This window comes from Coregonus lavaretus (assembly GCF_964263955.1).
Source record: "Coregonus lavaretus genome assembly, chromosome: 3".
In the NCBI taxonomy this organism is placed as follows: domain Eukaryota; kingdom Metazoa; phylum Chordata; class Actinopteri; order Salmoniformes; family Salmonidae; genus Coregonus; species Coregonus lavaretus.
In genome coordinates, this window is record NC_139990.1 from 10,827,682 (window position 1) to 10,964,592 (window position 136,911).

Below are 136,911 nucleotides of genomic sequence, written 5' to 3' on the forward strand. Positions count from 1 at the left end.
AGAGCACCTTACCGATCACTGCACCTGTACACAGCCCATCTGAAATTAGCCCACCCAACTACCTCATCCCCATATTGTTATTTATTTTGCTCATTTGCACCCCAGTATCTCTATTTACACATAATCTCTTGCACATCTATCATTCCAGTGTTAATACTAATTGTAATTATTTTGCACTATGGCCTATTTATTGCCTTACCTCCATAACTTGCTACATTTGCACACACTGTATATATATTTTCTGTTGTATTTTTGACTTTATGTTTTGTTTTACCCCATATGTAACTCTGTGTTGTTGTTTTTATCGCACTGCTTTGCTTTATCTTGGCCAGGTCGCAGTTGTGAATGAGAACTTGTTCTCAACTGGCTTACCTGGTTATATAAAGGTGAAATAAAATAAATAAATTGCCTAGAAAAGATTATGTCCATTATGTCCAATCTATAGGTAATCTGTCTTTCCCTCAACACCTCATGGCATGGTATGTTATATTATCTCGCTTTATCCAGATCTAAATGTTGTTAGCCAATCACAGACTGTGTTTTTACCTGTTCCCAGTAGCCTACATCAGACAACCAGTAAGAGTTGTGTCCATGGCTTTCAGTCGAATAGAGGAGTTCATAGGCTTTCCCAGAGGGTCCGTGCTATTCGGGATCCTTGGGATGTCAATACCTCAATCAAGTATAAATGTAAAATGGTTAAGTTTCGTGTTAGTTAAAGGTTATAGTTTAGGTTTCAGGGTAGGTACGTCCCAAGGAATCCGGATAGCAGTGACCGTTCATAGAGTGAGAGAGGCACGGTATTTGAGAGCTCCGCGGCGACACAGACATTCATTTTCGAGAGTGTCTGCCCCAGACAGTTTCCTTAGAGACAAAGAAAATAATTACCAAGATGTCCTTGATCCGATTGAGTAGTAAGTAGGCTATATTTAAGTAGTGATATCGTTAGGAAATATTTAGGCCTACTGTGTTGATAAGGCAAATTTGGTTTATTTGAAAATAATTAATTTTTGTTGATAACGAGTTGATAACGTATTGACGAAAGCACGTAGACAATATTATTTACTGTGTCGATAGGGGAGTAGGCTACTGTACAATAATAACATAATTTGATGTGCTAGTGTTATTTATTTAATGGATGAATTAAATTGTAAATGAAAATATACACACATGGTGCTATAGCATACAGGTGAAGTCGGAAGTTTACATACACTTAGGTTGGAGTCATTAAAACTCGTTTTTTAACCACTCCACACATTTCTTGTTAACAAACTGTAGTTTTGGCAAGTCGGTTAGGACATCAACTTTGTGCATGACACAAGTACTTTTTCCAACAATTGTTTACAGACAGATTATTTCACTTATAATTCACTGTATCACAATTCCAGTGGGTCAGATGTTTACATACACTAAGTTGACTGTGCCTTTAAACAGCTTGGAAAATTCCAGAAAATGATGTCATGGCTTTAGAAGCTTCTGATAGGCTAATTGACATCATTTGATTCAATTGGAGGTGTACCTGTGGATGTATTTCAAGGCCTACCTTCAAACTCAGTGCCTCTTTGCTTGACATAATTGGAAAATCAAAAGAAAGACCTCAGAAAAAAATTGTAGACCTCCACAAGTCTGGTTCATCCTTGGGAGCAATTTCCAAATGCCTGAAGGTACCACGTTCATCTGTATAAACACCATGGGACCACGCAGCCGTCATACCGCTCAGGAAGGAGACGCGTTCTGTCTCCTAGAGATGAACGTACTTTGGTGCGAAAAGTGCAAATCAATCCCAGAACAACAGCAAAGGACCTTGTGAAGATGCTGGAGGAAACAGGTACAAAAGTATCTATATCCACAGTAAAACAAGTCCTATATCGACATAACCTGAAAGGCTGCTCAGCAAGGAAGAAGCCACTGCTCCAAAACTGCCATAAAAAAAGCCAGACTACAGTTTGCATCTGCACATGGGGACAAAGATCATACTTTTTGGAGAAATGTCCTCTGGTCTGATAAAAAAAAAATAGAACTGTTTGGCCATAATGACCGTCGTTATGTTTGGAGGAAAAAGGGGGTGCTTTGCAAGCCGAATTGAATGGGGGATGCTGCATAACTACTTTTCACTAAAGAAGGGAACGAGGTACGACCTACAACTTCGATCGAAGACCTTAAAATCATGCCTGACAAAACCAATGAAATCACAACGGTATCCTAATATAGTAAGGATACAGGAGTAGCCTATTCTACAATAATGTAACTGTATGTGCTAGTATTATTTATCTAATTGATCAATGAAATTGTAAATGTGGATGGCTACGCTACTTCGTTCAATGATTACGGTATTGTACAAGGTAGATACAGGAGTAGGCAATAGTCTACAATAATAATGTAATTGAATGTGCTATAGTATAATTTATTTAATTGATGAATTAAATTGTAAATAGGGATGGGTAGGCTACTTCATTCAGTGAATACTGAATGTCTTGTTATCTCTGGGAGTATGTTAATGAAGGCTTTTCAGCTGTTGAACTATGGCAAGGTTGAACTAATTTCGAAATCTATCTTTCTTTTAGTCAAGAAGTGATGAGCCAGATCATCCAATCAGTGTCACTGTAGCTGTTCTACCCACTACCCACACTGATCTCCCTCCACAAGCAACTACATCCTCTTCTCCTGTTCGGCCAGGTTTCTGACCTCCTCCCTATAGGCTGTCTCATCGTTGTCGGTGATCACGCCTACCACTGTTGTGTCGTCGCCAAACTTAATGAAGGTGTTGGAGTGCTGGCCATGCAGTCATGGGTGAACAGGGAGTACAGGAGGGGACTGAGCACGCACCCCTGAGGGGCCCCTGTGTTGAGGATCAACGTGGCAGATGTGTTGTTACCTACCCTTTCCACCTGGGGGCGGCCTGTCAGGAAGTCCAGGATCCAGTTGCAGAGGGAGGTGTTTAGTCCCAGGATCCTTAGCTTAGTGATGAGCTTTGAGGGCACTATGGTGTTGAACGCTGAGCTGTAGTCAATGAATAGCATTCTCACGTAGGTGTTCCTCTTGTCCAGGTGGGAAAGGGCAGTGTGGAGTGCAATAGAGATTGCATCATCTGTGGATCTGATGGGGTGGTATGCAAATTGGAGTGGGTCTAGGGTTTCTGGGATAATGGTGTGATGTGAGCCTTGACCAGCCTTTCAAAGCACTTCAAGGCTACAGACGTCAGTGCTACGGGTCGGTAGTCATTTAGGCAGGTTATCTTAGTGTCCTTGGGCACGGGGACTATGGTGGTCTGCTTGAAACATGTTGGTATTACAGACTCGGTCAGGGACATGTTGAAAATGTCAGTGAAGACACTTGGCAGTTGGTCAGCACATTCTCGGACTACACGTCCTGGTAATCCGTCTGGCCCTGCGCCCTTGTGAATGTTGACCTGCTTAAAAGTCTTACTCACATCGGCTACGGAGAGCGTGATCACATAGTCATCTGGAACAGCTGGTGCTCTCATGCATGCTTCAGTTTTGCTTGCCTCGAAGCGAGCATAGAAGTGGTTTAGCTCGTCTGGTAGGCTGGTGTCACTGGGCAGCTCGAGGCTGTGCTTCCCTTTGTAGTCTGTAATAGTTTTCAAGCCCTGCCACATCCGACGAGCGTCACAGCCGGTGTAGTACGATTCAATCTTAGTCCTGTATTGACTCTTTGCCTGTTTGATGGTTCGTCGGAGGGCATAGCGGGATTTCTTATAAGCGTCCGGGTTAGAGTCCCGCTCCTTGAAAGCGGCTGCTCTACCCTTTAGCTCAGTGCGGATGTTGCCTGTAATCCATGGCTTCTGGTTGGGGTATGTACGTATGGTCACTGTGGGGACAACGTCATCGATGCACTTATTGATGAAGCCAGTGACTGATGTGGTGTACTCCTCAATGCTATCTGAAAAATCCCAGAACATGTTCCAGTCTGTGCTAGCAGAACAGTCCTGTAGCTTAGCATCTGCGTCATCTGACCACTTTTTTATTAACCGAGTCACTGGTGCTTCCTGCTTTAGTTTTTGGAATCAGGAGGATAGAGTTATGGTCAGATTTGCCAAATGGAGGGCGAGGGAGAGCTTTGTATGCGTCTCTGTGTGTGGAGAAAAGGTGGTCTAGAGTTTTTTTTTCCTCTGGTTGCACATTTAACATGCTGGTAGAAATTAGGTAGAACTGATTTAAGTTTCCCTGCATTAAAGTCCCCGGCCACTAAGAGCGCTGCCTCTGGATGAGCGTTTTCCTGTTTACTTATGGCCTTAATGCCAGCATTGGTTTAATCTTAATGCCAGCATTGGTTTGTGGTGGTAAATAGACAGCTATGAAAAATATAGATGAAAACTCTCTTGGTAAATAGTGTGGTCTACAGCTTATCATAAGATACTCTACCTCAGGCGAGCAAAACCTTGAGACTTCCTTACTATTTGATTTTGTGCACCAGCTGTTGTTTACAAATATACACAGACCGCCACCCCTTGTCTTACCGGAGTCAGCCGTTCTATCCTGCCGATGTAGCATATATCCCGTCAGCTGTATGTTGTCCATGTCGTCGTTCAGCCACGACTCGGTGAAACATCAGATATTACAGTTTTTAATGTCCCGTTGGTAGGATAACCGTAATCGTATGTCATCTAATTTATTTTCAAATCATTGAACATTGCCTAATAGGTTTGATGGAAGAGGCAGTTTACTCGCTCGCGGTCGGATCCTTACAAGGCACCCCGACCTACAGTGAGAGAAATAAGTATTTGATCCCCTGCTAATTTTGTACGTTTGCCCACTGACAAATAAATGATCAGTCTATAATTTTTATGGTAGGTTTATTTGAACAGTGAGAGACAGAATAACAACAAAAAAATCAAGAAAAACGCATGTCAAAAATGTTATAAATTGATTTGCATTTGACCCCATCTCAATCAGAAAGATTTCTGGCTCCCAGGTGTATTTTATACAGGTGATGAGCTGAGATTAGGAGTGCTCCTAATCTCAGCTTGTTACCTGTATAAAAGACACCAGTCCACAGAAGCAATCAATCAATCAGATTCCAAACTCTCCACCATGGCCAAGACCAAAGAGCTCTCCAAGGATATCAGGGACAAGATTGTAGACCTACACAAGGCTGGAATGGGCTACAAGACCATCGCCAAGCAGCTTGGTGAGAAGGTGACAACAGTTGGTGCGATTATTCGCAAATGGAAGAAACACAAAAGAACTGTCAATCTCCCTCGGCCTGGGGCTCCATGCAAGATCTCACCTCGTGGAGTTGCAATGATCATGAGAACGGTGAGGAATCAGCCCAGAACTACACGGGAGGATCTTGTCAATGATCTCAAGGCAGCTGGGACTATAGTCACCAAGAAAACAAATGGTAACACACTACGCCGTGAAGGACTGAAATCCTGCAGCGCCCTCAAGAAAGCACATATACTGTCAGCTTCCTGCCTCCTGTTTGTCTCCGGGCCTCTAGAGGTCATCTGTGTTCCCCTCTGCCTTAGTTCTTCCTCGTGTGTCCTTATTAGCTTGATCCAGGTCACCTGTGCCTTGTTTCCCCTAGAGTATTTTAGCTGTGTTTTTTCCCCTTGTTCCTCACTTGGTTTTTGAGTCCTGGCTATGTGTCTCCTGCTTTGTCCCACAGAGTCTTTCCAAGTAAGCTTTTCTAAGTTATCTTTAGTTTGTTTTTCTCCCCTCGTGGAGTTATTTTGTTTTGCCTCCTGTTTTGTTTACTGTACCTCTGTTAGTATACCTCTTTCTGAGAAGAACTTTTGTTGGATTATTTTTGAAGTGCAAAGAACCTTTTTTTACATTAAATCTACTTTGCCTGGAGTATTGCCTTGGGTGTTTCATTTGGGTCCAACTATACCTCCTCTGTGGCTAAGGGGTAGAACACCCAACTCTCCACATCTGAGACCTGAGTTCAAGCCCAGCTTGTGACAGAAAAACCAAGTCAATCATGGACCCAGAAACACTCAGTTCCAAGGACCTGTTGGCGGTGATCACTCGACATGAGGCATCTTTCCAGCGCCATGAAGCCGTTCTCAGCCGACAAGAAGAGCTGATGGCTAGTCATTCTCAACTCCTGGCCGAAATGATGAGTCCCCTCCGCCAGCTCTTTGAACGTCTCCCTGGTCCTTTCCCTTCCTCCAGGTCACTCCCCAGTGACGACAGGCCTTCTCCAGTGGCGGAGCCCCGACTACCACCTCCCAAGCCCTTTTCTGGGGATCCAAGCTCTTGCCAGGGTTTCCTCACCCAATGCTCCCTCACCTTCGAGCTCCAACCCTCAAGTTTTCCCACAGACCGTTCCAAGATTGCCTACATCATTACCCTTCTTTCAGACAAGGCGCTCTCCTGGGCCTCTGCGGTGTGGCAGTCCCAGGAGGCCTGTTGTGACTCCTACGCTGCATTTGTAGAAGAGTTCAAGCGGGTGTTCGATCATCCTGTCAGTGGGCGGGAAGCTTCCAAGCGCCTACTGTCTCTCCGTCAGGGTCCCCGAAGCACGGCAGATTTTGCCATTGAATTCCGGACCATAGCAGCAAGGAGCGGATGGAATGATGAAGCGCTGAGGGTCTGTTTTCAGGGAGGGTTATCTGAGCCCCTTCAAGATGAGTTAGCCACCCGAGAACCAGCTGGAGATCTCGAGTCCCTCATAGCCTTGGCCATCCGCCTGGACAATCGTCTAAGAGAGCGGAGAACGGCTCGCCGCCAGGTGTCTCAGTCCCAAGTTCCTCTGAGCAGCTCTGTTTCTCCTGTTTGGGCTCCGTCATTCAGAGCTTCCCCGGCTCCTGAACTGCTCCAGGATTCCCCGGAGAACATGCAGTTAGGCCGTTCCAGGCTTTCTCCCAACGAAAGGGAACATCGCATGAGGGAGCGTCGGTGCCTCTACTGCGGGGTTGCCGGCCACTTCCGCTCCACTTGCCCCGAGCTTTCGGGAAACGCCTGTCCCCGCCTAGCTACAGGAGGGCTGTGATGGGGAAAATTAGAGCTCCTCCTACTAACGCTGTCCTAGCTATTCCAGCCACTCTGTCCTGGGAGGGCCACCAGCATCGGGTCCAGGCTATGATCGATTCCGGTGCCGCAGGTGATTTCCTGGATTTAACCTTGGCTAAGGAGCTTAAGATCCCTACCCAACTACTTCCTCAACCCCAGGCAGTTACAGCCTTAGATGGCAGACCTCTGGAACCAGGAAAGGTTACAGAGGCGACTCAGTCCCTGCGACTTACCATCTCTCAACACCAGCAGGAGGAGACCTTCTATCTCATTGACTCTCCCGAGTATCCTATTATCCTGGGTCACCCTTGGCTATGCAGACATAATCCCCAGATCGACTGGCCTACTGGCACCATTCTAAGCTGGGGTCCCACTTGCCAACTCACCTGCATGCTTCAGAGTCCCTCAGCCCCTAGTACCCAGTTTCAAGAGTCTGTTGACGTCTCCCGAGTCCCCAGTGTTTACCATCGGTTCAAGGCAGTGTTCAGCAAGGCCCGGGCTACTTCCTTACCGCCTCACCGCACGTATGACTGTGCCATTGATCTACTCCCTGGTTGCTGCCCTCCTAGAGGTCGGATCTTTTCCTTATCCTCCCCCGAGCACGCAGCTATGGACACCTACATTAAGGAGTCCTTGGCAGCCGGCCTCATCTGTGCCTCTACTTCCCCGGCTGGGGCGGGCTTCTTTTTTGTTGAAAAGAAAGACGGGGGTCTTAGGCCTTGTATTGATTACCGGGGACTCAACAAGATCACGGTTCGGAATCGATACCCCCTTCCTCTCATGACCACTGCTTTTGAGCTGCTTCAAGGGGCTTCCATTTTTACTAAACTGGATCTCCGCAATGCTTACCATCTCGTGCGGATCCGGCAAGGAGACGAATGGAAGACGGCGTTCAACACGCCCACGGGGCACTATGAATATCGGGTGATGCCGTTCGGGCTCACCAATGCCCCCGCAGTATTCCAAGCCCTGATTAATGATGTTCTCCGGGATATGCTTAATCTGTTCGTCTTCGTGTACCTGGACGATATCCTCATCTTCTCGAGGTCACTGAAGGAGCATGAGGGGCATGTTAGCAGGGTTCTCCAGAGGCTCCTTGACAATCACCTCTACGTTAAACCTGAGAAGTGTGAATTTCATGTTTCCCAGACTCAGTTTCTCGGGTTTATTGTCACTCCCGGCCACCTAGAGATGGATCCCAAGAAGGTCAAAGCGGTCCACAGCTGGCCCACACCTGCCACGGTCAAGGAGGTTCAACGGTTCATTGGCTTTTCTAACTTCTATCGGAAGTTCATTAAGAATTTCAGCTCTGTGGTAGCCCCCTTGACGACGCTTACCAAGGGAGGAGGGACCAAGATTCACTGGGGTCCGGAAGCAGCAGGGGCCTTCGAGGATCTCAAGCGCCGCTTCACTTCTGCTCCGATTCTGGTGATCCCTGACCCAGAAAGACCTTTCGTGGTGGAGGTGGACGCCTCAGAGGTGGGGGTGGGAGCCGTCCTGTCACAGAGGGGTGAGGATGGGAGATTACACCCTTGTGCCTTCATGTCTCGCCGCCTGTCTGAGGCCGAGCGCAACTACCACGTGGGGGATCGAGAGTTGCTTGCGGTAAAACTGGCCTTGGAAGAGTGGCGCCATTGGCTTGAGGGGGCTCAGCATCCTTTCCAGGTTCTCACAGACCACAAGAACCTGGAATATCTCCAACAGGCTAAGCGGATGAACCCTCGGCAAGCACGATGGTCCCTTTTCTTTAATCGATTCCAGTTCCTCCTGTCTTACAGACCTGGCACCAGGAACGTCAAGCCTGATGCCCTGTCTCGAGCCTATTCTCCCGAGATACAAGAGAAGCCCTTGGCATCGATTATTCCGAGGTCTAGGATCGTCGCACCTCTTCAGTGGGAACTAGAAAGAGGGGTACGAGAGGCCCTTGTCCATGAGCCCGATCCAGGCGGTGGTCCTGCCGGTCGCCTGTACGTTCCTCTCTCTGTTCGGGCCCGCGTCTTGCAGTGGGGTCATGAGTCTCCCTTGACATGCCATCCAGGTAGTGCTCGCACACTGGAATTCCTCCGACGGCGGTTTTGGTGGCCGTCCATCAAGAAGGACGTGCAGGTCTATGTTGAGGCCTGCCCTGTGTGCAACCAGGGAAAGTCGACACGTCAGCGACCCCAGGGACTGCTCCATCCCTTACCTGTTCCTCGAAGGCCATGGTCACACCTTTCTCTGGACTTTGTTACGGGACTTCCTCCATCCCAGGGCAACACAGTCATCCTAGTGGTGGTAGACCGGTTCTCTAAGGCTGCCCGGTTTATTCCCCTGCCCAAGCTGCCCTCGGCCAAGGAGACTGCTGAGCTCCTCATGAACCATGTCTTCCGGATATTTGGAATTCCCCTGGACGTTGTCTCCGACCGAGGTCCCCAATTCTCGTCCCGGTTTTGGGGGGCCTTCTGCAGGCTTATTGGGGCCACAGCCAGCCTATCGTCGGGGTTCCATCCAGAGTCTAATGGCCAAACGGAACGGATTAATCAGGATCTGGAGACCACCCTGCGGTGTATGGCGGCCAGTAATCCCACGTCTTGGGCCACCTATATCATTTGGGCTGAATATGCCCACAACACCCTCCAGTCCTCAGCCACCGTATTGTCCCCCTTCGAATGCCAGTTCGGTTACACCCCTCCATTATTTCCAGAGGAAGAGGCGCAAGTTGGTGTTCCCTCGGCCCAGCGCTTTGTCCAACGCTGTAGGCGGACCTGGAAGAAGGCCAGGCGTACCCTCCTTCGGACCTCCCAGAGATACCAAAGTCAGGCTAATCGCCGCCGCCGGACGGCCCCTAGTTTCCGAGCTGGTCAGAGAGTTTGGTTGGCCACTAAGAACCTGCCCCTCCGGGTCGAATCCAAGAAGCTTTCCCAGAAATACATCGGCCCTTTCCGCATAGCAAGAAAAGTTAACCCTGTTTCTTATCGTTTGGTTCTCCCTCGCTCCCTTAGAATTAACCCCACTTTCCATGTTTCACTACTAAAACCTGTCTTGTCTTCTCCCTTTGCCCCCCCACGCAGACCCCCGCCACCTCCCAGGATCATTGACGGCCAGCCAGCCTACACAGTCCGCCGGATACTGGACTCCCGGAGGGTCCAGAACTCTCTGCAGTATCTGGTGGACTGGGAGGGCTACGGGCCAGAGGAGCGCTCCTGGGTTCCAGCCAAGGACATCCTGGACCCAGGTTTGATCCGAGAGTTTCGCACCCTGAGGCCAGGGTGTTCTGGAAGGAACGTCAGGAGTCGTTCCTAGAGGAGGGGGTCCTGTCAGCTTCCTGCCTCCTGTTTGTCTCCGGGCCTCTAGAGGTCATCTGTGTTCCCCTCTGCCTTAGTTCTTCCTCGTGTGTCCTTATTAGCTTGATCCAGGTCACCTGTGCCTTGTTTCCCCTAGAGTATTTTAGCTGTGTTTTTTCCCCTTGTTCCTCACTTGGTTTTTGAGTCCTGGCTATGTGTCTCCTGCTTTGTCCCACAGAGTCTTTCCAAGTAAGCTTTTCTAAGTTATCTTTAGTTTGTTTTTCTCCCCTCGTGGAGTTATTTTGTTTTGCCTCCTGTTTTGTTTACTGTACCTCTGTTAGTATACCTCTTTCTGAGAAGAACTTTTGTTGGATTATTTTTGAAGTGCAAAGAACCTTTTTTTTACATTAAATCTACTTTGCCTGGAGTATTGCCTTGGGTGTTTCATTTGGGTCCAACTATACCTCCTCTGTGGCTAAGGGGTAGAACACCCAACTCTCCACATCTGAGACCTGAGTTCAAGCCCAGCTTGTGACATATACAGGGCCATCTGAAGTTTGCCGATGAAGATCTGAATAATTCAGAGGAAACTGGGTGAAAGTGTTGTGGTCAGATGAGACCAAAATCGAGCTCTTTGGCATCAACTCAACTCGCCGTGTTTGGAGGAGGCAGAATGCTGCCTATGACCCCAAGAACACCCTCCCCACCGTCAAAGATGGAGGTGGAAACATTATGCTTTGGGGGTGTTTTTCTGCTAAGGGGACAGGACAACATCACCGCATCAAAGGGACGATGGACGGGGCCATGTACCGTCAAATCTTGGGTGAGAACCTCCTTCCCTCAGCCAGGGCATTGAAAATGGGTCGTGGATGGGTATTCCAGCATGACAATGACCCAAAACACACGGCCAAGGCAACAAAGGAGTGGCTCAAGAAGAAGCACATTAAGGTCCTGGAGTGGCCTAGCCAGTCTCCAGACCTTAATCCCATAGAAAATCTGTGGAGGGAGCTGAAGGTTCGAGTTGCCAAACGTCAGCCTCAACACCTTAATGACTTGGAGAAGATCTGCAAAGCGGAGTGGAACAAAATCCCTCCTGAGATGTGTGCAAACCTGGTGGCCAACTACAAGAAACGTCTGACCTCTGTGATTGCCAACAAGGGTTTTGCCACCAAGTACTAAGTCATATTTTGCAGAGGGGTCAAATACTTATTTCCCTCATTAAAATGCAAATCAATTTATAACATTTTTGACATGCGTTTTTCTGGATTTTTTGTTGTTATTCTGTCTCACACTGTTCAAATAAACCTACCATTAAAATTATAGACTGATCATGTCTTTGTCAGTGGGCAAACGTACAAAATCAGCAGGGGATCAAATACTTTTTCCCCTCACTGTACGTCCAGGATATCTCCGTCTCTTTCTCCTGCGAATGACAGGGATTTGGGCCTTGTCGGGTGTCTGTAGGATATAATTAGCGTCCGACTCGTTGAAGAAAAAATCTTTGTCCAATACGAGGTGAGTAATCGCTGTCCTGATATCCAGAAGCTCTTTTTGGTTATAAGAGACGATGGCAGAAACATTATGTACAGAATAAATTACAAATAACGCGTAAAAACACACATAATAGTACAATTGGTTAGAGGGCTGTAAAACAGCAGCCATCTTCTCCGCCGCCATCTCAGCTTCTTCTGTATCTTAGTCCATGCCTCTCTGTCATTGCTTGTCCATATATGTATATATTCATAAATTCCATTCCTTACTTAGATTTGTGTGTATTGGGTATATGTTGTGAAATTGTTAGATATTACTTGTTAGATATTACTGCACTGACGGAGCTAGAAGCACAAGCATTTCGCTACACCTGCAATAACATCTGCTAAACACATGTATGTGACAAATAAAATGTGATTTGATTTGTGTCTATTGATGTGAGAAATAGGCATATCTACACAGTAATGGTGCCTGGCTGCGATATCAACTAGTCTAATTGTCACGCCCTGACTCAGGGGACTCTTATATGTTGAGTCAGGGTGTGTATATTCTTTGTTGTGTGTTTTCTATGTTTCGATCTATTATGTGTAGATCTATGTTGGCCGGTGTGGTTCCCAATCAGAGGCAGCTGTAGCTCGTTGTCTCTGATTGGGGATCATACTTAGGCAGCCTATTGGCACTAGTGGGTTGTGGGATCTTGTTCCGTGTAAGGTATGTTGTGTGTGCTACCTTGGACGTCACGTTTCGTTTAGTTTGTTGTTTTGTCGTTGTGTTTATTAAGTTAAATAAACATGTACGTATATCACGCTGCGCCTTGGTCTGACCCGTCAATGAACGAACGTGACACTAATAATTTTTGTATTGAGGTGATATGCCTATTTTAGCTAAATCGACAAGTGAAATTGATTAGATTACTCTGGCAATTAAAAATATTTTTTACAGACTCATGTACATGTAGACGTTTGAGATCTTTAATAATAAACTAAACAGACACTTAAACAGACAAACTTAACACATTTAGACGTTTTTATGGCGTTCATGGTAAGATCTTTAAACTTACAAGCAAACTGACACGTGACGTGTTAGTGCCATGTTACACGACGTGAACACTACGTCTACATGACATGTCACGTGATGTGAACAGTTTGACGCCTTTGAAAAAAACTTTGAAAAAAAACTCTCCATTGATAGTCCATGTTAATTAATGGCGGTATTCTATGATGCTAGGAAGATGTTAGCTGATTTGGTGAGAGGTATCAGTAGCTTCACGAGGCTTAATTCTGCCACTTATCACCCCCCATAGCACTGTATTGTCATAGTCATACTGACATGTTGTGTTATCATGTAGAAGTCATGAACAACCTCATACTAAATATGTAATATATTTAGAGTACAAGTTCAGGGTGAACAAGTTATGTAATCAGGTGTATAAGCAGCTGTAAGAGAGTGAAGATAAGAAAGAAGAGAGAGAGGTCCTGCCCTCCAAACACTCACTGGAATGGCACAGTGTGGTCAAGGGGTCTGAAGGATCGCCTTCTGTGTGTGTGTGTGTCCGGCTATGTATTACCTCATTGGCAGTGGTGTAAAGTACAGTACCAGTCAAAAGTTTGGACACACCTGCTCATTCAAGGGTTTTTCTTTATTTTTACTATTTTCTACATTTTAGAATAATAGTGAAGACATCAAAACTATGAAATAACACATATGGAATCATGTAGTAACCCAAAAAGTGTTAATCAAATCAAAATATATTTTAGTAGCCACCCTTTGCCTTGATGACAGCTTTGCACACTTTTGGCATTCTCTCAACCAGCTTCATGAGCAATGCTAGTAAAAATAAAGAAAAACCCTTGAATGAGTAGCTGTGTCCAAACTTTTGACTGGTACTGTAACTAAGTAAAAATACTTGAAAGTACTAGTTAAGTAGTTTTTTGGGGTACCTGTACTTTACTTTACTATTTATATTTTTTACAACTTTTACTTTTACTTCACTACATTCCTTAAGAAAAGTATGTACTTTTTACTGCATACATTTTCCATGACACCCAAAAGTCCTCGTTACATTTTGAATACTTAGCAGGACAGGAAAATTCTCTAATACACACACTTATCAAGAGAACATCCATTTAACATTTTACATTTTTAGTCATTTAGCAGACGCTCTTATCCAGAGGGACTTACAGTTAGTGAGTGAATACATTATTTATTTTATTTTATTTTTTCATACTGGCCCCTGTGGGAATCGAACCCACAAACCTGTATCGTATCTGAAGATTATGCCTTTGTTAAATGTTTTTCATGACGAAATGGAATGTTGGTTGTTCAGGCCAAAGGGGGGAGGTTTTATGATGTTATTTGAAATGTGCCGCTTGGAGGGTGACGGCCGAGGGGAGACTGGTGATTGGCCAGAAGAAGGGAGTAGCCCCTCCCTTTGCATTGTTTATAAATAGGGGGTAAACGATGAGATGACAGAACGGCCATATCAATCTGGGAGCCGTTCTCCGGACATCGCGAGTCTGTATCGATGCTGTAGATTCGTGATTTTAATAAAAGCCTCTAACACGATGCAGTATGGCGAACTCTTTGTTGACAGCGATAATTGCCACCATTCATCATATACGACATAATGGCGCCCAACGTGGGGCTGGTTTTGCGTCTCTTCCTTGTTTCAGTCAACCGCCGGCCTAACTCGCTCTGAAGCATGGCCGAAAAAGGGTGAGTGTGTTCTTACCGCTTCGGAGTTTGTTAGATTGGATATGACTTGTGTACATTGAAGAGATGTTCCATTATAACCTGGCCTCAGGTGGCGTTGTTGCTGGTCGACTGGAGTCTGATAAAATGTTATTTCATTGGTAACTATAGACAATGATAATTTATTTCATTGGTAACGGATGGCAATGAGGATTTAGAGCATAAATTTATATTTCATTGGTAACTATGGGCAATGACAAATTTAGGAAAACGGTAGGAGACATTTATATTTCATTGGTAACTATGGGCAATGACAAATTTAGAGCAAAAGGAACGGTATGATTGGTAAATTATTTCATTGGTAACTATGGTCAATGGTTGGTAAATTCAGATATGCGCATTCTTTAGAGCATTGCAGGTTTAGATAAGCCCTCGTGACACACGGGGCGACCACCAGGGTGGGCCAAAATCCTGGACATGCGTTAGGAGTGTTCAGGTTCAGTCTGGGACTGGGGGTTGGTGGGACATTTCTTGGGGATGGCTTACTCAACTTCTGTTCGACGGGATAGTTGCATTGGGGGGGATCGCTCACTGAAATAGCCATATCCACGGCAGAATAAATTTAGGGCAAACGAAACAGTACTCAATTAAAGGAACGCAATGCTGGGTTTTGTTACATGTTGTAGGCCGCAGTTAGCGAAAGGCTAATGCTAAAGGCTAATTGTGTTGCGTGCTACAGGATAATCTGAACCTTAGAGGTCCACTGCGATGGATTAAAGCCTCTTAAACTTGTTTGTATGTGATGGAACTGAAAGTTCTACGCAAATGTGAGCTCTGTTATGTGTAATTGTGTGAGTATAACGTATAAAATAGTGACGCTGTAGCGTAATGCTATCGGTCTATTGTGTGGTCAGCATGGGCTTAAGGGGTTGTGCGCATGTGCGTGTGATTTTACGGGGCTAAAAACTACGACATGAGGTGGCGCTGAGCCTCCAAAACAAAATGGTGGCTTAAGGTCAGAGGTCTTTGGGGTTTCTTTGCAGGGGTGTAATAGCTATCGAGGAGGAAAGTTGGACATGAATCTTTTAAAATCGTTAAAGTAACTGTTATTTGAACGGGATACTGTTTGGCGAGATGTAGTACATTTATAGATCAAATATATGTTGACGGAGTATAATTAATTAAAATAAGACGATTAAAATTAAATGAAATGGTTTGGAGCGATCTATTTAGTAAATGTATGGGGATGCGTTTAATTTTAAAATGATATTTGCGCATGCGTGGGATTCTGCAAAACAACACATTGGTTAAACGGCAGGGGGAGACAGAGGAACACAGACGACGGAACAAATAGGCACAGGGAGAGTTTAACACGAATATTGGTTAAAGATGAAACTTGTTTTGTAGCCTATTGAATTTATAAATTAAATATAGGATAACGGATTATAATAGATTGAATTAAATAATTAAATGACGGATTGAAAGCAAAAGGTTTTTGGGCGATCTATAATTAGTCCTGAGTTAAAGTCTTACAGTGAATCATGTGGAACAAACGAATATTGAATGGTTGGAGATACTCAGTGACTGCATTAACGACTAAAATGTTATGTTGTGTCTTTGTTCTTCTGTCATATGAGAGGAACGCTAAGTGAGAGGAGCGAGGAGATACAGGAAGTGATCACGTCACGTGGCAGAGGATCAAGTCAAAAAAGGTTTTGGTACTGATTATGGTTACAAGATCTTTCCCTAACAGGATATGTGATGTTATGACGATTTTACAAGGGGCTTGGCAAATTCTATTTCATTAAAAATTGCATTTTGGAGGCTATGTGCATCACTGGGGTTTAATTACAGATGTGTTGGGAATCCAGGATGGATTGAGGATTCTTCTGTAAATTTATGATAATTAGGGGTTAGAGCAAGGGGTTAAAAGGCTTTGTTTAGGGGTATTTTAGTCTGAAGATGACTAACTTGCATTTACTGACAGTTGATGGGTTGTGGTGAGATATACTCAACACTAATTGATATTGGTGACATAGGATATAGGAATAAAAATTGGGTTTATTATTCAGGATTTATTTGGAGTTGTTAGGGTTATATTAATAATTACAGGGGGGAAGTCTATATAACTTAAATAGTCTAAAATAGGATAGTTCACAATAAAGGAATATAAAGGGCTTGATATAGGGGAAAATTGATTAAAATAGTCATTTTTTAATCAAAGTAGGGTTAGAGTAGTGTTAGGAGAGACTAATGGCAGATGTTAGTACACCTTTCTCACATGGATTCAGCAGAAAGACATCATCCAGCAGGGTGATTATGGCATCAGAGATGAAGACGAATACGAGCAGAAACAACGATGAAGATGAATCCAGAAGACGGAAGAAAACCGAGATGTCTGGGAACTTAAGGAGATGACGATGATGACGATGAGAGTGATTGATGAGAGGCCATGGGTGGAGGTGACTCTGTGATCAGAAGGAAGTGGCAAGAGAGGAAAGAAGGATACTGGAGACTTGATCTCGGATGAAAGTTGAACGAAGAAGAAGACAAGATATTCGAGTTCTGATGAAGAAAAGTAAGAAGATGATGGAAGATGATATTTCAAGAACAGAACTTAGAAGATAACCTTTTGAAGAATACTGATAGGTCCACAACGAGAAGAACCGGACGAAGAAAACTCTATCAAATACAACTTATAACTGGTGGTGGAGAAGAAGAAAAGAAGTGTTGGTTATGAAGAATCAGAGTGAATCAAATCAACAATCACTGTTACAGCTTTAACTGAACAATATCAAAGGCAATTGTACCCGCCAAGGGGGGACCAGATGTTCCATATCGACTGTCAGTTTCTGGACAGACACAGAATTGGAGAAGAAGAAACAGAGGAAGATCAATGAGCAAGTGAAGATCACCTGTGCTTCAGGTGAACACTAAATATTCTAGAGTGCCGAGAATATCCGGAAGGGGTGCATTGCTGAGAGCCTTGATTAGAGAAGAAGAGAAAATAGCTAACAGTTGAAACAACTGACCATTAGAAGTGATAGTGAATAGGGGAAAACTTATCTGGGTTCAGTCTAAAGAGGTTAAACATATCACTCTGTAAAATAAACTAATTAGGTTAGGATAGGGATTGGAAGTAGTAAAACAGTTTAATTACTCTTAAGGAATCAATTGAGCTCTGCTATAGAAGTCAAAGAGGAAGTAAAAGAGACATACTAATATTAGGACAATATACCTATGGCATTGTTGGGAAAGAGATGCATGGTGTAAATTAAAGTGTACAATAAAGATGTACACTAGACGACTGACTGTCTGGTAGAATATTTTACGAAGTAGGGTTTTTTGGGAATCATTTGCTTAAAAGATAATATCCTAGGAAGGATGATAATGTATTAGATTACCTGTTAGACAATCTGTCTGGGAAAATAAACTTAATAGGGTGACTGTTATTCTGGGTTACATCCTGACACAAAGAGATTTGAGGTTAGGCTAAAAGGTGTTTAGTCGGTTTTGCCAAGTCTGTGTGTAATGAGTCAGAAGCAGGTGGGGAACTTTCCCAATCACATATTCCAAAAATTTGGTGGTAAGAGATTTTGTCAATAGATCAGGGGAAAAGGTTTTAAATGTTATGAGAAAAAAAGATTAGATTAAAATAAGTTAGGGGTAGGCTAGGTTGAAGGGACTCTGAGACAGTAAGCTAAGTTTCAAAGTTAGTAGTAAGACAGAGAGAGAACAGTGAGGAAGGACATTTTAAAGTTTAGTGGGAAGATATGGTAGGAGTTTAAATCGGTTAGGAGCAGATGCATTGAGAAAGTATGTGTTGCTGAATGATTTGAGGGTGATTGAGTATCTATATTTACAGTTTACAGTAGGGAGATCAATGTCATTATAGGTGTATTTTGTGTAATCAAAAGTTTAAAGTTTAGAGGTAGAACTGAAAAGGGAAAACTGGGGGAAAACTAGGAGTAAATAAGGACATTAACACTTCAGTCTATTAAAATAACAGGTAGAAGTAATTTAACTCTTTCAACATTGATAGGTATTAAAGTCATAAATATATCGCATTTGATTATAAGGGAACCAATACAGCACCAATTTTAGGGGAAAACACTTATTAGGGTTTAGGCTGGGGATGTTTCTCTCATGTGGAGAGATAATTAGGGAGGATAAGTATGGTTAGCAGGATCAGAAGTAGGAGCTGTTGCACCTACTCAAATAAGGGATTATTTTGCGTAAGGTTACAGATAAAGATCAGGGAGAATATGTGTACTTATCTAGTGAAAGCATAGACATTTGTTCCGGTTAAGAATTATTGGTTAAAGGGCTATGTAATTTGTAAGGTGATGCTTATAATGGAAGATTTGAAGTCTGTAAAACTTTCCACAGTCACAGAGGGAGTTAAGGATAAGTTTATTACAGTAGTCACTCCAACAGGGAATAATCGAATAGGATGTTGGTAGTTTCCCACTAGAGGGAATTAAGGGTTTTAATTCATCAACTAAATCAACTACTTTAAGGGTAACTTTGGAAGGGATTAATGATACGATGGTAATAGCAAATGTAGGAAGGATGACAACAACTTTTCTGAAATTAAAGGAGGCAGCAAGAGAGACTCAGGGGTTTAGGTTATTACGAATAGGGTTAAAATAGAGCAGATAGAAACAATATAGATTAATCTGAAATGGAGAATAGAGATTCATCATGGAAGCTGCAGTATGGGGTCTTTTGATTTTGATGACAGAGGGGGGGGGCATCTGATCAGTGCTGCTCGTTCCTCTGTTGTGAAGATTAGAGATAGATTAACTCATTCTGTAAGGTCAGTGAGGAATCTTGAGGGTTGATGTCTGTTGGGGATGCCAGCCCAAGACGTGTTAGACGGTCGCGCGGCCTCTGGCAGGTGTGGGTAAATGTTATGCTTTGTCATGACTGTGGTATCGGCAACAGTCATTGACCGATAAAATAATGTAGTTGTCAGACCAGTAGGGTTTAAGTGTTCTTGGGTGAAGGGATTACCCTATGGGAATTGTTAGATGGAAAGGAAAATCAGATAACAACGGAACCCTGAAGTATTCAGGTGAAGTATTGAGGGATAAAAGTTGTTTTTGCTCTAATAAAACATATGAGGTAAGGGGTATGTTTATGGGAAGATCAGGGTGATGTTGTATGATAAATTTGGATAAGCATGACCTTAAGGGTAGTAATGACAAATAATAGGTTACTTTTTATATATCAGGTAGTAAGAAGAGCAGGACTTTGATGGTTAAAAGATTAGCTTTTGACTGACAATGTGACTATGGGAATTTTAGAGGATAAGGGGAAATTATGATAGAGTATATTCTTACCCTATGGGGGATAGGATGTTGTTACAGGTCAACGTTGAAGCTTCCATATGAGGTTTTACCATTATAAGAGGGATAGCATTGGACACAGCTAACTCTAGGGTTAAAAGGGTGACATTACATTTACATTTTAGTCATTTAGCAGACACATGGCGACATGTCATAGTCTTCAAGCCTATCATTGAAGGGTAAGTTTAAGGGAGAAGGGGGGACTTCATTCATGGTATGGTGTAACATTTGGGAAGATAATATTGATAAATATTAGTTATCCTGTGAGTCCAGATAGTTCAGATAATATCACTGGGGTTATAGATGCATTATAAGGGATGCATTTGAAAGGATTTGGTTGCAAGATCAATTAGGCCAGTAGGGGCAGTGATGGGTCAGATTCTAGTTTAAGCTTTGATAACACTGTGATGTTTGTACTGACTTTTGAGAAAGTTATGAGATTGAGATAGGTTGGAGAAGTGGTGCCTGGAGACAACACTCAGATGCCGGTGTTGACTGTTCCGGATCTGAACGAAGACGGACGAGGGGGTCTAGATGGACTACTGAATGGATAAATATCCTTTTTGATTATTTGATCATTTTATTTTTATTGTTTCAAGGAAAACATTTTTTTAGTATGATTTTAGTATGATTTATGAATCAAGGGGGGGATAGGTTAATGTGATTCATACATCATTTATGCATCATTTATGTATCATTTTTTAAATTCTTAGGTGAAATGGAGGGTTAATTTGAAAGTGGTTGTTTTGCAAAGGATACTGTTTGGTCGGTTATTTTCTTGTCATTCCAGAAGCATGTGGGAGAACATGTGGAGATTGGAATACTCAAACAAAGACAATATGACTGGAGGAGATGAAACACGGAGGGTGTGGCTGATTCCATCATCAACAAGTCCATTGGAAGAGGACATTACAGGGAGATGAAGTGTAGTGGACTACATTCCAGTGTCTGCAATGAAATATAGACATATTTGATGTGTAATACATAATTGTGTCATATTCTTAGGTATTGATTTTAGTAGAATGATGTTTGATGTTATTGAATGCAGATGAGGATCTTAGATGCTTTTGTTTATTTCGATGGGGTTAGGGACAGAAGGTCTAGGAAGGGAGAGATTCATTGTACGATTCGATGGGTGGACCAGCCGTACAATGGATATTTATGGATAGGATTTTGTTTACATGTGTATTTAATGGCATCATAGTTTCAAATGCATTTACATGAGTTATGAGGTTATCTGGAGTACCGACGGTGGTTGCCTGGGGCAGAGGGACCGTGAGATAATTTTACTGTCTTGATTGATATGGATGGATGGCTGCTGGACAGTTTTTCGCTCTCACACTCCATAGAGATTTATTCATAGGTCATAGTAATGTATTCACACTTCATAAACAGGTATTTCATAGAAAGGTATTTACACTCTAGAGGAGAATGTTTTTGGGTTTAAGGTTAAGAATATTCAATGAGATAAATGGTTAATAGTCATAATCTTATTCTGTTTGTTTTCGAGACGTTTATTTCGTCTCGAAAGGGGGGAATATCGTATCTGAAGATTATGCCTTTGTTAAATGTTTTTCATGACGAAATGGAATGTTGGTTGTTCAGGCCAAAGGGGGGAGGTTTTATGATGTTATTTGAAATGTGCCGCTTGGAGGGTGACGGCCGAGGGGAGACTGGTGATTGGCCAGAAGAAGGGAGTAGCCCCTCCCTTTGCATTGTTTATAAATAGGGGGTAAACGATGAGATGACAGAACGGCCATATCAATCTGGGAGCCGTTCTCCGGACATCGCGAGTCTGTATCGATGCTGTAGATTCGTGATTTTAATAAAAGCCTCTAACACGATGCAGTATGGCGAACTCTTTGTTGACAGCGATAATTGCCACCATTCATCATATACGACACCTGGCGTTGCAAACGCCATGCTCTACCAACTGAGCTACACGGGTCACACTGGTCATCCCTACTGCGTCTGATCTGGCGGACTCACTAAACACATGCTTCGTTTGTCAATGATGTCTGAGTGTTGGAGCATGCACATGGTTATCCTTAAAGTAAAAATGGTGCCATCTGGTTTACTTTAATATAACGAATTTTAAAATTATTTATTTTACTTTTGATTCTTAAGTATATTTTAGCAATTACACTTACTTTCGATACTGAAGTATATTTAAAACCAAATACTTTTAGACTTTTACTCAAGTAGGATTTTACTAGGTGACATTTACTTTTTTACTAGGTGACAGTCATTTTCTATTAAGGTATCTTTAAGTATGACAATTGGGTACTTTTTCCACCACTGCTCATTGGAGTGTTGTCACATTGATTGATGTGGGGTCATACTTGGCTCATGCCAATCCCCCCCACATACACACGCACACACAAACATGACGGATCACGATGTTCTTTCTACCGTGTGTACAGCATATAGAGTATAGTTTTCAGGGTGCCATATATATGTGATCATCGTCTGAACGTGGTCCAGTGGTTCATTTCACCACATGGACAATATAGATAGGGTGCTGCTGTCACCTAGCGGACCTCTGGACCTCTGTCAGGTAGCCTACACACGGTACAGTATTTATTTATGGTAGCCTAGACAGTACACACCCACATTATCTGCACTTTATGTAAGGTGTGTGAACTGAAAAGCCTGCCTCATTCATTCAGGATGAATGAATAAATAAACTTCAGTATAAAACATTGGTAAAGGAAGTTAGCCTAGTATCATTGCAATAAGTAGGCTAGGCCTAGGCTACAGCTTTTAGCCTAGGCCTACTTGTGATTACACTTACTATTATAAAAATATTATAGACAGTGCCTATATAATAAGATTAGGCCTATAGGCCTACTGCTCTATGTAGAATAACAATTTAAATAGGGAATACATCTGAAACGACACCCTTTTCCCATTTATAGCCTTGAACGTTAGTCTCTGGCTGCTTGTTGAGAACAAAACAATAATTTCGTATGTAGGCACGGAATTTATCGATGACAGCCCGGTGCCGCGTCTCAACCAGTCGTCATCGCGTTGAATCGTTAAGGGGCGTAACGTTCCAGAACGCGTGCGTAACGTATGTATGCGACCCAGAACGTCCTGCTCCCCGCTGATCTCATCGGTTAATGGACTAAAGAAAGGATGAGGGTTTGAGAAAACACATTTTCGTTACCGAATACCGTGAAGCCAGTGTAATGCGATAGTGAAAAGATATTGTCTCTCTCGCCACGCGCATGGCGCGTTAGGGGAAACTGCAGGCTACAGCTGTCTGTCCGGTCAGCTGTTTTTATTTACCGAGAGACAGCAGCATCACTAGGAGGGCACGAGACCACAGACTAGTCTATACCGGCGCCCCGGACCCCACAGACCAGACCGTCAGGACTAACGTAGAGGACAGAGAGAGGAGGCCAGAGAGAGAGAGAGAGAGGAGGATGGAGTTTAAACAGCTGGTGGAGGTGGCGGAGAAATGGTGTTCGTCGGTTCCGTTCGATCTGATCTTTGCGGAGGAGGATGATGAGAGAAGACTGGACTTCTACGTGGAACCGGGAATCTCCTTCTATGTCCTTTGTCCCGATAACATGACCGGAGGGACCGATAATTTCGTAAGTGTGTGTGTGCGTATGTATGTGTATGTGTTTGTGTATGCGTGTGTGTGGTTGCAGTGTTTTGGGGTTTGCTTTTCGGGTCCCCCCGGCGCAGTGTGTGTGTGTGTGTGTGTGTGCGTGCGCAACGGGAATGATGTCATTGCAGTTTGATTTGGTGCACCGGACTGGCGCGCATGTTGTTTTGGCCGCATTATATGCCGTGACTCGTTTTATCTGCAGACAGCTGTGATAAACCGCATTGAGCTGCTATGGGCATGCCGCCTGTCCTACGCATATAGACACAGGCCTGCAATAGCAGTGCTGTTGTTGTTTTGTTAGAGAAGCGTCCGCTGCTCTCTAGTCCCCACAGTTCGCCTGGCGCGGCGCCCGGCAGTAAATATATTATGTCAGCAGCCGCAGCGGTAGTGGGGCCTAGAAGGACTCATAGCCGTGCATCCCTCCATAGGGAACTGGCAGTAATACCTCATGTTGTATACATTTTCTATGTAAACATGTAATGCACATACAGAGTCACTCAGCTCCTGTATGATGCAGATGTGTTTTTTCATGTAGGCCTAATGCCATCCTCCTTTGGTCTCTCTATTCTGGGAATGTTTACTGCACTAGGTCCCATCCTCCACATCCCCACCATCTCCGCCACTTTCTCTCCCTCCTTCTCTCTCCCTCTCTGATTCTCTCTCTCACTATCACTCCCTCACACACACACAAAATGTTTTGTTCTTCTATCCTCGTGGGGACCTAAAAAAGTAATCCATTCCGAATCCTATTTTCCCTAAAACCTAACCCTAAACCTTACCACAACCCTAACCTTAACCCTAAACCTAACCACTAACCCTAATTCTAACATTAACCCACACAGTGAATGCACCGGTCCCTCTCGGTCACAGGGGGACACCATTTAGGGTTGGCCAATCCCTGGAGAGCTCATGGGCGTGCCAAGGCTTTAGTTCAGGAGGCTAACATAGTCTTGTGTCACACGGATTCAAACCCCGGTCAGTTATACCTGTGTGATTCCCTCACGTCCATGTCCAGTATCTTGATGTTCAGTGTATGTGTATGTGTGTTTGCGTGCGCATGTATGTGTACGTGTGGAACTACAGCAGTAGTTTTTCCAGTAATACTCCTACTTGATCTCCTGTCCTTGGAGGTGTGTGTTATCTCGCTCTCTAATCTCTGGGTTCTTCTTCTACTGGCTGTACTCTGACCTCATATAAAACTTAGTGTATCTACCCAACATCTACCATTTATATACACTACCAGTCAAAAGTTTTTTACACACCTACTCATTCAAGGATTTTTGTAGAATAATAGTGAAGACATCAAAACTACGAAATAACACATATGGAATCATGTAGTAACCAAAAAAGTGTTAAACAAATCAAAAATATAAATAGCCACCCTTTGCCTTGATGACGGCTTTGCACATTCTTGGCATTCTCTCAACCAGCTTCATGAGGTATTCACCTGGAATGCATTTCAATTAACAGGTGTGCCTTCTTAAAAGTTAATTTGTGGAATTTCTTTCCTTCTTAATGCGTTTGAGCCAATCAGTTGTGTTGTGACAAGGTAGGGGGGTATACAGAAGATAGCTCTATTTGGTAAAAGACCAAGTCCATATTATGGCAAGAACAGCTCAAATAAGCAAAGAGAAAAGACAGTCGATCATTACTTTAAGACATGAAGGTCAGTCAATACGGAACATTTCAAGAACTTTGAACGTTTCTTCAAGTGCAGTCGCAAAAACCATCAAGCACTATGATGAAACTGGCTCTCAAGAGGACCGCGACAGGAATGGAAGACCCAGAGTTACCTCTGCTGCAGGGGATAAGTTCATTAGAGTTACCAGCCTCAGAAATTGCAGCCCAAATAAATGCTTCACAGAGTTCAAGTCACAGACACATCTCAACATCAATTGTTCAGAAGGGACTGCGTGAATCAGGCCTTCATGTTCAAATTGCTGCAAAGAAACCACTACTAAAGGACACCAATAAGAAGAAGAGACCTGATTGGGCCCAGAAACATGAGCAATGGACATTAGACCGGTGAAAATGTGTCCTTTGGTCTGGAGTCCAAATTTTAGATTTTTGGTTCCAACCGCCGTGTCTTTGTGAGATGCGGTGTGGGTGAACGGATGATCTCCGCATGTGTAGTTCCCACCGTAAAGCATGGAGGAGGAGGTGTTATGGTGTGGGGGTGCTTTGCTGGTGACACTGTCTGTGATTTATTTAGAATTCAAGGCACACTTAACCAGCATGGGTACCACAGCATTCTGCAGCAATACGCCATCCCATCTGGTTTGGGCTTAGTGGGACTATCATTTGTTTTTCAACAGGACAATGACCCAACACACCTCCAGGCTGTGTAAGGGCTATTTTACCAAGAAGGAGAGTGATGGAGTGCTGCATCAGATGACCTGGTCTCCACAATCCACCGACCTCAACCCAATTGAGATGGTTTGGGATGAGTCGGACCGCAGAGTGAAGGAAAAGCAGCCAACAAGTGTTCAGCATATGTGGGAACTCCTTCAAGACTGCTGGAAAAGCATTCCAGGTCAAGCTGGTTGAGAGAATGCCAAAAGTGTGCAAAGCTGTCAAGGCAAAGAGTGGCTATTTGAAGAATCTCAAATCTCAAATATATTTTGATTTGTTTAACACTTTTTTGGTTACTACATGATTCCATATGTGTTATGTCATAGTTTTGATGTCTTCACTATTATTCTACAATGTAGGAAATAGTAAAAATAAAGAAAAATCCTTGAATGAGTAGGTTTTTCCAAACTTTTGACTGGTACTGTATACCTTTGACATTAGCACAGTAATACGGTAATAATGTGACAATGTGGCTATATGGGTTATGTTAATAACCTGTGTGTGTGTGTGTGTGTGTGTGTGTGTGTGTGTGTGTGTGTGTGTGTGTGTGTGTGTGTGTGTGTGTGTGTGTGTGTGTGTGTGTGTGTGTGTGTGTGTGTGTGTGTGTGTGTGTGTGTGTCCGTCTACAGCATGTATGGAGTGAGAGTGAGGACTGCCTGCCGTTCCTACAGCTAGCCCAGGACTACATCTCCTCCTGCGGGAAGAAAACTCTGCTAGAGGTCCTGGACAAAGTCTTCACTTCCTTTAGACCTGTAAGTAGCCTAACGCTATAAAATAAAACAACTAGGTGTTCGGTCGTAGCCGGCCGCGACCGGGAGACCCATGGGGCGGCGCACAATTTGCCCAGCGTCGGGGAGGGAATGGCCGGCAGGGATGTAGCTCAGTTGGTAGAGTAATAATAATTGGTCATTTAGCAGACGCTCTTATCCAGAGCGACTTACAGGAGCAATTAGGGTTAAGTGCCTTGCTCAAGGGCACATCGACAGATTTTTCACCTAGTCGGCTCGGGGATTAGAACCAGCGACCTTTCGGTTACTAGCACAACGCTCTTAACCACTAAGCTACCTGCCGCCCCGGTAGAGCATGGCGTTTGCAACGCCAGGGTTGTGGGTTCGATTCCCACGGGAGAAGAAAAAAAAATGAGAAAAAAAATGTATGCACTCACTCTGGATAAGAGCGCCTGCTAAATGACAAACATTTAAAAAATGTAAATGTAACTACACTACTCCTAAAGAATATTACATAACATATAATATATAACATCTCTCTCTCTCTCTAGTTGCTGGGTCTACCAGACATAGATGATGAGACATTTGAGCAGTACCATGCAGGCGTGGAGGACGAACCAGAGCCGGACCACCAGCAGATGGGAGTCAGCCAGCAGTGATGCCTACAGAAGAGGTGTCCGGCTGGGCCACAATAACTACCCACGCCTCTGGTCTCATCCCCTGCATCAATACACAGGCCCAACGACCCTGTAGCGACTATACAAAGTCATAATGTATACTCAGATTCATAATGTACACAGACACACACACACACAGGACAGCCTGCTGAAATGTACCATTGCGTTCTTTAACTTATCAAAAGCTTTGCTCTCCAGATATTGCACTCCTTCTAATGTCACAGACACACACACACACACACGCACACACAGCCATGCCATACAACATGATTATTATTAGCAATCACAACAGACAGTCATGCATACAGTAGGCTACAACATTACTATAGTTACTATTACTAACCACTACCATGCTGGTTCTAGGCTGATAAACACAACACTCTCCAACCCTGCTCAGCATCTCCACCTAAAGACAAACAATCAACTAGTCTAGCACCAACAACTTACTCCCCTCCCTCCCTCCCCAGCCAGGCCACCAAGACGTAGCAGAGCACTGTCACTGTCAACCATGTTACACCTGACTGTAACCATCCACTGTACCACACAATGCTAGCCAAACCAGCACATTGTTGTGACCTTGTAACAATGTTAGCCGTGAAAGTAGAGGGAGGAATAGAGCAGAAATGTAATCCTATGGTAGAAACTGTCCCTTATGTACTGCTGTGAAGTTGGCCAAAAGCTGCTGTATCTGTGTGTTTATTTCATATTGCGTGCGTGTGTGTGTGTGTGTGTGTGTGTATTTGTGTGTGTTTTGTATGTGTGTCTGTCACCACCATCAGTGCACTGCTACGCTTTTACTATCCCCGCGGACCTCAAGGAGTAGGATGAAGTTGTGTCTAGACACTGATCCAAGGTAATTTTTCCCCCTTATTGGGATTGGGGAAAGTAAACTGTTCCTAGATTTGTTTCTACAGGCAACGTCTACCTGCAGCGGTCTTCCACCTTACTAAACTAGGCCTACACTTCTTACTCTCTCTGAACATGGCAACTACAATACATGGAACTCTCTCTCCGAATGGTTTTAAGTCTTTACTTTGGCTTATGAACATTATTTTTTATTGACATTATTTAACTGAATATCTGTCATGCTAATGTGTGTTTTATGTTCTGTCCTCCAGTGTGTGTGAAGGTATTCTATTAAAAAAAAACGTGTGGAGGGAGCAGTGAGTCTGACTGGGTTTTTGATATGCAAATATAATGTACATATATATATTAAATATGACAATTCTATAACTGCCTGGCTTTTTCTAAACATCTGCTATGTCTATAGCGTAATCTGTGTCCATGCAACTGTTGCTGTTGTTCATGGGCTTGATGTCGCTTGACCTGACTCACACACACACACACACATACACACACACACGCACACACACACACACACTCACACACACACACACACGCATACACACACGCACACACGCACACGCACGCATGCACGCACGCACACACACACACACACACACACACACACACACACACACACACACACACACACACAGGAGGAGGAAGGCATTAGGGCAATCCTTTTGCATGGCCTGGTGCCCCAGGTGGGTGGAGTTTCTGCATTTTAGACCATTCCATTGGTCTTTAAGCTAAATCTCGACTCAACCGGGGGATCGGGCCATTCAAAACCAACTCGACCATTGATTGCTTCGCTCCTATTAACAATCACAGTCAGCAGACTAGACTACAGCAGAGCAGATATAGATCATAGTGATGCCGCTTTCGTTTCGACAGTCAGTCGTCGAGAAACATCGAGAAAGTGCATACATATTCACTAAAGTAGTAGGACCTACTGTCGCGGTGTAAGAGTTATTGTGCGGCAAACCTACCATTATCATAGCGGATGGAATATTGGAATAATGCCGCGACGCACCAATAAACTTCGATATGGAGAATGAAGCGAGTTGGCAGTAAATTCTGTCCGTCGAGAATCAGTCCGTAATTATATTGGAGCTTACTTTTGACTTTTCAAACCACTTTTATTTCTTTGGCTGTTCTCTTTGTTTTGGCTGTTAACCCAACTGCTGGACTGGACACTGTCCTTCGCTCTCTGTCTCTCTTGTAACATCGAGTTTCAGCGTTTTTTCTAGGCTATTTATGGTTTATTTGAATAGTGACATGATATATACAATAAACAATTATCTGAAGCTTTGCACATTGTGTATGGCCATTTTCAACACCTGTCCCTGATGGGCTTTTGAAAGGCTTCATGAGATTGAAGAGCACTTTCTAGGACTGTTCAGTTTTATAGACCTTATAGGACTTTGGGAAGTTAGAATAGGACAGGAGCCACCATGGGTGTCAGGCAGAGTAGCGCTGTGGCTCAGAGTCGAACCCGGGCGTATTCTAGCCCTGTTGAACCCTCTGAAAGCAGCACTACCCCAGAGTTCAGATACACAGCCGGGCCTGATGGCCCCCGAATTCACTACCTCGGAGGGACCCGACCCAGCTCCTACCACCAGGTGTGTGTAATGGAAGTGGTTTGGAACCATACTTGCATGATGAGTAACTGCCTGACACCTGAAGATTTGTGTTAGCTCCCCAAGCCAATGCCAAAGCTTTAGTTCAGGAGGCCAACACAGTGTTGTGGCAAACGGGTTAAAACCCTGGTCAGTTATGCCTGTGTGATTCACTCACGTCCATGTCCAGTATCTTGACATTCAGTGTGTGTGTGTGTGTCCACCAGACGGGGATGAGTATACCCCATGGTGGCCAGAGCAGATCTGAGGTGTTAAGTAGCAGTCTGGACCTGGCGGAGACAGATGGAGACGGGGAGAGAGGAGGAGAACACCGGCTGATGATTGGCTCTCTACCACTTCACCTGTCCCCTCACCTACTGGGAGGTAGGCTAAAGTGTGTGTGTGTGTGTTTTCCTGGTCCTGACTGTCTACATTAGGGTTTCCTGATGTGTGTTCCCGCCTGGATGCATGTTTTGGTTTTTGCGCTAGCATTACACAGCTGATTCAAATAATCCAAGCTTGATGATGAGTTGGTTATTTGAATCAGCTGTGTAGTGCTAGGGGAAAACCAAAACGTGCACCCAGAGGGGGCCCCAGGACCGAGTTTGGGAAACCCTGGTCTACATGATATCTTATTCCACAACAAGGAAACTGTGTGTTGTTCTAAACCCTGTCACAGGGAGAAAGCACATAGATGACAAATGTGCTTTCTCCCTGTGAAATACATTGTGGGGCGAGAGGAGCACATTTAGGCCACAGATAAGCACGTACTTCCTTCATGGCACGTGTCTCATACACACACACACAAACACACAAACAAATATAGGTTTTGTACTGGAGAGTGAGTGTCTATCAGTCTGTAACTTATTAAACTTTTCTTAAGGAACCATGAATGTCATCATGATCATGAATTGACCTTTGGTCATTATGCAGAGACATGACCACAACATGGTTGACCTATTTATACACACACACACACTCTAAGTTTGTGGCGAGACCGAGAAAAAGGGCTGGTTGGATGGAGTGTGTGTGTGCTGATATGTCCTGCTCTATTTTCCCAAGGCTTTCTCTGTCCTGTGTGCAGTACGTTTGTGGCATCAGATGTGATGGAGATCCATCTGATCATGTGTCTCACCAAATCACGACTCCGCTACAACGGTGAGTGTGTGATTGTGTGTGTGTTAGTTTGCCTGTCTGGCCTGCTGGTTCAGGATGCCTTCTGATTGGCTAGCATGGTATGTCAGGATGATGATGATTGATTTGTTTGTGTTGTGTCCCAGAGGACGTTCTGGCGAAAGATAGTGGGGAGTGTGCCATCTGTCTAGATGAGATGGAGCAGGGAGACACCATCTCTAGACTCCCCTGTCTCTGTATATATCACAAAGGGTAACTACGCACACACACACACCTACCTGACTACAGTAAGATGCTGTTACTTTACTCGTAGTCCCCCTCGCTCTCTCTCTCTCTCTCTCTTTCTCTCAGGTGTATAGATGAGTGGTTTGAGGTGAATCGTTCGTGTCCAGAGCACCCCTTGGACTAAGGGCTCAGATACCCACAGCATGTCTACCATCTATCTACTTCATCCACGTCGTCATGACATGCTGACCTATGAATCTACTTAATCTAGATCTACGTCTGACCTGCTGGTCTGTGAATCTACTTGACCTATATCTACGTCTGACCAGTGACACAAGCCTGTGAAGTTTAGCCTACTGTTTTGTAGGTCTGGGAATTGCCAGGAACCTCACGATACGAAATTATCACAATACTTACATGTCTTTTTTTGGGGGGTTGAGTCATTTAGCACAGTGGTTCCCGGGGGGGCGTGGGGGTCTCAGTCCGGCTTTAAACTTACTCTTGAAAGTTGTAATAATAGAATGCACAAGGTGCAATTAAGAAATTGGGTAGTGCATCATCAGTTCCTCTTGTCATGTTAGTCATTGCATACAGTACCAGTCAAAGGTTTGGACACACCTACTCATTCAAGGGTTTTTCTTTATTTTTTACTATTTTCTACATTGTAGAATAATAGTAAAGACATCAAAAATATGAAATAACGCATATGGAACCAAAAAAAAGTTAAACAAATCAGAATATATTTCATATTTGAGATTCTTCAAATAGCCACCCTTTGCCTTGATGACAGCTTTGCACACTCTTGGCATTCTCTCAACCAGCTTCACCTGGAATGCTTTTCCAACAGTCTTGAAGGAGTTCCCACATATGCTGAGCACTTGTTGGCTGCTTTTCCTTCACTATGCTGTCCGACTCATCCCAAACCATCTCAATTGGGTTGAGGTCGGGGGATTGTGGAGGCCAGGTCATCTGATGCAGCACTCCATCACTCTCCTTCTTGGTAAATATCCCTTACACAGCCTGGAGGTGTGTTGGGTCATTGTCCTGTTGAAAATCAAACGATAGTCCCACTAAGCCCAAACCAGATGGGATGGCATATCGCTGCAGAATGCTGTGGTAGCCATGCCGGTTAAGTATGCCTTGAATTCTAAATAAATCACAGACCGTGTCACCAGCAAAGCACCCCCACACCATAACACCTCCTCCTCCATGCTTTACGGTGGGAACTACACATGCGGAGATCATCCATTCACCCAAACCGCGTCTCACAAAGACACGGCGGCTGGAACCAAAAATCTCCAATTTGGACTCCAGACCAAAAGACACATTTCTACCAGCAATTCGAACATGAAGGCCTGATTCACACAGTCCCCTCTGAATAGTTGACGTTGAGAGGTGTCTGTGACTTGAACTCGGTGAAGCATTTATTTGGGCTGCCATTTCTGAGGCTGGTAACTAATGAACTTATCCTCTGCAGCAGAGGTAACTCTGGTTCTTCCATTCCTGTGGCAGTCCTCATGAGAGCCAGTTTCATCATAGCGCTTGATGGTTTTTGCGACTGCACTTGAAGAAACTTTCAAAGTTCTTGAAATGTTCCGTATTGACTGACCTTCATGTCTTAAAGCAATGATGGACTGTCATTTCTCTTTGCTTATTTGAGCTGTTCTTGCCATAATATGGCATAGACTTCAAGTGTGGAGAACGGGCCAGGACCCAGTTTTGGGTCTTCTGAGAGTGTTGGTGTGGGCGGACTGCTAAAACAGTTCTGGTGCCCGACAGCACAGTCGATGACGTGGCACGCAACCATTGGTTGAAGCATGCAACGTCTGAGCAGGGTAGTGATTGGTTGAAGCATGCAATGTCTGAGCAGGGTAGCGTGACCATCACCTCCAGCGACCTAATCCTCTCAGATCTACACCAGCTTAGTGGGTAGGGGTACATTTGGGATGGGGATGGGGGGGAGCATATGTTCATTGCTTTTGTATTACAGTATGTCAATGTAATAATGAGTTTGTTGATCATCAGCTGTACTGCTGCAGAGTGAGGGAATGGAGAAGATGTTAAGTGCTGTGACTGAAACATGCTGCTAATTTTGAGTCTCAATTACACACATTTATGTCAATTATGAAATCACATCTTCTGTTGACCTTCTGTTGATTCATTGCTTTTTTCTGTGGTTGTGTAAAATCAATTTAAAAAGGTAGCATACAGCAAAAAAAATGTACGTTTGATTTAAAACACCTTTTATTTACTCAAGCATCTTTGTGATATGTATATTTTGCACAAGTTTATTTGTTGAATTAAGTCAAAACTAAAGCACAAATCAACTCCAGAATCTGTACTGTGACACTATGGTGATAATTCTGTATATACATAGTTGTATGTTCAACGTCATTAATGACTACAAAATCACTTTGTTGAAAAGACAATTGTACCAGATACAGTTTAGGGAGCAGAGATCCTTCAGAGGTTTAAGAAACAATGACAACAATTTACATCAAATCAATTGATTTCAGAAGTAACTGATTTCATGCAGTATACGTCTATTAAATACATTACAATGTCTCCCATTTCTCCAAAGGCCCCATTGCATTTCAATTGAACCATTCGTCATCAAATCTCTCCAAAGCCACATCACATGCATATCAGTCTTTATGATGTCTGTCTGTGTGTTTGTCCGAAAAGGCACCCTATATAGTGCACTTCTTTTGACCAGAGCCCAATAGTGTGTCATTTCAGACGCACTCTGGCTTCGTTTACACAGGCAGCCCAATTCTGATATTTTTTCCACTAGTTGGTCTTTTGACCAATCACATCAGATCTTTTCACATCAAATATCTTTTCAGAGCTGATCTGATTGGTCAAAATACCAAATCAAAAGACCAATTAGTGGAAAAAAATATCAGAATTACTTAATGACCTGTGAGATCTGGTCCAGGATAGAAGGGCCGCTGTAGTTGTTGGTCTGAACCTCCTCTAGTCTCCTCACGTACTGCACTGGTAGACCGTTCTGCTGGGCTCCTAAACACACCACCTACACACACACATACACGTTATTTCCTTTCACTTGCTTGTACTGCTTGGAGGGGGGCAGGTTTGTGTGTGTACCGGTTTGTATTGTGGTGAGGGAAAACAGGCGTGTGTGTCCAATGTGTGTGTACCTGTTTGTATTGTGGCGAGGGGGGACAGGCGTGGAAGCGGTTCATCTGGTATGTTCTACAGAGTAGTGCCCCATCATCCGTCTCCACTGTCACCTCTAGGGGGAAGTACATACCCCTGTCCACCCCCTCCTGCCTACACGTACGCACACACACACACAAAATTGAGAGACGAGATGAAGTACAGGCTGGACCATAGAATGTACGTTGCCATCAGATGACTCACTGATGTGTGTGTGTGACTCACTGGTCCAGGCTGGCTAGGTGGTCGTTGCTCATCCGCCAGACCACCCCCCACACCTCTCCCCCCTCTTTCTGCTCGATGGTTGCTACTCCGCCATGCCAACGGTTGTCAATGTGCTCCCCCCACAGACCAAAGTTCAATGTGTAGTCCTGCTGGGGAGGTTTGGGGGAGGAGAGATGGGAAAGAGAAAGCTAGACCCTGTTAGAATACTATGACAATGCATTTTTGGATGTGTCACATAGCCTACTGTGTGACCCCAGTGACAGACACCTTTTTGCTGTGTAAGTGAGGACAATAGTATTCATTTTCTATTCGAGGTCATTCTATTCTTTATATAGACTGGAGGAAATTAATGTGCTCCATGTAATTCAACTCCTAGCGCCGAGAACCCTAGGGCGTAGAATTATAGCGTTATCATGCGGCCGGTTGGGCTATTGAATGCCATGAAAGAACGCTATGTTACTTGTTGGTTATCTCCTACTAGCTACATCAGAAGAGTCCGTAAAATCCAAACTAAACGTAGTTTGCCTACTGGGGGCGCTGCGGACCTGATTACCTTCAGTCGACCGGTGCAATGAAATATAGCCGAGGGGTTCGCCAGCTGGAGTCTCTCCTTCAACAAGTTGCTTCCAAAAGCAAAATACATGAAGTGATCTGCTGTTGCTGACATGTTAACTAAGCCAAACCTTGTGATAGGAGCCAAGTTACCAACCAGGTTCATACGAGAATGTCAGCCTTTAAATTATATAAAAAGATCACCGGTTAAAATAAAAGTGAAATAAATAGCGATATAATTAATCATGTACATGTTAGCTACAGCTCATCATTGCTCATACAGTCGGCTTTCTTCCGGGTACAGTGTGTCCGGCTCATCTCATTGGCTAGCAGGGGCTCAACCCGTTAAAGACACAGTGCATGATGAGTGTTCATGTGTACTGTAAAGACGTTCTTAAATATTGCGTACTTAATATCCGAGTCTAAATCGGTTGGTTTTGAGCAGTACTCAAAAAGACCGTCAAACTGAACAAAACAGTTTTAATGCATATATTTTTTTATTATCACTTAGCTAGTCATATGACATCCCTTTCTAACATGCCGACTAGACCCGCCGCCATCGCGCGCATGTTCATTTTGTCCATCCACAACAGACGCGATCAGGACACGCAGGTTGAAATATCAAAACAAACTCTGAACCAACTATATTAATTTGGGGACTAGTCGAAAAGCATTAAACATGAATGGCAATTTAGCTAGCTAGCTAATTTGTCCTGGGATATAAACATTGGGTTGTTATTTTACCTGAAATGCACAAGGTCCTCTACTCCGACAATTAATCCACACATAAAAGGGTTAATCTAGTTAGTTTCTAGTAATCTCTCCGCCTTCAGTCTTCTTCGAACTTTATATGGTGGTTGGCAACCAATTTTAAGGTGCATTACCACCACCAACTGGACTGGAGTGTGGACCTCAGTTCATATTTCAATCACCCACGTGGGTATATGCTCCTAAAAACCAATCAGAATATGGGAGAGGCGGGACTTGCAACACGTCAAGGGTCACAAATAGAACCAAGTTCTATTTTAGCGCCCGTACGCAGACGCTTGTTGACGCACACGAGCAGTTTGATGCAATTATTGTAAACGTGTGTGTAAATGTACGGTCCGCGAGCGGTGTGGTCAGCATGTGAGCCTCAAGCCACCGTTCATATTACACCTGTGATTTTTTTCAGAACAGTGCAACGTTTCCACATACAGTCGATCATAATATGACAGAGAATCATGTTATCACTGTAGTGTGTCGTTCCAAAAAACTCAGCCTGTGTTTAATTCAATCCCAAGGTGATCCTTTGACATTTTACAGTTTTTTTGTATACAATAATCGTTAAAGTTTTTCACATTTTACAATCATAATAGGCTAGATCATATAAATACAATTCAGCTTTCAGGTCAATACATGGGTTATTATTACATAACATGGTTTACAGATTTATGTGTCCATAGACGTTTTTGTAGGCCTTTTTTTTAAGTTGCATTTGTTTAAAAATAGTGTTTCAGGGGACAAAAAGTTGTTTTATAGTCCTAATACATATTGTCTTCCAAATCATATTGTTCATCGTAATTCTTTAGTTGGTTTGACATCTTACCACACTGGGGCATTATTCACCTGTGGTCCTACTGCTGGGTTACCAGTGGTGGATATATGGTAAACGTGTTGATGCACAAACAACCAAATGTACATTTAATGTCGCTAAAACATTTATTTATAGGGTGAAAAATCCAGTCAGCCCACCAATAAATGCATAATACCTGATAGATGTTCAGTTAGCTACAGTTCTAACTAGTGATGAGCATTCCGAGTTCAGTGAGCTGGATCATGTGGCTCCATTCAGCAAAAAGAGCTGTTAATTTGGCTCCGAACCGGCTCTTCGTTCAGTAGTGCCTAAAGCCATGATTGTTTTGTGTGCAAATATCTAACGTAAAGCCTAAAAAGTTGCCTGCCATTAGGTCAGATCGTGATAGGCGTTCAAACTTTTATTTTATTTAATTGCACTGTAAAAATGCATGTGGACCAGAATGAGGCTCCCTCCTCACCATCTATTGTTCCTGCAGTGAGGAATTACTATCTTCAGAGAATGTTTTAAGAACTTATCTACAGATAATCGTTGTCTGGAGCTCAAAAAGCAGTAGTAACAGTATGCAAATCAGTGAGTCAAATGACAGCTCTTTCACATGTTCAACAAAAACATCTGTTCTAAAGAGAGGCGTTAGTTTGCAAACAACCAATCACTGCTAACAACTGGACCAACTACACATGCACAATTGCACATCAACCAAGGCAAGTATGACAATAAAGCACTCAAGACACTTCTCTGCCATGTGGAACATCTTTAACATACAAAATAAGAAACAAAAACCAGGCTCGGGATTCACAAAAGTTTCCTCCGAAAAATTACAACAAAACAAAGACGTTGCTGTACAAACAGTAGGACATGACTGACAGCCGTGTAGTCATGGCGATCATCTCCTGGGCCCTCCCCTGCCTCGGCCCCTCCCCCTGCCACGCCCTCTGCCTCTGCCCCTTCCACGCCCAGCCACTGGAGAGAGAAATGGAGGGAGGAGAGGGAAAGAGAAATGGAGGGAGGAGAGGGAGGGAGGAGAGGGAGATAACAGAATAATATTTTTTAGAGATGAGTTATGCACCACAAATACTTTGACTCTCCCATTCTTGTCCTCAGGTCTTGTTTGTCAAGCTCATTGTTGGGAGTCGTTTCTTACGGAACAGCGTTTGCCTAATATCAGGTTAGGCTGATTTGCTAGTTTTAATTTAGGTCTGATTAAGCAAATCTTCAAAGGTGATACCTCAGTCATCAGAAGCTAGGCATTATAAATGCTATGCAACTCACCCAACTAACTCAGACAGAACTACTGTGGCTTTATGAAACCTCTAACCAGTGTGGCTACGAAACAGTTCACAACCTCCAACTTTCAATATGGCTGCTGTGGCGTGCCACCCCACATTCTAGTACACGATTACTCAACCTAGTCACAACTTTACAAAACGAGTAGTTCAATAGACTGCTGGTATTTGCTCATGGTCCTGAACAGCTATAGTGTGTTTTAGTTCCAGCCAAGCGATAGAACATCTCACTGAATTCATCAAAAAGTATTTGGCTAGCCAACTCTGCTATGTTGGTTCTGGGCTGGCACAAAAGCCTACACACCCTACAGCTCTCCAGGATCAGGAGTGAACAGCACTGATCTAGGCAGCCTTAGGTTGAATCTCAAAAGTATTTCCTCGATTCATAGCGTCCTCTCGCATTGCCTCCTCAAAATGCCAGAGGGAAGAGGAGAGCATTGGAAAATAACCTCTGATATTCGACTGATATGCTAACCAGCCCCACACCCTCATCCCCCTATCCTATCTTCATAGTGTACTCACCAGCCGCTCTCTTCTTGGACTTGACTTTGGGTTATGTCCATCTCCCTCCCCACCATCTCTCCATGTCCATCCCTTGCTCTCAGTCCCCATCCCGCTCTCCCCTGTGTACTCACCAGCTTCTCTCTTCTTGGACTTGACTTTGGGTTCTATGTCGACCAGCAGGGTGTCCAGCGGCAGGCTGTCCGGCAGGATGAAGTATCTGATGTTGTTCCCACGGATACTGAGGCTCTCCAGCTGGGTGGGCTCACGGTTCTTCAGAGTCATCTTCACCGCCTTCAGGTGAGTGTTCATACTCACATCCACACCTGGGACACACAGTTAATGACCATTGTTAATATTCAATGCAACATTTACATTATCCCACCCCTGGTTAGCCACTATTGGCTTAAAAAGCCAAACCTAACAATATCTGCCAATTAATTTCCAGCAATATTGTCCATCTGTCTGTGTGGTGTGATACCAGTCTTGTGGGTTGACAGAAATACTTTCTCCAAAACCTTCTCAATTAAATGTTAACTCCAAAGTAGGCTTACCTGGCAGAAGTATATCATGAGGAAGTATATCATTTGTATCTATTATTTGCAAACTTTGCCATGAAATCAGCAGCAACAGTACAGAACCATCACTAGACGGCACATTCCTCACTCCTAGATGTGCAATTAAGAAATGGCCAGATGTGCAGTTAAAGGGAAATTACAAAAAAAAAATCTAAATGTGTTAGTTTTCTTCCAGACCAAAATTAAATACATAAATAAATAAAAAGGTATTTGATGTGATTTAAGCATTGGCATGACTCAGAACATCCAATTGCATTGTTACTCTACGAACAATTGTTATTTTGAGAGTGAAAAACAAAAAGAATAAAACCAGGAAAAATAAAAACTGAGAAAGATAATTGGGGGGGGTTCACAGATTTTATAGGGCCCACTTAGAGTTGTTTATTAACCATTATTTTACCAGGTATATTGGCAGAAAACAGTGCACTACTTTCTCTTTCACACTAAGGACCTGGGGAAGAGTTGCAGGGGAGAGGAGAAGAATGTGCCTACTTAATGGCTAGGGAAAAGATTTAGCAGCATGTGACATGCCAGAAAAGGCTGGAGATCCCTGGTTTAGACTGTGCCTGCTACAACACCCTATACTTGACTTTGTCTTTCTTTATACACTGCTCAAACAAATAAAGGGAACACTTAAACAACACATCCTAGATCTGAATGAATGAAATCATCTTATTAAATACTTTTTTCTTTACATAGTTGAATGTGCTGACAACAAAATCACACAAATTATCAATGGAAATCAAATGTATCAACCCATGGAGGTCTGGATTTGGAGTCACCCTCAAAATTAAAGTGGAAAACCACACTACAGGCTGATCCAACTTTGATGTAATGTCCTTCAAACAAGTCAAAATGAGGCACAGTAGTGTGTGTGGCCTCCACGTGCCTGTATGACCTCCCTACAACGCCTGGGCATGCTCCTGATGAGGTGGCGGATGGTCTCCTGAGGGATCTCCTCCCAGACCTGGACTAAAGCATCCGCCAACTCCTGGACAGTCTGTGGTGCAACGTGGCGTTGGTGGATGGAGCGAGACATGATGTCCCAGGTGTGCTCAATTGGATTCAGGTCTGGGGAACGGGCGGGCCAGTCCATAGCATCAATGCCTTCCTCTTGCAGGAACTGCTGACACACTCCAGCCACATGAGGTCTAGCATTGTCTTGCATTAGGAGGAACCCAGGGCCAACCGCACCAGCATATGGTCTCACAAGGGGTCTGAGGATCTCATCTCGGTACCTAATGGCAGTCAGGCTACCTCTGGCGAGCACATGGAGGGCTGTGCGGACCCCCAAAGAAATGCCACCCCCCACCATGACTGACCCACCGCCAAACTGGTCATGCTGGAGGATGTTGCAGGCAGCAGAACGTTCTCCACGGCGTCTCCAAACTCTGTCACGTCTGTCACATGTGCTCAGTGTGAACCTGCTTTCATCTGTGAAGAGCACAGGGCGCCAGTGGCGAATTTGCCAATCTTGGTGTTCTCTGGCAAATGCCAAAACGTCCTGCACGGTGTTGGGCTGTAAGCACAACCCCCACCTGTGGACGTCGGGCCCTCATACCACCCTCATGGAGTCCGTTTCTGACCGTTTGAGCAGACACATGCACATTTGTGGCCTGCTGGAGGTCATTTTGCAGTGCTCCTCCTTGCACAAAGGCGGAGGTAGCGGTCCTGCTGCTGGGTTGTTGCCCTCCTACGGCCTCCTCCACGTCTCCTGATGTACTGGCCTGTCTCCTGGTAGCGCCTCCATGCTCTGGACACTATGCTGACAGACACAGCCAACCTTCTTGCCACAGCTCGCATTGATGTGCCATCCTGGATGAGCTGCACTCCCTGAGCCACTTGTGTGGGTTGTAGACTCCGTCTCATGCTACCACTAGAGTGAAAGCACCGCCAGCATTCAAAAGTGACCAAAACATCAGCCAGGAAGCATAGGAACTGAGAAGTGGTCTGTGGTCACCACCTGCAGAACCACTTCTTTATTGGGGGTGTCTTGCTAATTGCCTATAATTTCCACCTGTTGTCTATTCCATTTGCACAACAGCATGTGAAATGTATTGTCAATCAGTGTTGCTTCCTAAGTGGACAGTTTGATTTCACAGAAGTGTGATTGACTTGGAGTTACATTGTGTTGTTTAAGTGTTCCATTTATTTTTTTTGAGCAGTGTATTTGGAGGCATCTTAATAATCCTCCTCCTAAGTGAAGGTGTAGCCATTATTCAGCCAGACAGAGGAGGCAGGGTCTATACCTGTGATAGTTCCATGGACCTGGGTTCCATTCTTCAGCTCTATTGTCACAGTCTCGTGGCTGAGTTTCATCAAAAAGCTACAGGAGGAGAAAGGTCATGGGTATTAGAGGCAATGTTATAAGAAATTGTGTTTATTAAGTCTGTGAATACATACTAGCTTTCTAGTCAGCCGCGTCTTCAAGGCCCTGTAAACAATCTCGACACAGACGACTTCATTAGACAATGGGGCGGTAACTAGTAAGAACTACCTAGTTTGAGGTGTGCAATGTCCAAAACAAACTAAAATGACAAACACAAACCTGAAGACTTGTCATGGAGGCTGAATTTAGACAAGAGCACAAAATTGTTTTGAACCATTGGTTGTTGTGGGTAATCTGCCAGGGCCCTGCCTGCACACTGAAGTGGTTTATTAACTAAAAGCAAGTTAGCATATCGGTGGCTAGTAAATAAGTGGTGCATACAAAGTAACTAGTTAACGTTAGTTCTCAGCGGCAGATATGTAATTAATCGATGTTTATGGTGTATTTCCACGGCTAGAGGTCCGTTCATTAACGTTATAGAAAGCAAAGAATAACTTAGTTAACTAGTCACTTCTGCACGTCGCTCATTCATTCATTCATTTCAGCTAGCTGCTTCCCGCCTCAGAATTTAGCGAACAGCTCGCACTCCAAATCTAAATCCATCCTGCGACTCAAAATCCATATTTTTCACCTTTAATCGAAGCATAAGACTAAAGATGATTTTTTAAAAATATTCTTACCGTACGAGTTTCATGTTGGTGATGGATTGCAGAGACAAAACCTCCACCAAAGACAAAAAAATTACAGCCTACGAGTGCACAGGCCGCTGTGTATAAAATACGTTTTCGTCGCAGGAACACCGGCGTCATAAAAACACGCTACAGAACCAGGAAACGCAAAAAGAAAACATCACGAACGCTCTTCTTCTTCTGTGGATTTTATATGGCAGTTGGCAACCAACTTTAAGGTGCATTACCACCACCAACTGGACTGGAGTGTGGACCAGAGACAGTGAAGGTCTAAATCCTACCCAATAATCTCGTCTCCCTAAGGAAATGAAATACAAAGTTAAATACTACATCCCCTGAAGATTTCCCCAGCAGTCCACTGAAATACAACATGTTTCACTGTCTCCATCTCCTCCTGACAATGATCACACCTCCCAGTCGGATGTACTATTTACATTTACATAATTTAACAGACGCTCTTATCCAGAGGGACTTACAAATTGGTGCATTCAATTTATGATAGCCAGTGGGACAACCACTTTTTTGTATTTATTTTTTATGGGGGGGTGGGGGAGGGAGGGGTAGAAGGATTACTTTTATACTATTCCAGGTATTCCTTAAAGAGGTAGGGTTTCAAGTGTCTCCGGAAGGTGGTCAGTGACTCCACTGTCCTGGCGTCGTGGGGGAGCTTGTTCCACCATTGGGGTGCCAGAGCAGCGAATAGCTTTGACTGGGCTGAGCGGGAACTGTGCTTCCGTAGAGGTAGGGGGGCTAGCAGGCCAGAGGTGGATGAACGTAGTGCCCTCGTTTGGGTGTAGGGTCTGATCAGAGCCTGAAGATAAGGAGGTGCCGTTCCCCTCACAGCTCCGTAGGCAAGCACCATGGTCTTGTAATAGATGCGAGCCTCAACTGGAAGCCAGTGGAGTGTGCGGAGGAGCGGGGTGACATGAGAGAACTTGGGAAGGTTGAACACCAGACGGGCTGCAGCGTTCTGGATAAGTTGTAGGGGTTTAATGGCACAGGCAGGGAGCCCAGCCAACAGCGAGTTGCAGTAATCCAGACGGGAGATGACAAGTGCCTGGATTAGGACCTGTGCCGCTTTCTGTGTAAGGTAGGGTCGTACTCTGCGAATGTTGTAGAGCATGAACCTACAGGATCGGGTCACCGCTTTGATGTTAGCGGAGAACGACAAGGTGTTGTCCAGGGTCACGCCAAGGTTCTTTGCACTCTGGGAGGAGGACACAATGGAGTTGTCAACCGTGATGGCGAGATCATGGAGCGGGCAGTCCTTCTCCGGGAGGAAGAGCAGCTCCGTCTTGCCAAGGTTCAGCTTGTGTGTCCCAGTCTCAGCCTTGTGACTACACTTTCCTCCCTTCTCTCGGCCTGAGGACCTCCCTGCCCCCACCTTTTCCTGGATCTTATACAGGTGTCTTTCCTTGCTCTCCCTATTCCAAAACTCTTGCCACATATTTTTAACCACTGTTCTTATTAATCCCTTGGCTTCTGCTTTACTGATTGACAATTCTATCTCAACAATAGGATGTTTAAGAGCCTGCTTGGCAATAATATCCACTTCCTCATTCCCCTCTACTCCCACATGAGCTGGTACCCAGAGGAAGATAACAAATATCCCCATCTGTTTCACCCTATACAAGCACTGCAAAACCTCCTACAATACATCCTGTCTGCTCTGAGACACGACTACAGAGCAGATGACTACCCTGTCTGGCCACACCTCCTCCACCCACTCTGCAGCCAATAGTATGGCCAACAACTCCATTGTGTAAACAGATAAATGATCCGTTGCTCTTTTCGTCACTGCCCCCTTAAACTCAGGAACACTAAATGCTGCTCCTGTCCTCCCTGTTTTAGGGTCCTTAGACCCATCTGTGAATATATTCAAGAAAGCATAGTATTGTGTTCTTAAATGTTCACTTACAACTGAATCTACTCCTTCCTCAATATCTCTTACCCTCTCAAGCAACCCTAGAACATCAGTGATCAACCAAAGATAAAAAATAAAAATACAAGTTATAGAAATCTTTGGAACAACATTGCCCTCTAGTGTTTGATAGAAAATCACAGAAATGCAAGACAGTAAAGATTCAGTTGATGTATGGTGAGACCCTTTGACAGAAGTACTAGCATTCCTTTGTTAATGAGCGATTGTGTTGGTGCACCTTCCTTTATCGATAATGTTGTTTGATGAGGTTGTCCAACTCCCTTGTTGATTTTTTTTTTACTGTAGCATAGTGACAAAATATGTAGTCAATATCATTGAAAGAAAAGCAAACTGAAAGAAATGTTGTTGTTTTTTTGTATCTTTTTTTTATTGAGAGTAAACTTTTTACTAATACTTTCACTCCTTGGCCACATATCGAACGTCACTGTCTTTAATATGAACTGGGAATGTATCAAGTATCACCTATGAAAGTGCAAATAACATCAAGGTTTATGGTTGCCAGGGTACAGTAATATAAAAATCAGATGCCTGGGTTACAAAATATGACACAGCCACCTGCCTTGAAACTTTAAATTAAGTACCAAGAAAATACAAAACAAAGAAAATGAAAAAATGAAATAAAAACCTTAGTGTGAACAAAATTGGGCTAAATAAACAATTATCTTAACTTAAAACAGTGGTGTTGTACAAAAGAAATAGACTCCAAATCCAGACTCCAGTGTTCCATTTCATGTTTTGTATGATCAGATCTGTCACATCACACCCTACTATAAACTAGTGCACTACTCCAGATGGTTGCACACTACACCCTACACCCTATACCCAACAGTTAAGTTAAACCATGGTTGCATTTCTAAATGTTATTCTAAATCCAATGACTACTTTTATTAAGTAGCTTATTACAATTAAATAAGATAAATATATATTATAAACTCTTGTAGACTGCAAATTAATCTCTATAAAGTTGACTATATTATAATCATCCTACCAGTGCTAACCATCTCTATAACACCAACACAAGAAAAATAACAGCCTCCTGTCCTGTACCTAGTAAAAGAGATGGGGCTGTATGTATTAAGCATCTCAGAGTAGGAATACTGATCTAGGATCAATTGAGCCTTTTAGATCATAATGAATAAGATTAAATAGACAGGGGGGACCTGGTCCTAGATCAGCACCCCTACTCGTGAGACACTTGATACATATGGCTACAGACCACAGCTGCTTCCAAAAACACATCTTATCTCAAGAGGAAAGGAAACCAAGTGAAAAACACCCAAACCAACCTATAGTAGTAATAATAATCATAATATTCTTCGCACGTTGGTTGAGGTTCCTTATGAAAAAAGGGGATTGTCAATAAAAAAGAGGCACACTGATCAACTCAGCCGTGGACTGTTTCTAAAGAGTAGCCATGTCACAGTCCCTCTCTCTCTCGCTCTCTCTCTCATAGAGTTTTGATCTGGATAAATAAAGGTTGAATAAAAACTAAAACAACTCGCCCTGGTCTTAGGCTTATGCTGAGGCGACCACATACAGTCAGTCCATCAGTAGTGGAATGGATATGGAAGATAAAATCATTAAAATCACTCATATTTGATTGTATTTAAACACATCTCATCTGCTCTGATCAACTCAAGTCACTGCATGACCTGATCAGACCTGGGTCACATGACCTGATCAGACCAGGTTCACATGACCTGATCAGACCTGGGTCACATGACCTGATCAGACCTGGGTCAAATATACTAATTAGCTTTCTGTGCCCAGCAAGCTAAATCAAGTGGACACCCCATGTTTAATGTCAGACGTTTCTCCTATTCTTTCCTCTAAGTGCTTTTCATCCCCAAATCTTTCCTTTCTCTGATAATGCTGTTAATCACTCGCTCATCTTCTCTTCCTCTCTTTTCTCTCTCGCTGCTCTCTCCTTCTCAGCTTTTCTCTCCCGCATCTCTGTCACTGCTACTTATCATTATCTCGCTGCCACTCTCCTCCTCTCTTCCTCCCGCTCTCTGTCATCTGTCCGTCTGTTGTCACATCAAGTGAACTTGCTCTTCCCACTCCGTGCGTGATTGGTCCTCCACTACCCTGGGGGTGGGGCTTGAGTCTGTCTCAGTAGGAGTGAGGTTGTCATCTCCACAGTGTGTGTGTGAGTGTGTGTGTGTGTCCACTGCGTCCTGCGACAGGTCCGACACAAACCCCGTGACCACACACTCCACACACACCTCACCCTCACAACACTCCAGATCCAGAGTGCTGGGTCTTTTAACCTCCAGGCTGTCTACAGGGCAGGGGGAGCCAGCCTGTCCACTACCTGCCTCGCCCTCTCCCTCCTGGGCCTGCCGTAGCTCGGAAAGGGCCTCACCACTGAAACTGGCCTGGGTGTCAGGAGGGGAATCACTCTTTGGCTCCCCACCATCTTGGGGTGAAACAGTGGGTGAGTCTGTCTCTGTGTCCGGGGGTGAGTATTTCTCTGGGGGTGAGTCAGTCTCGGAGCTAGCTGAGGGGATAAGGGCGATGTTCTGGGGGCTGTCCTGGGGGTGTGTGTGTTGGATCCAGGCCATGATGTTGTCCAGGAGCAGGGCTTCAGCTGAGGGGTCCAGGTGCTCCAAGCAGGCCGGGTCACTGGGGGTGAAGGGACCTCCTGGAGGGACCACTGGGGAGAGGAGGAGGTCTGGGTCTGAGGTGTAGGAGGCAGTGCGGTCTGGGTCAGGATTCGAGGTGTGGTCTGGGTTAGGGGTGTAAGGGTTAGGGTTGTAAGGGTCTGGGTTAGGGGTGTAAGGGTCTGGGTTAGGGTTATAAGGGTCTGGGTTAGGGGTGTAAGGGTCTGGGTTAGGGGTGTAAGGGTCTGGGTTAGGGGTGTAAGGGTCTGGGTTAGGGGTGTAATGGTCTGGGTTAGGGGTGTAATGGTCTGGGTTAGGGGTGTAAGGGTCTGGGTTAGGGGTGTAAGGGTCTGGGTTAGGGGTGTAATGGTCTGGGTTAGGGGTGTAAGGGTCTGGGTTAGGGGTGTAAGGGTCTGGGTTAGGGGTGTAATGGTCTGGGTTAGGGGTGTAAGGGTCTGGGTTAGGGGTGTAAGGGTCTGGGTTAGGGGTGTAGTGGCTGGAGTGGCAGCAATGTTGGTGGTTGTGATCAGGATGTGTGTTCTGGGTGCAAGAGATGGTTTGGTCTGGTTCAGGGTTATGGGGAAGGCTAAACATAGCATATGGCTCTGGGTCTGAGGGGTAAAGGCTTGTGTGTTTAGGGCTAGAAGATGCTGTAAGGTCTGGGTGAGGAGGAGATGTTTTACTGTAGGGGCTGGGTTGGCAGTGAACAGAACTGTAGGAGGCATTGATAGTAGGATGGCCACGGTTTTGACCACAATTATGGTTGTGTTCTGGAGTGAAGGGAATGTTGATAGTAGTGTGGTCCTGGTTAAGGTCACAGGTGTGACCGTAGCCGTGTGTATAAGGTGTGGTGTGGTCAGGTTCCAGTACAGCATAGTTGTGGTCAGTTGTATAAGGTGTGTAGCCATGGTCCTGACTCTGACTGTATCTGGGGGAAGGGTTGTATTGGTCGTAGGTGTGGTCTAAGCTATATGGAGTAGGGATATTAGTGTTGTCTAGGGTATATGGAGTAGTTATTTGTCCCAGTCTCATCAGACTTTCTCCTAGCTCTAACAGCTCAGCATTTAGCGACAGGTTAGGGTCTGGTCTAGGGAGGTTAGAGGAGCCACTGGCCCCCAGAGAACCACCCACCCTGGAAGGGTCCTGAGTCTCACTGAGGCCCCCCACCCCTGGACCCATTACTGGCCCTATATCCAGACCCTGTCCAGACCCAAGCCCTGGGCCCTCAGTCACACAAGAGCCTCTCTCCAGTCCTCCTCCCATCCCTCTCTCCATCCCTCCCTCCATTTCTCTCTCCCTCCGTGAGTCCTGTAGTGACAGTTGGATGGCCAGTAGAATGTTGGGGTCATCTTCATCCAGTGACCTCAGAGGTTGTCTCCGCCCCTCAACTCTCTCCTGGAGGACCTCTGTCACACATAACAATAACAACACAACGAAAGGTCAAAGGTCAGAGAAACACAGGCCCTACTGATACATGACTGTGTGTGTGTGTGTGTGTGTGCACGTGTACCTGTATTCTCAGTGTTCTGGTTGGGTTCAGGAGTGCTGCTGTTGCTCCTCAGACTGTGTAAACTCGGCATGTCTCCTCTACGACGCGGCCGGTGTCTCCGGCGGTACTGGAAATCTGCATACTCCTACAGGTAGTACATTATACAGGTCAGTCACATGGATGTTTGTGCTAAGATGGAGGATGTGGCTACAAATATGGACCTGTTGCCCAAATTGTCATAGAGAAACAGTATAAAAGCTTGACAATGGCGTTATGTGTAGTTACCTCAGGAGAGGTGAATCCCAGGTACTCCCAGTCCCATGATCCAGCAGGGAAACTGAAACACATTCAATATAGAGATTTGTAAAGAAAGGATTTGTAAATATTTGAAGTATAAGCCAACCCTGATCTCTCTCTCTCTCTCTCTCTCTCTCTCTCTCTCTCTCTCTCTCTCTCTCTCTCTCTCTCTCTCTCTCTCTCTCTCTCTCTCTCTCTCTCTCTCTCTCTCTCTCTCTCTCTCTCTCTCTCTCTCTCTCTCTCTCTCTCTCTCTCTCTCTCTCTCTCTCTCTCTCTCTCTCTCTCTCTCTCTCTCTCTCTCTCTCTCTCTCTCTCTCACACCTCCTCCTAGGTACTTCAGGTGAGTCGTTAGGGGCCACCCCTCTAGCCACCGAGGCCAGGAACTCCTCTCTCTTCTGCTGTACCAGACAGGCAGCGCTGACTATCTTATGACACGGCGTACGCAGGTAGGGACGGTTCACCTTCTGAGCCAAGTCCTCCACCGCCATCTCCAGATCAGTCTGGGGAACAGAAGGGGGAGGAGAAGGGAAGAGACAGAGAGAGAGAGGGGGAGGAATTAATCTCACTCTCTCTACACACATACACGCACACATTTCATACACACCTGCATGAGTTCAAATATCTCCTTCTGTGTGCTGTGAGGCTGGAGGAAGAATCCGTAGGGGTAGGAACACTTCAACACACGACGCGTCTTCAACAACTCACACACACCGTCCTCTATAAATCTGGTGTCTGGGGGGGAGCCCTCATCTAGAGGAGAGACACACACACACACTGCTGTTAGAAACACACAAATACACACACACACACTGCAAACACCATACGCAGGACACACCGTCCTCTAGAAGGGTTGTGTGAGGCAGGGACAGTCTCTGAGGTAGAAAGTAGAGTAAGGTAGGTCAGAGACTCACATCCAATGAAGGCTCTACTCAGCTGTTCCATCTTCTCTTTGGCTGTTTTCAATAGTCTCTGTTCTAACTAGAGAGAGAGAAAGAGAGAAAATAGAGGGGGGTAGAGAAAGAGAGAGAGCAAGAGGGATAGGGAGAGACATCACATTTTAGAAAACAACATTGGTAGATATCATAAATACGATAGCATGTCTGATATCATGCTGTGTGTGTGTTACCTTATAGCTGTGTTCATGGTTCTTATAGCGGGTGTAGTAGTGCATGAAGCGGTCCAACCCCTGAAAACTCTTGTGCTTCTTTTCTGCCTGAAAAACACACACACACACACTCCTGTCAAATTCTTAACGTAAAATGCCACAGTGTGTGCAGTGCTAGTGTGTGTGTGTGTGTGTCATGTGGTCTTGTTCTTCTATCCTCGTGGGTACCTGAAATCTGCAAATGTCCCCACAAGGATAGTAAAACAAGGAAAAGTCTCCCTCAAGGACAAAGACTATTTTAAGCTTAGGGTTAGGTTTAGGGTTAGAATTAGGGTTAGGCGTTAGGGAAAATCTGATTTTTACTGGAAATCTATTTTAGGTCCCAACAAGGATAGAAAAAGAAGTGTGTGTGTGTGGTTATGTGTGAGTGTGTGTACCTCTCCAGTCATCTCTTTGGACTGCTCCTCTAGCTGTGTGATAACTTCATAGCGTGTACAGCGGTAGTATCCTCCGGTTGAAGAGCTGTGTTTCTTCCACTCTTCCAGACAGATCCAGCAGAAGTCATATTTACACTGCAGACAGAGAAAGAGTTGTTTTCCATACATGGTTAATAACCCTGTCTTATTGCTTTAATATGGTGTCGCACAAGGTTCTATGCTGGGACTGTTTCAAAATCTTCCTCAATGACGAGAGCCTACAGGGAAGATGTGAGGGCTCTGGGAGTGTGGTGCCAGGAAAATAACCTCTCATTAAACGTCAACAAAACAAAGGAGATGATCGTGGACTTCAGGAAACAGCAGAGGGTGCACCCCCCTATCCACATCGACGGGACCGCAGTGGAGAAAGTAGAAAGCTTCAAGTTCCTTGGCGTACACATCACTGACAAACTGAAATGGTCCACCCACGCAGACAGTGTGGTGAAGAAGGCGCAACAGAGCCTCTTCAACCTCAGGAGGCTGAAGAAATTTGGCTTGGCACCTAAAACCCTCACAAACTTTTACAGATGCACAATTGAGAGCATCCTGTCGGGCTGTATCACCACCTGGTAGGCAACTGCACCGCCCGCAACCACAGGGCTCTCCAGAGGGTGGTGCGGTCTGCCGAACGCATTACCGGGGGCAAACTACCCGCCTTCCAGGACACCTACAGCACCCGATGTCACAGGAAGGCCAAAAAGATCATCAAGGACATCAACCACCCAAGCCACTGACTGTTCACCCTGCTATTATCCAGAGGGCGAGGTCAGTACAGGTTCATCAAAGCTGGGACAGAGAGAACGTAAAACAGCTTCTATCTCAAGGCCATCAGACTGTTAAATAGCCATCACTAGCACATTAGAGGCTGCTGCTGCCTATTGAAATCACTGGCCACTTTAAGAAATGGAACACTAGTCACTTCAATAATGTTTATATATCTTGCACTACTCATCTCATAAGTATATACTGCATTCTATTCTATAATATTCTTCTGTATCTTAGTCCATGCCGCTCTGTCATTGCTTGTCCATTTATTCTTAAATTCCATTCCTTACTTAGATTTGTGTGTATTGGGTATATGTTGTGAAATTGTTAGATATTACTTGTTAGATATTACTGCACTGTCGGAGCTAGAAGCACAAGCATTTCGCTACACCCGCAATAACATCTGCTAAACATGTGTATGTGACAAATAAAAATGTATTTGAATGCCATTAAAACGTAGCAAAGCTGGTGTGTGTGTGTGTGTGAGGTGTGTATATGTACCTTGGCACACTGCATGTGGTTGCAGCCCTCATTCTTCTGTATGGGAGACTTGCAGTTGGCACAGGGTTTAGAGTTGGTCAACAACCACAGACAGTTAGCTGCATCCTCATACGACTCCGATACACCTGCCACTGGATACACACACACATACAAACACATGCGCACATGCACACACACACATACCAGGATCAGCATATACAATCATGCGTTTATCATAACATACTGTACATCTGTGTGTGTATGTGTGCTCACACTCTTCTGGCTTCATCTCCGAGACTTTCTGCAGCCACATCCTCCATGTCTGACAGTCACATGGCTCATGGGCCTCACCTAGACACTCCCTGGAGAGAGAGGCAGAGAGAGGAAGAGAGAGAGAAGAAGAGGGGGGAGAGAGAGAGAGGAGAGAGACAGATGGAGGAAGAGAGAGAGAGAGAGAGAGAGAGAGAGAGAGAGAGAGAGAGAGAGAGAGAGAGAGAGAGAGAGAGAGAGAGAGAGAGAGAGAGAGAGAGAGAGACATATGGAGGAAGAGAGAGAGAGGAAGGATTTTCTATTGGGTTCAGGTCTGGAGACTGGCTAGGCCACTCCAGGACCTTGAGATGCTTCTTACAGAGCCACTCCTTAGTTGCCCTGGCTGTGTGTTTCGGGTCGTTGTCATGCTGGAAGACCCAGCCACGACCCATCTTCAATGCTCTTACTGAGGGAAGGAGGTTGTTGGCCAAGATCTCACGATACATGGCCCCATCCATCCTCCCCTCAATACGGTGCAGTCGTCCTGTCCCCTTTGCAGAAAAGCATCCCCAAAGAATGATGTTTCCACCTCCATGCTTCACGGTTGGGATGGTGTTCTTGGGGTTGTACTCATCCTTCTTCTTCCTCCAAACACGGCGAGTGGAGTTTAGACCACATGACCTTCTCCCATTCCTCCTCTGGATCATCCAAATGGTCATTGGCAAACTTCAGACGGGCCTGGACATGCGCTGAGTGGCGCAGTGGTCTAAGGCTGTGCCACTAGAGATCCTAGTTCGAATCCAGGCTCTGTCGTAGCCGGCCGCGACCATGGGGCGGCGCACAATTGGCCCAGCGTCGTCCAGGGTAGGGGAGGAAATGGCCGGCAGGGATGTAGCTCAGTTGGTAGAGCATGGCGTTTGCAACGCCAGGGTTGTGGGTTCGATTCCCACGGGGGGCCAGTATGAAATAAAAATAAATAATGTATGCACTCACTAACTGTAAGTCGCTCTGGATAAGAGCGTCTGCTAAATGACTAAAATGTAAAATGTTGAGCAGGGGGACCATGCGTGCGCTGCAGGATTTTAATCCATGACGGTGTGTTACTAATGGTTTTCTTTGAGACTGTGGTCCCAGCTCTCTTCAGGTCATTGACCAGGTCCTGCCGTGTAGTTCTGGGCTGATCCCTCACCTTCCTCATGATCATTGATGCCCCACGAGGTGAGATCTTACATGAAGCCCCAGACCGAGGGTGATTGACCGTCATCTTGAACTTCTTCCATTTTCTAATAATTGCGCCAACAATTGTTGCCTTCTCACCAAGCTGCTTGCCTATTGTCCTGTAGCCCATCCCAGCCTTGTGCAGGTCTACAATTTTATCCCTGATGTCCTTACACAGCTCTCTGGTCTTGGCCATTGTGGAGAGGTTGGAGTCTGTTTGATTGAGTGTGTGGACAGGTGTCTTTTATACAGGTAACGAGTTCAAACAGGTGCAGTTAATACAGGTAATGAGTGGAGAACAGGAGGGCTTCTTAAAGAAAAACTAACAGGTCTGTGAGAGCCGGAATTCTTACTGGTTGGTAGGTGATCAAATACTTATGTCATGCAATAAAATGCAAATGAATTACTTAAAAATCATACAATGTGATTTTTTGGATTTTTGTTTTAGATTCCGTCTCTCACAGTTGAAGTGTACTACCTATGATAAAAATTACAGACCTCTACATGCTTTGTAAGTAGGAAAACCTGCAATATCGGCAGTGTATCAAATACTTGTTCTCCCCACTGTACATATGAGATGAGTAAAGGAAAAATATGTAAACATTATTAGAGTGACTAGTGTTCCATTATTAAAGTCGCCAGTGATTTCAAGATTTCAAGTCTATGTATATGGGGCAGCAGCCTCTAAGGTACACCTGTATTTGGGGAATTTCTCCCATTCTTCTCTGCAGATCCTCTCAAGCTGCACAGCTATTTTAAGGTCTCTCCAGAGATGTCTGATTGGGTTCAAGTCGGGGCTCTGGCTGGGTCACTCAAGGACATTCCCGAAGCCACTCCTGCGTTGTCTTGGCTGTGCGCTTAGGGTGGTGGTCCTGTTGGAAGGTGAACCTTCGCCCCAGTCTGAGGTCCTGAGCGCTCTGGAGCAGGTTTTCATCAAGGATCTCTCTGTACTTTGCTCCGTTCATCTTTCCCTTGATCCTGACTAGTCTCCCAGACCCTGCCGCTGAAAAACATCCCCACAGCATGATGCTGCCACCACCATGCTTCACCGTAGGGATGGTGGCAGGTTTCCTCCAGACGTGTTGCTTGGCACTCAGACCAAAGAGTTCAATCTTGGCTTCATCAGACCAGAGAATCTTGTTTCTGAAGAATCAAACTTCTTCCATTTAAGAATGATGGAGGCCATTTTGTTCTTGGGGACCTTCAATGCTGCAGAAATGTTTTGGTACCCTTCCCCAGATCTGTGCCTCAACACAATCCTGTCTCTGAGCTCTACGGACAATTCCTTCGACCTCATGGCTTGGTTTTTGCTCTGACATGCACTGTCAACTGTGGGACAATTATTTATAGACAGGTGTGTGCCTTTCCAAATCATGTCCAATTGAATTTACCACAGGTGGACTCCAATCAAGTTGTAGAAACATCTCAAGGATGATCAACAGAAACAGAATGCACCTGATCTCAATTTCGAGACTCATAGCAAAGGGTCTGAATACTTATGTAAATGTCATATGTCTGTTTTTAATTTTTAATAAATGTTCAAACACTTCTAAAAACCTGTTTTTGCTTTGTCATTATGGGGTATTGTGTGTAGATTGATGAGGAAAAACATTAATATAATACATTTTAGAATAAGGCTGTAACGTAACAAAATGTGGAAAAAGTAAACAGGTCTGAATACTTTCTGAATGCACTGTATCATTCTCGACGTTTGAGACTTTTCCCCATGAAAGGCACGAGGGAGAATTATCAATGAGAGAAAGGGATCGAGAGACTGATTACTTGACTGATGTGTGTGCATGCATGTCTGTCTGCCTGCATGTGTGTGCGCGTGTGTGTACCAGCAGAAGAGGTGTCCTTTGCCACAGTCGACAGCAGGGCAGGGCAGCAGGGGGAACCCCAGGTGGTTAACCCCTGGACCAGGTCTAGTCAGTCTGACCGCTCTCTCACACCGCACCGCCGGACACCACCGGATAGACGGGTTGTTCTCCACGAACGCCTAGAGAGACACACACATGCAGAAAGATACACACACACCCAGGGAGGAGAGATATCAGAGATAAGATTCTTTGAGAGCGACATTGTGTGTGTGTGTGTGTGTGTGTGTGTATGTGTGTGCGCGCGCATGTGTGCGTGCCTTAATGTCGAACTGCAGGTATCGTTTGTCCATCTCTCTGGAGACAACACTCTCTATAACCTGAACAGGCACCAGCTGGTAACAGTCACAGGCAGGACAGAAGATGTTATGAGCCTCACCCTCCTGGATCTTCACATTCAGAAACCTGAAACAAATTACATTCAATTCAATAATTATTGGATCCACAGTCAAGCATTACATTGATATGGCTTGCTCTTGCCGTTTTACTGTACATTCCTCTGCCTTCCAGATTGTGTGTATTTTTTAATACAGTTTATACGTTTGTATTGTAATGTGTCGCGTAGGCCTGTGACAATACAATTTCCCTGTGAGGATCCATCATGTTTAATTACATTCAAACAGAGTAAGTGACGTACCCTTCCCAGCAGGCTCGGCAGAACTCATGGCCACAGGACATGTCTATTGGGTCTTCAAACACTGAGATGGAACACAGGCAGATCCCACACTGGAGGGGAAGAGACAGCCCCACACGGTCAGAGGTACAGTGTCTTCCATTCATCTCCCTCCCTAATACGCACCAAGTTGTATGCGCTCCTGAGATCCAGTTTTGTGAAGAAACGCGCTCCGTGTAATGATTCCGTCATACTCGCAATCAGAAGGAGTGGATAACTGTATTTCACAGTGATCTGATTGAGACTACGGTAATCAATACACGGGCGCAACCCTCCATCCTTTTTCTTCACAAAAAAGAAACTCGAGGACGCAGGGGAAGTGGAGGGCCGTATGTATCCCTGTCTCAGAGACTCGGCTATGTACAGTGGGGAAAAAAAGTATTTAGTCAGCCACCAATTGTGCAAGTTCTCCCACTTAAAAAGATGAGAGAGGCCTGTAATTTTCATCATAGGTACACGTCAACTATGACAGACAAAATGAGAAAAAAAAATCCAGAAAATCACATTGTAGGATTTGTAATGAATTTATTTGCAAATTATGGTGGAAAATAAGTATTTGGTCAATAACAAAACTTTTATATACCCTTTGTTGGCAATGACACAGGTCAAACGTTTTCTGTAAGTCTTCACAAGGTTTTCACACACTGTTGCTGGTATTTCGGCCCATTCCTCCATGCAGATCTCCTCTAGAGCAGTGATGTTTTGGGGCTGTCGCTGGGCAACACGGACTTTCAACTCCCTCCAAAGATTTTCTATGGGGGTTGAGATCTGGAGACTGGCTAGGCCACTCCAGGACCTTGAAATGCTTCTTACGAAGCCACTCCTTCGTTGCCCGGGCGGTGTGTTTGGGATCATTGTCATGCTGAAAGACCCAGCCACGTTTCATCTTCAATGCCCTTGCTGATGGAAGGAGGTTTTCACTCAAAATCTCACGATACATGGCCCCATTCATTCTTTCCTTTACACAGATAAGTCGTCCTGGTCCCTTTGCAGAAAAACAGCCCCAAAGCATGATGTTTCCAACCCCATGCTTCACAGTAGGTATAGTGTTCTTTGGATGCAACTCAGCATTCTTTGTCCTCCAAACACGACGAGTTGAGTTTTTACCAAAAAGTTCTATTTTGGTTTCATTTGACCATATGACATTCTCCCAATCCTCTTCTGGATCATCCAAATGCACTCTAGCAAACTTCAGACGGGCCTGGACATGTACTGGCTTAAGCAGGGGGACACGTCTGGCACTGCAGGATTTGAGTCCCTGGCGGAGTAGTGTGTTACTGATGGTAGGCTTTGTTACTTTGGTCCCAGCTCTCTGCAGGTCATTCACCAGGTCCCCCCGTGTGGTTCTGGGATTTTTGCTCACCATTCTTGTGATCATTTTGACCCCACGGGGTGAGATCTTGCATGGAGCCCCAGATCGAGGGAGATTATCAGTGGCCTTGTATGTCTTCCATTTCCTAATAACTGCTCCCACAGTTGATTTCTTCAAACCAAGCTGCTTACCTATTGCAGATTCAGTCTTCCCAGCCTGGTGCAGGTCTACAATTTTGTTTCTGGTGTCCTTTGACAGCTCTTTGGTCTTGGCCATAGTGGAGTTTGGAGTGTGACTGTTTGAGGTTGTGGACAGGTGTCTTTTATACTGATAACAAGTTCAAACAGGTGCCATTAATACAGGTAACGAGTGGAGGACAGAGGAGTCTCTTAAAGAAGAAGTTACAGGTCTGTGAGAGCCAGAAATCTTGCTTGTTTGTAGGTGACCAAATACTTATTTTCCACCATCATTTGCAAATAAATTCATTAAATATCCTACAATGTGATTTTCTGGAATTTCTCAATTTGTCTGTCATAGTTGACGTGTACCTATGATGAAAATTACAGGCCTCTCTCATCTTTTTAAGTGGGAGAACTTGCACAATTGGTGGCTGACTAAATACTTTTTTTCCCCACTGTATATACAGTCGTGGTCAAAAGTTTTGAGAATGACACAAGTATTGGTCTTCACAAAGTTTGCTGCTTCAGTGTTATGAGATATTTTTGTCAGATGTTACTATGGTATACTGAAGTATAATTACAAGCATTCCATAAGTGTCAAAGGCTTTTATTGACAATTACATTAAGTTTACGCAAAGAGTCAATATTTGCAATGTTGACCCTTCTTTTTCAAGACCTCTGCAATTCGCCCTGGCATGCTGTCAATTAACTTCTGGGCCACATCCTGACTGATGGCAGCCCATTCTTGCATAATCAATGCTTGGAGTTTGTCAGAATTTGTGGGTTTTTGTTTGTCCACCCGCCTCTCGAGGATCGACCACAAGTTCTCAATGGGATTAAGGTTTTCGATGTTTTGTTCCCCGAGCCACTTAGTTATCACTTTTGCCTTATGGCAAGGTGCTCCATCATGCTGGAAAAGGCATTGGTCATCACCAAACTGTTCTTGGATGGTTGGGAGAATTTGCTCTCGGAGGATGTGTTGGTACCATTCTTTATTCATGGCTGTGTTCTTAGGCAAAATTGTGAGTGAGCCCACTCCCTTGGCTGAGAAGCAACCCCACACATGAATGGTCTCAGGATGCTTAACTGTTGGCATGACACAGGACTGATGGTAGCGCTCACCTTGTCTTCTCCGGACAAGGTGTTTTCCGAATGCCCCAAACAATCGGAAAGGGAATTCATCAGAGAAAATGACTTTATCCCAGTCCTCAGCAGTCCAACCCCTGTACCTTTTGCAGAATATCAGTCTGTCCCTGATGTTTTTCCTGGAGAGAAGTGGCTTCTCTGCTGCCCTTCTTGACACCAGGCCATCCTCCAAAAGTATTCGCCTCACTGTGCGTGCAGATGCTCTCGCACCTGCCTGCTGCCATTCCTGAGCAAGCTCTGCACTGGTGGTGCCCCGATCCCGCAGCTGAATCAACTTTAGGAGACGGTCCTGGCGCTTGCTGGACTTTCTTGGGCGCCCTGACGCCTTCTTCACAACAATTGAACCTCTCTCCTTGAAGTTCTTGATGATCCGATAAATGGTTGATTTAGGTGCAATCGTACTAGCAGCAATATCCTTTCCTGTGAAGCCCTTTTTGTGTAAAGCTCACTAACTGTAAGTCGCTCTGGATAAGAGCGTCTGCTAAATGACTAAAATGTAAATGTTAACAGAGGAAGAACAATGATTTCAAGCACCACCCTCCTTTTAAAGCTTCCAGTCTGTTATTCTAACTCAATCAGCATGACAGAGTGATCTCCAGCCTTGTCCTCGTCAACACTCTCACCTGTGTTAACGAGAGAATCACTGACATGATGGCAGCTGGTCCTTTTGTGGCAGGGCTGAAATGCAGTGGAAATGTTTTTTGGGGATTAAGTTCATTTTCATGGCAAATAGGGACTTTGTAATTAATTGCAATTCATCTGATCACTCTTCATGACATTCTGGAGTATATGCAAATTGCCATCATCAAAACTGAGGCAGCAGACTTTGTGAAAATTAGTATTTGTGTCATTCTCAAAACTTTTGACCAGGACTGTACTACATCACCGATTCGGCTCATAACTGGCTGGAACTCGGGACCTCTACTTTGCTAACACACGTGACTGCCCTCCTTGACAACGTTCCAATGGTTGGAGCTACCAAAAACGTACCAATTGGATGGGTCCATTCGCGACATTTCAAGCTAGCTGTGGAGTGAGCTTTCGGTACGTTCTTAACTCTGTTACACACGCACACAGGCAGCTAGGGCTTGATGACTGGTTGGTTAGTAGAATCAGGTGCGCTTGTGCTGGGGTAGAACAAAAATGTGCAACCTGTCCTGGACCAGAGTATCATGTGACTCACCGTTGCCCCTCCCTCCTCCCCTGGGGTGAGGCAGCTGTCAGTGGGAGAGGTGAGGGTGAGGGTGAGGGTGAGGGGGGAGCGAGGGGTGCGGGGGGAAGGCAGGGTGTCCCAGGCATTGCACCCGCTGGGCGGGGGGGTGGGCAGCAAGACCCCAGACCGCTGGCAGCACCCTTCAGAATCACTCATCCAGGCTTCCAACAGCTTCTCCCTGTCCCAGTCTGTTACACACAGAGATAGAGGGGTTAGAGCGAGACACACACTTTCAACAGCTCCTACACTTCCCAATTAGATACACAGAGACAGGTTACACACACACAAACACACATGAAACACACACACACATGAAAAGCGCACACACACCATGTGCTCTGAGCAGGGCCTCGGCGGTGAAGAGAGGAGCCTGTAGCATGTCAGCTGTCTCCACTATCAACATGTCCTTCAGTCTCCTCAAGTCCTGCAGCTTCAAACCCTCATAGGGCTGGGGATGAGAGGGGAGGGAGAGAGAAAGAGAGATGGGGGAGAGAGAGATTAAGAATTGAAAAAGCTGGGGGAAAAATAGATCATAAACCATATCAATATTCTGCAGCTGCTTGTCCCTCTGTGGTTACTTCTCACAGCAAATACATCTCTGATTTAAAGTGTGTGTGATTGATTTGACTGATTTAATTATTACAGTGTCTTGCATCCTCAAGATGACCAGCCCACATGGGCTTATAAGACACTGTATTTGCAGTAGCAAATATATATATATATACAGTGCCTTCAGAAAATATTCACACCCCTTGACTTTTTCCACATTTTATTGTGTTAAAGCCTGAATAAAAACATGGATTTAATTGAGATGTTGTGTCACTGCCCTACACACAATACCCCATAATGTCAAATATGAAACTTGTTTTTAGAAATGTTTAAAAAGTAATAAAAAATGAAAAGCTGAAATAATAATAATAAATAATATGCCATTTAGCAGATGCTTTTATCCAAAGCTACTTACAGTCATGCGTGCATACATTTTTACGTATGGGTGGTCCCGGGGATCGAACCCACTACCCTGGCGTTACAAGCGCCATGCTCTACCAATTGAGCTACAGAGGACCTTTTTGTCTTGAGTCAATAACTATTCAACCCCTTTGTTATGGCAAGCCTAAATAAGTTAATGAGTAAAAATGTGCTTAACAAGTCACATAATAAGTTGCATGGACTCACTCTGTGTGCAATAATAGTGTTTAACATGAATGACTACCCCATCTCTGTACCCCACACATACAATTATTGGTAGGTCCCTCAGTCGAGCAGTGAATTTCAAACACAGATTCAACCACAAAGACCAGGAAGGTTTTACAATCCCTTGCAAAGGAGGGCACCTATTTGTTGGTAGACATTGAATATCCCTTTGAGCATGGTGAAGTTATTAATTACACTTTGGAAGGAAACCGCTCAGGGATTTCACCATGAGGGCAATGGTGAGTTTAAAACAGTTACAGAGTTTAATGGCCGTAATAGGAGAAAACTGATGATGGATCAACAACATTGCCATTTAGGGTTAGTATTGTGGAGTAACTACAGAGTGAAAAGAAGGAAGCCTGTACATGATACAAATATTCAAAAACATGCATCCTGTTTGCAATAAGCCACTAAAGTAAAACAAAAAAATGTGGCAAAGAAATTAACTTTATGTCCTGAATACGTTTACGTCATTTAGCAGACACTCTTATCCAGAGCGACTTACAAATTGGTGCATTAACCTTATAGCCAGTGGGATAACCACTTGACAATGTTTTTTTTTTTTTTTTTTGGGGGGGGGGGGGGGTGTAAGGGGGGGGGTAGAAGGATTACTTTGTCCTATCCCAGGTATTCCTTAAAGAGGTGGGGTTTCAAGTGTCTCCGGAAGGTGGTGAGTGACTCCGCTGTCCTGGCGTCGTGAGGGAGCTTGTTCCACCATTGGGGTGAATACAAAGCATTACGTTTGGGACAAATCCAACACAACAAACACATCACTGACTACCACTCTTCATATTTTCAAGCATGGTGGTGGCTGCATTATGTTATGGGTATGCTTGTCATCGGCAAGGAATAGGGAGTTTTTTAGGATAAAAATTAACGGAATAGAGCTAAGCAAAGGCAAAATCCTAGAGAATCCTGGTTTAGTTGGCTTTCCAACAGACACTGGGAGACAAATTCACCTTTCAGCAAGACAATAACCTAAAACACAAGGCCAAATACAGTGGAGTTGTTTACCACGATGACATTGAATGTTCCTGAGTGGCCTAGTTACACTTTTGACTTAAATCGGCTTGAAAATCTATAGCAAGGCTTGAAAACGGCTGTCTAGCAATGATTAACAACCAACTTGACAGAGATTGAAGAATATTATACAATCCAGGTGTGCAAAACTCTGAGATACTTTTTTTTTTTACAACCTTTACTCCCTAATTGCGTCATATCCAGTTGGTAGTTACAGTCTTGTCCCATTGCTGCAACTTCCGTACGGACTCGGGAGAGGCGAAGGTCGAGAAACACAACCCCGCCAAGCCGCACTGCTTCTTGACACAATGCACGCTTAACCCTGAAGCCAGCCGCACCAATGTGTCGGAGGAAACGCAGTACACCTGGCGACCGTGTCAGCGGGCATGCGCCCGGCCCGCCACAGGAGTCGCGACAGCGCGATGGGACAAGGACATCCCAGCCAGCCAAACCCTCCCCTAACCTGGACGACGCAGGGCCAATTGTGCGTCGCCTCATGGGTCTCCCGGTCGCGGCCGGCTGCGACACAGCCCAGTATCGAACCAGGATCTGTAGTAACGCAGCTTGCACTGCCTTACATGCTACCCAGACAAGTTGATTTTGTCCCCCCCACACCAGGCGCGATCAGCACACGCAGGTTGATATATCAAAATAAACTCTGAACCAATTATATTAATTTGGGGACAGGTCGAAAAGCATTAAACATTCATGGCAATTTAGCTAGCTAGCTAATTTGTCCTGGGATATAAACATTGGGTTGTTATTTTATCTGAAATGCACAAGGTCCTCTACTCTGAAAGTTAATCCAAAAATAAAAAGGTAAAAGTTTGTTTTCTAGTAATCTCTCCTCCTTCAGGCTTCTTCTTCTTCTTTGGACTTTATATGGCGGTTGGCAACCAACTTTATGGTGCATTACCACAACCAACTGGACTGGAGCCTAGACCTCAGTTCATCTTCCAATCACCCACGTGGGTAGATGCTCCTAAAAACCAATGAGGAGATGGGAGAGGCAGGACTTGCAACGAGTTCAGCGTCACAAATAGAACCAAGTTATATTTTAGCGCCTGGCCACGCAAATGCTCGTTGACGCGTGCGAACAGTGTGGGTGCAATGATTGAATAACATGTGTACATTTATTTTGCAACGCTCGTGCACGAGACGCGTGCGGTGTGGTCAGCATGTTAGACCGCTGCACCACTCGGGAGGCCCAAGATCAGAAAGACTCACAAACTGTAATCGCTGCCAAAGGTGACTCAGGGGTGTGAATACTTATGTAAATGAGATATTTCTGTATTTCATTTTCAATACATTTGCCAACATTTATAAAAACATGTTTTCACTTTGTCATTATGGGGTATTGTGTGTAGATGTGTGAGAGAAAAAAATCTATTTAATCCATTTTGAATTCAGGCTGTAACACAACAAAATGTGGAATAAGTCAAGGGGTATGAATACTTTCTGAAGGCACTATATATACACACATACTGTATGTAATAATAATAATAATAATAATAATAATAATAATAATAATAATATGCCATTTAGCAGACGCTTTTATCCAAAGCGACTTACAGTCATGCGTGCATACATTTTTTATGTATGGGTGGTCCCGGGGATCGAACCCACTACCTTGGCGTTACAATCTAGAATCGGCTTCCTATTTCGCAACAAAGCCTCCTTTACTCATGCTGCCAAACATGCCCTCGTAAAACTGACTATCCTACCGATCCTTGACTTCGGCGATGTCATTTACAAAATAGCCTCCAACACTCTACTCAGCAAATTGGATGTAGTCTATCACAGTGCCATCCGTTTTGTCTCCAAAGCCCCATACACTACCCACCACTGTGACCTGTACGCTCTTGTTGGCTGGTCCTCACTACATGTTCATCGTCAAACCCACTGGCTCCAGGCCATCTATAAATCATTGCTAGGCAAATCCCCGCCTTATCTTAGCTCATTGGTCACCATAGCAACACCCACCCGTAGTCTGCGCTCCAGCAGGTATATCTCACTGGTCATCCCCAAAGCCAACACCTCCTTTGGCCGCCATTCCTTCCAGTTCTCTGCTGCCAATGACTGGAACGAATTGCAAAAATCTCTGAAGCTGGAGACTCTTATCTCCCTCACTAACTTTAAGCATCAGTTGTCAGAGCACCTTACCGATCACTGCACCTGTACACAGCCCATCTGAAATTAGCCCACCCAACTACCTCATCCCTATTTTGTTATTTATTTTGCTCTTTTGCACCCCAGTATCTCTATTTGCACATAATCTCTTGCCCATCTAGCATTCAGGAGACTGAAAAGATTTGGCATGGGTCCTCAGATCCTCAAAAAATTCTACAGCTGCACCATCGAGAGCATCCTGACTGGTTGCATCACCGCCTGGTATGGCAACTGCTTGGCCTCCGACCGCAAGGCACTACAGAGGGTAGTGCGTACGGCCCAGTACATCACTGGGGCCAAGCTTCCTGCCATCCAGGACCTCTATACCAGGCGGTGTCAGAGGAAGGCCCTCAAAATTGTCAAAGACTCCAGCCACCCTAGTCATAGACTGTTCTCCCTGCTACCGCACGGCAAGCGGTACCGGAGTGCCAAGTCTAGGTCCAAAAGACTTCTCAACAGCTTCTACCCCCAAGCCATAAGACTCCTGAACAGCTAATCATGGCTACCCGGACTATTTGCACTGCCCCCCCCACCCCATCCTTTTTACGCTGCTGCTACTCTGTTAATTATTTATGCATAGTCACTTTAACTCTACCCACATGTACAAATTACTTCAACTATCTCAACTAGCCGGTGCCCCCGCACATTGACTCTGCACCGGTACCCCCCTGTATATATAGCCTCCCTACTGTTATTTTATTTTACTTCTGCTCTTTTTTTCTCAACACTTTTTTTGTTGTTGTTTTATTTTTACTTTTTTTGTTAAAAATAAATGCACTGTTGGTTAAGGGCTGTAAGTAAGCATTTCACTGTAATGTCTGCACCTGTTGTATTCGGCGCATGTGACCAATAAAATTTGATTTGATTTGATTTGATTCCAGTGTTAATACTAATTGTAATTATTTTGCACTATAGCCTATTTATTGCCTTACCTCCATAACTTGCTACATTTGCACACACTGTATATATATTTTTCTGTTGTATTTTTTGACTTTATGTTTTTTTACCCCATATGTAACTCTGTGTTGTTGTTTTTATCGCACTGCTTTGCTTTATCTTGGCCAGGTCGCAGTTGTAAATGAGAACTTGTTCTCAACTGGCTTACCTGGTTAAATAAAGGTTAAATAAAAAATAAATAAAAAACAAGCACCGTGCTCTACCAGCTGAGCTACAGAGGACCACATGTGGATTGTGTATATTCTGTATCTATATATCTTGTCCATATATTACGTTTTTTTACTGTCTGATGTATATTGCTACGCCAGCGGTTGCTCTGTGTGCGTGCGTGTGTGTGTGTGTAACTCACCTCTTTGCGGTGCAGCGTGCTGCTGGGTGTCTGTGTCTCGGTGTGTGTGTGTTGTGAGAACACCATCATGGCTTCGAGGCGCAGGGCCAGATGTGTTTGCTGCTGTCTCTCTGCGTGGTCACACGGGGTTAACTTCTCCTCGTCCTCCACAAACAGGTCTGACCCGGCCTGGACCAGGAGCTAACATGCACACACACACACACACAGGACAAGGGGGAGGCAAAGGGAAAGAGAGAGGGAGAGAGAAAGAGTTAAAAGATGGGAGTGAAGACACAAAAACACTATCAGCCACAATTCAACCTAATCCTCAGAACCAACACACATAATAACACCCTCTCTCTCTCTCTTACCTCTACACAGTATCTCTCTCTCTCTCTTACCTCTACACAGTCTCTCTCTCTTACCTCTACACAGTCTCTCTCTCTCACCTCTACAGTCTCTCTCTCTCTTACCTCTACAGTCTCTCTCTCTCTCTCTTACCTCTACACAGTCTCTCTCTCTTACCTCTACAGTCTCTCTCTCTCTTACCTCTACAGTCTCTCTCTCTCTTACCTCTACACAGTCTCTCTCTCTCTTACCTCTACAGTCTCTCTCTCTTACCTCTACACAGTCTCTCTCTCTCACCTCTACAGTCTCTCTCTCTCTTACCTCTACAGTCTCTCTCTCTCTCTCTTACCTCTACACAGTCTCTCTCTCTCTCTTACCTCTACAGTCTCTCTCTCTCTTACCTCTACAGTCTCTCTCTCTCTTACCTCTACACAGTCTCTCTCTCTTACCTCTACACAGTCTCTCTCTCTCACCTCTACAGTCTCTCTCTCTCTTACCTCTACAGTCTCTCTCTCTCTCTCTTACCTCTACACAGTCTCTCTCTCTTACCTCTACAGTCTCTCTCTCTCTTACCTCTAGTCTCTCTCTCTCTTACCTCTACACAGTCTCTCTCTCTCTTACCTCTACAGTCTCTCTCTCTCTCTTACCTCTACAGTCTCTCTCTCTCTCTTACCTCTACAGTCTCTCTCTCTCTTACCTCTACAGTCTCTCTCTCTCTTACCTCTACAAAGTCTCTCTCTCTCTTACCTCTACAGCCTCTCTCTCTCTTACCTCTACAAAGTCTCTCTCTCTCTCTTACCTCTACACAGTATCTCTCTCTCTCTCTTACCTCTACACAGTCTCTCTCTCTCTCTCTTACCTCTACACAGTATCTCTCTCTCTCTCTTACCTCTACACAGTATCTCTCTCTCTCTCTCTTACCTCTACACAGTATCTCTCTCTCTCTCTCTCTTACTTCTACACAGTATCTCTCTCTCTCTCTTACCTCTACACAGTATCTATCTCTCTCTCTCTTACCTCTACACAGTATCTATCTCTCTCTCTCTTACCTCTACACAGTATCTCTCTCTCTCTCTTACCTCTACACAATATCTCTCTCTCTCTCTCTTACCTCTACACAGTATCTCTCTCTCTCTCTTACCTCTACACAGTATCTCTCTCTCTCTCTCTTACCTCTACACAGTATCTCTCTCTCTCTCTCTTACCTCTACACAGTCTCTCTCTCTTACCTCTACAGTCTCTCTCTCTCTTACCTCTACAAAGTCTCTCTCTCTCTCTTACCTCTACAGTCTCTCTCTCTCTTACCTCTACAAAGTCTCTCTCTCTCTCTTACCTCTACAGTCTCTCTCGCTCTCTCTTACATCTACACAGTCTCTCTCTCTCTTACCTCTACACAGTATCTCTCTCTCTCTCTTACCTCTACACAGTATCTCTCTCTCTCTCACTTACCTCTACACAGTATCTCTCTCTCTCTCACTTACCTCTACACAGTCTCTCTCTCTCTCTCTTACCTCTACACAGTATCTCTCTCTCTCTCTCTTACCTCTACACAGTATCTCTCTCTCTCTCTTACCTCTACACAGTATCTATCTCTCTCTCTTACCTCTACACAGTATCTCTCTCTCTCTCTTACCTCTACACAGTATCTCTCTCTCTTACCTCTACACAGTATCTCTCTCTCTCTCTTACCTCTACACAGTATCTCTCTCTCTTACCTCTACACAGTATCTCTCTCTCTATTACCTCTACACAGTATCTCTCTCTCTCTCTCTCTTACCTCTACACAGTATCTCTCTCTCTCTCTTACCTCTACACAGTATATCTCTCTCTCTCTCTTACCTCTACACAGTATCTCTCTCTCTCTCTAACCTCTACACAGTATCTCTCTCTCTCTCTCTTACCTCTACACAGTATCTCTCTCTCTCTCTTACCTCTACACAGTATATCTCTCTCTCTCTCTTACCTCTACACAGCTCTTCATGCCAGCAGCAGCAGCGTAGTGTAGACAGGTGCTGTTCCTGTTGTCTGTAGCGTTAATGTTAACCCTCTCATACTGTCCTCTGTCCAGCCTAGCCCCGGTCCAGCTCAGGATCATCTGGACACACACACACACACACACACACAATATCGTTAGCCCTCTAATGTATTTGAGTGTGTGTTCTTGTGTGTGTGTGTGTGTGTGTGTGTGTGTGTGTGTGCGTGTGTCTGTGTGTCTATACCTGTAAGCAGTCTGCCCTGCGTTGTTCGTCTCTCTGTGGTCTGGCCAGTCTGTGAGACAGTGCCCCCTCTGGCAGCAGCAGGATGTGCGCTCCCTGACACAACGCATGCAGACACGTCTCATTCTGCACGTTACGCTTGTTAGGGTTCCCTTCTTTACTGAAAAGGAACGACCTGGAGGGGGGGAGAGAGAATAAGAGAGAGAGAGGGAAAAGAAGAGAGGGAAAAACACACAGGTTGACCATCTTTACAGAAGAGGAACCATCCTTTCATAGTGTATTTTAAAAGCAGAGTGGACAGATGACAGACATTCCAGTTCCAAGTCAACATTATGCTGGGGCTGCAGTTTATATTCTACATCTCTGTCTGTCTACAGATCCATTTACTGATTACCCCCCCTTCATCCTCTACTACCTCTCTCCTCTCCACATCCCTCTCTCCTCTTCCCATCCCCCTCTCCTCTTCCTCCACCTCACTGCTCTCTGCTCTCCCTCCCCTCTGCTGACTCTGTGAGAAACAGTATTTATCACACAGCAATAACCACTGTAGCAATTATCGCATAATCGAATGACACACAGGCAGAAAGACAGACTGACATACAGTCTGCTAAGTGCACATCAGATAAGCGCACACTTTGGTCAAGTGCACTCAACCAGATGGCTGAAGGGAAGAGTAATTTGGTAGGCAGGAAGGCACCGAAATAGACCTGCAGTTAGCAAACTGGCCTTTAACACACACACACACACAATTAGCTGGCCTTTTCAAACCGCTTCCTCTGACCCCTGTAATCACCCAGAGAGAGAAAAGGAGGAGGGGAGGATGAGTGAAAGGAAGATAAAGAAAATAGGCTCATTGACAGCCTGTCATCTCCTCCCAGGGGTCAAACTGCTAACACACTGGAACTCTCTCTTATTCCCTCTCCCTTTCTCACTCCATCGCTCCCTGTATCCCTGGAACATATCTAGGGGGTGTTACCTGAGCAGGTGTGTCCTGGCGTGCCGACAGGTGTAATGTAGGTGTGTGTTACCTGAGCAGGCGTGTCATGGCGTGCCTGCAGGTGTAGTGGAGGGGTGTGTTGTGTTGGTAGGTTTCTCCGTAGGACGCGTTGGGGTCCAGCCCCTCCCTGAACTGGCTGTTGCCCTCGTACAGTTGCCATGCCAATGCCTCGTCCCCGCTGACTAAAGCCTTCCGGAACTTAGTGGCTGTATTCCCCATCACTGCCCTACAGGGGGCGTCGCACTGGAATCATTCAGCACAATTAATCATCTTTATCATTCAAAATGTATGTATATGTGTGTTTTAATAACATATATGTAATAATACAATACTTCATGTAATAATTAATAATTAATTTTAATCTTTGATAATGATAAACACTTACCTCCGCTATTCAGTCCTCACCTCCTCTTCCTCTCCTACTCCACTCACAGCTCAGACATGGCCCACACCCTCACCCTGCAGAGAGAGGGGGAAGAGAGTGAGAAAGAGAGAGAGAGAGGGGAGGGGGGGGGGGGGGGGGTCAATTAACCAATCAACTAATCTATCCATCTATGAAACATCCAAAATGAGTAGGGCTAATATTAATCACTATGTCTACTATATAAGCTATATACAGTCTCTGGATCCACAGAGACTGTATATTCCACCATTTTCTGCTCCAATAAGTCTGCTGTAGACAGGGTGTGTGTGTGTGTGGGGGGGGGGGGGGGGGGGGGGGGCTACTGATAGTTTATAGGTCACGCTGTCTGCTCTACTCTCAGCTCCACACAGCTTCAGTTGCTTCCAGCACACTTCACCTCCCTCTCTCCCCTCTCTCTGTTTCTGTCTCTCTCTCCATCTTCATCTTCTCTCTATCCATCTCCCTCTCGCTCTGACTTCTTATGTCAACAGCATTACAGCATCCTCAAAGCAATTACCACAGTTTTCCATTGACAAAAAATATCAACCATAACAACCACCGGCTTTAGGTGGCATGTTGTGTTTATAACAAACAGCTTGTGTTTATAACACATAGCTTCATAATACAGAATGTATGACACACAAAGTGTTTATAAGCTTATTACAATGAAGTTGGCTAAAGACAATTAAGTAGCCAGCCAGCTACTTACATTTTCACACCATGGAAGATATACCAAGAACAATACACAGTGTGAAAGTGTCAGACTCAAGACAAAGAGAAGTTAACAGGCTAGTGTGCATAGAGTCTGTCACCCTGACTTATCTAACGTACTGTAGCGAGCTATATCGTTGTCTGTCCACCGGTCATATAGCCTACGGCTATACCATTAACTTTGGCTAGTTGCTTTATTTGGTGCTATCTGGCACTTTCACCAGGTCAGTATGGACAGACTCGCTCACTTGTTCGCTAGCTACGATCTAGCCATTCATGACTAGCTAACAATAATAGCTAGTCATAGCTACATGGCTAGCTACCACCGTTCTCCTAGCTAGCTGGCTAGCTACATCTGGCTGACGTGAATGTCTGTAGTTAAACGCGATGCCAAGTTATGCTGGTTCAAGCTGATGCCAGGGCTGTGGTTTATTTTAACAGCTAGAGTCTGTCTTGGTGGACCTCTCAATTCAGCCTTGTCAAATCATTATCATTCTAGATACTTAGCTACAACTGGCTAACAGCTAGCTAACTAATGATACAGCAGTGGCAGCATCTAGCTGATAGCTAACACCCATCATTAGCTACTTACAACATCGACTCACTTGGTCACCAGTCGGACATACAAAAACTCATAATACCGCTATTTCATAATTTTCCTTCTCGACTCCCTACCATCATCTCCTTCTTTCTTTCTCTCTCCAATCTCAGTTCTTCTGAGTGATGATGCGAGATGCTGCTGTTTCTGTTGTTGCTGGCAGGAAGAGGCATCATACGCATGAGCAGCACAAGCTGTCACTGGCCACTTACACCTGATTGTTCAATAAATGTCTCTGTCTCCTTGTCTCCTCTTTATCAGAGATGGTTAGAAAGGTTGTTAAAAAAAAAGTGCCTCAAACTTGTCCATACCATTCAAATTTGCAATCTCTAGAAGTAAAAAACACTAAAAGCACATGAAAGTCTTCCGATTTTGTTTATTACATTTTACATTTTAGTCATTTAGCAGACGCTCTTATCCAGAGCAACTTACAGTTAGTGAGTGCATACATTTTCACACTTGTGTACTTATCAAAATATAGCCTTGCTGCATGGCTCCAGTTTACAAAGTGGGGGGAAATCTGGGTAGTACATTAGCAAAACCTTACACAACAGAAAACAAAAACAAGTATTTCTTATTGGACAAGTTCAGGTAGTCCCTTCACATTCATTACTAGTAAATACGACCCTGGAGAGGGGAAACAGCACACATAATACATAATACATGTTTATTACACAACTCCAAAGTCCATAGCACAACATTATAGATAGTGCTGTTTTTAATATTTTTACAACGAATTCTAGACAGCATTAGGCTACGTGCCCCTTTCTCTATCTCTCCTCTACTCTTCTTGACAGCAGATGCCCAGTCGGCAGGCTTCACACAGGGCTTTCTCATGGGGCCTCTTCCACACCTTCTCTGATCCCTCTGACTCTTCCTCCTCCTCTTCCTCCTCTTCCTCCTCCTCCTCCTTGTCCTCCTCTCCATAGCAGTTCTTCCTAATCTTTCCAAACAGCCGGAGCAGTGCCTCTTCTACCTCATTCTTGGAAAAGCCTGGAAGTTCAAACTCTGCCTGGCAGCGTCTGCATGCCTGGCCGAAAGGCCGCATCAGCACGGTCCCCCGGCCTGTCTCATCCCGCAGCCGATAATGGAACATTACTATCACCCGTGCCGACGGCCATGTCTTAGAACACTCACCACACTGGAACCTGAGGAAGAGAGTTAAAGGGGGAGAGAGAGAGGGGGGGGGGGGTGAGCATTACAACGACAGCTATCCGAGTTTCCATCTAAATGTTATTTTACTGGCATGGAGTTCCATCATGTCCAAGTCAACAGAAGGAGTTGAAGACAAGTGATCTGTTTCCACATGGTGGCGCTGCAGTGCCAATCTTCTAAATCTGTGAGCTGCTGAGCTCTTTGTGGAGCCATATCGGGGCAAATCCATAGAGATTGATAGAGGACTCATCTTTGTACCTGTGCCATTATAGCGCCATTGAGGCTATCTCCATTTTAAGGTAGTACATTTTCTTCACGATTGGCTAGGTTTCTGTATAAGCACTTTGTGACATCTGCTAATGTAAAAAGGGCTTTACAAATACATTTGATTCGATTAATTGATTGATCCCTCCTGATGACCCAGTTGGACATGACTCCAACAGGGTAGAGCTCTGCTTCCCGACCCGAGCCGGACGGGCCCCGACATTATACATCAGGTTAGGGCCGTGTAGGGCCTGTTTTTTCATCAATAACTAGGGTATGGGTAGGGCTCGGGTATCACTAAATTGTTCATTAACATTTTGAAGCTGAGCCATTTGCTCGTGCTCTGCTGCGTAGTATAGTCATATATGACAAAGATGGTGTCAGAAGTGCTTCAACCTCGTCAAATATAACACATGAGAGATCATTTCACAGAAAATAATAATGTTCCTTGATTTTTGTTGGATTTTAGAGTGACGAAAAGTAGCTAACAGCTCACTGCTCTCTCCTCTCGTCATTGAGCAGAGCAGCCTAAGCGGAGCCGTTGCTATGACTCCAGAGTGCCAGAGTGCACTCTGGGTCGTTTGTAAATTCAGAGGGTTGTCAGATTGTCTGTCAGTAAATTTGGAACTTTCGCTCTCAGAGCGTTCAGAGCGCACATTGGACGCTCTGGATGAGGAGTAGGGTTGATCCGAGCGTTCTGACCTCACAACCGCAGTCAAGCCCCTAAGCTAACTGGCAAAATTTCGCACTCGCTTGCTAGCTACTTCCAGACACAAATGAGAGAACACTCACACTGGCCATTTTACTCACCCTAGCAGAGCTGGTTAAGCTGTTTTCATGTTTTCTATAGCGTTAGTGACTGTAACTGTGCTGCTGGCAACAATTTAATTATGTTTTTTTGCCGATGTTTAATGACACCGGTCATATTCAATGGGTGTTGTGCTTCGTAAATTCATCAGTTATTCTGCGCTCTGGTACACTCAGACCAGAGTACTCTGAAATCGGAGTAGATAGCCAGAGTGAATTTACAAACGCACCAGAGCCACCATGAGCAGAGTGCATGCAGAGCGAGCTGCCTGCGTGCAGGCAGCGAGTGACAGACAGAGAGGAACAGCTAATGGATTTACTAATGGAGGAAGTTATCTCTGATTTCGGGTTTTGGGCAGGGCCAGGCTTTAAATTTGGCAAAAGCAATCGGGCCTGGGTAGAGCAGGGCCTGAATGTCACAGGCATGGGTAGGAATCGGGCTTAAAATTAATGCACGTGTAGCGATCTATAACAGGGTCACCAGGAGGGATCAGCCAATGAAGTTGGAAGTCCTACCCAGTTGACTACATTAAAATTATGGAAGCCCTCTAAGGCGCTGCCCATGCTAATATGGCCTTTTGGCCACTAGAGGCCCCTATCATTCTCTATGGGCAAATCACAGGCCTATACATAAAAAGCATAAATATAATTATAGTAAGGGAAAAACGTACTGTCCGTAGGCACAGTGGCTGTACACCCGCCATCTTCTCCTCCTCTCCTCCTTGGTGAGTGTTTCTGTCAGGCCGTAGTTGAAGTGGAAGGCCCACTGGTCACTGCTGTCCAGCTCCTCATCCAACATCTCCTCAAAACACTCTGACCACAGGGTGGGCGTCCAGTCTGGGCAACACACACACAAACACGCACACATGCACACACACATCCACACACACACACACACACACACACACACACACACACACACACACACACACACACACACACACACACACAGATCAGGACTGGTCAGAAAGTGCAGCTGGGGCTTATTAAATAACTTTCCAGATTAATGCACGTTTGTATTTGTATTTATTATGGATCCCCATTAGCTGCTGCCAAGGCAGCAGCTACTCTTCCTGAGGTCCAGCAAAATTAAGGCAGTTATACATTTTAAAAACATTACAATACATTCATAACAGATTTCACAACATATTAAGTGTGTGCCCTCAGGCCTCTACTCTACTACCACATATCTATAATACAAAATCCATGTGTACATGTGTGTATAGTGCGTATGTTATCGTGTGTTTGTATGCATATGTCTATGTTTGTGTTGCTTCACAGTCCCCACAGTCCCCGTATCTGTTTTTTAAATCTATTTTTACTGCTGGCATGAGTTACTTGATGTGGAATAGAGTTCCATGTAGTCATGGCTCTATGTAGTACTGTGCGCCTCCCATTGTCTGTTCTTGACTTGGGGACTGTGAAGAGACCTCTGGTGGCATGTCTTGTGGGGTATGCATGGGTGTCCGAGCTGTGTGCCAGTTGTTCAAACAGACAGCATTCAACATCACCTCTCACAAATACAAGTAGTGATGAAGTCAATCTCTCCTCCACTTTGAGCCAGGAGAGATTGACATGCATATTATTCATGTTAGCTCTCTGTGTACATCCAAGGGCCAGCCGTGCTGCCCTGTTCTGAGCCAATTGCAATTTTCCTAAGTCCCTCTTTGTGGCACCTGACCACACGACTGAACAGTAGTCCAGGTGCAACAAAACTAGGGCCTGTAGGACCTGCCTTGTTGATAGTGCTGTTAAAAATGCAGAACAGCGCTTTATTATAGACAGACTTCTCCCCATCTTAACTACTGTTGTATCAATAGGTTTTGACCATGACAGTTTACAAACCATGGTTACTCCAAGCAATTTAGTCTCTTCAACTTCCTCAATTTCCACATTATTCATTACAAGATTTAGTTGAGGTTTAGTGAATGATTTGTCCCAAACACAATGCTTTTAGTTTTTGAAATATTTAGGACTAACACCCTCTGTGTTATGTTAGACAGGTAACTCTTTATCCACAATATAGCAGGGGGTGTAAAGCCATAACACACACGTTTTTCCAGCAACAGACTATGATCGATAATGTCAAAAGCCACACTGAAGTCTAACAAAACAGCCCCCACAATCTTTTTATCATCAATTTCTCTCAGCCAATCATCAGTCATTTGTGTAAGTGCTGTGCTTGTTGAATGTCCCTCCCTATAGGCGTGCTGAAAGTCTGTTGTCAATGTGTTTACTGTAAAATAGCATTTTATCTGGTCAAACACAATTTTCCCCCAAAGTTTACTAAGGGTTGGTAACAGGCTGATTGGTCGGCTATTTGAGCCAGTTAAGGGGGCTTTACTATTCTTAGGTAGCGGAATGACTTTTGCTTCCCTCCAGGCCTGAGGGCACACACTTTCTAGTAGGCTTAAATTGAAGATATGGGAAATAGGAGCGGCAATATCGTCCGCTATTATCCTCAGTAATTTTCCATCCAAGTTGTCAGACCCCGGTGGCTTGTCATTGTTGATCGACAATAATACTTTTTTCACCTCTTCCACATTTACTTTACGGAATTCAAAATTACAATGCTTGTCTTTCATAATTTGGTCAGATTTACACTACCGGTCAAAAGTTTTAGAACACCTACTCATTCAAAGGTTTTTCTTTATTTTTACTATTTTCTACATTGTAGAATAATAGTGAAGACATCAAAACTATGAAATAACACATATGGAATCATGTAGTAAGCAGAAAAGTGTTAAACAAATCAAAATATATTTTATATTTCAGATTCTTCAAATAGCCACCCTTTGCCTTGATGACAATGTACATGTAAATGACAGCTTTGCACACTCTTGGCATTCTCTCAACCAGCTTCACCTGGAATGCTTTTCCAACAGTCTTGAAGAAGTTCCCACATATGCTGAGCACTTGTTGGCTGCTTTTCCTTCACTCTGCCGTCCGACTCATCCCAAACCAATTGTGTTGAGATTGGGGGATTGTGGAGGCCAGGTCATCTGATGCGGCACTCTCCTTCTTTTTAAAAAGTCCTTACACAGCCTGGAGGTGTGTTGGGTCATTGTCCTGTTGAAAAACAAATGATAGTCCCACTAAGCCCAAACCAGATGGCATGGCGTATCGCTGCAGAATGCTGTGGTAGCCATGCTGGTTAAGTGTGCCTTGAATTCTAAATAAATCACAGACAGTGTCACTAGCAATGCACCCCCACACCATAACACCTCCTCCTCCATGCTTTATGGTGGGAACTACACATCATCCGTTCACCCACACCGCATCTCACAAAGACACGGCGGTTGGAACCAAAAATCTCAAATTTGGACTCCAGACCAAAGGACACATATCCACCGGTCTAATTTCCATTGCTCGTGTTTCTTGGCCCAAGCAAGTCTCTTCTTCTTATTGGTGTCCTTTAGTAGTGGTTTCTTTGCAGCAATTCGACCATGAAGGCCTGATTCACACAGTCTCTCCTGAACAGTTGATGTTGAGATGTGTCTGTCACTTGAACTCTGTGAAGCATTTATTTGGGCTGCAATTTCTGAGGCTGGTAACTCTAATGAATTTATCCTCTGCAGCAGAGGTAACTCTGGGTCTTCCATTCCTGTGGCGGTCCTCATGAGAGCCAGTTTCATCATAGCGCTTGATGGTTTTTGCGACTGCACTTGAAGAAACTTTAAAAGTTCTTGACATTTTCCGTATTGACTGACCTTCATGTCTTAAAGTAATGATGGACTGTCGTTTCTCTTTGCTTATTCGAGCTGTTCTTGCCATAATATGGACGAGGTGGTGGCTCAGTAGACCAGCGAATCAGAGCGCCGAGGGGAGCAATGGGAGGAGACGTGAAAAGCTGTTCTTGCCATTATATGAACTTGGTCTTTTACCAAATAGGGCTATCTTCTGTATACCCCCCCCCCCCCCCACCTTGTCACAACACAACTGATTGGCTCAAACGCATTAAGAAGGAAAGAAATTCCACAAATTAACTTTTAAGAAGGCACACCTGTTATTTGAAATCCATTCCAGGTGACTACCTCATGAAGCTGGTTGAGAGAATGCCAAGAGTGTGCAAAGCTGTCATCAAGGCAAAGGGTGGCTACTTTGAAGAATCTCAAATATATTTTGATTTGTTTAACACTTTTTTGGTTACTACATGATTCCATATGTGTTATTTCATACTTACAATGTAGAAAATAGTAAAACACTTTTGGCCGGTAGTGTACTTGGATGTGTAGTGTCAGCGTTTGTTGCTGGCATGTCATGCCTAAATTTGCTAATCTTGCCAATGAAAAAATCATTAAAGTAGTTGCCAATATCAGCTTTTTACTATAATTCTTTATGTCATTTATCTTTGTTTCATAGCGTAGTTTCTTCTTCTTTTTATTCAGTTTAGTCACACAATTTCTCAATTTGCAGTACGTTTGCCAATCGTTTGTACAGCCAATCCCTCTCAACCATACCATTTTTCAAGTCCTCATCAATTCATGGGGATTTAACAGTTTTTACAGTCATTTTCTTAATGGGTGCATGCTTATTAGTAACTGGGATAAGCAATTTCATAAATGTGTCAAGTGCAGAGTCTGGTTGCTCATCATTACACACCACGGATCAACAAATATTATTCACATCAACAACATAGGAATCACTACAAAACTTATTGTATGACCTCTTATACACAATATTAGGCCCAGCCTTTGGAACTTTGGTTTTCCTAGATATGGCTACTATATTGTGTGTAACTACATCCGATGGATTTGGATAATGCTTTCAAATACATTTCTGCAGCATTAGAAAATATATGATCAATACATGTTGATGATTTCATTCCTGTACTGTTTGTAACTACCCTGGTAGGTTGATTATAGTCCCCTGTAGCTCAGTTGGTAGAGCATGGCGCTTGCAACGCCAGGGTTGTGGGTTCGTTTCCCACGGGGGGCCAGTATGAAAATGTATGCACTCACTAACTGTAAGTCGCTCTGGATAAGAGCGTCTGCTAAATGACTAAAATGTTGATTGATAACCTGAACCAGGTTGCATGCATTAGTTACAGTTATGTAAATAAACAAACAAAATCTATTATGTAAATAAACAAACAAAACCTACATAACAGGATAAAATAAACAAAGTCACTTAAAAGTATTCATTGCCTACCTGTACTCATGGTCCTCAATGTTGGAGAACAAATGTTGAAGAACAAATGAACAAAACGCTGTTGAAGAACAAATGACCTGTTTGTGTTGTTATATTGCACGGTATGAGCTGGGAATATTTATACGGTCCCGGGTGCTATGGCCTTGACGTTGGGATTTGGAAACTGACATTTACGGTCTACTTTCGCTGAGGATATGTATACGGTCCCGGGTGCTATTGCTCTGACGTTGGGATTTGGAAACCGAAACTTACCGTCTACTTTCACTTTTTGCCGGCCTAGTCCTTGGCATGCTGCCCACAGTACGCTGTCTCCCATTGTCATTGAGCCCAACTGAAGACCAGCACTCTAGGGACAAACAAAGGCTCTGTCACATTATGTCATGTTCACCGACAGGTAGGCCATTAAGACAAGCATGATCCTGACCACTGCCATTTTTTACCAGTTGAACATTTGCTAGATACAGATAATTGTTGCCCAACATAAAATTATTATAGCAAAACAAGGCTCCTAGATGATAAAGTAATCTCTAAATAGACTTAACTGTCGGTTTAGTGTGTTACTCAAATAATTTCTGGGTAACAACAAAGTTACTATAATGCTTTCAGTTACAATGGTCAAGAAACAAATATAACTTTTCTGTGAACCATGGTGTGTTTTTATATATACTGAACTAAAATATAAACGCAACATGCAACAATTTCAAAGATTTTACTGAGTTACAAGTTCATATAAGGAAATCAGTCAATAAAATTAATTAGGCCCTAATCTATGGATTTCACATGACTGGGAATACAGATATGCATTTGTTGGTCATAGATACCTTAAAAAAAAGGTAGGGCCGTGGATCAGAAAACCAGTCAGTATCTCGTCTGACCACCATTCGCTTCATGCAGCGCAACACATCTACTTCACATAGAGTTGATCAGGCTGTTGATTGTGGCCTGTGGAATGTTGTCCCACTCCTCTTCAATGGCTGTGTGAAGTTGCTGGATATTGGCTGGAACTGGAGCAAGCTGTCGTACACGTCGATCCAGAGCATCCCAAACATGCTAAATGGGTGACATGTCTGGTGAGTATGCAGGCCATGGAAGAACTGGGATATTTTCAGCTTCCAGGAATTGTGTACAGATCCTTGCGACATGGGGCCGTGTATTATCATGCTGAAACATGAGGTGATGGTGGCTGATGAATGGCACAACAGTGGGCCTCAGGATCTCGTCACGGTATCTCTGTGCATTCAAATTGCCATTGATAAAATGCAATTGTGTTTGTTGTCCGTAGCTTATGCCTGCCCATACAATAACCCCACTGCCACCATGGGGCACTCTGTTCACAATGTTGACATCAGCAAACTGCTCGCCCACACGACGCCATACACGTGTCTGTAGTTGTGAGGCCGGTTGGACGTACTGCCAAATTCTCTAAGACGGCTTTGGAGGCGGCTTATAGTAGAGAAATTAACATTACATTCTCTGGCAACAGCTCTGGTGGAAATTCCTGCAGTCAGCATGCCAATTGCATCTGTGGCATAGTGTTGTGTGACAAAACGGCACATTTTAGAGTGGCCTTTTATTGTGCCCAGCACAAGGTGCACCTGTGTAATGATAATGCTGTTTAATCAGCTTCTTGATGTGCCACACCTGTTAGGTGGATGGATTATCTTGGCAAAGAAGAAATGCTCACTAACAGGGATGTAAATAAATGTGTGCACAAAATTTGAGAGAAATAAGCTTTTTGTGCATATGGACAATTTCTGGGATCTTTTATTTCAGCTCATGGAAATGGGACCAACACTTCACATGTTGCATTTATATTTTTGTTCTGTGTAGATTGGACTGCTATACAACATAGTATTTACAGTGGGGAAAAAAGTATTTAGTCAGCCACCAATTGTGCAAGTTCTCCCACTTAAAAAGATGAGAGAGGCCTGTAATTTTCATCATAGGTACACGTCAACTATGACAGACAAAATGAGAATTTTTTTTCCAGAAAATCACATTGTAGGATTTTTTATGAATTTATTTGCAAATTATGGTGGAAAATAAGTATTTGGTCAATAACAAAAGTTTCTCAATACTTTGTTATGTACCCTTTGTTGTCAATGACACAGGTCAAATGTTTTCTGTAAGTCTTCACAAGGTTTTCACACACTGTTGCTGGTATTTTGGCCCATTCCTCCATGCAGATATCCTCTAGAGCAGTGATGTTTTGGGGCTGTCGCTGGGCAACACAGACTTTCAACTCCCTCCAAAGATTTTCTATGGGGTTGAGATCTGGAGACTGGCTAGGCCACTCCAAGACCTTGAAATGCTTCTTACAAAGCCACTCCTTCGTTGCCCGGGCGGTGTGTTTGGGATCATTGTCATGCTGAAAGACCCAGCCACGTTTCATCTTCAATGCCCTTGCTGATGGAAGGAGGTTTTCACTCAAAATCTCACGATACATGGCCCCATTCATTCTTTCCTTTACACGGATCAGTCGTCCTGGTCCCTTTGCAGAAAAACAGCCCCAAAGCATGATGTTTCCACCCCCATGCTTCACAGTAGGTATGGCGAGAGTTGCTCCCCTTCTCAAAAAACCAACACTCGATCCCACTGATGTCAACAACTACAGACCAGTATCCCTTCTTTCTTTTCTTTCCAAAACTATTGAGCGTGCCGTCTTTAGCCAACTCTCTTGCTATCTCTCTCAGAATGACCTTCTTGATCCAAACCAGTCAGGTTTCAGGACTGGTCATTCAACTGAGACTGCTCTTCTCTGTGTCACGGAGGCTCTCCGCACTGCTAAAGCTAACTCTCTCTCTCTCCTCTGCTCTTGTCCTTCTAGACCTGTCTGCTGCCTTTGATACTGTGAACCATCAGATCCTCCTCTCCACCCTCTCCGAGCTGGGCATCTCCGGCGCGGCTCACTCCTGGATTGCGTCCTACCTGACCGGTCGCTCCTACCAAGTGGCGTGGCGAGAAGCTGTCTCCGCACCACGTGCTCTCACCACTGGTGTCCCCCAGGGCTCAGTTCTAGGCCCTCTCCTTTTCTCCCTATACACCAAGTCACTTGGCTCTGTCATATCCTCACATGGCCTCTCCTATCATTGCTACGCTGACGATACACAACTAATCTTCTCCTTTCCCCCTTCTGATAACCAGGTGGCGAATCGCATCTCTGCATGTCTGGCAGACATATCAGTATGGATGACGGATCACCACCTCAAGCTGAACCCTGGCAAGACGGAGCTGCTCTTCCTCCCGGGGAAGGACTGCCCGTTCCATGATCTCGCCATCACGGTTGACAACTCCGTTGTGTCCTCCTCCCAGAGTGCGAAGAGCCTTGGCGTGACCCTGGACAACACCCTGTCGTTCTCCGCTAACATCAAGGCGGTGACCCGCTCCTGCAGGTTCATGCTCTACAACATTCGGAGAGTACGACCCTGCCTTACACAGGAAGCGGCACAGGTCCTAATCCAGGCACTTGTCATCTCCCGTCTGGATTACTGCAACTCGCTGTTGGCTGGCCTCCCTGCCTGTGCCATTAAACCCCTACAACTCATCCAGAATGCCGCAGCCCGTCTGGTGTTCAACCTTCCCAAGTTCTCTCACGTCACCCCCCTCCTCCGCACACTCCACTGGCTTCCAGTTGAAGCTCGCATCCGTTACAAGACCATGGTGCTTGCCTATGGAGCAGCGAGGGGAACGGCACCTCTGTACCTTCGGGCTCTGATCAGTCCCTACACCCAAACGAGGGCATTGCGTTCATCCACCTCTGGCCTGCTGGCTCCCCTTCCTCTGCAGAAGCATAGTTCCCGCTCAGCCCAGTCAAAACTGTTCGCTGCTCTGGCACCCCAATGGTGGAACAAGCTCCCTCACGACGCCAGGACAGCGGAGTCACTCACCACCTTCCGGAGACATTTGAAACCCCACCTCTTTAAGGAATACCTGGGATAGGATAAAGTAATCCTTCTACCCCCCCCCCCCCCCCAAAAAAAATGTGTAAAGTGGTTATCCCACTGGCTATAGGGTAAATGCACCAATTTGTGAGTCGCTCTGGATAAGAGCGTCTGCTAAATGACGTAAATGTGCCCTTGAGCAAGGCACTTAACCCTAATTGCTCCTGTAAGTCGCTCTGGTTAAGAGCGTCTGCTAAATGACTAAAATGTAATGTAAATGTGTTCTTTGGATGCAACTCAGCATTCTTTGTCCTCCAAACACGACGAGTTGAGTTTTTACCAAAAAGTTCTATTTTGGTTTCATCTGACCATATGACATTCTCCCAATCCTCTTCTGGATCATCCAAATGCACTCTAGCAAACTTCAGACGGGCCTGGACATGTACTGGCTTAAGCAGGGGGACACGTCTGGCACTGCAGGATTTTTTGTCCCTGGCGACGTAGTGTGTTACTGATGGTAGGCTTTGTTACTTTGGTCCCAGCTCTCTGCAGGTCATTCACTAGGTCCCCCCGTGTGGTTCTGGGATTTTTGCTCACCGTTCTTGTGATCATTTTGACCCCACGGGGTGAGATCTTGCGTGGAGCCCCAGATCGAGGGAGATTATCAGTGGTCTTGTATGTCTTCCATTTCCTAATAATTGCTCCCACAGTTGATTTCTTCAAACCAAGCTGCTTACCTATTGCAGATACAGTCTTCCCAGCCTGGTGCAGGTCTACAATTTTGTTTCTGGTGTCCTTTGACAGCTCTTTGGTCTTGGCCATAGTGGAGTTTGGAGTGTGACTGTTTGAGGTTGTGGACAGGTGTCTTTTATACTGATAACAAGTTCAAACAGGTGCCATTAATACAGGTAACGAGTGGAGGACAGAGGAGCCTCTTAAAGAAGAAGTTACAGGTCTGTGAGAGCCAGAAATCTTGCTTGTTTGTAGGTGACCAAATACTTATTTTCCACCATAATTTGCAAATAAATTCATTAAAAATCCTACAATGTGATTTTCTGGAATTTTTTTTCTCAATGTGTCTGTCATAGTTGACGTGTACCTATGATGAAAATGACAGGCCTGCCCACTGTATGTTCATTTTATTTAGGAAAACAAGGACCAAAACAATAATCAGGCAGATAGTAATAGCAGGCACAGTAGTCGCGGCCCTGTTCATTGATTTCTGAGGTAAGATAGGAATGACAGTTAAGATTTTGTTCTGTTATAGTGGTTCTAAACCTTCTTAGGTTTTCTGTACCCCTAATAACATTTTGCTCTGCCTCAGAGTATACTTCCTGAAGTACCTCCTCATGTCCAGTTTACCAGTAGGCCTATGTTCCTATGAGTCGTACCAAGTACCCCCTGTGGATAGGCCTGGGCCAAGTACCCACAGGGGAACACTGATATGGTATGTGGGAACACCTACCCCATGTTGAAAACCACTGCAGTAATAAGCAAAAGGATTCAGTGAGTCAAAATGGCATTTGTCATACATGTCTATCCATGTGGCTCAGTTGGTAGCGCACTTGCAACGCCAGAGTTATGGGTTCAATTCCCACGGGGGACAAGTACGAAAAAGCACAAAAATGTATGCACTCACTACTGTAAGTTGCTCTGCGCCAAAGCTGGGGAACAATAGTATGTAAAGTAGGGGGAAAATGGAGGGTTCTTCTTCATAATATAAGTGTTCATTATTTATTATGGTAAGCTGAAAAACGATTCAAATGTAGTTTTTTCCTGTTTGAGGAAGGGGAAGACTGGACCAGAAGGTCACCAGTTCGAATCCCCACTAAGACAGAAATACAATTTCTAAACAACCACTAAAGTCTCCAAAAGTCTTGTGAATTATTTTTCACATTGGTGAATTTAAGATCACCTGAGTTTATGGAACGATTATGGTAGCATAGTCATAACATATGTTCTTCTAATGAGGTTGTTTTATTACTGTACTATACTCCCGTTACCTTGTTTATGCAATTAGTATCTTAAATGATCAGTTATCTGTTGCGGTTTCTTGTGGACTGCATATTACCTGATATAATTATTAATACATGACATCCCACTGGGCACAGATGTCAATTCAATGCCTATTCCACGTTGGTTCAAAGTAATTTTATTGAAATGACGTGGAAACAACGTTGATTCAACCAGTGTGTGTCCAGTGGGATGTATGACAATCAGAGCCACATATTTTAGTCATTAAAAAGTGAAGAATAATTGACCTACAATCGAAAGTCATTCAAAGAATTGGTTGAAATATAGAAACGTTTATTAATGACAAATATGAAACGTTACACACGCACACACACACACACACACACACACACACACACACACACACACACACACACACACACACACACACACACACACACACACACACACACACACACACACACACAGCCCCTAGGGGTCCAAGGTAATGAGTGGGTATGGCAACTGACTGATTCTGAGTGAATGACACAACAGGATCCAAACATAACAACATCCATAAAAACACGTTCTAGGGCTCGATTCAATCAGATGAGATTTGGTTGACTCCCACACAGCAGTTGTTTTGGCGGTTTCGGAGGTGGAACTGCGTTAGAGCTGTCAAATCTACAAGCTACTCCTTGTGTTACCTTATCACCTACATTGCCATTGGATGCAACGAAACCACCTGACTTTATATACGACAAATCCCATGCAGCCGCGTTAGAAGTTCCTGCAGCCGTGTTACAAGTTCAAACACATGAATGCGTGATGTTCTATTGTAGGCCCTACTCCCTACTCCCAATTAGACTGATAGGCTTTAAATCCCTCCATCCAAATTAAACAGAAAATTATCCAATAGCCTACACTTTCTATCTCTGGTTGATTCAACCAGTGTGTGCCCGGTGGGAAGGAAGGGAGTGGTTTGTGACACACAAGAGCAACTGCGGGTTTACGCTCGATCTGATTGAATCGATTACCATATTTAGAAAGAAGATAAAAAGGTCTGGATTACAGGAGTGTCTATATGGAAACTAGTGACGCGTTGCCACTTATCAAACCAATCAAGTGTTTTGCATGGGTGGAGTTGGCTGGCAGCAGACTGGGCTCTGGGTGAAGCATGCCAGGTACTGGTGGCAGCAGACTTGGCACTGGAGGAAGCAGGTTGGACTGTAGTGGGAGCAGCCTGGGTGGGGCTGGCAGCAGGTTGGACTGTAGTGGGAGCAGCCTGGGTGGGGCTGGCAGCAGGTTGGACTGTAGTGGGAGCAGCCTGGGTGGGGCTGGCAGCAGGTTGGACTGTAGTGGGAGCAGCCTGGGTGGGGCTGGCAGCAGGTTGGACTGTAGTGGGAGCAGCCTGGGTGGGGCTGGCAGCAGAGAAGTCAGCAGTGGTGGTGGTGGTAAAGTCATCCAGAAGACTACCAACTGTGGGTCCATTGCATAGTCCTCAAAATCTGTCTCCTCCAAGGTCTTCCCAGTCTGCCTGAGCAGGTAGTCCACACACCAATCAGCTCTCCTGAAAATGAAAAAGACAACAGAATGCAAAACAATGCAAAAAATTGATGAATATGATTACTCACAATATCTTAATCAAATCAAAACACTGACACAGTTTTGTTTCTGCCATGTTTTAATGGATGTAATAATATTAGTTAAGAAATGACAGTGTGTTATGTACTGAGGTTCCTCATAAAGGCTATAGCAGAGGAGAGCACTTACAGAGGCCCGTAGCAGAGCTGGCGGTGCCCTGAGAGACAGCAGAGGCAGTGGTGGTCTTCACAGAGGCCCGTAGCAGAGCTGGCGGTGCCCTGAGAGACAGCAGAGGCAGTGGTGGTCTTCACAGAGGCCCGTAGCAGAGCTGGCGGTGCCCTGAGAGACAGCAGAGGCAGTGGTGGTCTTCACAGAGGCCCGTAGCAGAGAAACGGTAGAAGATTATTATATAACCTAATATGAAAATTATTTGAGAGTAAACATTATTAAAAACAAATATATGTAATCAAACAAGATATTGACAGGTTAAGCGATATAATATTTACACGAACAGGCTTCCTTGGCACATCATGCTGAAAAGATAAAGGAAATAAAGAAAAAAATGTATATGAATACCGACAATACAGTCATGTGATATTTATATATATGGCACACAAGAGTTTTTCTCCATCATATTTTGATTGATGTAAGTTTTAGTTCTAAAATGACAACAGTACATGATGTAGTAGGTCAAATGCCACTTACAGACAGCGGTGCAGGGATTCGGGCACTCACAGAAGCTGTGTAGGGGTAGGGGCACTCACAGAGGCCAGAGGAAGGGTTGAGGCACTCACAGAGGTCAGTGCAAGGGTGGGGGCACTCACAAAGGACATAGCATGGGTGGGGGCACTCACAGAGGCTGTAGACAACTTGGCCCGGGCTATGGACATGTTATGTCTGTAAAAAATATATGTAGCTGCATTAAGATTATTTAAGGTTAATAGATCAATACAAACCAAGCTTTTGACAGGTTAGCCTGTATTTTATTTACCTGAGCAGGATTCCTTGACAAGTTAAGGTTTGGTCTTGCTGCAGACACACGAGAGCACCCAAAACATTTGCTTATTGAACTGCAAAAGAGAGAGAAAAACCTAAATAGTCACAATGAACAGAGGAGAAAACCACGTCACCTGTGAAAATGATTATCTGAATCAGTGTTCTATCATGGCAGCCATAGTGGTTGAGGAAAAATTATGTGACAAAATGTTTTAATATTTACAAGTTCAATGCAGTCCTCAATGGAGGAGTCTGAACAGCAGAAACAGACCCAGGCGCTGGCGGAGCTGTAGGTGCTGGCCCAGCAGGTCCACTGGTAGAGACCTGCTTAAAATATTGGGGGAAAAAATACAGACACATCTCTGAAGCCCCCCGAGCAGAGTTGTCCACGGACCTGCATTGGACAATTCTCTATCTGTAACAATACATAAGGAAGCCTGTGTTAGGAAGTAACCTGCTAGTGACTTCACCATCTCATAGCACTCTCAAGCAGCTCACCCCCACTACCCATCCCCCACACTCGAAACCGGGAGTCAATGGGTAATGAACTCTAGCTCTCTCTGGAACTTTCCTTAACCTGTTGTGATTGGATGACAAGATCAAAGCTTGGGACTTTGACACTGTGTATAGTCTCTTTGTTACAATATGCCATGACAATTTGATGGCCAAATATTATAATAAAGTTGCTGTTCATTAGTAGTAAAGGCCTACATTTAATGACATGTATTTCTAGTAATACAGTATGTTTTCTAGATGACCACAGTTCAAATGTCATAGGCCTATGCATGTTTTGCCATTATCTCGTCATAATACATACCTTCTGAAAAAGGTCATACTGTACCACAGCTGGCATGTTGCCCGTATTGACAGGCCAAACCCCTGTGGTGGCAAATGTCCACTAGCAGGACATCCACTCCCTTATGGGGCTTTTTGACATCTGAAACAAACAGGATGAATGTATCACACTACCACAAGAACAATTAGCAATACATAGAAAACCTAATGTATACTAGGCTAATATAGTCAGCCTACAAGAATACATGGTGTTATTGGGAAATTTGTCAGTATTCAAGCAAGTAGGCTAATCAAGCATTATGGCAAATTAGTCAACTTAGGCTATATCAGCTAGGCTATATCATGGACTGACTGATTTAAATTAATAAACAAATTCATACAGTGGGGAAAAAAGTATTTAGTCAGCCACCAATTGTGCAAGTTCTCCCACTTAAAAAGATGAGAGAGGCCTGTAATTTTCATCATAGGTACACGTCAACTGTGACAGACAAAATGAGAAGAAAAAAAAAAATCACATTGTAGGTTTTTAATTAATTTATTTGCAAATTATGGTGGAAAATAAGTATTTGGTCAATAACAAAAGTTTCTCAATACTTTGTTATATACCTTTTGTTGGCAATGACACAGGTCAAACGTTTTCTGTAAGTCTTCACAAGGTTTTCACACACTGTTGCTGGTATTTTGGCCCATTCCTCCATGCAGATCTCCTCTAGAGCAGTGATGTTTTGGGGCTGTCGCTGGGCAACACGGACTTTCAACTCCCTCCAAAGATTTTCTATGGGGGTTGAGATCTGGAGACTGGCTAGGCCACTCCAGGACCTTGAAATGCTTCTTACGAAGCCACTCCTTCGTTGCCCGGACGGTGTGTTTGGGATCATTGTCATGCTGAAAGACCCAGCCACGTTTCATCTTCAATGCCCTTGCTGATGGAAGGAGGTTTTCACTCAAAATCTCACGATACATGGCCCCATTCATTCTTTCCTTTACACGGATCAGTCGTCCTGGTCCCTTTGCAGAAAAACAGCCCCAAAGCATGACGTTTCTACCCCCATGCTTCACAGTAGGTATGGTGTTCTTTGGATGCAACTCAGCATTCTTTGTCCTCCAAACACGACGAGTTGAGTTTTTACCAAAAAGTTCTATTTTGGTTTCATCTGACCATATGACATTCTCCCAATCCTCTTCTGGATCATCCAAATGCACTCTAGCAAACTGGCTTAAGCAGGGGGACACGTCTGACACTGCAGGATTTGAGTCCCTGGCGGCGTAGTGTGTTACTGATGGTAGGCTTTGTTACTTTGGTCCCAGCTCTCTGCAGGTCATTCACTAGGTCCCCCCGTGTGGTTCTGGGATTTTTGCTCACCGTTCTTGTGATCATTTTGACCCCACGGGGTGAGATCTTGCGTGGAGCCCCAGATCGAGGGAGATTATCAGTGGTCTTGTATGTCTTCCATTTCCTAATAATTGCTCCCACAGTTGATTTCTTCAAACCAAGCTGCTTACCTATTGCAGATTCAGTCTTCCCAGCCTGGTGCAGGTCTACAATTTTGTTTCTGGTGTCCTTTGACAGCTCTTTGGTCTTGGCCATAGTGGAGTTTGGAGTGTGACTATTTGAGGTTGTGGACAGGTGTCTTTTATATTGATAACAAGTTCAAACAGGTGCCATTAATACAGGTAACGAGTGGAGGACAGAGGAGCCTCTTAAAGAAGAAGTTACAGGTCTGTGAGAGCCAGAAATCTTGCTTGTTTGTAGGTGACCAAATACTTATTTTCCACCATAATTTGCAAATAAATTCATAAAAAATCCTACAATGTGATTTTCTGGATTTTTTTTTCTCAATTTGTCTGTCATAGTTGACGTGTACCTATGATGAAAATGACAGGCCTCTCTCATCTTTTTAAGTGGGAGAACTTGCACAATTGGTGGCTGACTAAATACTTTTTTTCCCCACTGTAGGTATGTGTTAGTTATGGCTAGACATGTTTATAACAAAGTTCATCCCCTGGATATTTGGTATTTTATTAGGATCCCCATTAGCTGTTGCAAAAGCAGCAGCTACTCTTCCTGGGATCCACACAAAACATGAAACATGACATAATACAGAACATTAATAGACAAGAACAGCTCAAGGACAGAACTACATACTTTTCTTTTAAATGCACACGTAGCCTAGATATCAATACATACACACAAACTATCTAGGTCAAATAGGGGAGAGGCGTTGTGCCGTGAGGTGTTGCTTTATCTGTTATTTGAAACCAGGTTTGCTGTTTATTTGAGCAATATTAGATGGAACGGAGTTCCATGCAATAATGGCTCTATATAATACTGTACGCTTTCTTGAATTTGTTCTGGATTTGGGGACTGTGAAATGACCCCTGGTGGCATGTCTGGTGGGGTAAGTGTGTGTGTCAGAGCTTTGTGTAAATTGACTATGCAAACAATTTGGGATTTTCAACACGTTTCTTATAAAAAGAAGAAGTGATGCAGTCAGTCTCTCCTCAACTCTTAGCCAAGAGAGACTGGCATGCATAGTATTTATATCAGCCCTCTGATTACAATGAAGAGCAAGACGTGCCGCTCTGTTTTGGGCCAGCTGCAGCTTAACTAGGTCTTTCCTTGCAGCACTGGACCACACGACTGGACAATAATCAAGATTAGACAAAACTAGGGCCTGCAGAACTTGCTTTTTGGAGTGTGGTGTCAAAAAAGCAGAGCATCTCTTTATTACGGACAGACCTCTCCCCATCTTTACAACCATTGAATCTATATGTTTTGACCATGATAGTTTACAATCTAAGGTAACGCCAAGTAATTTAGTCTCCTCAACTTGTTCAACAGCCACACCATTCATTACCAGATTCAGCTGAGGTCTAGAATTTAGGGAATGATTTGTACCAAATACAATGCTCTTAGTTTTAGAGATGTTCAGGACCAGTTTATTAGTGGCCACCCATTCCAAAACAGACTGCAACTCTTTGTTAAGGGTTTCAGTGACTTCATTAGCTGTGGTTGCTGATGCGTATATGGTTGAATCATCAGCATACATGGACACACATGCTTTGTTTAATGCCAGTGGCAGGTCATTGGTAAAAATAGAAAAGAGTAGAGGGCCTAGAGAGCTGCCCTGTGGTACAACACACTTTACATGTTTGTGTCACGATCGTCTAGGAGTGAAGGAGACCAAAGCGCAGCGCGTTGAACGAACATGACTTTAATTGAAAAAGCACCGAAATACAAAACAAAAGACGACTCGTGAAGTCCACAGTACAACGACTGAAACACGGAACAAAAACCCACCACCACAAGGTGAACACAGACATTTAAATATGGCTCCCAATCAGAGATAACGAGCCGACAGCTGACACTCGTTACCTCCGATTGGGAGTCACTGACCAAACATAGAACGCGAACACCTAGACACTACCCACAGTACAAAACACACGGAAATCTACACACCCTGACTAAACATAAAAAGTCCCAGAGCCAGAGTGTGACAGTACCCCTCCCTAAAGGCGCGGACTGCGACCGCGCCTAAATACAAGCAAACAGGGGAGGGCTGGGTGGGCATTCCTCCTCGGCGGCGGCTCCGGCTCCGGGCTTCCTCCCCACTTCCTCTCCAACCCCCCACAGTACCCCTGGTCCTGTCTAGCCCCGCTGGCCGGAACCGGACTGACGACACGCGCCCCTGGCTTGGTGCGTGGAACAGGAACGGACCGGACCGGGCTGACGATACACACCCCTGGCTTGGTGCGTGGAGCAGGACCGGACCGGAATGGGCTGGCAACGCGCACCACAGACTTGGTGCGGAGAGTAGGGACGAGCCGGACAGGGCTGACGAAACGCACCCTTGGCTTGGTGCGTGGAGCAGGACCAGGCCGGACAGGGCTGACAAGACGCACCACAGACTTGAGCCGGGGAGCAGGAACAGGCCGAACCGGGCTGGCGACACGTACCACAGCCTTGGTGCGGAGAGCAGGCACGGGCCGGACAGGGCTGACGAAACGCACCACAGACTTGGTGCGGGGAGCAGGAACAGGCCGGGCCGGGCTGGCGACGCGCATCATTAGCTTGGAGCGGGGAGCAGGCACGGGCCGGACAGGGCTGACGAAACGCACCACAGACTTGGTGCGGGGAGCAGGAACAGACAGGACCGCACTGGGGACACACACCCCTGGCTCTCCACGGGGATCAGGAACGGGCCGGACCGGACTGGTAACACACCCCAGTACCTTTAGCCCTGCCACCACACCTTCCTTCCCCTTCGTGACCAGTGGCCCCCTTAACCTGGCGGCCTCCTCTGCCAACCTTCTGCACTCCTCAATCCCGTACTCCTGCTGCCCCGACGTCGTGAGCCCCCCCCTAAAAATTTTCTGGGGGTCTCTCCTCCCCGTGGACCAGGCCTCTAATGTCCTCTCCCAACCTTCGCTCTTCTGGCTCCACCACTCGTCATCCAACTGCTGCTTGGTCTCGTTGTGGTGGGTTTTTCTGTCACGGGCGCCAATGAAGTACGACCAAAGCGCAGCGCGTTGAACGAACATGACTTTAATTGAAAAAGCACCGAAATACAAAACAAAAGACGACTCGTGAAGTCCACAGTACAACGACTGAAACACGGAACAAAAACCCACCACCACAAGGTGAACACAGACATTTAAATATGGCTCCCAATCAGAGATAACGAGCCGACAGCTGACACTCGTTACCTCCGATTGGGAGTCACTGACCAAACATAGAACGCGAACACCTAGACACTACCCACAGTACAAAACACACGGAAATCTACACACCCTGACTAAACATAAAAAGTCCCAGAGCCAGAGTGTGACAGTTTGACATTAGAGAAGCTTCCATTAAAGAAAACCCTTTGAGTTCTATTAGATAGATAGCTCTGAATCCACAATATGGCAGAGGTTGAAAAGCCAACAACAGGTTATGGTCAATAATATCAAAGGCTGCACTGAAAAATAACAGGACAGCTCCCACAATCTTCTTATTATCAATTTCTTTCAACCAATCATCAGTAATTTGTGTCAGTGCAGTGTATGTTGAGTGCCCTTCCCTATAAGCATGCTGAAAGTCTGTTGTTAATTTGTTTACAGCGAAATAGCATTGTATTTGGTCAAACACCATTTTTTCCAACAGTTTGCTAAGAGCTGGCAGCAAGCTTATAGGTCTGCTTATAGGTCCAGTAAAGGGCGCGTTACCATTCTTGGGTAGTGGAATTACTTTGGCTTCCCTCCAGGCCTGAAGACAAAGACTTTCCTCTAGGCTCAGATTAAAGATATGACAAATAGGAGTGGCTATAGAGTCAGCTACCATCCTCAGTAGCTTTCCATCTAAGTTGTCAATGCCAGGAGGTTTGTCATTATTGATCGATAACAATTTTTCCACCTCTCCCACACTAACTTTACAAAATTCAAACTAGCAATGCTTTTCTTTCATTATTAGTTTTTTTTTTGCATGAATACGATGGCTCACTGTTCATTGTTGGCATTTCCTGCCTAAGTTTGCCCACTTTGACAATGATAATAATACGCAACATCAAAAGGTTTTGTGATGAATAAGCCATCTGATTCGATGAAAGATGGAGTTGAATTTGTCTTTCTGCCCATAATTTCATTTAAAGTACTCCAAAAGTGTTTTTTCCATCATTCTTTATATCATTGATCTTGGCTTCATAATACAGTTTCTTCTTCTTTTTGTTGAGTAAGTCAACCAGTCAGATGTGCAGCCAGACTTATTAGCCACTCCTTTTGCCCCATCTCGTTCAACCATACAGTTTTTCAATTCCTCATCATACATGGAGCCTTAACAGTTCTAACAGTCAGTTTCCTAACAGGTGCATGTTTATCAATAATTGGAAGAAGCAATTTCATAAATTCATCAAGTGCAGCGTCTGGATGCTCCTTATTAATCACATCAGACCAACAAATATTTTTTACATCATCCACATATGAGTCACAGCAAAATCTTTTGTATGATCTCTTCTACACTATTTTAGGCCCAGCTGTTGGAACTTTGGCTTTCCTGGATATAGCCACTATATTGTGATCATTGCATCCAATGGGTACGGATACAGCTGTATGTGATCGATATATGTGGATGATCTTGTTCCTGTAGTGTTTGTAAACACCCTGGTAGGTTGATTAATAACCTGAACCAGATTACAGGCACTGGTTACAGTAAGAAGCTTCCTCTTGAGCGGACAGCTTGATGAAAACAAGTCAATATTCAGGTCCCCAAGAAAGTAGACCTCTCTGTTTACATCACATACACTATCAAGCATTTCACAAATATTATTTAGATACTGACTGTTCGCACTTGGTGGCCTATAGCAACACCCCAAAAGAAAAGGCAATAGATGTGGCAAGTGAACCTGCAACCACAACACTTCAATAACACTTGACATAAGATCTTCTCTAAGCATTACAGGGATATGACTCTGAATATATACAGCAACACCTCCCCCATAAGCATTTCTGTCTCTTCTATAGATGTTATATTCTGAATTATCTAAGTGAGTCTCAGAAATGGCTAATATATTAATGTTATCTGATGTTAGCAAGTTATTGATTTCATTGTAAAGTGGTTATCCCACTGGCTATAGGGTGAACGCACCAATTTGTGAGTCGCTCTGGCTAAGAGCGTCTGCTAAATGACGTTAATGTGCCCTTGAGCAAGGCACTTAACCCTAATTGCTCCTGTAAGTCGCTCTGGTTAAGAGCGTCTGCTAAATGACTAAAATGTAAATGTAAATGTAATTAACCTTATTTCTAAGGCTACATATATTAATATGGGCTATTTTCAGCCCTTTCTGTCACGATCGTCTGGGTAAGGAGTAGACCAATACGCAGCGTGTTGAGCGAACATGATTGACTTTATTATACTAACGCACAAAAACCAAAACAATAGACGACTCGTGAAGTCCACAGTAACAATGACCGTAAAGGAACAAAAACCCACAAACCCAAAGGGAAACACAGACAGTTAAATATGGCTCCCAATCAGAGACAACCAGCAAACAGCTGACACTCGTTGCCTCTGATTGGGAGTCACTCAGTCACACATAGAAATGAACACAACAGAAATACCAACATAGAAATACACCCAATGAATGAACACACCCTGGCTCAACATAATGAGTCCCAGAACCAGGGTGTGACAGTACCCCCCCCTAAAGGCGCGGACTGCGACCGCGCCTCAACTAAACAAAACAGGGGAGGGCTGGGCGGGCATACCTCCTTGGCGGCGGTTCTGGCTCCGGCCTTGACCACCACCCTCCAATAAACCCCCCATAGTGCCCCTGGTCCAGTCTGTCGACTCGCACCCCTGGCTTGGTGCGTGGAGGAGGAACGGGCCTTACCAGGCTGACTTCTCGCACCCCTGGCTTAGTGCGAGTGGCAGGAACAGGCCGGACCGGGCTGGCGACGCGCACCGTAGGTTTGGTGCGAGTGGCAGGAACAGGCCGGGTCGGGCTGGCGACGCGCACCGTAGGTTTGGTGCGAGTGGCAGGAACAGGCCGGGTCGGGCTGGCGACGCGCACCGTAGACTTGGTGCGGGTGGCAGGAACAGGCCGGACCGGGCTGGCGACGCGCACCGTAGGTTTGGTGCGAGTGGCAGGAACAGGCCGGGTCGGGCTGGCGACGCGCACTGTAGGTTTGGTGCGAGTGGCAGGAACAGGCCGGGTCGGGCTGGCGACGCGCACCGTAGACTTGGTGCGGGTGGCAGGAACAGGCCGGACCGGGCTGACGACGCGCACCGTAGGTTTGGTGCGAGTGGCAGGAACAGGCCGGGTCGGGCTGGCGACGCGCACCGTAGGTTTGGTGCGAGTGGCAGGAACAGGCCGGGTCGGGCTGGCGACGCGCACCGTAGGTTTGGTGCGAGTGGCAGGAACAGGCCGGGTCGGGCTGGCGACGCGCACCGTAGACTTGGTGCGGGTGGCAGGAACAGGCCGGACCGGGCTGACGACGCGCACCGTAGGTTTGGTGCGAGTGGCAGGAACAGGCCGGGTCGGGCTGGCGACGCGCACCGTAGGTTTGGTGCGAGTGGCAGGAACAGGCCGGGTCGGGCTGGCGACGCGCACCGTAGGTTTGGTGCGAGTGGCAGGAACAGGCCGGGTCGGGCTGGCGACGCGCACCGTAGACTTGGTGCGGGTGGCAGGAACAGGCCGGACCGGGCTGGCGACGCGCACCGTAGGTTTGGTGCGAGTGGCAGGAACAGGCCGGGTCGGGCTGGCGACGCGCACCGTAGGTTTGGTGCGAGTGGCAGGAACAGGCCGGGTCGGGCTGGCGACGCGCACCGTAGACTTGGTGCGGGTGGCAGGAACAGGCCGGACCGGGCTGACGACGCGCACCGTAGGTTTGGTGCGAGTGGCAGGAACAGGCCGGGTCGGGCTGGCGACGCGCACCGTAGGTTTGGTGCGAGTGGCAGGAACAGGCCGGGTCGGGCTGGCGACGCGCACCGTAGGTTTGGTGCGAGTGGCAGGAACAGGCCGGGTCGGGCTGGCGACGCGCACCGTAGACTTGGTGCGGGTGGCAGGAACAGGCCGGACCGGGCTGACGACGCGCACCGTAGGTTTGGTGCGAGTGGCAGGAACAGGCCGGGTCGGGCTGGCGACGCGCACCGTAGGTTTGGTGCGGGTGGCAGGAACAGGCCGGGTCGGGCTGGCGACGCGCACCGTAGGTTTGGTGCGAGTGGCAGGAACAGGCCGGGTCGGGCTGGCGACGCGCACCGTAGACTTGGTGCGGGTGGCAGGAACAGGCCGGACCGGGCTGACGACGCGCACCGTAGGTTTGGTGCGAGTGGCAGGAACAGGCCGGGTCGGGCTGGCGACGCGCACCGTAGGTTTGGTGCGAGTGGCAGGAACAGGCCGGGTCGGGCTGGCGACGCGCACCGTAGACTTGGTGCGGGTGGCAGGAACAGGCCGGACCGGGCTGGCGACGCGCACCGTAGGTTTGGTGCGAGTGGCAGGAACAGGCCGGGTCGGGCTGGCGACGCGCACCGTAGACTTGGTGCGGGTGGCAGGAACAGGCCGGACCGGGCTGACGACGCACCCCGTAGGCTTGGTGCGTGAAGCAGGGACAGGCCGGGCTGGGCTGACGACGCACACCGTAGGCTTGGTGCGTGGAGCAGGGACAGGCCGGACAGGGCTGGCGACGCACCCCTTAGGCTTGGTGCGTGGAGCAGGGACAGGCCGGGCTGGGCTGACGACGCACACCGTAGGCTTGGTGCGTGGAGCAGGGACAGGCCGGACAGGGCTGGCGACGCACACCGTAGGCTTGGTGCGTGGAGCAGGGACAGGCCGGGCTGGGCTGACGACGCACACCGTAGGCTTGGTGCGTGGAGCAGGGACAGGCCGGGCTGGGCTGTCGACGCACACCGTAGGCTTGGTGCGTGGAGCAGGGACAGGCCGGGCTGGGCTGACGACGCACACCGTAGGCTTGGTGCGTGGAGCGGGAACAGGCCGGGCTGGGCTGTCGACGCACACCGTAGGCTTGGTGCGTGGAGCAGGGACAGGCCGGACAGGGCTGGCGACGCACACCGTAGGCTTGGTGCGTGGAGCAGGGACAGGCCGGGCTGGGCTGACGACGCACACCGTAGGCTTGTTGCGTGGAGCAGGGACAGGCCGGACTGGGCTGGCGACGCACACCGTAGGCTTGGTGCGTGGAGCAGGGACAGGCCGGACTGGGCTGGCGACGCACACCGTAGGCTTGTTGCGTGGAGCAGGGACAGGCCGGACCGTACTGGGAACACACACCACTGGCTTTAAACGGGGATCAGGAACGGGCCGGACCGGACTGGCAATACACCTCAGTACCTCTCGCCATGCCTCTACGACTTCCTTCCCTCCTCTCGCCAATGGCTCCCGTAACCCGGTGGCCTTCTCTCCTCGTCTCCTATTTCGCCCTGTGGCAGCCTCCTGCTGCCCAGTCGCCCATGCCGTGTGCCCCCCCCTAAAAAATTATTGGGGGTGCCTCCCGTCCGTCCGACGATGGCACTGCTGACGCCGCTGCTCCTCTCCTGCCTGGGTCTCCCCCTTCATAGCCCTCCGGTACCGGACGGCCTCCTCCTCGGTAATCTGCCCCCAACCGAGGAGGACATCCACCAGCGTCACCTCCTGCGTTTGTTCCTGGACACGCTGCTTGGTCGTTGTATGGTGGGTTTTTCTGTCACGATCGTCTGGGTAAGGAGTAGACCAATACGCAGCGTGTTGAGCGAACATGATTGACTTTATTATACTAACGCACAAAAACCAAAACAATAGACGACTCGTGAAGTCCACAGTAACAATGACCGTAAAGGAACAAAAACCCACAAACCCAAAGTGAAACACAGACAGTTAAATATGGCTCCCAATCAGAGACAACCAGCAAACAGCTGACACTCGTTGCCTCTGATTGGGAGTCACTCAGTCACACATAGAAATGAACACAACAGAAATACCAACATAGAAATACACCCAATGAATGAACACACCCTGGCTCAACATAATGAGTCCCAGAACCAGGGTGTGACACTTTCCTGGTTAGCTTATTAGAGATAGACATAATACTGAAAATAACAAACAAAGCAAGAGAAAACATATATACATTCAGCAGTCCATTAATCAATTGGTTGGTGTGTGTGTGTGTGTGTGTGTGTGTGTGTGCTGTGGGATTGAAGCTATGAACTCATTGGCTTGGGTCTCTCATCCCATCCAGGCTTCTGGGAGGGAGGGTGGACAATGAGCCTGTCATAGCGGATGTAAGCAATGTCCCCACGCGCTCTGGCAGCTTTCATGGCTGGGATAAGTTATTTCCTCTTCTGGCGCACAGCTTCAGGAAAGTCCTCGTTGAGAAAGATATACGTTTCAGGAAAGTCCACGTTGAGAAAGATATACGTTCCTCTCAAGTTCTTGGCTCTTTCCAGAACAGCTACCTTGTCCTTGAACCTCAGGAACTTGACCACTATCGGCCTGGGCCTGTCTTGTGGGCGCGCTCCACCTCAATCTTCCCGTGGTCCATCTTCAATTTCTCAGAGATCATTTCCCTCACTTTGTCCTCAGACTCTGTTATCTAACTTAGCTGGCATAATAATATAGCTACCATCTAAAAAAGTTTAAAGAAACTCAACTGACACTTTTGAAAGTGAATGCTATGCTACTGTAACGTTACCAAATTATATGCGTGACCGTATTGTAAACTGTTTACATAGCTAGATACAGTAGCAAATGTTAGCTAGATTATCTAACGAACGTAGCTAGCTGAAAGGCATTTACTAAAATGGGCAATAACTTAACCTTGGTAACATTAGCAGATTGCATTATATTTTAGATCTCACCAACTTTGACACTTATCTTATCTATGAAAACGAATGCTAGTGTTAGAAATAGCGTAATTCAAATCTGGTATTGGAATAAGAGAAAACATAATCAAGAGATATTCAATCCAAGCTAAATTTATTATATGCAAAATGTATGTATGATAAGTATGATGGTTCGTATACGGGCTCACTGAAATACCATGCAGGGCAGACAGAGAACTAAGCCATTGTTATGAGTTCTTCTTAAAATACTCTGACAGAGATAGTTCCCACTCCCTGCTGGCCAATCAGAGTAGAGACTGAGCGTGGTTTAGACTTACTCAGCCAATCGTTGGCGCACAGGCTGGTCCCAGCCCCTTGGCGCTCCACTGTTGCCAGGTGTCTAGTTGTTTTGCAACTTATCCAGAAAGTCAGCACTTTTGCAGTACACGTCCTTGAGTATGATGGTTTAACAAAGAGGCAGTGTGTATGTGTCTGTGAGAAATACAAGTCTTATCTCATCCTACCCCCTAACGTTCCTCACATGAATCACAGCTTGTTATGTGAAACAATTTATATCAGTGCAGTACAAACCTTTTATGTTTAATCATTAATGCATTCTTTCTAAGCTAGTCATCACATCTAGATCCCCACAATCCCCCTTTTCACACCCACTGGGTGTGAACCCAAAATAAGAAAACACAGGGTGTCACTCATTAAAATACAATACAAACAAAAATAATCACACTTTTATTAATAGGCAATAATGATAATAAAAAGGCCTTCAGTCCTTCCATCTACACCTAACTTGTACTAGGTTGGCTACAAGCCACCCAGGAACTTCAAACCTTCACATAAGGAAAGACAAACATTCACAATGGTTAACTTGATTAATAAAGCATAAAACACAAGATTAATAGAACACAAAACACAAGATTATTAAAACATAAAACACAAACAGGGAAGTAAATTTTGCCCCCCTTTAGACACTCTCTAGGGTGTCACTCCACCAAGCCTGTTAGGTCATATCTTTCATTCCTTAGGTCGGAGTCCGGGATTGGGCCGTATCTCACCATCTGTTGGGAAACCGCCTTCTCCATCGCCTTTCTCACCAACCCTCGGACACAGGGAATAAGACAACATCCTCAAAGAACAAGTATACCCATAGAAGCTATAACTTCACCCAAAATAGTTACAACAATAGTTTTCCATTTACCAAATATGTTATCAAACCAACCGTTTAGGGAACTATCAATACCAGAGTTCTCAGCCAGTTCGTTCGCCAGCGTGGTGAGTCCCTGAAGCGCTTTGGTCACGGACCCGTCCGGTGCTGTATTGTTGGAGATGAATGTACAGCACATACAGTGGGGAAAAAAAGTATTTAGTCAGCCACCAATTGTGCAAGTTCTCCCACTTAAAAAGATGAGAGAGGCCTGTAATTTTCATCATAGGTACACGTCAACTATGACAGACAAAATGAGAAAAAAAAAATCCAGAAAATCACATTGTAGGATTTTTAATGAATTTATTGGCATATGATGGTGGAAAATAAGTATTTGGTCAATAACAAAAGTTTCTCAATACTTTGTTATATACCCTTTGTTGGCAATGACACAGGTCAAACGTTTTCTGTAAGTCTTCACAAGGTTTTCACACACTGTTGCTGGTATTTTGGCCCATTCCTCCATGCAGATCTCCTCTAGAGCAGTGATGTTTTGGGGCTGTCGCTGGGCAACACAGACTTTCAACTCCCTCCAAAGATTTTCTATGGGGTTGAGATCTGGAGACTGGCTAGGCCACTCCAGGACCTTGAAATGCTTCTTACGAAGCCACTCCTTCGTTGCCCGGGCGGTGTGTTTGGGATCATTGTCATGCTGAAAGACCCAGCCACGTTTCATCTTCAATGCCCTTGCTGATGGAAGGAGGGTTTCACTCAAAATCTCACGATACATGGCCCCATTCATTCTTTCCTTTACACGGATCAGTCGTCCTAGTCCCTTTGCAGAAAAACAGCCCCAAAGCATGATGTTTCCAACCCCATGCTTCACAGTAGATATGGTGTTCTTTGGATGCAACTCAGCATTCTTTCTCCTCCAAACACGACGAGTTGAGTTTTTACCAAAAAGTTATATTTTGGTTTCATCTGACCATATGACATTATCCCAATCCTCTTCTGGATCATTCAAATGCACTCTAGCAAACTTCAGACGGGCCTGGACATGTACTGGCTTAAGTAGGGGGACACGTCTGGCACTGCAGGATTTGAGTCCCTGGCGGCGTAGTGTGTTACTGATGGTAGGCTTTGTTACTTTGGTCCCAGCTCTCTGCAGGTCATTCACTATGTCCCCCCGTGTGGTTCTGGGATTTTTGCTCACCGTTCTTGTGATCATTTTGACCCCACGGGGTGAGATCTTGCGTGGAGCCCCAGTTCGAGGGAGATTATCAGTGGTCTTGTATGTCTTCCATTTCCTAATAATTGCGCCCACAGTTGATTTTTTCAAACCAAGCTGCTTACCTATTGCAGATTCAGTCTTCCCAGCCTGGTGCAGGTCTACAATTTTGTTTCTGGTGTCCTTTGACAGCTCTTTGGTCTTGGCCATAGTGGAGTTTGGAGTGTGACTGTTTGAGGTTGTGGACAGGTGTCTTTTATACTGATAACAAGTTCAAACAGGTGCCATTAATACAGGTAACGAGTGGAGGACAGAGGAGCCTCTTAAAGAAGAAGTTACAGGTCTGTGAGAGCCAGAAATCTTGCTTGTTTGTAGGTGACCAAATACTTATTTTCCACCATAATTTGCAAATAAATTCATTAAAAATCCTACAATGCGATTTTCTGGATTTTTTCCCCTCAATTTGTCTGTCATAGTTGACGTGTACCTATGATGAAAATTACAGGCCTCTCTCATCTTTTTAAGTGGGAGAACTTGCACAATTGGTGGCTGACTAAATACTTTTTTTCCCCACTGTATATATATATATATATATATATATATATATATATATATATATATATATATATATATGTATATATATATATATATAGAATTATTGTAAAATTAACTCTGTCCATAAGGTGCAGATAGTAAGTATAGACCGGAAGTAGAGGCCTGGGCATTGTTGTTCACTAATTTACTCCAAGTAGGGAAAGGATGGTGGGGTTGAAAAGTAATAAAGGGGAATATATATATAAAAATAAAAATAAACATGGGGGATTGGAAGTGATGCAGACAATTACATTGATAGAAGATACAATCTATCTGCAATATTAAGCTGATCCATTCCCCCCCCCAAAAAAATAAAAAATAATAAAAATAAAAATAAAAAATAAAAAATAAAATAAAAGACTGCCCGAACAAGGAGGGGAGGCAGCCTCGGCCGAAGTCGTGACAACTGGACTGAACATGTCAACGTCATACTTTCAAAATCTTAGCTAGCAGTCATCATCATGAATCAAGTCGACAATCTACTGGCAAATCCTTTTTAATCCTTGCCATATGAAGATAAATAATTAAGAGAAATAATATATATAAAACGTATCGGTGCTCATCGGCCATTGGACATAAACATTACATAACAAGTTGGAAAGCGCAAATTCAAAAATGAGTGGTTTGGAAGGAATCAGTGGCTAACTGCAAGCATTGCAACACCATCACTAGCCTGCTATTCAGTGGAGTGGCTGTGTGGTCCCAAGTCTGGGATTAAGGGTCTCTTTTCCAAGCTTAAAAATATAAACATTCAACATTGGCCATGCTGTCAATGAAGCATGATTTGTGCCACGCTCAAAACAGCTGTTAACTCGGAACTGCGAAATTTGACTTCAGTGAGTTCAAGACAACTGGGAACTCAGGGATAAAATGAGCTCCGACTGGGATAATACGTTTTGAACGGTCATCCAACTCGGAATTGTAAATCGGGAACTCGGGCCTCTTTCTAGAGCGACGACCTGAAGATCACTGACGTCATGATTTGACCTCGTATTTTTCACAGTTGTCTTGAAAGCACCATAAATCCAGAGAATGACAGACTTTGATGACAAAGTTTGATGACAAAATTTGCCCACGAAGGACCGCCGCGCCACCTTCCTGTTCAAGCAAGCAGAGCACAACAAGGTGAGTCCAAAAATGTATTGTATGCTGCTGCATAAATTATGTAATATGCCAGGGAGATATGTATACTGTAGCTAAGAAAGTAATACTAAGTGTATGTTGTGTAGTAAACTGTTAGTAGCCCATGTGCCTCACCCTAATAATTTGGTCTATTTTCCCCTCTTAATTTCGCCTACTGTTCTGACTTGGTGGTGCACATGTAGCCTATAACCTGTTTTAGAGAAATGTAATCATCGAATATTGTAAGAGCTTTCATTGTCTGCTTATACAGTGGGGAAAAAAAGTATTTAGTCAGCCACCAATTGTGCAAGTTCTCCCACTTAAAAAGATGAGAGAGGCCTGTAATTTTCATCATAGGTACACGTCAACTATGACAGACAAATTGAGAAAAAAAATCCTGAAAATCACATTGTAGGATTTTTTATGAATTTATTTGCAAACTTGTTATCAGTATAAAAGACACCTGTCCACAACCTCAAACAGTCACACTCCAAACTCCACTATGGCCAAGACCAAAGAGCTGTCAAAGGACACCAGAAACAAAATTGTAGACCTGCACCAGGCTGGGAAGACTGAATCTGCAATAGGTAAGCGGCTTGGTTTGAAGAAATCAACTGTGGGAGCAATTATTAGGAAATGGAAGACATACAAGACCACTGATAATCTCCCTCGATCTGGGACTCCATGCAAGATCTCACCCCGTGGGGTCAAAATGATCACAAGAACGGTGAGCAAAAATCCCAGAACCACACGGGGGGACCTAGTGAATGACCTGTAGAGAGCTGGGACCAAAGTAACAAAGCCTACCATCAGTAACACACTATGCCGCCAGGGACTCAAATCCTGCAGTGCAAGACGTGTCCCCCTGCTTAAGCCAGTACATGTCCAGGCCCGTCTGAAGTTTGCTAGAGTGCATTTGAATGATCCAGAAGAGGACTGGGAGAATGTCATATGGTCAGATGAAACCAAAATAGAACTTTTTGGTAAAAACTCAACTCGTCGTGTTTGGAGGACAAAGAATGCTGAGTTGCATCCAAAGAACACCATACCTACTGTGAAGCATGGGGGTGGAAACATCATGCTTTGGGGCTGTTTTTCTGCAAAGGGATCAGGACGACTGATCCGTGTAAAGGAAAGAATGAATGGGGCCATGTATCGTGAGATTTTGAGTGAAAACCTCCTTCCATCAGCAAGGGCATTGAAGATGAAACGTGGCTGGGTCTTTCAGCATGACAATGATCCCAAACACACCGCCCGGGCAATGAAGGAGTGGCTTCGTAAGAAGCATTTCAAGGTCCTGGAGTGGCCTAGCCAGTCTCCAGATCTCAACCCCATAGAAAATGTTTGGAGGGAGTTAAAAGTCCGTGTTGCCCAGCGACAGCCCCAAAACATCACTGCTCTAGAGGAGATCTGCATGGAGGAATGGGCCAAAATACCAGCAACAGTGTGTGAAAACCTTGTGAAGACTTACAAAAAAACTTTGACCTGTGTCATTGCCAACAAAGGGTATATAACAAAGTATTGAGAAACTTTTGTTATTGACCAAATACTTATTTTCCACCATAATTTGCAAATAAATTCATTAAAAATCCTACAATGTGATTTTCTGGATTTTTTTTCTCATTTTGTCTGTCATAGTTGACGTGTACCTATGATAAAAATTACAGGCCTCTCTCATCTTTTTAAGTTGGAGAACTTGCACAATTGGTGGCTGACTAAATACTTTTTTTCCCCACTGTATGCCCCCTTTATTTATCCTATGGTTCTGACTTGGTGTACAGGGAGAACACTGTAAGAATGGCCCATGTTCTGAATTCTGTCGCTGTACATTTTAAAAGTGCTGAACAAATAGTTATATTGACTACATCCGTCCTAGCTCGCTCAATAATGTCTTTATCGAAATTACGGATTGCCTCTTATCCTCTTTTCTTCCCTTTATGCCATAGTTTGTACATCTCAGTTGTCAGTAGAAACCACATTTGTTTAACAAGTCAGCCATATCAGCTATGTTTTTTTAAAAGGCAGTAAATGAGAATGAATGAACAGTTTCGCTGCCAGACAAGGCTCTGCTGATAGCCAGGTGTAGTAGTGGTAAGGTGTTGGGACTGCTGTTGGGACTCTGCTGTTGGGACAGCTTTATGTAGGCCCTAACAGTTTGTGGGCACCGTTTGTCACAGTTAGAGTGCAATTAATGTATTGTTTAGTGTTGTGTTGTGTAGTTGCTTTTCTGGCATGCGTCCCACATTATATATATTTTTTGCCCCACCAAGATTTACATGCTAAAATCACCACTGCTCATTCTGCTCTAGCGACTCCTTGTGGCTGGCCGGGCGCCTGCAAGCTGACATCGGTCACCAGCTGGACGGTGTTTCCTCAACACATTGGTGCGGCTGGCTTCCAGGTTAAGCGAGCAGTGTGTCAAGAAGCAACGCGGCTTGGCAGGGTAATTCGGAGGACACATGGCTCACGACCTTCGCCTCTTCCGAGTCCGTAGGGGAGTTGCAGCGATGGGACAAGACTGTAACTACCAATTGGGGAGAAAAGGGGGTAAAAGTAAAAATAAATAAATAATGTGATGAAAACTCATTTAACTTTTTTATTCCGTACATGGGAATTTCACCTCAAAATAAATTTTTATGTGCACTACGTATTTACACACAGACTTGTATCTGCAACAAAGTCAATTTGATAGAAACACAACTCTGATGGGAAAATGTGGCAGGTAATTACCGGCTTTTGGCTGATAAAAATAAATACAATTGCAGTGGGCCAAATTGTCCAGGACAGGCTGTCTATCATAAACTACACCCTATTCTCTCACACCTTGCGAAACGTGAGCCTGCTGCTGAGAAGAGAGAGAGCAAAGAGAGGAGCCTTGGCCTTGGCCACTGTTGATTGTGAAGATGGAGGCCTTTTTCATTGAAGTAAAACAAAAGTTAGAGGAAAAAGAGTATGCTTATAGTGAAAATTCTACAAGGGGAATTTAATATACGTTTGAATATTGTAGTGGACTAAGATGAGAAAAACGTTGGCGCAGCCAAATTGTCACGGATTCTGCCGAGACTGCCCATCCTTCTGGCTCGGGCAGGCTTCGGCGTTCGTCGTCACCGGAGTGTTATATGTTTCTATGTTCACTTGATCGTTGTTGCACACCTGTTCATTTACATTTACATTTACATTTACGTCATTTAGCAGACGCTCTTATCCAGAGCGACTTACAGTTAGTGAGTGCATACATTATTATTATTATATATATATTTTTTTCATACTGGCCCCCCGTGGGAATCGAACCCACAACCCTGGCGTTGCAAACGCCATGCTCTACCAACTGAGCTACATCCCTGCCGGCCATTCCCTCCCCTACCCTGGATGACGCTGGGCCAATTGTGCGCCGCCCCATGGGTCTGACCTAGTCAGCCATTATGTTAGTTTGTCTTCCTATTTAACCTGTTCACGTCCACTGTTTGGTGTGCGTGTTTATTGTATGTACGAGTGTCATTCTGTGAGCGGGTTTTGCTCCTCCTTTGTTGTTTTGGAGGGTTTTGCTTGTATTTCTTTACTACTCAGTAAAGTGGTTCTTCATCTCATTCTGTGTCCTGTGCTTGACTCTGGCCTACTGCATTCCACCAACATTCGTGACACAAATGCAGGCTCCTGTGCAACTCCCTATTCAGGTAGTATGCAATTTTGGAACTTAAATGTATTTATAATAATTTGTTTTATCATTATTATTATTGTATATCATTGTTATTATTGCAAGCCTATTTATGAATCGAAACCAGTTCTTTAAATATGCAACACCTATTTTGTTTAATTCTGTTGAGACAATTTCACTGGCTAAATTAAGTCAGATCTGTCTTTTTAATTGTGTGCTCCATATTTAGTTTAAGATTATAAGTAGGTCTGTTGTAAAATAAATAACATTAGCCTATTTATTTCATTTGTTGGGTATGGTAGGTACTATCTGTCACGATCGTCGTTAATAGAGGAAGCGGACCAAGGCGCAGCGTGATAAGCGTACATACTTTATTTGTACTGCACACGACACAAAAACAATAAACAACGAACATGAAGTCCTCAGTGACACGACTGAACATCGAACAAAAACCCACAAACACCAGGTGAAAACAGACAGTATAAATATGGCTCCCAATCAGAGCCAACGAGCCAACAGCTGACACTCGTTACCTCTGATTGGGAGTCACTCAACCAAACAAAGAAATACAACCCATAGAACCACCCAACCAAACAAAACACCACGAAACGAACACACCCTGGCTCAACACACAAAGTCCCGGAGCCAGAGCGTGACAGTACCCCCCCCTAAAGGCGCGGACTGCGACCGCGCCTCAATAAGGCTAAACAAGGGAGGGCTGGGTGGGCATACCTCCTCGGCGGTGGTTCTGGCTCCGGCCCTGATCCCCACCTCCTCTCCAACCCCCCAAAGTACCCCTGGTCCTGTCTAGCCCCGCTGGTCGGAGCCGGACTGACGACACGCGCCCCTGGCTTGGTGCGTGTAGGAGGAACGAGCTGGGCCAGGCTGACGACTCGCATCCCTGGTTTGGTGCGAGTAGCAGGAACGGGCTGGACCAGGCTGACAACGCGCACCACTGACCTGGTGCGGGGAGCAGGACTGAGCCGGACCGGGCTGACGACGCGCACCACTGACCTGGTGCGGGGAGCTTGGATGGGCCGGACCGGGCTGACGACGCGCACCACTGACCTGGTGCGGGGAGCTTGGATGGGCCTGACTGGGCTGGCGACGCGCACCACAGACTTGGTGCGGAGAGCAGAAACGGGCCGGACAGGGCTGGCGACGCGCACCACAGACTTGGCGTGGAGAGCAGGAATGGGCCGGACCGGGCTGGCGACGCGTACCCCCGACCTGGTGCGGGGAGCAGGAACGGGCAGAGCCGGGCTGACGAGACGCACCACAGACTTGATGCGGGGAGCAGGAATGGGCCGGACTGGGCTGGCGACGCGCACCGCAGGTTCGATGCGGGGAGCAGGAATAGACCGGACCGTACTGGGGACACACACCACTGGCTCTACACCGGGCTCTGGAACAGGCCGGACCGGACTGGCAACACACGCCAGTACCTCTCGCCGTGCCTCCACACCTTCCATCCCCTCTTCTACCAGTGGCCCCCGTAACCCGGCGGCCTTCTCCGGCAACCCACTGGACCGCTCTATCGCGGCCTCCTGCTGGTCCGCCGTCGTGAGCCCCCCCCTAAAAATTTTCGGGGCGTCTCTCCTACCCGTGGACCACTTCTCCATATCCCTCGCCAGCTTCTCGCCCTTCTGCCATAACGTCAAGCCCTTGTCTTCCTCCCTCGGCTTGACCCAGTCCAGGAGGCGAAGGAGATCTGTGAGGGATCTCCCTGGCGATGACTCCTGGACACGCTGCTTGGTCCCATCTTGGTGGGTTTTTCTGTCACGATCGTCGTTAATAGAGGAAGCGGACCAAGGCGCAGCGTGATAAGCGTACATACTTTATTTGTACTGCACACGACACAAAAACAATAAACAACGAACATGAAGTCCTCAGTGACACGACTGAACATCGAACAAAAACCCACAAACACCAGGTGAAAACAGACAGTATAAATATGGCTCCCAATCAGAGCCAACGAGCCAACAGCTGACACTCGTTACCTCTGATTGGGAGTCACTCAACCAAACAAAGAAATACAACCCATAGAACCACCCAACCAAACAAAACACCACGAAACGAACACACCCTGGCTCAACACACAAAGTCCCGGAGCCAGAGCGTGACACTATCCTTTGTTGGTAATTGCTGTTGTTGCCTGTTCAAAGTTTTGTGAAGGTTTAAACCAGTTCAAGTGTTTTGTTTCATTTTCTTTCTTTGGCCAAATTAAGTTCCAACTGTAATGCTGTGTTTGTCGCAATATAATAGCCTGCTCATATTTTCCCTATAAGCAATGGCCTGACTTACTTTTGATATTACTCTTATAAAGTTTAGAAACTTTTGTGAAGGTTTGGTGTGGCTATTATTAAGCTTGAGCTACTGCAAGCCTATGATATGAAGGTAGTGCGCACCGGTGCTCCAACTGACTCCGACAGTTGAACTTGAGATGAGGAATGTTTTAGGTCTACCAGAGTTACTCCTATAATCTAACAATATAATGCTGATCTTTATACAAAATATGATGGTCGAAAATTTACGAATTAGCCTCATTCTGTATGTCTATCTTTATAGCATACACAGTATGTACAGTGGCTTGCGAAGCATGTACAGTGGCTTGCGAAAGTATTCACCCCCATTGGCATTTTTCCTATGTTGTTGCCTTACAACCTGGAATTAAAATTGATTTTTTGGGGGGTTTGTATCATTTGATTTACACAACATGCCTACCACTTTGAAGATGCAAAATATTTTTGATTGTGAAACAAACAAGAAATAAGACAAACAAACAGAACATGAGCGTGCATAACACCCCCCTAAAGTCAATACTTTGTAGAGCCACCTTTTGCAGCAATTACAGCTGCAAGTCTCTTGGGGTATGTCTCTATAAGCTTGGCACATCTAGCCACTGGGATTTTTGCCCATTCTTCAAGGCAAAACTGCTCCAGCAAGTTGGATGGGTTCCGCTGGCGTACAGCAATCTTTAAGTCATATCACAGATTCTCAATTGGATTGAGGTCTGGGCTTTGACTAGGCCATTCCAATACATTTAAATGTTTCCCCTTAAACCACTCGAGTGTTGCTTTAGCAGTATGCTTAGGGACATTGTCCTGCTGGAAGGTGAACCTCCGTCCCAGTCTCAAATTATTTTTTATTTTAATATTTTACTTATATATTTTTTAAAACTGCATTGTTGGTTAAGGGCTTGTAAGTAAGCATTTCACTGTAAGTTGTAAGTCACCTGTTGTATGCGGCGCATGTGGCAAATAAAATCTGATTTGATTTGAAATTATTACCTGATGTCAGAAAGCGACGGTGAATGCAGTAGGCGAAGTCAAACGCAGGACACAGAGCTTACTGGAAACATACTTTACTCGAAAGTAACCAGAGTAGTGTCGTGTCGCATCTGCTGTTGGTGGTTATTGCTGTCAACAAAGAGTCCGCTTAGGCTGCACCGTGATTAGAGGCTTTTATTAATATCACACGTTTACAGCATAAGTTACAGACCCGCGGTGTCTGGAGAAGCACCGTCCCAAATTAATCTGAATGCTTCCGACCCCCCCTTTGTCTAGCTCCTACTTATAAACAATGGCAAAAATGGGTTGCTCCCTCTTTCGTCCAATCACCGGTCTCCCCTGGGGCGTCACCCTACAACTGCTACATTTAAACTAAGATAAACAGTTTTTCTTTGTCCCTCAAGACTAGTCATAATCTTCATACACGACATATCCCCCCTTCGAGACTAACTAAAAGTCTCGAAAAAAACAGAATAGGATTATGACCAGTAAAAATTTATCTTATTGAGTATCTTTAACATTAAACCAAAAACATTCTCCTCTAGAGTGTAAATACCTTTCTATGAAATATGAATAACTGTTTATGAAGTGTGAATACATTACTATGAAATATGAACAAATCTTTATGGAGTGTGAGAGCGAAAAACTGTCCGGCAGCCATCTTTCCAGATATCCATCCATCAATCAAGACAGTAAAATTCTCTCACGGTCCCTCTGCCCCAGGCAACCACCTAGATACTCCAGATAAACTCATAAACCATGTAAATGCATTTGAAACTATGATGCAATTAAATACACATGTAAGCCCCTGCAAACAAAATACTATCCAAAAATGTCCACTCTAAGGCTGGTCAACCCATTGGACCCTACAGTGGACCTCTCCCTGCCTAGACTCCCTGTCCCTAAGCATCAACGAAATAAACAAAAACATCTAAGATCCTCACATGTATTCAAAAACATCAAATATCCTTCTACAAAAATTAATACCTAAGAATATGACACAAATTATGTATTACACATGCAAATATGTCTATATTTCATTGCAGACACTGGAATGTAGTCCACTACACTTCATCTCCCCGTAGTCTCGACTTCCAATGGATTGTTGATGATGGAATGGGAACCTTTCCACACCCTCCTCGTTTCATCTCCTCCAGTCATTGTCCTTTCATATTGTCCTTGTTTGAGTATTTCAATCTCCACATATTCCCCCAAATGCTTCTGGAAGAAAAGAAAAGACCAAACAGTATCTTTTGCAAAACAACACTTTCAAATTGAACATCAATATCAACTAAGAATATAAAAATGATATATAAATGATATCAACTAAGAATATAAAAATGATATATAAATGATGTATGAATCACATTATCCTATTCCCCCCCTTTGATTCATAAAATCATACTAAAAATCACACTAATATTGAAAAAAAAATGAAAAATGATCAAATAATCAAAAAGGATATTTATCCATTAGTACTCCATCCAGACCCCCTTGTCCATCTTCATCCAGATCAGGAACAGTCAACAACGGCATCTGAGTGTTGTCTCCAGGCATCACAACACCAACCCATCTTAAAATCATAGCTTTCGCAAAGGTCAGTAACAAAGTACAAAAGCAAAACATCACACACAACGCTGTCAGCGCTGCAACTAAAATCTGAACCATAACTGCCCCTACTGGGCCTAACTGATCTTGCAACCAAGACTTCGCTGACCATCCAGCTCCTTCAGATCTACCAAATGCATCCCTTATATTCTTCAACGCATCTATAACACTCGTGATATTATCGGAACTATCTGGGATCAAAGTATAACAATCATCCCCCGTCAGATTCATAGCCAAACATAAGCCACCTTGTTTTGCCAAAATATAGTCAAGAGCCATGTCATGTTTCAACAGCGTCAGTCTGTGACTTCTTTGAGTATTTGACAGAAGGTTAAACCCTCTTATTGTTTCATTCGCAAACCCCTGCAACGTATATGTAATATTATCAATATGATCTGCCAAAAATGTTACACCATACCATGGAAAAAGACCGAGTCCCCACTTCTCTCCCAGACTTATTCTCCAATGGTAGGCTTCAAGACTATGAAACGTAGCCATATCTCTTTTCACCCTATTTTCAACTCTAGTTTCAGATTGATCTGTGTTCGGTGCTACCCCTCTTTTAATGGTAAAAACCTCATATGGAAGCTTCAACGTCGACATGTAACAACATCCTGTCCATCCATAGGGTAAGAATATATATGCTTTATCACCACAAACCCACCAAATATCTCTAAAATTCCCAATAGTTACATTGACAGGCAAAAGCTGATCTTTCACCATCAAAGTCCTGCTCTTCTTACTACCTGGTACATAAAAAGTTACATTATATTTGTCCTCTCTAACCTTATATTCGTGCTTATCCAAAGTCATCATATAATCATCACAATCTAATATTCCCATGAACATACCCTTTACATCATATGTTTTATTAGAACAAAAACAACTTTTAGCCCTCACTGCTTTCACCTCAAATGCTTCAGGGTTCGCTGTTACCTGACTTTCCTTACCATCCAACAAATTCACATAGGGTAATTCATTTAACCAAGAACACCTAAAACTAGGCTTAAACAAATGTTTTGACAACGACATTACTTTATCTGTCAATGCTCGTTGCTGATACAACAGCCATCTCAACGCATAGGACTGACACACACTTGATAGCGGTTGAGCGACCGTCTCTAAAATGGAACCCCACGTCTCTGGTGCTGGAATTCTCAACAGACATGGACCCTCAAGATTCCTCACTGATCTTACAGAATGAGTTAACTGCTGGAACCAAAGATTTCTCCCTGCCCATTGATCTTTAATCTTCAAAACAGACTAATCAAATCCATATGCTTTCCATTTAGCTTCTCTTTTCCCTAACGAGCGGTATTGATCAGATGTATCTTCTGATGTTATGTTGAACTCAAAGACCTCATCCTGTACCTCCATGATATTATCTTGTACTATTTCAGATGAACCTATATTGCTCTCTACCACTATTTGCTGAGTCATTCCTGCTACATCCTTTACTTTCAGAAAAGTTGTTGTCGGTGTCGGTGTCATACTTCCTACATTTGTTATTGCCGTCGTACCATTAAATCCTTCCAAAGTTACCATTAAAGTAGTTGATTTAGTTGATGAATTAACACCCTTAATTACTTCTAGTGGGAAAGTTACCGATATACTCTGTGTATTATTCATTGTTGGAGTGACTACTGTGATAAACTTATCCTGAACTCCTTTGGTGACCGTGGAGGCTACAACAGACCTCAACTCTTCCATTATAATCGTTACTTTACGAATTACATAGCCTTTTAACCAATAATTCTTAACCGGAACAAATTTTAATGCTTGCACTAGATAAGTACACATATATTCTCCCTGATCTTTCTCTGTAACATTACGCAAAATAAGTGAACAATCATTCACAACCCTCTTCCCCTCCATATTGTTGTACAAAATATATTTTCTTTGACTAGGGGGCACCGCTTCTACATCTGGTCCTGATAACAATACTTCTTCTCCATAATTATCTCTCCATGTGGGAGGAACGTCCCCTCCCCCACTCCATCTCTCACAGCTACACGGAAGATGAGCTGTCTCACCCCTCCTAACCTTAATAACAGTCTTTTCTTCTAAAATTGGTGCTGGAGCTATTGGTTCCCTTGTAATCGAAAGCGATATATTTATGGCTTTAATAACTGTCAATGTTGAAAGAGTTAAATTGCTTCCCACTGTTGTTATAACAGACTGAAGTGTTGATGTTATTGTTGTTACTTCATCCCTAGTTTTCGTAACGTTTTGGTCTGAATTTTCTCCTAACTGGTCTAGGCCTACTTTGTCTAACTGAATCACTAGCTTCTCCTGTAACAGAGTTGCCCTTGGTGGTCTCTGCTGCTTCACATTCCACTGAAATATTCCCTGTTGCTTCTGGGACGTATTGGAAATCAATTTCCCCAAATCCCCTTTCCTTTCCATCCCCTGCATAGTCATCTCTGGCATCATCAGAAGTGTCACCATTATCAACGCTAACCCCAACATTGACAATCTCTCCCTCTTCCTGTTCTCCCCTATCTCCATCCTCTCTCTCTGTGCGTGGCACCTCTTCTGTAGGTGCTTTAACACAATGTGACAAATGATACCACGTAGGAGACCCCTTAACCTGGACAGCTGTTCCAGTACTACGAACCACTTCAAATGGTCCTTCACGACGTTCGTTATACCACTTCCTTCTGAATACCTTTACGAATACTTTGTCTCCCGGTTGTACTGTATTCCTCTTATCCTCCTCAAGCGCCTTCTGCACCTCTTCTTGTCTTTGCCTGTCAGAAACATATGTGGACAACTTTTTATGAAAATTGGCCATATATGTAACGTACGCTCTCATTTCATCTTCCAACAGAGCCAAGCTTGGACCCTTTCCGCCTGTTCGCAAACAAGGCGTAGGCATCCTTCTTCCTGTTATCAACTCATGGGGTGTCATACGTAGATCACATAACTCACTTGAGCGACACACCATTAGTGCTAACGGAAGCGCCGCTATCCAGTTTAGACCTGTATGTTGACAAATCTTCACAATGCGATTTTTCAAGACACCGTTCATTCTTTCACACATCCCTTGACTTTGTGGGTGATAAACTGCTCCAAGACGTTGCTTAATTCCCAATTTTTGCAACATCAATTTAACTGATTTATCCACAAATTCCCTTCCATTGTCCGAGGATATTCGATCGGGTAATCCCCACCTGCTTATGACTTCTTTACACAAGAACTTGGCAACCGACTGAGCATCCTTACGCTTGGTTGGACAAGCTTCCGTCCATCGTGAAAATCTATCTACAACAACCAACATGTATCTTTTCCCATCAACTGGTTTTATCATATCAACAAAGTCAATAACCAACTCACGCATAGGACCCCTTGGTGTAGGAATGTAACCCGGATGAACGGTTATCCCTCTTCTAACATTATTTTTAAGACAGATAGTGCACCTTCCTATCATATAATCAATTTGTTCAAACAAATATGGAGCCCAAAAACCATATTCCTTTGTGATCTTTCTGTTAACCTCCCCCCTCGCAACATGAGCTAACCCATGTGCTTCCTGAATCATCAGACCTAAGAGGTCTAGAGGCGCTACTATCAACCCCTCATGGTTTCTCCACAGACCAGTAGCATCTTTGACCGCTCCTCGGTCTAGCCATAGCTGTTTGTCGATCATAGAAGCAGCTTCTTGCATCAAAATTACATCCCGAAGCGTAATTTTGTCTTCCAAGTCCACTACATGAGTGACCAGAAAAACCTTTCCCAATTTATCCGCTCCTGCGACGGCTTTTGCAGCTTCATCAGCAGCTTTGTTCCCTTGTGTCACTCTTGACATATCTGTCTTGTGAGCTGCACACTTAGCTATCGCTATCTCTTTAGGCTTCATCATAGCATGCAACAGTTTCATTATTTGCGCATGATGTTGTATCGGAGAACCATCCGTTTTCTTAAACCCTCGACCTTTCCATACTGCCCCAAACAAATGACATACACTATGTGCATATGCTGAATCAGTGTATATGGTTACTCGCTTTCCTTCTGCTAACAAACATGCTTCTGTTAGCCCCACAAGTTCAGCAAGTTGTGCAGACGCAGGCTGTGGTATTACTTCAGCCTTTTCCACAACAAATCCCGTTCCTCTTCCTCTAACTACTGCATAACCAGCACATAATTTATCTCCCACCCGATAACAAGACCCATCAGTCCAATACTCCAGATCTGCCTCACGTAATGGAAAGGCTTGTAAATCTGATCTAAGCCTCGAATATCTCTCTGCTTCTTGGACACAATCATGTGGCTCACCATCCTCTGAAGTTGGTAAACTCTCGGCTGGATTTACTGTATCACATCTCACTAGGGTGACATCTTCCTGCTCTAAGAGCCTATGATAGTCTCTGAGCCTAGGCATAGTCAATGTATATTTCCCATAGTTCAGAAGATTTCTGAGACTATGATGGATAAGAATTGTTACTGGGTAGCCCATCGTGACCGATGATGCTTTGTCATACATTGAATATACTCCCACCATTGCTCTGTAGCACAGTGGTAACCCTAGTTCTACCTCTGAATAAGCAGTAGAGTAGTAGGAAATAGGCTGAGGATTCGTCCCCGTGCCTGTCGGTTGACAAAGAACCGCACACGCATATCTACCTCCAGTAGAAGTAGACACATATAGCAAAAAGTTATTCGAGTAATCTGGCAGTGTAAGTGCAGGTGCCTCCTGCAACCTCTGTTTGATAGTTTCAAATGCCACATGGCCTTCCTGTGTCCAGGAAAGATTGCTATGGAGTTGACCACTCTCAGTACCCCTAACCATAGCTCTCAAAGGTGCCATCAAACTAGTATAATCCTCTACCCAAGCTGAGGAATAACCAGCAATACCCAGAAATGTCATCATCTCTCTGACCGTTCTAGGCTTCGGAGCCTTACGAATAGTTTCCACTTGCCTGTCCGAAATGTTTCTGTGGCCATGAGTTATGTTTTGACCTAAATATACAACTTTCTCCTGGCAATATTGCAGCTTTTTCTGTGAAACCTTATGCCCCTTTTCTGCCAATACCTGTAGTAATTTAATTGAGTCTCTATGACATGTTTCCTTATTTTGTGAGCAAACCATTATATCATCCACGTACTGAATGACAGTGCTCTGCAATATCTGATCTATCCCTACCAAATCCTCCTTCAGTACTTTATTGAAGATATGAGGAGAATGCTGGTACCCCTGTGGCATTCTACTGTACTCATAGAATTGTCCCTTATATGTGAACCCAAATAAATTCTGACTCTCTACACTAAGTGCAACACTGAAAAATGCTCCACATAAGTCTAGTACTGTAAAATGAGTCGCATCAGGAGGAACTTGAGCTAACAAGGTATGAGGGTCTGGCACTTCTGCTGGAAAGTCAGTCACTACCTCATTTACTGCTCTCAAATCATGAACTACACGATAAGTTCCATCTGGTTTTTCCACAGGCCACAAAGGCGTGTTACTCCGAGGGTTTTTTGTTGTCCTTAAAACACCTGCTTTCGAAAGTCCTTCAATTTGTGGTTCAATCCCTTGGATTGCTTCATCTTTCAATGGATACTGATTTTTCCATGGAGGTCTGGCTCCTGGTCGAAGTTCAACTTTCACAGGTTGGGCTGATTTCACAAGTCCAATATCGGTACTATGTTGAGACCACAACCCTTCTGGAACTTGTTGCAACATCTCCTCTTTCATAGAGTCTGAATCCATCTTCATATTGCAAATAGATTCATGTGTCATTCCTACAGCCTGTGGCTCTCCTTGTCCTTGAGCCAAAATCATTATTTTAAGAAATCGTTGATCTTCACTTCTCCAGATCGCCAAATTCTCTTTCATTGGTCTGAAACTAAGTTTCTCTGCTTCTGTCATCATTTCTCCTATTTGCTTTTGCTCATAGCCTTCCGAAACCAACAAGGTAACATGTGGCACACTCTTCTCAATCTCAAAATTCTTTATTCAGATAGTCGTCTGTGTTTATCTTCATAGCTGCTCCTTGTGGTCCTAAAATAATGCAACTTGAGCTAAGTTGAACATTCTTCGGTTGATGACTCAACCATTCCTCTGAGTGTGGTTGGGCAGCCTTCTTGAAATACTTGAGCGTACAATGGAATGGATATTCCGGAAGCTTCGCATCCGGCATATTTGCAACAATAAATCTTTCCCATATCTTAGCCTGCTTCATAAAATCTTCACTGAGATTTCCAATCCAGAATACTGAAGACGAATCCATCTCTGTCATCATCGACAATTGGTAAACCTTTTCCTTTGGCATTTCTATCAGACAGCCGTCTGGTGTACATCTTATTGTACAGTTCAACTTACACAATGCATCTCTTCCCAATAATGCAACAGGTGTATGTTCTGATACCAGTATGGGTATCGTAATTTTCTGATCTTTATAGCAGAGCTCAATTGGTTCCGTAAGAGGAATCAGCTGTTTTACTCCCTCAAATCCGATTGTCCTAATGAGTTGATTGGACATAGGGAGATGTGTAGCATCTTCAGGCCGAACACAGGTGAACGCAGCTCCGCTATCCGCCATCACTTCCAATGGTCGGTTGTTTATTTTCACCTCAATTGTTGGGTCTTTTTCCGGTCCTGATGCTACCAGCTGACACCCCCCTTTCGGATCATCTAGGCACCTCTAGAATCCTTGCTCCGGACCCCTGTAGGGGTTCACCGGTCCTCCAGATGATCTTGACTGGCCCCTGTATCTTCCTCTGAAATTCCCTCTGATGTTTCCTCCTGACCAATTGCACTCACGGCTATAGTGACCAACCTGTCCACAATTATAACACACCTCTTGAGATTGCGGGAAGTATGGCTTAAATCTTCCTCCCCTTTCTAATCCTTCTCGTCCTCTTCCTCTCCAATTCTGTGTCTGTCCAGAAATTGGCTGTGGATATGAAACTGGTACCGCCATTGGTGGCGGGTACAATTGCGGTTGGACCTGTTCTGGTTGAAGCTGTGGCAGTGATTGTTGATTTGGTGCACACTGATTCTGCATAACCAAAGCTTGTTTCTTATCCTTTTTATTCTCCCCCAGTTGTATTTGATTGAGTTTTCTGAGAGTTTTTTCGTCCTGCTCTTTCTGGTTGAGTTCCTTTTTCCTGTACAGATCCACTTGATGGGCTATATGATCGGTATAGACGCCTTTTGTCATGCTTCCAAGTCCAACCACTTCTGCCAGTTTGCTCCTTACTGGTGAGGGCAGTCCCATTTGCAATTTAGCTCTCAAAATTGACTGCTCAATTTGACTCACATCTGGATCATTTCCAGTAATATTTCTCCACACTTGATGAACTCTTGACACATAGGCTCTCGGATTTTCTTGTTGTCCTAGTGGGTCAATCAGAATATTATCAGGATGCACATTTGTTGGAAATGTATCTTTCAATGCTCTCCACAGACGATTCCTACTTGCAGCCAACAATTCAGGATCGTTCACTGAAGTCCCTACATATCTAATGAGTCCAGCTCTCTGAAAGACTTCTTCCATATCTGGAATCCCAATGAGATTAGCCAACAGTCTCTTAACGTCTCCTATGGCTGACTGTGTTCCCACCGTAATTTCTTCCAATTTCGAAATCCAAGGATAGGCCCCATTTTGAAGAATAGGCAGCTTCTCAAGTATATTTGACATATCGGTATTTTGCAACGGCTTATATTCAAAGTTTTGACCTCGAATGATAACTGGTATCATTTTGCTCGTGGTCTCTTTCCTTGGCCTTAATGCATATTTTGTCTCCCCTTTTTTGGATTCTTTTTTCAGCTGTTTCTCCTTCTGTATCCTCAGCGTCTGGAGTTCTTCCTCTAGCTCTCTTACCTCTCCTAAAGTCCTCGCGTTCTCCAGTTCTGATAAGCATCGGTCTATATCTCCTTCTACTTCTTCTGTGCCAGTCCTTGCAGGATAAACTCCTTTCGAATACACAGCACCTTTAGTCTCCTCTTTATCGCTGTCTTCATCTTTGCTTTCCTCAGAACTCGAATATATTGTATCCTTCTTCTTCAAACCTTCCTCAGCACTGTAATATCTTATATCCTTCTTCTTCCAACCTTCCTCACCCCTTCTCTCCGTTCTGGCCAACCTCCGTTTGATCACAGGATCATATCCACCCATGATCCCCTCTAAATCACTCTGATCATCATCGTCCTCATCCAGTTTCATCCTACTTAACCTCATTCCACCCTTAGTTTTCAGACTTCTCGTTTTCTTTTTGCCTTTGGAGCTTGGATGCATTTTTATGGTCGTTTCTGCTTGTCCTCTCTCTATTATTCGTTCATCTTCATCTCTGATGTAATAATCACCCTGCTGGAGGATCACTGGAAGCTGAGGATAAGCATCCCTAAGCTCTACTTCCTTCTCATAAGGTGGGGGTCTTTTCGCCGAATCCGTATGTGAGAAAGGTATACTGACTTCTACCCTTAGTTTCTCTGTCGACTTCTCTTCCTTTAGCCTTTTCTCCATACCTTTGCTTCCCTTATCGTTGGTATCTTTCATCAGTTTTTGTCCTTCATCTTCAAACAGCTTGAGAACACCCAGCTCCCTTTGTCTCTTTTCTTTACGTCGTTCCTTTTGGTTTCCCTTCTTCTGATCTGCCTTGTAAATTGACAGAAGCACTTTCATGATGTTGATGACGTCAGGGTTAAGAGTCCCTTCCACTGGCCATGGTTGTTCAATGTCAGGCCAACGTTTGTTCCATTTGCCGGATAACCTCGCAATACCCTTAACTAAAGGATTACTATGTTCCACTATATCAACCGGTGTAATGATTTTCATAGCCTTGCTGTCCTTTCTCCCCATTGTAACTACTCTTTTATATTCCTTTATTGTGAAATATTTTATTTTAGCCTATATAGCCTATATAGCCTATGGCTTCCCCCCTTTAATTATTAATATAACCTAAACAACCCCCCCAAAAAAACGTTTTTTTATTTTTTATTTTTTATAAATCAATAAAAATATGAATATTAAAAATTCAATTAAAAATTGTATTCAAAAAATATTTTTAATTAAAAATAAAAAATCAATTAAAATTTCAATTAAAAATTATGAATAATTAACACCAATCTTTTATTTCTATATCATATCTTACCAATTTATATGTTCTAATATTAGTGGTGGTTATCTTACCACAACCCATCAGGAAAGTAAATGTAAGTTAGTCAACTTCAAAGCAATCCCAAAAACAAAGCCTTCTAACCTTACAACACTACAATTCCCATAAACCCCCTTGCTCTATAAGCACCTAATTATCTTAATTTTACAGAATAATGTCAGTCCTTGATTCCCAACACAATTCCAATCAAATCCAAGTGATGCCAGAGACTCTAAAATGCAAATTTTATTCAAATGATCAGTCTGTTGCCAAGCCTCTGCGAAATTGTCATAACATCAAATATCCTGTAGGGGAAGATTTTGTAACCAGACCAGTACCAAAACCTTTTTGACTTGATCCTCTGTCGCGTCACGTGACGTGTACGTCAGCACCCCCTCTCTTTCTCTCTCTCTCTCCATTGTTCCTCTCATATGACAGAAGAACAGAGACACATAAAAAGATTTTAGTAGTTAATGCAATCACTGAGTTATTTCAACCATATTCAATATTCCCCCACTCACATTCGCTTTAAGACTTAACTCAGGATTAAATAGATCGCTCAAAAACATTTTTATTTAATTTTTATTTATTTTAATCGTCTTCTAATTCAATGTATTATAATCCGTCACCATATATCTAATTTATAAATTCACTACATCTCAACAAATAGTTTCCTTTTCGAACAATAGTCACTTTAACGATTAGAAGATTCGTGTCCAAATCTCTCCTCTTTGTGGCTATTTCTCTGTCTCCCCCTGAGCACGCAACCCCACAGAAATATGACCCTTTACCCACAATCCCGTGTTGTAGTTTAACCAATCTCCTCGTGTTGTAGTTTTAGCGCCGTAAAATCAAGCGCATGCGCAAATCCATTTAACCATACGATTGCCACACAATAGAACGCCAGCATTCCACTACAACCTCACTATTTTATACCTTATAATCAAACAATTACACATAACAGAGCTCACATTTGCGTAGAACTCTGAATTCCACACACACAAACAAGTTTAAGAGGCTTATCTCATCGCAATGAGACCTCTAAGGACACCCGTTAGCATGTAGCACGCAACACAATTAGCATTTAGCCTTAGCATTTAGCATTAGCCGCTATGTACAATGTAGCATGAAACCCAATCCAGCATTTAGCATTAAAATTAGCCTTAGCCTTTAGCTAACTGTGGCCTACCACGCCCTAAGTAACCTTGCATTGTGCCTAAATCATTGTCCATTTATCCCCGTCTAACTTTATGCTGCCGTAAGTTATGGATATTATATGAGCGGCTACCCCATGCAAATACCCCGTCGACTACAAGATGAGAATAACTTACAATATAACCGTCCACCTCATAGTTCCTAGAACTAACCTGACAACACCTAGCGCGTTGCAAGGATTTATGGCCCACTCCTAAGGAGTCGCCCCATTTCGAGGTCTTCCACAGATTCACAATGCCCTAATGTATACATATTCCTGACTTTATTCACTACCAATCAATTGTTCTAGACTTCCTATTATTTACGCCGTTTACCAATCAACCAAACTTTAGAATATTTATTACAGACTCTTAGTCGACCACAATAGCACCACATCAACAACGACCCAAGTACTTTTAACTGTACACCTTCAATGCCCTCTCATGAATCAGCGGAATAACTAATGCCCAAATTTTGTGAGTAATCTCACCTTTAAAGCCAGCTTGGGCAGTAGTCAACTCGCGACTCAGGAAGGGAACCAAGAACGATGCAATCAGAATCCCGGACGAGCCCCCATTGTGTCGTGTCGCGTCTGCTGTTGGTGGTTATTGCTGTCAACAAAGAGTCCGCTTAGGCTGCACCGTGATTAGAGGCTTTTATTAATATCACACGTTTACAGCATAAGTTACAGACCCGCGGTGTCTGGAGAAGCACCGTCCCAAATTAATCTGAATGCTTCCGACCCCCCCTTTGTCTAGCTCCTACTTATAAACAATGGCAAAAATGGGTTGCTCCCTCTTTCGTCCAATCACCGGTCTCCCCTGGGGCGTCACCCTACAACTGCTACATTTAAACTAAGATAAACAGTTTTTCTTTGTCCCTCAAGACTAGTCATAATCTTCATACACGACAGTAGAAAACAATCTCCAACACAATGAGGAAAAACCAACCCGCACACGAACACTGCCGATGACAAATACAATAACACACAACACACAATGAACGACAGAGGGTAAAATAGGGAATACAATACAACATAATGGGGAACAGGTGTACACAATCAGGACAAAACAAGTCAAACACCGAAACATAGTTCGGTGGCAGCTAGTACTCCGGGGACGACGAACGCCGAAGCCTGCCCGAGCAAGGAGGAGGAGCAGCCTCGGCTGATTCCGTGACACCTGAAAGTGGTAGGCTAGGACATACATATATACACTACCAGTCAAAAGTTTGGACACACCTACACATTCAAGGGTTTTTCTTTATTTTTACTATTTTCTACATTGTAGAATAACAGTGAAGACATCAAAACTATGAAATAACACATATGGAATCATGTAGTAACAAAACATTTTTAAACTGATCAAAATATATTTCATATATCTTCAAATAGCCACCCTTTGCCTTGATGACAGCTTTGCACACTCTTGGCATTCTCTCAACCAGCTTTATGAGGTAGTCACCTGGAATGCATTTCAATTAACAGGTGTGCCTTCTTAAAAGTTAATTTTGTGGAATTTCTTTCCTTCTTAATGTGTTTGAGCCAATCAGTTGTATTGTGACAAGGTAGGGGGGGTATACAGAAGATAGCCATATTTGGTAAAAGACCAAGTCCATATTATGGCAAGAACAGCTTGTCACGTCTCCTCCCATTGTTTACTGAGCCACCGGTCTGAGCGCACCACCTCGTCAACACCGGGATGGAAACCCAACGCACCCTAATCACCTGCAGCGCACCTGCACCTCATCATCTCATCACCACCCCTATATAGCCCTGGACTGTTCAGTGTTGTGTTGTGTGTGTGATTGTTAGTGTCATGTCGTGTACTCGCTCTTTGTTGTTCTCTTGCTCAGTGTTAAGTAAATCTTTACAATGTTGATTCCTGCGTCTGCGTCCAACCTCTTAGTATCTTCAGTACTCGTCATACAGCTCAAATAAGCAAAGAGAGACGACAGACCATCATTACTTTAAGACATGAAGGTCAGTCAATATGGAACATTTCAAGAACTTTGAAAGTTTCTTCAAGTGTAGTCGCAAAAACCATCAAGCGCTATTGTCATGAACCCTGCGTCCTGAGTCTGTTCCTGCCTGTGTTGCCGTTTTTCTGCTCTGAATCTCCTGTTTCCCGACGGTTCCTGAACGCACCCTGTCCAGTTGCCGGGCGACGTTGCTAGGAGGGTGATCTCTCGATTACCCGCACCTGCTTCTCATCTGCTTCGGCACACCTGGTCCTGATCATCACCCCTTCATAAGCTCTGACCTGACATCCATTCCCTGCCGGATCGTTAGCCATTAACAGTATGTTTTGCCAGCGTATCAGCCTCTGAGTACTAGCGTTAGTTTTGTTGTTTTTTGCACCTTGTTGACCTGCCTTGTACTTACCTCCGTTTTTTCTGTCTACAGTCATTCTCCCGGAATCTTCACCCAACCCCTGCCGTGCCATCAGTTAATCTGCCACTTCACCACCTACTCATCTCCGCCACCCGCTCCGTCTCCTGGATTATTCTGCATCTTTTGAATCTGTAAATAAACACTCACATTTGTTCAACTCACCTTGTCCTGGTCTGCTTCTGGGTTCGGTCTTAGAGAACCGTGACAGCTATGATGAAACTGGCTCTCATGAGGACTGCCACAGGAATGGAAGACCCAGAGTTACCTCTGCTGCAGAGGATAAGTTAATGAGAGTTACCAGCCTCAGAAATTGCAGCCCAAATAAATGCTTCACAGAGTTCAAGTGACAGACACATCTCAACATCAACTGTTCTGCGGAGACTGCGTGAATCAGGCCTTCATGGTCGAATTGCTGCAAAGAAACCACTACTAAATGACACCAATAAGGGCTTAGTGGGACTATCATTTGTTTTTCAACAGGACAATGACCCAACACACCTCCAGTGATGGAGTGGTGCATCAGATGATCTGGCCTCCACAATCCCCCAACCTCAACCAAATTGAGATGGTTTGGGATGAGTCGGACCGAAGAGTGAAGGAAAAGCAGCCAACAAGTGCTCAGCATATGTGAGAACTCCTTCAAGATTGTTGGAAAAGCATTCCAGGTGAAGCTGGTTGAGAGAATGCCAAGAGTGTGCAAAGCTGTCATCAAGGCAAAGTGTGGCTATTTGAAGAATTTCAAATATAAAATATATTTTTATTTGTTTAACACTTTTTTGGTTACTACATTATTCTACAATGTAGAAAATAGTAAAAATAAAGAAAAACCCTTGAATGAGTAGGTGTTCTAAAACTTATGACAGGTAGTGTACTCCCATTCAAAAGTTTGGGGTCACTTAGAAATTTCCTTGTTTTCCATGAAAACATACATGAAATTAGTTTGAATAGGAAATATAGCAAAATGCATAGGACATATAGTCGTTGACAAGGTTAGAAATAATGATTTTTAATAGAAATAATAATTGTGTCCTTCAAACTTAACTTTCGTCAAAGAATCCTCCATTTGCAGCAATAACAGCCTTGCAGACCTTTGGCATTCTAGTTGTCAATTTGTTGAGGTAATCTGAAGAGATTTCACCCCATGCTTCCCGAAGCACCTCCCACAAGTTGGATTGGCTTGATGGGCACTTCTTACGTACCATGCGGTCAAGCTGCTCCCACAACAGGTCAATAGGGTTGAGATCCGGTGACTGTGCTGGCCACTCCATTATAGACAGAATACCAGCTGACTGCTTCTTCCCTAAATAGTTCTTGCATAGTTTGGAGCTGTGCTTTGGGTCATTGTCCTGTTGTAGGAGGAAATTGGCTCCAATCAAGTGCCGTCCACAGGGTATGGCATGGCATTGCAAAATGGAGTGATAGCCTTCCTTCTTCAAGATCCCTTTTACCCTGTACAAAACACCCACTTTACCACCACCAAAGCACCCCCAGACCATCACATTGCCTCCACTGTGCTTGACAGATTGCATCAAGCACTAATCCAGCATCTTCTCAGTTGGTCTGCGTCTCACAAATGATCTTCTTTGTGATCCGAACACCTCAAACTTCGATTTGTCTGTCCATAACACTTTTTTCCAATCTTCCTCTGTCCAGTGTGTGTTCTTTTGCCCATCTTAATCTTTTTTTTTTATTGGCTAGTCTGGGATATGGCTTTTTCTTTGCAACTCTGCCTAGAATGTCAGCATCCCAGAGTCACCTCTTCACTGTTGATGTTGAGACTGGTGTTTTGCGGGTACTATTTAATGAAGCTGACAGTTGAGGACCTGTGAGGCATCTGTTTCTCAAACTAGACACTCTAATGTATTTGTCCTCTTGCTCAGCTGTTTACCGGGGCCTCCCACTCCTCTTTCTATTCTGGTTAGAGCCAGTTTGCCCTGTTCTGTGAAGGGAGTAGTACACAGCATTGTACGAGATCTTCAGTTTCTTGGCAATTTCTCTCATGGAATAGCCTTAATTTCTCAGAACAAGAATAGACTGACGAGTTTCAGAAGAAAGTTCTTTGTTTCTGGCCATTTTGATTCTGTAATCGAACCTACAATTGCTGATGCTCCAGATATTCAACTAGTCTCAAGAAGGCCAGTTTTATTGCTTCTTTAATCAGCACAACAGTTTTCAGCTGTGCTAACATAATTGCAAAAGGGTTTTCTAATAATCAATTAGCCTTTTAAAATGATAAACTTGGAATAACAAACACAACGTGCCATTGGAACACAGGACTGATGGTTGCTGATAATGGGCCTCTGTACACCTATGTACAGTTGAAGTCGGAAGTTTACATACACTTAGGTTGGCGTCATTAAAACTCGTTTTTCAACCACTCCACAAATTTCTTTTTAACAAACTATAGTTTTGGCAAGTCAGTTAGGACATCTACTTTGTACATGACACAAGTAATTTTTCCAACAATTGTTTACAGACAGATCATTTCACTTATAATTCACTGTATCACAATTCCAGTGGGTCAGAAGTTTACATACACTAAGTTGACTGTGCCTTTAAACAGCTTGGAAAATTCCAGAAAATGATGTCATGGCTTTAGAAGCTTCTGATAGGCTAATTGATATTATTTGAGTCAATTGGAGGTGTACCTGTGGCTGTATTTCAAGGCCTAGCTTCAAACTCAGTTCCTCTTTGCTTGACATCATGGGAAAATCAAAAGAAATCAGCCAAGACCTCAGAAAAATAATTGTAGACCTCCACAAGTCTGGTTCATCCTTGGGAGCAATTTCCAAATGCCTGAAGGTACCACGTTCATCTGTACAAACAATAGTACGCAAGTATAAACACCTTGGGACCACGCAGCCGTCATACCGCTCAGGAAGGAGACGCGTTCTGTCTCCTAGAGATGAACATACGTTGGTGCGAAAAGTGCAAATCAATCCCAGAACAACAGCAAAGGACCTTGTGAAGATGCTGGAAGTTAAAGCTTGGTCGCAAATGAGTCTTCCAAATGGACAATGACCCCAAGCATACTTCCAAAGTTGTGGCAAAATGGCTTAAGGACAACAAAGTCAAGGTATTGGAGTGGCCATCACAAAGCCCTGACCTCAATCCTATAGAACATTTGTGGGCAGAACTGAAAAAGCGTGCGCGAACAAGGAGGCCTACAAACCTGACTCAGTTACACCAGCTCTGTCAGGAGGAATGGGCCAAAATTCACCCAACTTATTGTGGGAAGCTTGTGGAAGGCTACCCAAAACGTTTGACCCAAGTTAAACAATTTAAAGGCAATGCTACCGAATACTAATTGAGCGTATGTAAACTTCTGTCCCACTGGGAATGTGATGAAAGAAATAAAAGCTGAAATAAATAATTCTCTCTACTATTATTCTGACATTTCACATTCTTAAAATAAAGTGGTGATCCTAACTGACCTAAACAGGGCATTTTTACTAGGATTAAATGTCAGGAATTGTGAAAAACTGAGTTTAAATGTAGTTGGCTAAGGTGTATGTAAACTTCCGATTTCAACTGTAGATATTCCATAAAAAATCTGCCGTTTCCAGCTACAATAGCCATTTACAACATTATCAATGTCTACACTGTATTTCTGATCAATTTGATGTTATTTTAATGGACAAAAAAATTGATTTTCTTTCGAAAACAAGGACATTTCTAAGTGACCCCAAACTTTTGAACGGTAGTGTATATATATATATATATATATATATATATATATATCAATTTTGAACAGAATGATCTGTTTTGGATGCTATTGGAATGGAATTCATTGAGAGAGAGGACGACTATGACAGAGTGCTCGTGTGCGCACTGATTTAAAGCAACGATATTCAAGTGACATGCTGTTTTAAAACTCTGCAGTTTAAATGGTAAAGAATTGTCTTTACGATAAAAAAAAAGAAGGTGACCCTCAAGCCAGATGGAGATGCGTAGTCCTTATATTACTGTAGCATATGCTGCAGCACATGTAGAGACTACAATATAAATAAGTCCCCGACTTTATTTTGCAATCCCAGTCACTTTGAAAATTATGTATTTTTTTTAACTAACAGATAAAATTAATCAATCAATAAATCCAAAATGTGCAGCGGCAATTTGATGAATGGAAAGAGACATCTGTTACAAAACACCAAAAAGTTTCATGACATTCGGAGATTGTTATGCCAAGCCTTCGATACTGGGTAAGCCTACAAGGTAGGGAGTGATGTGTTTTCTGTTTGTCGAGATTTACATAGTGTATTTATTGTGATGTTGAAAACGCAAACCATGATATTGAAGTGCCCGAAGTCGGTACGTTTTGTTTATTAGTTGTGTGGTGCATTGGCACAGAAACCTGTTGGTGGAAAATTTGTTGCATACATTTTATATAATTATAAATCTGGCATCAAAATGTTGAAAATCTGATTCCCTCCTTGCTGATCATTGTCTATAACCGGCTGATCGTGAAGTAATGAAACAGGCAGGAAGAGTGAGCTCCTCTGTGGTGGTCACCGAACCCTCAACCTTCTGGCCCATAGCCGTTTGTGGCATCACTGTGCCACAAAAGCATGCTGAAGTGGCAAAGTTGATATCCACATTTATAAAAACAGGGTCACTACAGTTCTTGTTATTTGTGGTCATAAACATTATTTTGAGTTAATTCTATTAAGGGGAGGGTGTTCAATTTATTTTACAGTACAAGGGGAGGGACCAGCCCCCCCGTAAATTTCGATCTGTCCCTTAAATGCATGAAGAGAAATGAACAAGTGCACACTAAGGTCAAAAGGGCAGTAGTAGTGATGAGTCAAGAACAGTAAGACGCCCATACAGCCTCACCTTCTACCTTCAGCTGTCCCGCCACCCTCCCGGTCACCTCAGGAGTGCTGAATATGATGTGCGCCTGACAGGTGTAGTTCCCAGCATCATCCTTGGTGACATTGTTGATTACCTTGGTGGTCCAGCTTTCCCCACGAGTCAGAGTGTAACCTGGTTCCAGCCTGGAGGTACTGCCAGCCCAGTAGCCAATCTGTCTGGTGTCCCGTTCCCACCTGATGCTGTTAGCATTCTCCACACCATGTTCCCATTTCAACCTGCCCTCCTGACCAACCGTGGCTTTCCATTGGATGGCTGCAGCTACAGGTGCTTCACCATGACAGCAAAACAAGCAGAGAGGCAAGTTGCTGCATGTCAACAGAGTTGAAGTTGATAGTTTGAGCATCTATAGACCATACTGTATATAGGTGACTATCTAAATAGCGGAGCTGCAAACCTTGCCCCCACAACGGAAAATCACTACTCTGACAAACACACAGAGCCTCACCCATGAGAGAGACTCCTGAGATTAGTACCAGGATTGTCTTCATCTCCATCTCCTGTAACGAGAGTCGACACAAAAGCTACAAGATATTTCAATATATCATAAAACATATAGACATGTAAGTATCCTTCTGCCGGCAGTTATGCAATGACATCTTCCTCTTTCACTCTGTGACATGTCCGTAGACGAGGACCGTTCTCCTGTGGGCAGCACCAGGAATCTACGAGGCTTTGAGGCCTACTGCTGATTATTGTCCTGGAGATGTTTATGTTGCATTAGTTTTAGGGCCACAACCACAGACAAAGCATAAGTTACGAACATAGATAGCCACCACATAAATCAGTTGCGATAGAGAATCCTGAGAAGAGATAACCACCAGACAGACAACACACAACAATCTTCTAGCCTGTGGCTTCAAGGCTTCTATATATGTGAAGCCTGCTTATAATCGTTCAAATTTTACCCTTTAAAAATATTGGAATATGTAAACATCTCTTAAAGTGAGTTTACATGATTTGTCTTAAGCCAGTGCATTCATTTTAAACTCGGAAGGAGCGAGTGTATTTTAGAGAAAGACCGTCAGAACTGTCAACGGCAATATTGACCACAATATTTTCATGTAAAAATAAACCTCTGAACCCCAAGCCCAAACTGTCTACTACGGTCTACCTATGTAAATAGTTAAGATAGATAGATAAACCTCAAAATACAAACATACTGTAAAATATGATACGTAGTCCTACCCTTCTGGTGTGTTCTGTTGCATAAATTAGACGTATTTCCGTAAGAAGGCGAGAGGTCAGTGGTTGGGAACTTTGTTCTGTCAATCAAATGACGCAGAATGAACACAGGTATTAATTTGCCTTCTCTTCTGTACAGGATCACAACCACAGACAGGAAATTACAGTGAGATTAAACTTGACTGTCTTTACCTTTTAGCCTTTTAGTAACACATGACATGACCTCAACCACTTAATCGTCTAACCTCTAACCCCTGCTGTACTGTCTAGGTGAGAACTAGTAGAGAAGAGTTTGGAGGGGATTAAACATGAAATAAAACGGAAGTTACGAATGTAACTATGGTTCTATGAATACCTGGAAGACCATCAGTATGGTTGAAAGTATGGATTATATCCCTCGCGCTCTGCGCAGGTTGAGTAATAATAACAACTAAGTCACGCCGATGACGTGACAGCATGGGAGGACGTGCCCCTGCAGTTCATATAAAACCGTACGTCAGACCACGCACTGTTTTAGAGAATCATCTCACCCAAAAGATTCAGAGTGACAGGAAAGTACTGACGGTCTTTCAGGTATTCGTAGAACCATATTTACATTCGTAACTTCCGTTTTACGTCATACCTTTCAGACCGTCAGTACGGTTGAAAGTATGGATGACTCATACCAACAGGGTCACGAGGAATAGCACTACTAACCTCTGATTAATGCACCAGTACCACTGGAAGAATGGCAGAGCCGATGGTGTGGCAGGACGTGACGTTGACCTTGTAAAATCTTGAGAACGTGCAGGGCGACGACCAGGTAGCAGCTGCGCATATCTCATTCAGGGGGACGCCTCTCAGCGTGTCCCTGCGGTTCATATGTGTTCAGATGTGGCGACAATTCTGGTCGAGTGACATATCCCACCTTCTGGGACAGGGAGCACTACACCCTTGTAGGCCTGAGTGATGACATCCACAACCCAGTGTGAAAGCCTCTGCTTGGACAATGCAAGGCCTTTTGACTTCCCACCGAAGCACAGAAACATCTGATCTGACTTCCTGTAGTGGCTTGCATATAGCGTTTGAGGGAACGGAAAGGAGGGGGGCAGTAGGCCGTCAGTTCAATGGCTTGATTGATGTGAAGGGGTAATAAAACCTTAGGCGAAAAAGCTGTATTGGGCCATAAGGTCACGCCTAGGTCATCTGCCTTCCATCGTAGGCAGACAGGGCACATAGAGAGCGCATGAAACTGTCTGAAGTTCTAGCCCGTTGATGTGCTCTTTCCTCCAGCGGGGGCACCACTCTCCCCGTACAGACCTGTGTTGCCACACTGCTCCCTAGCCTGTTAATGAAGCGTCGGTCGTCACTACTTCCCGCCTTGCCGGAATTGATCCGAGAGGGACACCTGTAGTCAGGTAGGCCCTCTTCCTCCACGGCAGCAGAGTAGAGTAGCACGCCCTTGTCACCCGTATTTTGGTGTATCTGTCCCACTTGGGGTCCAAGCGGAGGTTGTTGAACCACACTTGTAGTGGCCTTAAAGACAGCAGGCCTAACGGTGTCAGCGCGGAGGCCGCCGCGAGCATACCCATCAGTTGTTGGAATGTTCGTACCTTCACCAATGCATTCAACTGGAATTGTTGCAGAAGAAGAAGAATGCTGTCCACGTTCTGAGGTGTTATATATGCCCTCATAGTGCGGGAGTTCAGAGCCATGCCAATAAAGGTGACCTTTTGGCTTGGCGTGAAGTTCCTCTTTTCGTTGTTCACGGTAAGACCCAGTGCGGTGACGTGGGTCAGTGTCAGCGCTGTGCCCTCGGGCCGCACACTCGCGAGAGGTGGCGCAGATGAGCCAGTTGTTGAGTTAAGGAAAGATCTTGATCCCCTATAGGTGGAGGGAGCTCAGGGCTGCGCTCACGCATCTTGTGAAGATGCGAGGAGCCAGGGAGAGACCGAAGGCGAACCGCAGAAAATATGGGAATATTTTATGTATCATTAAGGCAAAATGTTGGGAAATGTCAAAAGTAAAATATAGTAAACATGATTGACATTCTATAATCCAGATGTATGTTTAAATAAGGAATATAGCCAATACAGTGTGTAAACATAAATTAATGTATGTATGTGTAATGAGATTAGGGAAAGGGTCTGCTACCAATATAATGAGATTAGGGAAAGGGTCTGCTACCAATATAATGAGATTAGGGAAGAGGATTCCTGTGGAAAAGCGGCAGGTAGCTTAGTGGTTAAGAACGTTGTGCCAGTAACCGAAAGGTCGCTGGTTCTAATCCCCGCGCCGACTAGGTTAAAGATCTGTCGATGTGCCCTTGAGCAAGGCACTTAACCCTAATTGCTCATGTAAGTCGCTCTGGATAAGAGCGTCTGCTAAGTGACGTAAATGTAATGTAAATGAAAAGCACCCATGACCTTTTGGAGTAAACCACATGTGACATTTGGACGTTGAAAGATAAGGGTAGAGTGGCACTAAAATAAGTTAATCATTTGCCCTAAGGGGAGGGACTGTATATGCTATGTAACATGATTATGCATTTGAGTGTATAAAAGGGAGCTCTAAGCCAAAGAGAGACAGTTGTTGCTCCATGGAGCAAGCTCGGCTTTGTTATGCAAATAATACAAGTCTAAATTCACAAGTTCCAGTCTCTTGAGAAATATTTTTAAGTTGACTACTTTTTGAGTCAAATATTTCTACGACAAAAATGCCTGTGTTTCGGTAACGGTCTGGAGAATGTTGACCGTCCGCAACATGTGAAAGAGGATAACTTTTAGGAAAACATTGAACCATTTTAAATCCAGAACTGGACGGAAGCCTCCGTCTTTCTTCAGAACCAGGAAATAGGTAGAGTAAAAGCCATCTTGCTGTTCTGATGCTTTTACTCTTGTGATCACGCCCTTCTCTAGGTTGAGGGTGCAAGCCACGACGACGGAACCGGCCTCTTAGGGGTTGGGGGGGGTGGCTGCAACGCCGTCTGGGGCTTGCGAGCACCTGTGTTAGGCTAGTGGTAGGACCAAGGACGTGTGTAGGGCTGGGCCGAGTGAGAGCAGCGAGGTTCACACGCGTCAGGCCTCCCTCTGCCACGACTCTGTGATGCCTGGTTTCTGGGCTGTGGGTTCCACAGCGGTGTAGCCTGACTCAGCTGTTTTCTACGTTTGATGGTTTCTCAGCGTCCGTCTGGAGTCACCGGACATTGGGGCTAGGGCGAGCCAGACCTGGTGACGAGTCACAACAAGGGTGGACATCAGTCTGCCTAGCTCTCTGGTCATGAACGCAAACGCTTGAAGAGATGACTCATTCAGGTTGCAGAGGTCCAGGTCTGCGTGCTTTGGCTGGAGCATCCTGTTCTGTGCTAGCATGAACACTGAGAGGGAGTTCCCAATGCGGGCCACTGTGTCGTAGGCGCGTGACAGTCGCTCATCTGTGGCCCTGCACTGAGGTCTGAGGCAGCAGGCGTCATCCTTCAGGGCTTCATCTGGGGAGAGCATCATCTACCTCTGCTATGCATTCATCCACCTTAGGCATATGGTCCAGCCCATGTTGTTTTGCGTCACGCATGGCAGATAGCATCCTACTGTCCTTGCCATGGTGGGCGAGAGCCCGCGGGTCAGCCCAGCATCTCTGAAGCTCTGTAAGAAAAGCCGGTGAAGTGGCACACTGAACGGTGTAGCTGCCGGGGCCATCTTAAAGAATGGGTTAGCTGCAGGGGCTGTGGCTTGAGGGTCATCAAGCTCTAGCCCAGCTAAGGCCACACACAGGACAGCGCATAGTGAAGCAGAGCTTTCTTCTGACTCCGTGTGATCAGAGCCTCGGAATGACTCCTCTGACCTATCTTTAGCGTTGAAACTGAATGGGTCCACAACACTGGTTGGCACCTCCTTCACCATGTTGGGCGTGTCATCATCCTGGTCACTAAAGTGCCGGTTGGATGCCCAAGTGGAGAGCAGGTCATCATCACGGCTACCTGAGTCCTCTGTTGCGTCCCCCATGCTGGAGGGAGTGCTAGAGGGCCCCGACTCAGGGGGCTTGAAGGAACGCAAAAGCATTTTTAGCTGCTCTATCTCAGAGGATAAGGAATCGACCTTCCGAGTGAAGCTCTTCTTTTTTTACTTTTTTACTGGGGGGGGGGGGGGGGCACCATCGGTTTCGTGGGCTTTCCCTCTTTTGGTGGCCCTGGGTGGGTCCTGGCAAACAACGCCGGACACTGGTAAAACCTGTGAAAAACAGTGAAAACCAGGCCCTCAACTCTGGCTAGATGCGCTTCCCTCACCTTCACTGGCAGGATGGCGCAGTTAATGCAGGGGTCAGAAAGGGCCTCACACAGGTGGCCAACGCCTAGGCAGGCGGGGCACAGGTCATGACCATCTTCTACTTGTAGTTCAGCTCCACAGGAGGAGCAATAATGCATGCCCAGCATCATGGGGATGCAGTGTTCTCTCAGATCAGAATGTGAAGAAAATAAATTATTAAATATAAATATAAAATATTTCTTATCCAATATACTGATCCATCAAATTAACTAATATAATAGTAACCGGAGACTGTATACAACAGCTACCACAACACACAGTAAGTGTAGAGACCTACAATAATCTGGCGGGAGTTGTACAGCACCTGCAAAATAATTTTGGGTGAGCCTATATCTATGACCACAGGGCTGGAGCAGGAGAGATATCATGTTTAAACGTAGGCTTATTTATGCGAAACACGCACGAATGGCCGTCGTTTGGTAAGCCAAGTTGACAACACACAGTTGCAGCTAGGTTGAGTTGGTAAACTAGCTAGCTAGCTTGTAGCATGCTAGTAATACCAGGGGAGAGGAGTGCCTAGGGGAGGCAATCCGAATCTCACGTCTTATAGCTAGTTAGGCTAACAACCTTCCTAGACGTGTTTATCTAGGGAAGAACGAGTAGTGCCCGGTGGCCTTGACACAGAGCACAGCAGAGGATATCTTGTCAAGGTTAACACCAGAATACGGTGGCCAACAGACACACTAGCTGATGGACTAAGTCAGTACAAGACAAGGAAGCCCGATATCCTTAGCCAAAAGGGATAGCTAGGGGAGAGCTCTCACACAGCCTTGGAGGGCGAATTTCGCACTCTGACCCACAGGTCACAGGCTGTTGGTGACAGACTGACAGTACATACAACTCACACAGAGTTTAGCTTACGGGAGCATCGGAGCAGTCAACATGCGCGATATGGCTAAGCTAACTTTGCGAGAAGAATTAAGCGTGGTCCGACGTACGGTTTTATATGAACCACGGGGGAACGTCCTCCCACGCTGTCATGTCACCTGCGTGACTTAGTTGTTATTATTACTCAACCTGCGCGGAGTGCGAGGGATATAATTCATACTTTCAACCATATTGATGGTCTGAAAAGTATGAAGTAGAACACACACACAAACACTCCTACTACCAGTAGATGGCAGCATTTTTCATATTTAATGGTAGCTGGATGTTGCTCTGAAATGTTTTGTGTGTATACAGTATAAATAATAAGTATCATTGTATGGCTTTGTTTAGTTTGTTAGCCCTTATTCTCTGGGCCCAGGACAGCTTGGCTGCTGTGGCTGGTGTGTTTTATACACAATACCATACCATTCAGTCAGTGAATCTAAGTCAGCGCTCCCAAAGACACACACACACGTGTGCGCACGTTCACACTCTCACACACACACACACACACACACACCAGACATTGTCAGATTTGGCCACATGAAGCCTTTATTACAACACGTTTTTTTGTTAAACATGACATCATAAAATACAATACAATTATAAAAGAAAACATTATTTCCCTATTGTGCAAAATCCCTTTAATTCTGATATTCTGATTGTCTTATTACAGTTATTAATCATGTTAATAAAAAATGAAACAAGGTATTTAAAAGCCTGGTGATAGGCTATCATTTGTCACTTGTTACAGTATCAACAACAAACCCTTTTTATCTATACCAATATTTACACTAATATATTCCTTATCAGTGTTGTAGTACTCGAGACCGGTCTCAGGCTCGAGTCCGGTCTCGAGACCACATAATGAGTGACTCGGTCTTGTCTTGTACTCGGTCTTGACTCGGTCTCGGACAGTGAGGTCTCAACATTTCTTCTCAAAGACCAGCAGAGTAAAAAAACTCATAAGCATCAGCTTCCATTCAGTCAGCGCATAAAACCTCTTCACCCGGCCAAATATATACACTCCTTTCTTGAAACATACATATCTTAACAGCCTTTATATCTATTATAGACATGTTTGCGCAGTGGCGAACCTATAGGCCTTCAGTGTGTGACAGGTTCGTGATTCTGAAAGTACAGCAACCGTAATACCAGCGCACTTATGTAGGAGAGTGAACTTTTTGTAAAACACAAAAGGCCAGTGGTGTAGTGGAGGGTATACGCAGGTATAAGTCATATACCCACTTTTGTTTCAGTGGTCATTGCTTATACCTAAGCAATAAGGCACGAGGGGGTGTGGTATATGGCCAATATACCACGGCTAAGGGCTGTTCTTAAGCACAACGCAATGCAGAGTGCCTGGATACAGCCCTTAGCCGTGGTATATTGGCCATATACCACAAACCCCCAAGGTGCATTATTGCTATTATAAACTGGTTACCAACATAATTAGAGCAGTAAAAATAAACGTTTTGTCATACTCGTGGTATACGGTCTGATATACCACGGCTGTCAGCCAATCAGCATTCAGGGCTCGAACCACCCAGTTTATAATCACTTCTTAATCCCTACTGATGCGTATCAAAGTAGTGTAGTGGAGGTATACGACGTATCAATTATGTAGTACAATAGAGAAATCATGCACAAAGTAGCCTACACAATCGCAAAGCACGTGAAACACATTCACATGTGCGCCACACACATAGGCTAGTTTCAGAGGAATATCATCTGCAGGCAGCAAGAGTGTGCAGCTCTCAACTGGTTTTGACATCCGTAGCCGGCAGGGTAGGAAAGACATTTTAACTTATGATATCTACCAGTAAATGCTAACTAAGGCAACAATGGGTATGCAAACCAGGTATTGAAAAGGTTTAGTATTTAGTGTTGGTTAGAAGGCTATTTGTGATGCGCAAGTGTTATCATGTGCTGTTTGCATCAGGGGTGTAGACATGGATGGGCCTGGATGGACAGAGGCAAACCCACTGGGGAGCCAGGCCCTGACAGGCCCACCCAATCAGATTGATTGTGGTCCTCTGTAGCTCAATTGGTAGAGCATGGCGCTTGTAACGCCAGGGTAGTGGGTTCGATCCCCGGGACCACCCATATGTAAAAATTTATGCACACATGACTGTAAGTCGCTTTGGATAAAAGCGTCTGCTAAATGGCATATTATTATTATTTAAGCATTGTTGTGGACTTAGACCATCACATTTTTGTCTTTTTTCTATAAAAAAAAGGTGTGATTTTGAGAGTGAAAATCTGAAAAATGTATAGGATAATATAGGATTTTTCACACAGGTTGTCTTTCCTTCGCTGGGCGGGCCGTTTGGGAACTTTTTGGCAAAATTATAGTATACCCACTTCTCCAGGCAGCACTACACCACTGCATAGGGCCGATGGAAAGACAGCAGTCACACACAGCATGATGTAAAGGATAAGCAGTCCATTCACTCTGACATAATAAGCCAGTAGGTCCCAATCATAAGAATACAAAAGCACAACCATTAGGCATTTCCCAATCAAAATGTACAACTAATACTTCCCATTGCAAAAAACATTTCACATTTAGCACACAAAGCAACCGATGACCTAAAGTTTAAAGTGAAAATGACAGCGTTTTATCT

General features: G+C 44.6%; 6 protein-coding genes across 8 annotated transcripts; 2 read left to right on the plus strand and 4 right to left on the minus strand.

Annotated features, from left to right (window-relative positions):
• The first annotated feature begins 22,825 nt into the window (after nucleotides 1–22,825).
• LOC311125201 (maturin) lies at nucleotides 22,826–28,306 on the plus strand. The gene is made up of 3 exons (XM_084158381.1): nucleotides 22,826–23,369; nucleotides 26,371–26,493; nucleotides 27,021–28,306. Exons 1-3 carry the CDS (start codon nucleotides 23,199–23,201, stop codon nucleotides 27,126–27,128), a joined length of 402 nt encoding a protein of 133 aa, XP_084014507.1. The 5' UTR covers nucleotides 22,826–23,198; the 3' UTR covers nucleotides 27,129–28,306.
• A 525-nt stretch (nucleotides 28,307–28,831) lies between these two features.
• Nucleotides 28,832–31,531, plus strand: LOC311113069 (E3 ubiquitin-protein ligase znrf2-like). The gene is made up of 5 exons (XM_084156206.1): nucleotides 28,832–29,611; nucleotides 29,836–29,992; nucleotides 30,671–30,766; nucleotides 30,889–30,994; nucleotides 31,094–31,531. The coding sequence occupies exons 1-5, from the start codon at nucleotides 29,444–29,446 to the stop codon at nucleotides 31,149–31,151; spliced, it is 585 nt and encodes a 194-aa protein (XP_084012332.1). The 5' UTR covers nucleotides 28,832–29,443; the 3' UTR covers nucleotides 31,152–31,531.
• A 1,658-nt stretch (nucleotides 31,532–33,189) lies between these two features.
• Nucleotides 33,190–35,630, minus strand: ggcta (gamma-glutamylcyclotransferase a). Of its 2 annotated transcripts, none has more exons than XM_084156213.1 (4): nucleotides 34,926–35,630; nucleotides 34,373–34,521; nucleotides 34,129–34,261; nucleotides 33,190–34,001 (listed from the first exon to the last, which is right to left on the minus strand). In XM_084156213.1, exons 1-4 carry the CDS (start codon nucleotides 35,088–35,090, stop codon nucleotides 33,876–33,878), a joined length of 573 nt encoding a protein of 190 aa, XP_084012339.1. In that variant the 5' UTR covers nucleotides 35,091–35,630; the 3' UTR covers nucleotides 33,190–33,875. The 2 variants fall into 2 exon arrangements, with proteins under 2 accessions (XP_084012339.1, XP_084012340.1); XM_084156214.1 differs by having other exon boundaries at nucleotides 34,373–34,518; nucleotides 34,926–35,628.
• Nucleotides 35,631–36,164: 534 nt separating this feature from the next.
• LOC311109934 (small nuclear ribonucleoprotein Sm D1-like) lies at nucleotides 36,165–41,990 on the minus strand. The gene is made up of 4 exons (XM_084152950.1): nucleotides 41,875–41,990; nucleotides 41,115–41,191; nucleotides 38,422–38,613; nucleotides 36,165–37,463 (listed from the first exon to the last, which is right to left on the minus strand). Exons 1-4 carry the CDS (start codon nucleotides 41,886–41,888, stop codon nucleotides 37,387–37,389), a joined length of 360 nt encoding a protein of 119 aa, XP_084009076.1. The 5' UTR covers nucleotides 41,889–41,990; the 3' UTR covers nucleotides 36,165–37,386.
• A 2,183-nt stretch (nucleotides 41,991–44,173) lies between these two features.
• Nucleotides 44,174–70,004, minus strand: LOC311111817 (ankyrin repeat and IBR domain-containing protein 1-like). The gene is made up of 21 exons (XM_084154685.1): nucleotides 69,926–70,004; nucleotides 68,522–68,595; nucleotides 68,168–68,379; nucleotides 67,143–67,314; nucleotides 66,887–67,018; nucleotides 64,597–64,776; nucleotides 59,238–59,355; nucleotides 58,878–59,095; nucleotides 55,022–55,110; nucleotides 54,645–54,789; nucleotides 54,349–54,506; nucleotides 51,314–51,402; nucleotides 51,062–51,192; nucleotides 49,757–49,891; nucleotides 49,341–49,427; nucleotides 49,126–49,192; nucleotides 48,819–48,964; nucleotides 48,536–48,714; nucleotides 48,203–48,254; nucleotides 47,939–48,062; nucleotides 44,174–47,834 (listed from the first exon to the last, which is right to left on the minus strand). Exons 3-21 carry the CDS (start codon nucleotides 68,353–68,355, stop codon nucleotides 45,859–45,861), a joined length of 4,386 nt encoding a protein of 1,461 aa, XP_084010811.1. The 5' UTR covers nucleotides 68,356–68,379; nucleotides 68,522–68,595; nucleotides 69,926–70,004; the 3' UTR covers nucleotides 44,174–45,858.
• Nucleotides 70,005–70,199: 195 nt separating this feature from the next.
• Nucleotides 70,200–77,410, minus strand: LOC311114637 (receptor-transporting protein 3-like). Of its 2 annotated transcripts, none has more exons than XM_084157218.1 (3): nucleotides 77,303–77,410; nucleotides 72,746–72,911; nucleotides 70,200–70,996 (listed from the first exon to the last, which is right to left on the minus strand). In XM_084157218.1, exons 2-3 carry the CDS (start codon nucleotides 72,871–72,873, stop codon nucleotides 70,630–70,632), a joined length of 495 nt encoding a protein of 164 aa, XP_084013344.1. In that variant the 5' UTR covers nucleotides 72,874–72,911; nucleotides 77,303–77,410; the 3' UTR covers nucleotides 70,200–70,629. The 2 variants fall into 2 exon arrangements, with proteins under 2 accessions (XP_084013344.1, XP_084013343.1); XM_084157217.1 differs by having other exon boundaries at nucleotides 77,226–77,410.
• Nucleotides 77,411–136,911: the final 59,501 nt, after the last annotated feature.

Bases quoted from the DNA above. Each gene is read 5' to 3' on its own strand.
- LOC311125201 (XM_084158381.1), top strand. From the start codon at position 23,199: ATGGAGTTTAAACAGCTGGTGGAGGTGGCGGAGAAATGGTGTTCGTCG. The intron at 23,370-26,370 runs GTAAGTGTGTGT...GTCCGTCTACAG, and splicing joins CCGGAGGGACCGATAATTTC to CATGTATGGAGTGAGAGTGA. The intron at 26,494-27,020 runs GTAAGTAGCCTA...CTCTCTCTCTAG, and splicing joins TCTTCACTTCCTTTAGACCT to TTGCTGGGTCTACCAGACAT.
- LOC311113069 (XM_084156206.1), top strand. From the start codon at position 29,444: ATGGGTGTCAGGCAGAGTAGCGCTGTGGCTCAGAGTCGAACCCGGGCG. The intron at 29,612-29,835 runs GTGTGTGTAATG...TGTGTCCACCAG, and splicing joins GACCCAGCTCCTACCACCAG to ACGGGGATGAGTATACCCCA. The intron at 30,767-30,888 runs GTGAGTGTGTGA...GTTGTGTCCCAG, and splicing joins ATCACGACTCCGCTACAACG to AGGACGTTCTGGCGAAAGAT.
- ggcta (XM_084156213.1), bottom strand. From the start codon at position 35,090: ATGAACCTGGTTGGTAACTTGGCTCCTATCACAAGGTTTGGCTTAGTT. The intron at 34,522-34,925 runs GTAATCAGGTCC...AAACCTCCCCAG, and splicing joins ATTGCACCGGTCGACTGAAG to CAGGACTACACATTGAACTT. The intron at 34,002-34,128 runs GTACACACACAT...GTGTGTGTGTAG, and splicing joins CCTCGCCACAATACAAACAG to GTGGTGTGTTTAGGAGCCCA.
- LOC311109934 (XM_084152950.1), bottom strand. The intron at 38,614-41,114 runs GTATAGACCCTG...TGTGTGTCCCAG, and splicing joins GGTCCATGGAACTATCACAG to GTGTGGATGTGAGTATGAAC. The intron at 37,464-38,421 runs GTGAGTACACAG...TTCTCTCTCCAG, and splicing joins GTCCAAGAAGAGAGAAGCTG to TGGCTGGGCGTGGAAGGGGC.
- LOC311111817 (XM_084154685.1), bottom strand. From the start codon at position 68,355: ATGGGGAATACAGCCACTAAGTTCCGGAAGGCTTTAGTCAGCGGGGAC. The intron at 54,507-54,644 runs GCACGCACACAT...GTGTCTCTCTAG, and splicing joins ACCTGCAGTTCGACATTAAG to GCGTTCGTGGAGAACAACCC. The intron at 51,403-54,348 runs GTACACACACGC...CTCTCTCTCCAG, and splicing joins AAAGGACACCTCTTCTGCTG to GGAGTGTCTAGGTGAGGCCC.
- LOC311114637 (XM_084157217.1), bottom strand. The intron at 70,997-72,745 runs GTACGTTTTTCC...TCTCTTCCTCAG, and splicing joins AGCCACTGTGCCTACGGACA to GTTCCAGTGTGGTGAGTGTT.